The sequence below is a fragment of the Accipiter gentilis genome, chromosome 2 (assembly GCF_929443795.1).
Source record: "Accipiter gentilis chromosome 2, bAccGen1.1, whole genome shotgun sequence".
Lineage (NCBI taxonomy): Eukaryota > Metazoa > Chordata > Aves > Accipitriformes > Accipitridae > Astur > Astur gentilis.
The window spans coordinates 47,093,830-47,238,008 of NC_064881.1; the positions used below are offsets into that span (position 1 = coordinate 47,093,830).

The 144,179-nt window shown below is 38.9% G+C and overlaps 1 protein-coding gene across 3 annotated transcripts; it reads right to left on the minus strand.

The window, feature by feature from the left end:
* Nucleotides 1–16,595: 16,595 nt before the first annotated feature.
* Nucleotides 16,596–116,858, minus strand: ZFAT (zinc finger and AT-hook domain containing). Of its 3 annotated transcripts, XM_049821702.1 has the most exons (16): nucleotides 116,758–116,858; nucleotides 103,245–103,415; nucleotides 98,713–98,973; nucleotides 81,281–81,454; nucleotides 71,018–71,168; nucleotides 69,274–70,742; nucleotides 67,856–68,088; nucleotides 59,222–59,309; nucleotides 55,185–55,334; nucleotides 51,941–52,114; nucleotides 46,883–46,971; nucleotides 44,185–44,323; nucleotides 36,021–36,139; nucleotides 34,221–34,347; nucleotides 32,007–32,137; nucleotides 16,596–18,913 (listed from the first exon to the last, which is right to left on the minus strand). In XM_049821702.1, the coding sequence occupies exons 1-16, from the start codon at nucleotides 116,774–116,776 to the stop codon at nucleotides 18,674–18,676; spliced, it is 3,735 nt and encodes a 1,244-aa protein (XP_049677659.1). In that variant the 5' UTR covers nucleotides 116,777–116,858; the 3' UTR covers nucleotides 16,596–18,673. The 3 variants fall into 3 exon arrangements, with proteins under 3 accessions (XP_049677659.1, XP_049677670.1, XP_049677678.1); XM_049821713.1 differs by lacking the exons at nucleotides 98,713–98,973; nucleotides 103,245–103,415; nucleotides 116,758–116,858 and adding an exon at nucleotides 87,736–87,796; XM_049821721.1 differs by lacking the exons at nucleotides 16,596–18,913; nucleotides 32,007–32,137; nucleotides 34,221–34,347; nucleotides 36,021–36,139; nucleotides 44,185–44,323 and adding an exon at nucleotides 44,566–44,666.
* Nucleotides 116,859–144,179: the final 27,321 nt, after the last annotated feature.

Sequence of the window (144,179 nt, forward strand, 5' to 3'; positions counted from 1 at the left end):
TGCGGATGGGCTCAGCTGCCTTTCTGCAGCTGTACAGTGGAGTAGTTAGGAGAAGATGGAATATGCAAGTTATTTTGCAAGCTAAGGATTAGAGAGGGCCAGGAACAAACAAATGTTTGACAAAAAAACCAGCATGAACTGGAAGACAGACACACAGAGCATTTCCCTTGAGCCAGTAGAGCACGAAACCATTCACACCCCAGAAGGTTCCCCACCGTGTCCTACAAGTCCTTCTGGTGACTCAGAACTTCCATTTCCCCCATGCTTTGCCGGCAGCACGGTTACAAATCATCTCCAGCATTACAAGTGCACCTCAGACACAAAGGAGGTGAAAAAAGCAGCTAATTTTAACCCATCAAGAATGTTTTCAAGCTGTCAGACCCACGTTGTGTGTCTTTGTGAGGGTGAAATAGAGGGAAGGGACTTAAGAGCACTTGAGAAAAAATTAAAGGCTAGCACAAGCACATCACTAATTCAAAGAAATCCTGCAGCCGGGATTTAGAAGAGCACCAGTACAAAGTAATAGGTTATAAATCCTTGATTCCCTTAAAAACACCAACGCCAATCATCTCAAGTTTGTTATTTGCTGCCTGCCTACATAGCTGCCTTTCAGTTTGAGCACTCAAGAAGAAATTTCTCTGGACAGCAGACCAGCAGCGATTAAACTTTAAAATCAAATTCATGACTTTAACCACATAATCTCCTGTACTTTGTGAAGAGGAAAATTGGTATTCCACTTAAAATTTAACAACAGAGAAGACCTGATCTTGCCAGTTTGCACAAGCTGACAAATTTTTCAGAAAAAAAACCCAAAACCCCCTTACATTATTGGAAAGGGCTGGCAGGGAAAGAAACTTTACCATTTGCATTCAGGGTTTTATTTAGAGGGTTTTGTAAAGGGAGAAAGAGATCCAAAATATTTACTGGGGAAAAACTGTGCAGAATCTGTTCAGAACCCAGGCTGTGTCACTCCAACGCCGCTCGCTTATTAAATGGAAATAAAAGCAACCAACCCAGAATGCTCCATCTTCTGATTAAAAAGAGAAAAGGAGAGGGGAGGGAATTGTTATCACTGTATTTGCAGCATAGCATGGTGACTTTTCTCCTTTTCTTTTTTTTTTTTTTTTTTTTTTGGTAACTTACTTTTACAAGTGCTCCATTAATAATTCATGCCGCTTCTAAACGGCAGGGCAGCCGCTGTTTCTTTGTCGCATTTCACAATGGCTGAGTGACAACGGTGGCTCTGACTCCAGGCTACTATCTTTGACTATCTGCCGGGAGAGACACATTGCTGTCCTTCGTCATTCAATCCCTGACACAGTTGTGACAAATGCTGGCATGCCCTGTCATTCCCTTCACCCTCCGATAACAGAAATCTGCCACTTTTCAATGTGCAGTCTGCACTCTTCTCCCCCGGAGAAGAAGCTGTATGTTAATGATGCCTGGTGATGTGCAGGTCTGCTTCTGCTCATTGCTTTTCCTCCAGTTACATATTTGGATTGACCGCATTTCAAAAAGCACAGACTTTAAATGCTGCTTTGGGACCAGCACCCAGCTAAAGCCTGTATGATAATGGTGTCTCCAGGGGGCTGGGGGCAGGGGGGGGGAAGCTCTCTTTTTTAGCAAAAGTGATAGGAGACAATGCCAGATTTTAGGACAGAGAATAAAAGACCGCACACAGATGGAAAGAACTGTATGTTTCCCATAGGTGCTAGGGAGCTTTTGGTCCTGAGGTGGGAGAGTGTGGTGTAATCCCCAGCACTGCTGGAGGCTTCCCAAAACCTGGGCAGGGGCAGCGCATGCAGGACATGCCATGTACCTTCCTTATGGGCTGAAACATCACAAACTGCTTTGCAGAGGTTCGTTACGACAACGATCCTGCTTCTTCTCTCAGATGCTTGGGAGCGGTGGGTTCGTTTTCAACAGGCAGCGCAGTGTTCTGGGGCTCCCTCTGACTCTGATAGCAACTTGCAGCCCCCTTCCTCCCTCCCTGCAACATTGGGGCACATGCTTGATGTATTCAGACAAAATTGCTCTATTCACTTAATGTGCAATATCCATTACAGAGTATCTAAGCACCTGTTCGGGTGGCTGATTCCAGGAAGGGGCTGGGAGCCTTAATGAGTTTCCTGATTTCTAGCACTTTGATCTTCCCAGATAAATGGAAGCAGGCAAGTGCAAAACAAGGATTAAGTCATCATAGCTAGAGATGCCAATACCAGTCTATTGAATCCACCATGTCCTCGGAGCAGGCTGCAGTGCCTTAATGGGGCATATCCAGCATTCAACCATCATACCCTCGGCAAACGTTCACTACATGCTGCTATTATAAACACAGGGGACAAGATGTTACAAGGGCATTCTTTTTCCCATGGAGACATTGAATACTGCTTCCTTTATCCCTAGCTACAGCAGCACTGTTACCAATTACAATCACTAAAGGAGAACAGCTGGCACTTGTTCTAACAGTGTGCTCTTTCCAAAGCCCACTGAAGCCGATGGAAAAAGGATCTCCTTTCTTTCATTGGATTTTAGATCAGACTCAGTGAGACCTGATAGTTTAGAAAGCAGTTGTGGGGGTTTTTTTTCCCCATTCCTTTGTTACTTCTCCATCTCATGTTTATGACTAGAAACCATTTTTCCAATCTATGCAGCCAGTGACAGGAGGTGGGGCCAGCATTAACCCCACCATTTTTCTAAAATAAGAGATGTTAATTAAAAAGCTGCACAGCAGGGCTGCAACTGTTAGAAACTAGAAAGGGAGAAAGAATGAAGCAGAACAGCAAACAGGGGAAGACTTTTGATGTCCTTTGCACATGATGTTTTTCCCCATTAGACTACTTTCATGGCTGTTCCATGCGCTTCTCAAAGCTCAATTCATCTTGCACACAGATCTTACTGAAAGGTAATAAGCAACTCCTAGCTAGAGAGTCAATTAACATGTAATCTTTGACATTTTGAATCATCCGTGGCTGCCAGATGGGTTTCTCCTTTATACAGAATGAAATCCATTGCTAGAGTGTTTGAAAATTTGATTTTATGTTACATGTTTCCATATTCTTCTAGACTGCTCTGTCTTCCAGTTCCATAGTGGGAAAGAGCAGAGTTTTGCCTCTGAAATAATCAACAAAACTCGTCTTGAGCTCAGAGAGTTAACAAACTGATCCAATACTAACTGTGTTATGAGATCAAAATTTCCTTTCCTCTCCTTTCATCTTGTCCATTTGGGGCCAAATTTTCATTTTCCTACCTGTAAAGCTCTGACCAGTGAAGAGGGGGCATGCCTAGTTGACAGCAGCAGCTGCTGACATTACCCTCCATTAAGGGTTCCCTCTGTTGTTGTACAAACAGCTCAGCTGCCCCTGAAGCAAGTACTGAACCCCATGCACAACAGTAACGTGATCTGCGACTACCTTGTATTATCAGAATGCAAATCAGGAGAAGTTCAGCAGCTGCTTCACAAGGCAAAAACCATGGGAAGAGTGTGAAAGGGTGGGCACCTGAGGATTATCATCTCTACATCCTTCCCAAGTTGCCAAGACACTAGGTCCTTTATTTGCAATGCAATAACAGTTTGGGCAGTTTTGGCAGAATACATTACAGGTAAAGTACTCTACTGGACAATGCAAGTACTTCAGAATTCAATTTGCAGACTGGTTGGGCAGGGACTGTAATTTCCCAGGTAACTGTGAAGGACCCCAGCTGAGGTTTCAATTGCTACAGCTACAGAAATATTTAATAATGGTAAGTAAATGATTATAATTGCTCAGTAATTTCATTATGTGTAATAAAATGGTGTCTGTTACTTAATAATATGCACATATCTAAATACAGCAGTTGCAATAAGCTCCATCTTGCTCACCTTTCTGCATTACTGTTGGATCCCCACTGGTCTCAACATGGCTGAGGTTCCATGTCAGTTCAAACAGTTGTAATTGTCTCTCCTTGAAAGACTAACAAAGCAGCAGGATTATGTAAAAGCATTAAGCATACACATAAAAATAACATACTAAGTAATGTAAGAAAAATTGTAGGTGAACTAACCTCTGAATCACCTGTGAAGGCTGAAAAATTGTGAAATTGCCCTGTCTTATAGAGCTGTGTATTTTCTACATCTTGTTTAGCTATCTAGAATGACTGCAAAAAACTGTCACCTGTACCCAGAAGAAAGGCTACAAGAATGTTGTAATAACTTCAATTATTCTGGGACACTTGCTAGAAACAGTCCCAGCTCTGCAAGTCCTTCAGTTCATCTGAATGTCATGCAAATATATATATACATTTGATATCAAGTGATGTCTTTGCTGTTTTCTCTTAACACTTCTGATAACCAAGCAAGATAATAGCAACACTCATGAAAGAGTGATTACCATCATTGTGTTAATGATGGTCACAGAAGAAAGGCTCAGGCTCAATGAGCTCTGCATTGGAAATGAATTTTGCAAAAGGGGTAAGTAATAAATGGGAGAATCTGAAACCCAAATCCATGAGGAAGTGATTTACTGCAATTTTCTCTGGACTATATAATCCTAAAGTAGAACGGAATTCAAGCCTTTTAAGAGAGATCTCTGCCATATTAATATGTTTGCTACATTACCACCACAAAGTGGCTATACCCACTGTAATATGTTGCCCCCCAGTCAGATGAAATGGCTCGCACCTCAGGTTCACTAGATGGTCAATTAAATCAAGCTGATAAAGCAGACGAATTCAGCCAAAGGACAAATTAAGCAGCACAGAATGTATCGTTGCCAAGGCAGAAATGTAACACACGGAGCAGATGCAGAGAAGCTGCTGTACTCCCAGAGAGTGCCGTGCCGGCCAAAGCAAGGAAACACTACCAGAAATTAATGGCAATATGGTCTACATGCTGAACAAGAAAACCATGCCATGAAATGCACGACCCAAATGTTATGGTTGATAAAAGTAAAAATGAGAGAGAGAGACATTATTCAAACGGTAATCCAGCAGGTAAGAGTTTACGATCTTTTATGAAGAGTAGACCAAAGTAAGAAGGGTCCCAATGAGAGAAGAAATTAATTGCTGTCAGTATTGCTGGTGTATGAGCAGAAAGGTTACCAAGGATCTGGAGCAGGAGCTGAACAGATTGAAGTTTCTATTACACAGTGTTAGATGGAAATGCAGAATAATTACTTTTGCAAGCTTGCAAAGGATTAAACTGATTTAAATGGGATGAATCTAGCTGCAGCCCACTGCATCAGCTGTGTGACAATAATTAATATGCAGATTAGAAAAAAATTAAATAGTTTGCTTTGCATTAAGGCAACATTTTACTTTCAGAATTTCAGCATCATCTCAGGCCTTAGCGTAAAGAGATAGTGTGGAAGATGGCTTCCAATGCTCAAAGTTCTTAATGTACAGATGAATTAATTTTCCAGGCTTCTTTTTAATGCTGAACAACTTAATTTGGGATTTAGAATTGAAGTTCTAGTTTTACACTACAGATTTAAAAAGTGTTTAGGAAAACAAATGTTCAAATTACTTGCAAATATACATAATGAAGTTGGGATAGATGGATTTGCTTTGGCTTGCATTTGTGCTTTCCAGCTACGTAAAGGCCACAGAGAACATTAGGCATGCTTATAAATGGTCAAGCTAATTATTCCCAAATATTCATACTGCAGTAGCACTCACAAGCCTGTCATGCACTAGGGTCCAACTGCTTTATTCGGTGTGTCAGTCAGACCTCAAGTGGCATAGGCAGAGCCGAGTGGTTGTAAGAGGGTCCATCAGCAGTCACAGACAAGGCAAGGTGATGAATCAGGTCCAGGGTTCACCTTGGGAGCGCAGTGAGGAACAGCAGGAGACTGGGCAGGAGGCACAGCTGCAGAAAAAGCTACAGCGTAGGTCTGAGGTCCATCCAGGAGACTGGGGCGGAGGGAGGACTGGAGGCAAGCTACCTACAACCAAGGTCCAAGGTCCTTTTAGGAAACAAGGCCAGACATGTCACCAAAATATCCACGACATTTTCAATGTTAATCCCAGCTTCCAAAATACTTCTGTTGTCTGTTGGTTTTCTGTTACGCAAACTTAATAAGCATACTGTTATACCAGTCATGATGTAGGCAAGTACTCTTGATACTCATGTTAAGAAAGAAGAAACTAAGACTGGAAGCCCAGGCTGTGTTACATACTGCTTGATTTTCAAAAACTTCATGACATTCAAAAACTTCAGAGGGCATGCAAAGTACTCCTCACCTCTGATGACCAGACCTGGATATCTAGCTTCGCGCAATCTTCAAGATCATCATCCTATGAATTTCTTTTTTAGGATTACTAAAAATTCATTTTCAATCAAAAAAAGGAATTGCATCCTTATTTAAGTTGTAGCTACCTGTCATTAACTAAAGAATGACACTCCTTTAACCTCTACTATTTTTATCTTACAAATGACAAAGAAGGATGGCAAGAATAACTCAGAAGAATTGTGACACTATTTGCAGTCAGCAGACAACCTTACTATAGACAGCTTCACACGTTTTGGGTAACTGAATGTAAGAAGGAGTTAATATAGTGAGAAATGCTTTCTTACTAGTTGTGCATTTGTGCTAGGATAATGTACATGTTACTGGTGGAAGGTTTGAACTACCTCTTTCACTGGATTGACTCCTTAGAAGCTCACCTGCCTACAGGTGAGCCTACCACACTAAGAAAACACAAACCATCACAGGGGCACTTGGCTCAAAACACACCGCAGCATGCCGAGATCTTTGCGGGCTGTTAACCTGCGTGGTAAACTGTTGCAATGCTGTGTTACGCAGGGAAGATTTGACCTTTGGATACTGAGAAACTGGTGGTGCAGCTTTTCAGCAAGACCTGAGCAACTCTTCTGCATCTATATTTACAGCATCTTCATCTTGTATTCCAGATATTGCAAGAGTCCCCCAGCCACCTGTGTGTCAGGAGCGCAGCAATTACTACCCAGCTCCCACCTCAACCCACTGTGCAGTTGGATGCTTAGTGGCAATGAGCTCCCAAGCTCATCGAATTAGTTATGTTATTTGTGCGCTGACGCTTTATAATCTCTACATATGCATAGCTAATTTTGTTTTTAACCACACTAGCTGTTCCTCTCAATCTCTAAAACCTCCAGAGAAGTGATATAATCCCATTGGTTCCCATTTTCATGATACATGCTCCTAACACACGCAATTACTGCATGCATAATTGCTGCCTCACATAGGCTCAATTATTAGTTTCTTAATCAGGTATTTAACTAGTCCTTCTAAATCACTGGAAGGGTGATTTAAACACAAATTCATATACCCTTGTGGTGTCAGCCTCACTGAAATGGTTTGTGTTCGCAGTATATCACACAGTATCCAAGTCTTAGTGCCTTCTGTTTTATAAGCAGGATCTATCGCCTCAGAACGAGTAAAATTCTTTAATCCACAGAATCCTTTTACATTTCTGAGCAGTGGATAAAGCAAACTGCCTTGAACAAAGGTTGAAAAATGGACCAACCTAAGCATTCAGCATAACAAAGGAGCATCAGGAGATCTGAAAGCAAAGCAAAAGTGGCAAGGCATATACTTCTGAATATATAGCACAAGGGAATGTCCAATTCAGATGGATCTTGGCTCAGCTGGGAAATATGCAATTAAATAACAATCTGGCTTTATGCTGAGCTGTGATGTAGGACATTCTGACATCTAGTGTAGAAACCTTATTGATCCCTCACTGCACTCAGTGCCCTGAAATCTTTGTGAACCAACTTAAGCATAAAGTACAGATGCTAACAGCTAGTGAACAAGGCTGTGAAAAGAGAGAAGAAAGTAAAAAACAAAGTTTGTAGCTTAAGACAAAACACTTCCATTGCTTTGAGGGGTGGCAGAGTTTTGCTGCTAAACACGTTGAAATTGTTAAATCAAGACAGACATACTTCTCTCCTGCAACACTACAAAACTGGGCTTTTCAAGAATATCCCTTACACATGGTTTTGCAAGCTGTGTTTACACTTGCCTTGGTGTTACACTCCTACTTTGGCATCTACTAATGTCTACCACTAGAGGTTAGACAGTACCTATATGACAAAATACACTGATTTTATATACCTACAGACGTTCAAAGCTAGTCCCACATAGATTCCCACGCTGAGAATACTAACCAAAAGTGTACCTGTTTGAAAAACAGCATAACAACTGAAATCACGCTGCCATCATTCAGCCAGTATCTGTCCTTTTGTGCTTCCACTTCCCCTGCCATGGAAATACCAGTTACCAGAATTCAAGAAGCTCCAGGCTCTCACTTGTTCACAGAGCTACAGATCCATACAACCATGTATGGTACTGTCTCACGCTGCATTGCATGAAGACACTGCACTGTACAAAGACATAGCAGAGAGGAATGTCAGTTAAGACGCCTTTTGGCTGTGAGAAAAGCTTTCTTCCAGGAGAGAGGTTCCACGTATGTTTTCCTCCACCTGCCTGCAGGCTTTTCTGCAACTTCCTTATGTTTTGTATATCAAGAGGAAAGACAACACAGGGATACCTGGCTTCTCTTGGCTCTGCCACAGATTTACAGCTACCCCCTACTCTAATTCTCCATTCATAGACATGGAAAAACTGTATTTTAAGAACTCATATCAATCCTACCTACTTAGAGAGCAAGATCTTTGGGGCAAGGATTTTTGGTGTGATTTTACAGCACCTACCACAAGATCAACCAGTGACTAAATTCTGCTCTGGTACAAAATAATAGTAAAATAAATAGGCCTATATTAACTCCAGAGTATGACATAGCAATATATTTCCTTTCTATCAATTCTTTTCAGATCTTGTGCTGCACTTTGCTTCCTGCTGTAAGTTTTAAAGTGATGGTTAAAAAAAGACCAAACAAACAAACAAAACATCCCCAAACCTAGTAAACTTTGCACATAGTACATCTTGCTTCGTACAGAATACCAGGAATAGATTTCATGACGACTCCCTGTTTTAAGTATGACTAAATAAATGTTAGGTTTACTCAAAAGTAACATCTTGCATCTTTACACAAAAGTCTAATCATTTTACCTGCTTCTCTTGTTTTCCTCATTTCACACAAGGCTCTGGAGAGACTTTGTAAAAAAATCCATTGCATGGAAAACTGGAAGCTCTGGTGCAGCTTCAGGTAAAGTAAAATAAAAGTAGTATTAGACTAATCACTAAAAAGCATAACACAATCACTGTGGCAGTCTCTCTGTTATTTATTTTCTGCTAAAGTACATACAAATTCAAATTTTCTTTCAGCTAGTTGGTTTTGGTTTGCTTTTTTCCATTCTGACCCAGGAGAATTAAAGCACTGAGACTGGCTAAAGTACACCATCTACAGCTTTGTCCATGTTTTTGGTGTTGTGTTGTTTTTTTAAAAAAATCACACCTTAAGAGAGAGAAAACTGTAGCAGATCACATTTCTAATGCAGATGCCATTACATTGGCAAAGACCTTTTGCCAAGAAAAAAATATTCTAATTCAGGCAAATGGGAAAAGAATTTATTCTAAATAAGAAACACATTCAAATAATACAAAACTAAAACATCTTATCATGATATTCCTAGTGTTAGCTATACCAGTGTAAGGAGTTTTATCCTGTCATCATTGCACCCTTTTCCATGGCCATATTGGTTGATATCAGTGAAGTTCCCAAAACGCTCATGATCAGTCACCTCCTTGAGGCTGCCCAATAGCTCTGTGAGCAGAGGGCTCAGGTGAAACTCTCTAATACGTTTCAAGGAAAGTGTATGGGATTAAGTTAATGATCCACTTTCCTTGGAGTAGCTTAGAGAGCTCCTACATGACCTTTTCGGCTGGCAAAGCTATTGAGTAAGTGCTAGCAAATGGAAGAGAGCAGCACCTGAGGACCACGCCGTCTTTGGTGAACACCTCTAGGTTCAAAAGCGGACAGCTGTCTAGCACTTCAGTCAATAATTTCGGTAGTTTCAAGTGTTGCTGTCCCCCAGTTATTTTCTGACCTCACAAAACAGCACAGTTATCCCATAAGAACTTGCAAGTACTATGATTTATAGTGAAAAGTTCTTGTGGTGTGGCAGCACCCAGGAGTTCAAGTCAATATCCAAGGTACCAGAATCACCCAAACAGAAATAAAAAGCATCTCCACACTAGTGGGACTGCACTCTAAATAGACAACGCTTCACATACAATTCATTATTTAAAGATTTAAAATGCCATCTGAATAGCTAAAACCAAACTTTAAATAGAATGTCACTGTCTAGGCTAACTTTGTGGAAGTGAAGGATAGCTGTTTCTTCTGGATAAACTAATTGACCTTTGATCAAGGGATAAGAGGTAAGCACAAAACAACTCCAGAGTTAAAGATAGGGGATAAATAATCTAGACTTTCTTTACATCAGTTAGAGAATTATAATTTACTGGTATTCCTGAGCATCACTCATGTACCCTATTTCTGTTGAGCCATGAACAGGCACCTGCTGTAATAAGACAACACAACCCACAAGGTGAAATCAGCAACAATTTATTGTCTTGAAATTCAGGTGTGTATTACAAGTCCTGAACTTGTTACATGATGGAAACTGATAAAATGATCATTAAAAAAAAAAGTTTCTTAATTTGTCTTCCATTCTTTTTCTAGTTTGAAGTTCTTACAGTTGCCCTAGGATTATTTACTTCCCACTCTGACTCTAGTCCCACTGGTGAAGAGTGCCCTCATCAGCAACACATTCTCTTTAAATTTTCTTTTTTTTTTTTTTTCTTTTTTTTTTTTTTTTTTTTTAATTCCAACGCTGGCAGCTTGTACTGGTTGGTTCCAACACAAAATATCTCTGTACTGGATGTTAGCTTTCAGACAGTATAATCTAAAAGGCCAACTACCCGATAGTTCTGTCACCACCAAAACTGTAAATTTTATTTTCAGAGAAGAAAAGGTGTGTCACAGAACTTGCATCACAACAGCCACAGAAACTTTCCCACTGATCTACTAATGTGTTTTTCAGCTACTCTGAGGATGACCTATATTCACGCTCCACGTGGCTGCTTGAAGTTTTGTAAGAACTGACAGGCTACTTCATTCCCAACTACGTGGAGATTTTTTGACTTGGACCTTTTCTATCATATCTTGGATTTGAAGTCTTTAACTCATTCAATTACCACTAGATGAAAGAAATACTTGATTACTACCATTTGAATATGGATTTGAACAAGCTACCTAGCACTAAAAAAGTCTGCACTCTATTTTTAATACCCCAAGCCCATTTAGCTATCAGCTCCCAGAAAGTATTTTCACTCCTAATGGAGTAGCAAAACAAATGCTATCAAGGCTAATCAAAAACAGGAACCATTTCCAAAACAAATTGTAAAAACATTGACTAGCTCTGTAATCAACTGTGATTGTCCTTTATTTCATTGCTAGCCCATAAAGAATATTGCCGGTGAGGTAGCTCCCATGGTCTCATTCTCATAAATCTTATGTGTTCCTGTAAAATACACTTACGCTGTGTTTCATTTGGGTGCACGACACAAAATGATCCCTCATTTTCCAGAAGATAACACTCCTTGAACTGAAGAAAAACACATAACAAAGCTTGTTCTATAAATTCCCATTAATTGTTTGATTTCATTCCAGGACACTGAAGACCTTTTGATCCCTTTTAATTTACCTAGGCTGATAAAGTTATTTCCAGCTTTTCAGAAAAACTTACAGCATTTAAAAAATCAGGCAGAGCTCTGTGCAATGCATTGACTGTAATTTCCCTCTTCATCCACTTTTAGCAAACACTGTAAAAAATATTTTTATAGAGAATAAAAAGGTCATTTATAGCACTGTCAGGGACATTTATTTTGTGTTTTTGTATTTTACTGGCAACCATTACTCACTTCAAGTCTTGCACTGGACTTTTCATGAAGAATAACTGACATAAGAAAATATGTGACAATTTTCCTCTTATTTAACATCCCATCAATGCCCATCCCTTCAATTCCTTCAGAGTAAGCTCTGACAAGCATCCTTGTCAGGTGTGGCTCTGAATATGAAAAAGGTCTTATGTCATTTTGTTCCCCTCTGCTGTTATTAAATGCCCAGAAATCTGAGGTGTAGGAGAAACCTTTGAGGTCAGCTGCCCTGTTCTTCCCACCAGGCTCATTCCCAATGTCTGGCTGCATTTTACTCAGTGCAATAATAGATCAACTCAAGAAGAGCTTCTACCATTTCAGGTACTACCTTTCAGGCTAATAGTTCTCCCCAACAGGACATTAATCCTATTTGGTCTAATATTTCTTTTCCTTGATAACAATCTCATCATTCCATGTTTTGGTATCACACTAAGCCCTGCTGTTCTCCTCTGGCAAAATCCTTAAATATTGTTGATCGGAGTACACATGGGCACTTGGTATCAATCACCTGGTCAACTGATGTAAACCTAAGTCAAGAGAGAGGGGGTAGAGGACAAAGAGTATTTTGAGTAATCCTTAGATCCAACTTCTTCCTCTCTTGGTTTCTGAGGAGTTGTAGACAGATATGGAGTCAGTTAACTCAGAAGAAAAACTCTATTGAGTTAAAGAAAAGAAAAAGGCCAATCCAGTTTCACCAGGCTTTACTAAATATAGCCTTCCCCAATGAAACTGTGGTCCATGGAGAGCCCGGGCGGGAGCAGGTTGTCCCCGAAGGACTGCAGCCCGGGGAAGGGCCCGCGCTGGAGCAGGGAGACGTGTGAGGAGGGAGGAGCGGCCGAGAGGGGCTGGGGGGGACCCACCGCAACCCCCGGCCCCAGCCCCGGTGCCACCCCTCAGGGGAGAGGACTCGGGGGTGTGGGAGCAATGCGTGCACGTAGGAGAAAGTTTTTTCTTTTAAACTATGATAACTATTGATATCCCTTTCCTTCATCCAAAGGGTTTACAAATTAATTTAAGATTTATTAGGCACTTTAAGCTTCATTTAGAGAGCAAAGAGAGGAAAATAGGTAGCTGCACTAAAACAAGCAAGCAACTCTTGAACTCTTCAGTTGAAGTCCCCTCCTGCACCTAGTGCTATCAGAGCAGGAATACACTGACTAGCTGGAGTCACTTGCCAATCTATACTACTACTGCAGCTGCAGTAGTCTCTTTCTAGCATTCTCATGTTGAACTTTAGCTCCACTGTAACTGAGGGCTGAGTCATATGCTTGACAAATGTCTATTGTAGTTGATGGCTTTTTGTCAATGTGGCAAGTCATTCCCTCAAGCATCAACATGTTCTGTACTCTAAAACATATTGCTGGTTAATCTGAGAAAAGGTGATCAGGTTGGTTGCTGCCAACATTTTCTGAGAGAGAAAAAGTCATTCTAGGATGGTGAATTTGCACTTTTGACTGAAAGGTCCTGTACAAAGCAGAATTCAAATCCAAGGGTTCATATCCAAGGAATTACGTTTAGATACAAGCAGAGCATTTTTATCCATTAGTATTTAGCAAGAGAGAAAACACGGGATGGTTCCCTTTCTCTGCCTCAACCCTCTTGAAGATTGACAGAGGGAACACGACAGACTCTAACAGAATTTTTTGTTAGGAACATACAGCAAGGGCTCTGTAATTTGCACTGTCCTTTGAAATGTGTAGCACTGCTTTTAATCACTTAAAGCCCAATACAGACAAGTTGAGAACAGGAACACATGAAAGATCACCTAGCCAATTACCTGTACCTTGTGGAATTATAGCAGAGATGAATATAATACTGCATATTTATGTCATAATACCAAGCTTGATACTCTCAGGATGTGCCAAAATACATCTCTGTGGCTGAGTGAACATGAAAGTCTTCCACGATGAAAAGTTGTCCTCATTTCAAGGAATAAAAAAGTACATATGGAGTAGTGCTGCTATTGATGGAAATGATGTCCGCTAATGATGGAAAAGCTGGAAATGCAAATTGAGAAGCTGTCAAGCCATGTGCAGTACAACTCAGTAACGTCTCTGTCATCATATTACAAAAGGGAAAAGAACATCTGCAGTTTATCATGTTATCAGCAAAGACTATTATTAGCATTACCTAAAGAAACCACATTTTTGCTAATGATGCAGTCTGCAAATCAGCTCATGTCTTTCCCTGTTTAAACTTTCAGATACAGCTCAAACACACCTACAAAAAGCAGAAATTGTAATCTGGTGTAAAAAACCCCAACAAAAACTACAAAACAAACTATGACAATCCATGTACTATGATTTTGTGTACACCACCTGTTTCACTCAGCTCTGCTATGTACACTCTGGTAACAGTCGTCATTATTTTCAGATCAAAAGAATTAAAAAATAAAAATCAATATTCTTCTCAATTTAATACTAGTTGTACAGTCCTCAGTTGAACCCTTCTGTTCTTAAGAAACACAACTTCACTTTTAAGCAGGCCAAGAAAAGACAGGCTTGCAGTTTTTTAAGGCATAAGACTGGTTGATAATTCTCACACTTCCATAAAAGATTAGGTGTGACTTTGGAAAAAAGGTCTCCTGAAGTGGTCAGTCTTGGTTATTCAGTACTCTTTTACCCCAAGAGTTTGATTTTCAGAAGGGCCCAGTACTTAAAACTGCCTCACTGGGTGAATTTTCACATCTCCATTGACTACTGAAGCTTCAACAATCTGGAGCAGATAATGATAAGACTCTTCCATAGGCAGGCATGAAGAGTTCAAGCCAAAAAACCAAGTCCCAGTCCTGCAGTTGAACACAGCTCTAAAAGGTTCCCTCACGTGCCAAACTCTCTGCCCACTTGGAGCTTAAAACATTTATTTGAATATTTGAATACCTTGCAGTATTATGCCTGCTACTTTCTTCCTTTCTCTGCTGTGCTAACAGGACTTGCTTATTCTTGAGATGCGGGGGGTGTTTTGGTTTGTTTTTTTAAAGTTTGTAATGCGCATGTCCATGTTGTGAGCAAATTTATTGGAACGTGAAAGCATTTTTCTTTTCCTTTATTAAGACCAAAGGGATTAAGTGCCATAATCTGTATGGCGGTTCTAGGATGCTGCATAGACTCAGAACTTTATAACTTCAGAAGAAACTTATTATAAAATTTTGAAAATCTTAGACTTGCAGCAATGTCACTTCTGTAACCTTTTTTGAAAACATGCCATTAAAAGCATTCATATCAAGTATATACACTCAAGGAGTGCAATTCCTTATTATAGCAGGAACATTTGGTCTAACATTGTCATCTTTGTAGTACTCTTGTCTTTAGCTGTGATTTCATACAACCCAAAATATGACATAAAACAGCAAAGTAGAACTATGTAGTTCCTTTCTCTTTTCATCCCACGGATTTTGCAGGTAAGGGATAAAGATCCAGTACAAGGCCTCCATCAGTGCAGCTTCATGTAAGTTAGGACGCTACAACAGCTGGTTAAAATCACTAGTATCAAGAAACTGTGCTGGCATCAAGAGGAACCACAAACAGCCACAGAAACCAAACTACATCAAAAAGAAAGGCAGATCTCATCATCTTCTCTACTCAGCAAAGATAAATTACCCTGTGTGGATTTAATAAATTGGGGATGTAAAATTTGTGGAACCTCCATTTCCCATACCCTCTCCTGTGCCTTTTGCCCTGCGAAGTCCAAATTTTCTCCTTTGTGTACAGATGCTTATACCATTCTGTAACATGATGTCCTTCCAGAACTCGTGTTCCTAGTTAATGTCTGTAAGACCTTTTGAAGAAGTCAGCTTCAAGCATCATAATCTTACCTTCCATTAAATAAGATTCTGCTGCCACTAAGTTTATTTGCAGCTCCCTTTTTCCATTTTTAAAAATCTTTGCACGATTCCAAGCCCTATCTCCCCTCTGTGCTGAACACATTCCCAGAAACATTTGATGTGTTCTTAGCTGTGCAGATCAGTTAGCCCATCAGTTACTCCACTTATGCATGCATAAGCTTTTAAAGAGTAATATTTGCCAAGTGTTAGCCTAAAGCCAGGACACTCCTCAGGTGACAAAGAAAGAGTCAAAAACAGAGTATCAGATAGTGTAGTAAATGCTAATGAAAATTACTAGTGTGTGGGAAGAATGTATAATCTTCAGAAACAGGAGCTACTTGACTAACTTAAAACTGCTTGTCTCCCCTGAACTGAAAAGGTCATTTAACCCTCTGAAAAGATTAATTGGATAAAAAGAGTTGAATCTACACTAAAAACAATCTGTGCTGTTTGGGTGATAACAGAAGCAGAGCTTGCCAAGCAAAAGATTTAATTCTTACCTTTTGGTCGTTCCAAGTCCAGACAAAAGACAACTGGAACAGCCATGGCCTCTCAACACAAATGCCTGGTATAAACAAAGCTGTCTTTTCTTTATGCTTCTGAAAAAATATAAAAAAAATACTTTGGACATTCACTTTGTAAAGTACAATGGCTTACATTAAAGAGAAAGTACTTATCTCCTCATAGCATTACAGACACTGCATATTCTAGAAAGAAGAAAATGTATTAATTATGGAGGCATGAAATCAATGTGCAGTACTCAACACAGCTGTAAGTCCTTCCTGACTTACACCTCATACGTTTCCAACCATTGCATTTCCAAGCAGAGTTGGGAAAAAACCTGGAACTTAAGAAAAGACCTGAAATGAAAATTATTTCTAAAATAAATAAAAAAAGGATACAGAAAATTCAGAAAAATATTTATGCTTTAGTGTAGGAAAATGTGATATAACTCATCAATTATAAATCAAGCCTTAAATTACAGTACATATGCACGGCCATGATATACTGGAATTAAAATACACCAAAACCAAAACCCTCCCCCCAAATACAGACATACCTCTCATAAACATAAGTACTGAGTCTATCTGGAAATAATTTACTTAATAATTCTTGAGTGAATTTACTTAGTCATTCTTGAGTGATGCATAGCAAAATAGTTTTCTGTGGCCCTCCCTCCATCAGATAATAATACAATACATTGTTGAAGTGATTCAGAACAGTTTTACATTAAGAACATAGTTGTTGCCAGATATGATCATGATGTTCTTCCAAATGTGGTTTTAACAGCAAGTGGGCCTTGAATATTTCAATAAATTCTGAGAAAACTTTTTGAGACCACTTTCTTCTCTTTCAGATAATACAAAGCATTATTCTTGCAAATCAACACTGAATTTTAACCAGTAATTACAAAAACCAAAGTCTGTTATACAGATTAATCAAGTTGATGCATTTGGTGCACCAGTTACTATCACACTGCAAATGTTATTAAACACTTCATGGCTTATTCTAGTCAAGTTTAATGAACATATGAGAAATCAACACTGACATTTGTGACCAGCTCCAGCCAGTTACACCAAATGGCAAAAAGGTCTCCATCCTACAATGTAACACGCCGGGGGCTTCTTGTGCACTTTCAAGATTAAACCAGAGGAAACATAGCTACCACCAAAGTTGAACGATTTTCAGTTCTTTTTCATTAACAAATTTAAATTCCCTATCACCACAGTTACAGGAGAAGCTACCACTAAATTTTTGCAGTCTGATCTTGTATAGCATTAATAGAACCCAGCAGATATAGAAGAGGCAGACAATCAACTCACTACACTTAGTCAAAAGCTTTTTTTCACTTTTCTACCCAGAATGCCCATAAATAAGTTCAATCGCATAAAAAGGTCCGCCTAGACTTCATTATGCTACTTTCTTGATTAGACACTACTAACTGGAGGAATAATTTATCAGAGTCAATGCAAACCAGCATTTTTTACTTAGTTGTAAAAGGAAGCCAACACTTAAATCAGAGCATTAGAAGAAAACATGACAATTTTGTTATTAATAACTTTTATAGCTCAAATTTAAAAATAGTAAATCAGAAACAATTCAAGATTCATGAACAAAAGTCTGGAACTATATACATGCATAATTAAGAATATCTAGATTCTTGTCAATATTTACTTAAGTTTTTTGTACACGTTCTTTCACACAATCATATTTACAAGTATGTCTGTTTAAAACATATGAACATACATCTTTTATAGCATTTACAAATCATTTGAATATATTTTTTTCCTTAAAAACAAAAGAATATTTCATTGATTTGACAGATTTGGTTTCATCACATGGTACTGGACATGTATTTATCCAGTGGGATTCTGGTACCCAGAATTATCATATATGGCTTTAAATACCTTCCAAACTCAAAGGATCACCTCACAAGTACAAACTACAGTCCATCTGCGGTATGTTTCTAATTAAAGTCTTGAGCCTTTGTTTGGGTTAGATCCACAACTTGGCAAACACATTCTAAGCATGTACTCAGAAATAAGAAGCCCTTCTAATTTAAAGAAAAAACAATCTGCTTCCAGTCAATTCCAAGTGCATATTAAGTATGTATGAAATGGGATTTATGGACTTTTCTAGACATTCTTGCTACCTTTATAGGTGTTTTATTATTGTGGGAGAACACAGTTTTGAACAGACAATATTTGTGGGGATTTACAGGAATCAAGTGAGAGATCTTTTAAGAAGGGAAGAATATTTTTTCCTCAAAGTATGAACATTTTTTAGAAAAAAGTTTGAGAAGATTTTGTACATAGTATGTCTAAGTTACTGATACAATCCAACCAGTCAGATCACTATCTAGTAACAAGGTTTCGCTTCACAAATTAACTGAAAATGTGTCAGCTTGCTTGCTTTTGGTTAGGAAAACCCCCCGAAACTTTTGGCTTTGGCAAAGAAAGTAGCCATCTCCTTTGAACACTGTTCTCTAGAGCTCCTGCACGGATTGTTCCATAGTTTGTTCTTCTACAGGCTGCATAGCTTCCTGAACATAAACTATGAATTCTGAAGCCTCACCACCCTGCGTATAGACAGTCACCGTCTCAATTCCCTCCACTTCATCCGATGAGACTACCAGGTGATGCTGTTCAGACAGCTCCACTGAAGCCTGCTGCAGTGTCTCTTGAATCATCAAAGTGTGATTGGCTGATTGCTCCTCTTCTTTTACCTAAGGAGAAATTGAAGAGGTTACAGAAATTTCACCTTTCCAGTAAGTATCCGGTAGTGTGATGATTAATGGAAATACAGCACAGAAATTAGAAATCAGATAGTTTTGAAAGAAAATGTCAGTTTTACAGAAAACTTGTTGTGAGCACTTTTGATTAATAAGTGTATAGCTAGACAGAATACTGAAAGCAGTAACACAGCATCTCGGTTACATGTACAGAGACCTGTAAAGTACCAGGAACGTAGGTCTTTGGAGACAGCTTTAATCTCTCAGCAGTCATTCATTCAAAACCGCTCTTATTTACATAAATCTGAAGCCAAACAATTCCTCTAGCAGCACTGAGATGAGAATCCATCAAAAACCACAGAAAAAACATCTACTGTACGCATTGCTTTCTTTTTCTTCTTTTTTTTCCCCTAGCCAACCTATTGCTCATGGAAGAAAAATTTAATTGTAAACCTTAATGACTTTTATTAGAAAACTGTGAAATGTAAATATTACTGTAATAGATTCCTAAGACCTACTGTTTGTGAGGCAGCAATTTTTACATTATTGAAAGGACAGTGACAGAAACAATTGAAAATAAAAGATTTTTTACTGAACATTTTGCTTCTTGTCAAAAAGAAAATAAACCAACACAATTTGGTATTGAATTTCAAAGAATTCAAACAGCTGTCTATCAGTTATTAAAATACAATACTTACCAGAATTCAAGAACAAATCTTAATTCTTTACCAGATCCATACAAAATTCCTATGCAAAGTACTCCAGGCCAGTAAAAACACACCAGAAAACTGTAAGTCATGTGGAGGAAATGCATTCTTCTCAAGTGTTAGTGATAAAATAATGTACTTTTGAGGAAAGAATGAAATAGCAATTTTTTGGTATGCAAGATATATGCATAGGCACTTGATAGCTATTTTCAGTACAATACCACTCCCTGTGTTCATTGAAGAGAGCTGTTTTATTTGCTGGATCATAAATGCCAACCCACCTGCAAATGCAACATGCAGTTAATCAAATCCTCGCTTCCTTTTTTCAGAAAACGGGTTGTTTTTGTTAAGGCCTATTTCTCCTTCATTTAGGCTTAGCAAATGTTTTATGAAGCAAGCTTCCAGAGATAAATCATGTTTATTTCTCACTGTAAGAAAGTAGCCAATTGAATTTGTAGGAGGTCACATTCTCTACAACAAATACTTTTTTCATATCATCAAGTCCATCTATAAATTGTCCACTTACACAAACAACAGGAAACGAAGACAGAATTGCTGGCTCACCTACATTTTATGATGGAAAGCAAAACTCAATGTTACTTCCAATAACCATACAAAGTGTAATAAGAAGAGAACAAAGGATTGATAGACATCAGTTTACTGGATCTCAGTGTACCCTTGTATCTCACAGGTGGTGTGCTCTTCACAGCACTGAACTCATAAGCACTCTTAAAAAGAATAGGTCAAACATGGTAGATACCACAAAGCGTGGAATCTAAATTATGAAAATTAGAAAGGGGCTATTTTTTAATTAGAAGCTGATTCAAAAGTTCCTTTCCAATTCTCATTTATATGTGTCCAGGTTCAGCTGGGATAGAGTTAATTGTCTTCCTAGTAGCTGGTACAGTGCTCTGTTTCTGAGCTAGGTATGAGAAGAACGTTGATAACACACTGAGGTTTTCAGTTGTTGCTAAGTAGTGTTTAGACTAAGTGAAGGATTTTTCAGCTTCTGATGCCCAGCCAGCAAGAAGGCTGGAGGGGCACAAGAAGTTGGGAGGGGACACAGCTGACACAAACTGGCCAACAGTGTATTCCATACCATGGGACGTCACATCTAGTATAGCAACTGAAGGGAGCGGGGGTGAGGGGATCGCTGCTCGGGGACTAACTGGGCGTCGATTGGCAGGTGGTGAGCAATCACACTGTGCATCATTTGTATTATTCTAATCCTTTTATTATTACTACTGCCATTTTATTAGTGTTATCATTATTAGTTTCTTCCCTTCTTTCTATTAAGCTGTTCTTATCTCAACCCATGACTTTTACTTCTTTTCCCGATTTTCTCCCCCATCCCACCAGGTGGGGAGGGAAGTGAGTGAGCGGCTGCGTGGTGCTTAGCTGCTGACTGGGCTTAAACCATGACAATATAACGTTGTTTTGCAAACAGCAGTATTGGAACAATCAACTTCAAGAAAATATGATTAAGATCAGTATTGTTGCTTAAGAGGGGAGCAGGAACAGAAGGGAAGAACTACAGCAAAGATTCCAAGCGTGTGTTCGACTCCTTAGAGACCAGCAAGGAGAAAAAGAATTCCTCTATTTGTTTTCCTGATGCTCTTTTCTAATTTCTTTTTTTTTTTCCCCTAAGTAACCATTCTCATTGTTGTACACTGACGTTTCTTTTAACTTTTTCATTCTGTGTTTAAAATATCTGTCAGATGAAGGTTTCAGAGACACACAAACCCCTTAGGACTTCATATCACTTTGACCTTCCACTCAATTCATCAGGCTATACAAAGCTTTTTCTTGAACAATAACAAGTATGTTCAGGTGTTAAATTATTCAGAGGTCCCAGAGTCAGTATGCCTGTAATATATTGATGAAATATATGTGGGTTTTATCTGATGAAAGATTTAACATCTAAAGAGAATCTTGCCATTGTCACTGACCTTAATGCAACAGCACAATTGTACCTACTGATGATGACTCTGGCTTTGTTGCACAGGATTCAGATTATAGGGATAAAACTACAGGAATGGGCTGAAGTCCTTTCCACATTCCGTTTCTTTTACTAAGCATATCTGAACATTTTACTTGAATGTTACGTTAAACAGCTCCTGCTGAAGCTCAAGTTCAACATCCTACAAAAGTGAATGATGCTGGATGCTTGTCTTGACACAGTAAAATTTGCAACCACCCTCAGAAAAACTAATTTATGTTGTCATAAAATATGGGTATCACCGAAGTACCCTTTACTAATGGAAGCTTGAGTCTCTCTTCAAAAAGCAAGGAGCTAATCATGAAAAGAAACAGCACTGTTAACTTCCTTCTCTTATTCTTCTCCATGCACCGCCCCCCCCCCCCTTTTTTTTTTTTTTTTTTTATTATTAAAGAAAACCCTAAGTCCTACTGAAAGCAATAGGAATTTGGTGAATTCATACACAGGACTCCCTTTTCGTAACTGTCCTCTCCACTCTCCTGAGGCTACCTGCTCCATTGTCAGCTACTGTGTGAAAGGAAAGGACATACACAGGATCTACTAACGAATATCATAATAGGCAGACAGAAGTCTAATCACTAGCAAATTCAGATAGGAAGCTGCGGTTAAAAATGTTAGATAATTAAAATCTCCCAGCTTGTTATGAATCAGCGCATAATTACAGTCCTTGGTGCTAGACATCCTCAAACAAATACACAAATAGTGGTGCTTAAAATTTGCCCCTCTAACTATGTAATATACACTAACTTCTCCTGTGGTAGTCCGCTATACACAATCCTCTGACAACATGCCTCAGGCCAGAAAAATTACTCTACATTTGCTAAGAGCTGCAAGAATGCACAACACAGTCTGAGAAGGATCTCATGTAGTCTCACTTTAGTCACTCTAAACCAAAACTCATAAATAATTTTAAATACAGTTTTGTGAGTGTACATAAATAACGAAGAAAGGAAAATAAATAAAGCACAGTTGACACAAAAATGAAATGAAACCAGAATCTCATTCAATTCAATAGCAGCAATCTAATACTTATTCAGTTTTATATGCTTTTGAAATGAAAATGGCCAATAAAGAAAGTTAATTTAACCTCCCTACCTGACTTTATCGATGTGGTTTTATTACCCTTGTCATGCAGGGTAAAGAAGACTAATGCCCTTATTTCTGGTGTTTCTAGCTTCCAGTATCTTTTTTGGACAGCTATCTGTAATCCTTTTAGTTTGACAAATCACCACATTATTTTGGATATTTACATTTCAAATCAGTTCAATGTTTACATGCTTCTGCTTGGTTCCTATTAGATTGTTCCACAGGGAATAATCTCAAAACGTTAATTTACATCCCTCAAATTGATGAAACAGTGGGACAGCTGCCATCAGAATGAATGAAGTCACTACACTCAATTCTTTTTATTGGCGTCTGAAATCTTTTGAAGAGTAGCATCCAAGACCTCTTTTCTGTTTGAGAGCCAGCTGAAAAGCATCTGGCTGCTTATCCTTTGCTAAAGAATGACAGCAAGAAGCTGAAGCCACACACAGCTGGCATGTTAAATCAATTCAGTACCTGCATAAATATTCTTCACTAGCTACATGTGTCTCTCACAAAGGCCAATGGGACTATCACCCCCATGTCTTCATAAGAAGCTCAACATTTCTAAATTATAAATGTTCTTAATTTAAATATCCAAGGACCATCCAAATACATGTAAGTGACATTAAAAATGGGTATCTCTTAGAGGAATCTTTCTCTCAAAACAAGGAAGTCTTTTTTAATTTGAGAGAAATTAATTCAAGCCATTAAGGAAAATATACTTCTTCCCTTCCCTGAAAAGGAGTAAAAAAAATTTGCAGTAAGATGCTTAAGGTGCTTTCTTATTATAGATCTCACCCTGAGAAATAATGAATATCTTCAATTTTCTTTGAAGTCAGCAGGAGTTGCAGGTCCATAGTGTTTAAAACAGTCTTGCTGGGCTTGAACCAAAATCCTCTACAGAAACTCTCCCTTGATTTCAGATTGAATGCTGCCTTTCAGTTTACCATGAAGAACAAAAGTTAATCACAGAGATCCTGCAGGATTTCAGAATGTTTTACTGGGTTACAGATGCTCCTATTTATATCATAAGGCACCACAGTAAGAAAATATACACAATACTACAGAAAGGATTAAAAGGAAAAGTAAATATAAGCATTCTAGATCACAGAGAGCACCTGAATATGCGATGTGCCAGCTTACGTTGGTGCCTATGGGACTGTCTCTACCATTTTGTTCAGTGCCATTTGAATAATTTGAACTCTCTCTCTCTCTCAGTTCTAGTTTGCCTATAGATATACTGCGTGAAAAACACACGCTGATGCTCACAAAAAACACTATAATTTGATCATATGAACCTCTATAATGAGCTACAAAACAATCTGGTGCACAGTAGCTTCAGAATAATACGAGACTTGAATATGAAACACTTGCTTTGCATAAAATAAAAAATGCAAGGTGGCAAACAAATCTTCATACTGGTGATGTAGATTTTTAAAAAGTTTTAGCAGTTGGCTGGTTGAATATATCCTGACAGGGAGACTGTGACTGGCAACTTCACTCAGCTGGCAAAAGTTGTAGCACCGGATTTCCTTTTGAGGAAGTATGACAACACTGTCACCATTTCAAGAGCTCTAACAGGATAGTAATCTTGATGTGAGACTTTTTCTGTATGTTACACAGATGACAAGATCTCCACAAAGGCTGAGAAAACAGGGCCATCTGCCCCAGTTATAACTTTCCTTTGCTGGTACCATCATGTTAAGCATCAGATTGTTCCATGTCCTAAAGCAACCACAAACTTGACAATCAACCTATATATAACGCCATATATTGGCAAATTTTCTAGATGAACACCAGCACACAGCATTATGTAGATACAAATCAGAGCCAGATTGAAATATAAGGTGTGTTCCTGAAGTACAACATTGTTTTGGGTTTGTATGGCACGGTTTTGGTAGCGGGGGAGAGGGCCGCAGGGCCGGCTCCTGTGAGAAGCTGCTAGAAGCTTCCCCAGCTCCAAGTTGGACCCACATCTGGTCAAGGCCAAGCCCATCAGTGGAGGTGGTAGTGCCTCTGGGAGAACAGATTTAAGAAGGTGAACCTGCAGTGGTGGGGGGGAGATTGCAATGTGAGAAGAACCCCTCTGCAGATACCAAGGTCAGTGAGGAAGGCAGGGAGGAGGGGATGCCCCCGCAGCCCATGGGGAGACCAGACAGCAGGCTGTCCCCCCCCAGCCCACGGAGGGGAGCGGGGGAGCAGACGCCCACCTGCAGCCCAGGGAGAGAGGAGCCCACGCCGGAGCAGGGGGATGGATGCCCCACAAGATGGCCGCCACTCCATGGGGAAGCCCACGCTGGAGCAGTCTGTGCCTGAAGGACTGCAGCCTGTGGAAAGGACCCACGCTGGAGCAGTTCGTGAAGAACTGCAGCCCGTGGGAAGGGCTCATGCTGGACAAGTTCATGAAGGACTGTCTCTTGTGGGAGGGACCCCATGCTGGAGCAGGGGAAGAGTGAGGAGTCCTCCCCCTGAGGAGGAAGGAGCAGCAGAGGCAAGGTATGACGGGCTGACCCCAACCCCCATTCCCCGTAAATCAGGAGTGGAGTTGAGCCAGGAACGACGGAGGGGTGGGGGGAAGGTGTTCTAAGGTTTGGTTTTACTTCTCATTATCCTTGGTTTTTATTTGGTTGGTAGTAAATTAAATTGATTTTGTTTCTTCCCCAAGTTGAACCTGTCTTTTGCCCGTGACCATAAATGGTGAGTGATCCCTCCCTGACCTCGTCTCAACCCATGAGCTTTTCTTTTTATTTTCTGCTCATCATCCCACCAGGGGGGAGGAGTGAGCGAACAGCTTTGTGGTGCTTTGTTGCTGGCTGGGTTTAAACTACAAAAAACGTGCAGTAGCCTTTGACAGGACAGCCATGCTAATATAATTAGATATTTAGTTTTTGAAGATGTGTTACACTATAAAATTCTGTTCTCTGATCAGCTTCAAGCTGATGTGTAATCTTTGCTGTGCATTGCTACCGCTGTCACTTTGAAGAAAGTGACCGTTACCATGGCAGGATTTTACTGGAGCCTGAAGAGATCACAGAGTGAAAGGATGAAAGGAACTAAAATAAAGGGTGAAATGCATGGAAAGCCAGTGTTTTCTTAAGTTTGATAAAGATCTCCTTAGTTAGTGAAACAGTTGATATACCTACTCTTCAGAGCAAATTATATAGAAGTCTGGGTTGAAAATAGGTTACTATGCTTTTCAGGAATAGAGTTAACCCTACACTCCAAGCTACAGAGGTAGTAAGAACATCAGTCCTGTCTCGTAGTTCTGAATGGGGGAAAAAGAGAAAGAATTCAACAGCCAGTTACTGCTGTTTATTATTAATATTAGTGTAGTGCTTTGGAACAGGACCTGGATTGTATGAGGTATGCTACATGCAAAAAGTACTTCATGCCCTAAAGGCCTTAAAATTTCAATATAAACCAAGAGACAGTAAGCAGACACAGACAAAGGGAGGTGGGGGAGTACAACATGAATGAGACAGTGTTAGTTTTGTGCGACAGACTTTAGTATCAATATACCAATAGCCTAACCACAGATAATTACTGTCATCATATTTTTGAAGAGTAATTGAGAGAAGACAATGAGGTACAAATTGTTCTTCATTAAAAATCCACTTAACTAAGCACAATATGGAAGAAGGCATTAAGAAACTTGTTTTAAAAAAGTATTGAGCAATGAAATCTTTATGGACTGAGCAAAGGCAGAAGTCAAAATCTTTGCAGCTAATGAGAAATGGGACACTAAGTCAGAAAGGAGTAAAGAGCCTTGGAAATGAAAACAAGCTTTTGTTTGATATGGCAAAAAAGGAACATCAAGTGAACAGAATAAGAGAGAATGATGCAAGAGGGGCAGAGAAAAATAATCTTTGAATTTTTCTGCAAGAATACAAAAGGGGCAAAATGTAATCAGTGAATGTCAGAAAAAAGTCTATCAGAGTTAACTAGCATAAAATAATGATGGCTTGGACAACCATTTTAGCTAAGTGGTTGAAAGTGGGGAAATGTTTCTACACAAGAAACTCAGTATTTAAATCAAGCAAATGTTTAACTTGGAACAGACTTCTTCAGGATCAATTAATAACCTTATTTGATATATATGCTAACTGAAAGAAATAACTATACATCAAGGTAGTTTGTAGTTAAACACTCTCTCTCTCTCTCTCTCTGTTCAAGTCTACATACAGGTATATTGCGTGAAAAACAAGTGTTTGAACATAGACCTGCAGGCACTGTAAATCAAGGGTGGCTGTGATACTGGCATGACTGCTCATCCTCCAATCCTGCCTTTATACTCAGCATGTGAGCTAGGAAAATAGTACACCTGTATAAATACTGGCCTGAACAGCCTCTGCTAGCAAAATAAACAAAACCTCAAATTAATTAATCTCCACCCTAAGGCATAAGGGCAAAAGTATATCTGTAATAGGACACAGAGAATCAAATACGCAGAAAGTAAAGTGACTTGTTTTACATTTTCAGTCCCTCCACCTTGCTGTATGCTGTTCCCACAAAACTGCTTTCTCCCCAGGTTCTTGTCTGTGTTTACCATCCACTATGAATAATATTTCCTGCCTTTTATAAGAATTTATTAGCCTCTTTCCCAGATATTCTTCAAAGTTAGCACTCTGCTCTCACCTTTTCCCTACTTCGTTACTTTTTTTGGTCTTTAAGCAGTGCAGAACAACTCAAATACCGTGCCATAAAGAAATACCTTCATTACCTCTGTCAGAAAGAGATCCAGACTGATCACTAGTAACTGAAAAGGACTCAGACTGACAAGGATACATTTCTCCTGCCATGCTGTGATCAAAGCTTCAGTGTGTATTTTTGCCAGTCTCAGATCATACTGGTAAAACTTCATATTATTAACTCTTTTTCTTGGGCATTTTGGTGTGTACTACGTTCCTTAGAAGTTGTATGTTTTCATCTGTCTTCAACAAGATTTCTCCCAAATTAGACACCAGAAATGTTTAACTTTGATAACAGGTTACTATGCTGACTCTCAGGCAAGACTGAGACACAAAGCTCCAGACACAAACTTTGAAAGGCCTCACACACATGACACTATCAGAGCCAACAACGATTCCTATTTCCCAATCATAATCTAAGCTAAATAGGGCTACCTTTGCATTTTGGGCATTTAAAATTGTAAGCTGAATCCTGATTTAGGCTAGGATCGGTTATTGCTATGTTGTCAAAGTGTCTTCTGTTATAAAATGATTCCTATGAACAAAAAATATGAAGTTTCCTAAGTCAGAACTGAAGTTTTTTTCTTCTCAACACCCAATTCAGGAGCTGGGGGCTTTGAATAGACAATCTGATCTTGATTTCACCTCCATTATAAGGCGTACTCATGATTTAAGATACTTGCAAGAAGACTACATGCAACCCAGAAGAGTAATTTAATAGAAGAACACCTCGAACATGGTATCCTTTCTGTCTTGTTACTTAGTAGAAAACAATTTGACTAATACACTGGTCATCTTGCAATATGCTGAGAAGGACTTATGGTTAAAGACAGAGTTTGTTTCTGCAGGCAAAAGTCTTGCATTATCCTGAAACACTACAAGTACTGCACGCTGAAGGTATCTGAGGACACAGGTTAGGGGAAATGCTGAAGCATGAAGATGGCAGCATTACTGATAGATACATCTGGATTCACACCTAATTTTAATGATCAAGTGTGAATGACACTTTTATGGGTGAAAAGTAAGGAAGACAACAGCTGTGGGAGAAAGTTCCAGGGAGGAAATGGGAGACAAAGATAGGAACAATATAGTGTAACATTTCAGCAAAAAATACTTTTAAAACGTTCTAATAATTTAGGATTTCGAAGAAATTTCTTGGTGCAAATTTAGAAATATGAAGGCAACTTGCAAGGGCTAGGTAAAAATGAGATATGAAGCTAAGAACTGATGAAAAAACTGGATAATGTATGTCCTTAGAGAAGAAGAAAAAAACCAACATAACAGCATAAATATCAGAACAACTACAATAAATGTTGTTAAGGGAAAAAAATGGAACCAAGCTGCTAAGCAAGGACTCAGTGAGGCCATTAAAGAACAAGAGTGGAAATTCAGTGACAGATGATGCTGATATATTGCTGACATCCTGAATGAATTTTTTGTCTCACAATCCACAAGAGAAGCTGAAGGTCACAGAACAAAGTGTGGAATAAATTTTCCAATAGGAAAGTGAAATATGAATATGTTTTAAGATCACTTCAAGGTTAACAATTAGGAACTTGGCATAATTAAAACCTGACAGTCGTAGGTACAAATGAGTGATATCCCACAGAAAGCAACTCAGTAGTGAAAAAAGAAGAAAAGCTTGCAATTCTGAATAGTAGTGGATTACAGTGATGTTAATAACATTTAAAGACTTCTTTGCCTCAAATGAAAAATGGGTGTGGCTGTAATTCTGAAGCAATCTTCTGGTGGGAAGAAAAGAACTGGAAAATAACTAAAGCTATATAACAGATCCAACAGACTCTGATAAAACACTGATTTATATAGAAAATTAAAAGAGAAAAAATTAAAAAAGAAAAATGAAAGGAGAAAAAATTTAAAAAAGAAATAAGCGTCATCATCTACAGACCTCCTTTGGTCCTTGCTCTGCTTCCATAAAGCCCACTAAAGGTAACTATGCAGTCAGTCAGCTGTCAGTAGGCGTACTGCCTTCTGATTCTCCCCTGGGAAATCACAGATCTGCACACTTCTGCACATACAAAGTGAAAAGTCACTGAGGCTACTAGAGAAAGAAATGAGTAGGCATTCCAGGACACTCAAGAGACGTGTTAATAGAGGAATGGTGCATCGAGCATCAAAGCAAGGCATTAGTAAAATCCAGCGTAAACAGAGGTAGCACAAGATCACTCAGCTTGAGATGTACTTAAATTCTTCACTGATTTTGCTTCTGTGCAACTTCAAGTTAGGGGAAAGAAGGCATTTTATATTAACAAGACTCTAAAGCGGAGGGGACGAAAACAAAAAAGAAAAGCAGCAAGAGATTCTGTGCTCTGAGAATCCAATATTTGATTTGATATAAGAGTGGAGCTTGTAACAGTTTGACATCAGACCACTGAGAGTCATTGATGTATACAAGGCAAGGGAAAAAGAAGTGATCAATGCTTAGCAGCTTGTAAACTCAAGAGGCTAGAAATATGGATTAAAAAGTGAGGAAGAAAATTAATTTGGAATACAAACATTTACTTACAAAAAGGTATCAGCAAATTCAGATGGCCTAACAAGGAAGACAATAGATTTTAAGATGAATCAGACACTGATCAGATTTAATACTTGGAGGAGGAGGACTCACTGAATTTTTTTAATTATGTATTTTTAAAGTTTAACATTCAAATATCAAAACGCAGTTTCACCTTGGCAGCTGCTAGTACAACAGTCACTTTCTCCTACTCTTTTAGTAGAAGGGCCTCAAAAGATGCATTTTTAAAGGAAGAACAGGGTTCAGTAATATTGACAGACAGCATAGACAAACACCAATGGCTAATACTGCATTCAACCATTGAATAGGTCATACATATAGCACAGCATGCATGTTGACAGTGACTCTACTGTTAAGTTGTTTTGAAACTTGCACATAACAGGACTAAAATGTCTCTTCTCTTTAATGACTGAATTTAGTTTCCAAATTTGGATCTGTTATTCTTCAAAAAAAAACCCAAACTCTCATGTGGTTTCTAATCAAAATACCTGTTAAGTATTGCCAAAGAACATCTCAGAATGCTTTGTCTTGAAATTCTGCCTTGTCTCCCTGACACTTGGGCAGCAAGTTTAGGAATTATTCAAATACTGCCTTCACAGACTATAGAATTCACATTTCTATGGCGCACTCATGAATTCAATGTTCAGTACAAAACAGTACAAAAAACCACTGAACTCAAAAGTTAGTTCTAGCACTCAGAGTAATCAGAGTTTTGGTTCATTTAAATAAAAGGAGTTACTGAAACACTTCAGGAATTTAAGACTTCTCAGGTACTTTCCTTCCCTCACCTATCAACCACATTGAGCGCAGAGACCCCAATGAATCAATGAACAGAATGGGAAAAGGGATAGGCAGAGAGCTATCATGAAACAGAAGGAACAAGTAGAGCTTGGAGACCACTGTGAGAAGAAATGTAAAATGTCAGCAACAAAGTTAGCAGACACGTGTGAGGAAGAAATACTGAGCCAAAGTCTTGATATTTGCATTCAGTAGCCACCTCAGATTGAAAATTATTTCCTTTTACTTGCTGATTTTGTATATCTTATCATTCTTAATTTCTGAAGTGCTTTAGTAATGCTGTACATTGCAAATATTTTTAGCAAAAAATGTGCAGTACCAAACTTCAAGAAAAATATACATACATTCCTACCATTTTTCTGGAAAGAGAATTTGTGCAAAAGCCTGAAATTAACAATCAATCTTATACCTGTTTGTTTGTTGGGTTTCTTTATTGATCTACATCTTCTGGTCTTGCACAATTTCCCTGGTAACAACAAAATTAACTACAGATCTTTTCAACCAACTACAACTCAATTGAATTTTTCTTTATTTATCTCAAATGTGGGTGGCCATGCTGACTTTTGTCTCACATAAACAGCTGTTGTAAGGAGCACCTGCAATATTCTTCTCAGAGCTGTTACATGCCTGCAGATCACCTGTGTTGCAACCCTCATTAAAAAGCCAGTGTGAACTCAGACTGAGGAGGTCTCATTTGTCCCCAGGGTACATGACATTAGGACCCCACAAGTCTGTCAAACTTCAGCCACAGGACAGCCTTGCAAAGACTAACGACAATGGGTATGGTCCTACAGCACTAAGGTTGCAGAGCACGCACAGTTCTGCACAAGCAACACGCTTTCATGCTCTTCTGTATCTGGATGAATGCTGTGCCAAGGACCTCCTGAATCTTTTAGACAACAATTGAAGTAAGTGCCCACACACAATGTAGGTACGTTATTTTTAAAAGCCTGGAAATACCTGCTAGAAAAAAAGCCGTATTTCTCCCCCCGCCCCCCCATATATTTGTGTATTTGTTCACTCATATTTTACACACCGCAAAGATGTATGCATTTTGTATATATAAACATATATGTGTAAATATGTATAAACATGTATGTGTGTGGGCATATAAACACACATACACACAACATAGTAAAAAATCTGTTTAGGAAAAATTCTATATGTGTCTTGCATGGTCATTCAAAATTTATCCCTTGCAAAATAATACTCATTTCACAATAAATGTATGATAATTAAATATAGCTGTTTTAGAGAAGAAAAGAGCTCTTACCTGCTTTACCACTGTCACAGTGCCAGGTGCCATGGTAACTACAGAAGCAACTGCAGTGGCGTCATGGCTTTCTGAACCCAACTCAATGATTTGCTGCAGGATGTTTACAGCTGTTGGATCAAGTCTTTCACCTTATCAGAAAGACAGTAACCATAAGATCATTACAGTAAAACAGCTCTAAGGGTATGCGAATCTAAGTGCTACAGGCACTCCTTCCCCTCCTGCCTTAACCCTGACTCACAGCGCTGTTTATAAATTTCAAATAGCTCAATAACATGACACCTTAATAATAGATCTATGTCAGGAAAGTATTCACAAAACAAATTTGCCTGAGGAATGCGTGAATCCGCAAGTGAAGTCACACTGATCATTTTTATGCCTATTTGAAAGAGATCTAAAAAAATACATTGAATAAACAAGCAATAAGTACAACTCATAGCAGTAACTGTAAATTAGGAAGCTGCAAGACTTGACAAATCCAAATGTGTATTTGCCAGACATTCAGCTTAAACAGAACCTGAACTCTATACCTATAACCACAACAGCTATTTGGTATATTACAAACCTGTGTTTACCATCTGTCCAGCCATCTTCAATACCCCTCAACCTAAAAGAAGTACTCTTATCACTAATGTGCTGAAGGGAAAAGTTAATTCCTTGAGAGAGCCCATGCTTACCATTTTATAAGCATGGGATCAATACATGTTTGCCCTTTTTTTTAAAATTCTCTTGATGTGTGTAGCCCTGCCAAAGGAAAGGCAAGTTTACAAAAAAAAAAAAAAAAAAAAAGAAAAATCCTGAAGTGTAAAAAGGAATGATTTGGATGCTGGAAAAAGTTTTTTGTTATGCAGGAATACAAATTCCCCTCCTGTGGCCCACCATTCCCACATGCCTAGTGTAAGCATGAGATATGTCAGAAAGGGAAAGAAACTGTCAGTCTCATGTTAAAGCTGCCATATATTTGCTGTAATCACTGTTCGAACTAGGAAAAAGACAGTAAATAGAATAAAGCTCATCTCTTAACCCCAAACCCTTTCAATCTGAAGTTGATACTGTGATAAGGATCTAGGTCAGATAATATCATTTCAACCAGAAAGTAGTTATATTTTGTTATCTATGTGAGAAACAAGTTTATCCGAGTACTGAAAAATGTTTGCTTGTTTTAGGTTTTTTTTCTATATAACTGCCTTTAGACAAGATACTACTGTTTTTCATAACTAGATGGAATATGCTGGAAGAGTATCTGAAGTTGAATGCACTAAAAAGCAAATCAAACTACAGTCTCATGCTTAAAATCAAAACTGTTAGTACAGCATATTCCATGATCATGTTTATTCTAATTTCAATATATAAAAGCTTAAGAAAAGTTCTCAAAAGGTTTTTACTCATTCAGAATTCCCAGTCATTAAAATAAAATAATATATAGAAATTGTCAGTAACATAATTTAGTTGCAACATGCCTGGAAATTCCATTAAAAGTGGGAGGTTTTGGAATGTATCTGTATTATAAACTATAAAGACCACAATAGTAAACAATTGTAAAATGCTATATTCTGATAACCAACACATTTATATATTTACATATATAAAACCAAAACATATGAACACCTACTCTAGTCTCTGATGTTTTAACACTCTCAAAAACCTGGACATTTTTTCTTTTTGTCCAGTTTTTGTTATTTCCCATTTAGCAATCATTATCTAATCCCACTCTTGTTCTTCCTCAATCTGATACAGAATAGCCTACTTAGTTTTGTGTACCATCAGAATTAAGTTTGTTAGTACTGTCTTGGGAACATGCTAAATGAGCTATTCCACTGTGTCCCTTCTGCAGTCTGGCTGACTTAAGCAGAGGGAAAAATAATAGCTAGAGAATTGCCATTAGATACACACCATCTACTCTGCCAAGATAGCTGATTCGACAATATATTTAATAATACAGACAGGAAATTCCACACACCTAATAATAAAGTGCAAAACAGAGTGTGATAAGTATTAATGACTTAAGGATATAGAAATTTATGAAGAATGGTCATTTCTCATTATTTATCCTCAAAGAAAAATATAACCACCCAGAAGTAAGTTCTGGATGACAAATTTCATCATTTTTAATAGTTTTACAGGAGATCTTATATTGCCCAGTATACTCAAAAGAATTAGATATTTATGGAAAAAAGATATATTTTGTGTTCCAACCTAAAAAAGGTAACTTACCATTCTCAGAAGTATATCTAAGGTTCTGTAATGCAGCTACGGCAGCTTGAGTGCCTTGAACATCTTCTCCAGCCTCTGTGATATGGAGATACTGAGTGGATCCTTCTTCAGAAACTTCAGCAGTTAACTTGAAAACAAAATCCAGGCAAGGCATGAATAATCTCATTCTCACTTTAGCAATTTAGAAAACAATGAAAGTTCTGAGTTTAAAATAATGTGTTTTGGACAACAAATATTGTAATAATAGTTACAGAAATACTAGGTGAAACAGAATTCAAGAAGAATATTACACGGGAGTCGGGGTATCATCCCATAGTTTTCTTCTAGATTCTACTTCAAAAGGTGTTTTAAGCATGCTAAATTACCTTGACTTCCTTTTTGTTTCACAGTTATTTTAGAACTAACAGATTTCTATTATATCAGGGTCTAGTATAGACCTTTGGGGAAAAATTAGCTTATAATGCATATCTTTGCAGATCTGGTAAAATGCCTCTGAAGTTAGAAAATGGCATTTTGTTTCAGAAAAATTATCCTTTCAGTAACTATGTTTTCTGAAGACAAGTTGTCAATATGTACTCCTGCTCTTTATTTATAGCCGTTTCAGCAGTAGAGACATGCTTGCATCCTGGATGTCCTCTTATTTTTTCAGGTTTGGGCATTTATTGGGAGAGTGTACAGAGAATCGTTTCTGAAACGCTTGTGGATACAAAACATTGAAGGACTACATTTTAAAATGCTTGCCCTGCCTTTGAATAACTGTCCATATAGAACCTACTCAGATATTTTTCAAGAACTTAACATTCTACCTGTGGATACTCAAAAACTTAAACAAGAACTGCAGGACAGTTCTTCCAAATCAGGCATTAGATTTATAACAGGGGCTAGACTGCCTGATATTTAGCAGAACAGGTCTTAAACTGTGGAGGTCAGCCAGCTGCAGTTGACTTCTGGCTTCTTCCTCTCATTGGACACCAACAATAGCCTACTCAGGCAGTGGAAAAGACTCAGCTTGCCAACTGTGATTTTTTAAATAGAAGTGTCTAGATAGTTCTGTGGTTTTCCCGTAGCTTCTGCATCTACAGTCAGCTCTGCTCTATAAGAGTAACAATTTCCATTTTAGAACAAATTGCTATGCATACGACAGCAGAGGAAAGCTTGAAAGGGTAGCTGCCCGACCCCACCCCAAACTGAGAAAATTCAGGTTGTTGGTTTGGTTTTTTCTAACCCAGCCTCTTAGGTCTAACTTAAGTTTTTTAAGGTCTGATCTTAGTGGTACTGTGATTTCCTATATACTTTGGACTGAAGCTGAAAAAAACGAACAAATGATAGACGACTTACTCTGTATAACAGCACCATTCTTTTAGCTGATCAACTTACAAATTCAGTTTTCTAGATTGTAACCTTTTCTGGTCCGACACATAAGTTTCTCTCATTAATTCAATATAAGTTTGCAGCTTTACACATCTTGCAGTTAACACCAGCAAATATTTGGCATATAACAAATTGCAGTAAGTGTTTCCATTTCACATTTTTTTGCTAAAACTTTCACCTTTCTGCTGCAAATAGAGGACTAGAGCACTAAAATGCAGAAATAAGCACTTACAAGGTTGTTAATCCTGCCAGATATTAAAGCAGTCAAGCTTAACAGTCATAGTAATGTATGCATTCAAGATGAGATCACATGACCTCCCGATCTTCTATAGAGTCAAGAACACATTTCTGAATACTTCTTATCCTTACTTTTCTCCTTAGAATTTTTTTTTACATCTTACGGCCAAAGCTATGGCAACTTTGCTTTACCTCCCACTTGGTCTCCCCATCATGTTCCACTAGCTTCATTCCATGCTTGTTTTTAAGATGTCTGTTGAATTCCCATTTTGTACCATACACAAAGCTGCAAACAGGACACTTAATGCCACCTACAAGGAAACACAAATAAATGCCTTGAGTTATTTTCATATAAATACTTTTTCAAGGCAGTAAGGACCCATCTAATTTGACCCCATCTCAACCAAGCCACATAACTGTAATTTAAAAGGGTTTCCTTTAGCCATGTGTCCAACATGGAAAAAGGGGGAAAAAAATAAAGTAGTTGAACTCTCACAATGCTTAAAGGGCAATTTTGGATAATGGTAACAGAAAGAGTCTGTAACAACCCATATATCTGGGGAGCTACAGCAATCCTGCTTCCCTGCCTGCCTGCCTCCTTTCAGTGGATGTGAAGTTGTAGGAATGCTGTTCCCATCTTTCCCCTCCTCTACACCTCTCTCCCTGGAAAACCCCTACCACAGACCAATTAGAAAGAAAGTGCAGGAACAGACAATTATTAGCATTAGTCTTGATATAGCATCATTTCCGCAATCAGGCTGACATAAGAAGTATTAGTTTCATCTCTCAGGAGCTAGATGTTAAGGGAAATAGTCAAACTATAACAGAGAACATAAATTGCAAAGTAAATAATAACTCATCTACTAGGTGAGAACATGTGCTTTCTTTGCTAACAAAAGCCATTCTAGAAGTGACATGTACATTAGAAAGTGAGAAGGTTTTTCAAGGAATGACAGAATACTAAGTTTGACCAACCCCACCCCATTCTTTTGCTTGGACACAGCAAAACACTGCAAACCCAGGGGATGCTTCAGTCTGTGCAGAATTATTCCCACAGTCATGATTCTGGCTGAAATTCAAGTTTTGCACACCAGTGGAGACTAGTCCTAATTTCCATGGAAATTTCTTTCAAGTTTGAGGGTGTCTATGACTTACGTTCTGCTTTAGGCCCACCAAAACCATAGCCTAGCACATGTTTTAAATCATTCTGAACTAACACTTTTGCCCTGTAAATACTTTTTTATTCCAAAACACTGAGTTCCTTAGAGACTACTGTTGATGCCTACTCCATTACATATCATTGCAGCTTCAAATGTGAATTGTATGCATAGTCCAAAAATCTACAAGACTGGCATCGCTGACAAGCTTCAGCTTTAAATATCAGTTCCCTGTTGTCTTGCAAAGCTCTGGTGTGCCAGCCTTCACCATAGTGCAAACCATATGCACAATGCAAAACCATAGTGCACTGTACTCTTTCAGCAAGTGCTGGCATCTTTTTTAAGTGCTTATAAAAAACACTGAGACCTTAATATTTAACATACAGAGTAGCGGCATACTTTAATAATTTTTTAAAAATGTATCTTCTCTAAGACAGCTGTTCTAGTTTTCTGAATTTTCAAACAAACATTAAGTTTTCTGGCACATTATCAAAGCAAACTAGAAGCAGTTAAAAAGGTAATGTCATCTTCACCCAATTATCTTTGCTGTTGAATTTCTACTGTTTATATTAACATACAAAACTGTAAACCTAAGTTTTCGGTCTATCTACAAAATGGTGCATAGCATGAATTTAGCACAATGTTTTCTGTCTGAGTATGCAGCATTACAGGTAAAAAACTGAGCATGACGAAATCATAAGCATCCAATTTTCTACACTAGATTAAACAGCTTTTACTTCTTTTTCTTATGAAAGTAATTTGGTCAAATGTCAGATCTCAGCTGCTTGTAATTATGCAAATAAGTATTTCTCTTTTTTCCCCATATTGACTAAAGCAGAGCAAAAATAATCTGCATGTGATAAATTGTTGCATTAGGTGACCAGAACTCAGTCTGAAAAATTTAATGGCTAGGGAAGTGCGTTATGCCACTTTAGGAACTATGCCACCAGATGGCTGACTCCACATTATTGTGGCAAATGATGACTCTTACCCATCATGTTCAAATGCTTCAAATACACTCTCATAAGCTGGTTATAAGCCAAGTCCTCGTTGCACATAGTCTTTTATGAATAAGGTGATTAGAAAAAGCATTCCGTTTTACAGTAATGGAAACCTACCATATGGTATTCTACCAGGTGAAAAGAAATAAAATTTTTATTTTGATAAAACAGAATAGAAGTACACCCAGTCACTAGGGTCTTTCAGTGACACTTATTACTCCTATGCAATTTCCCCTCTTTGCTCTCAATCTATTATAAGTCTTCACCAAACTTCACTATTATAGCAGATGCTCAATACTCCATCTCTAGATAAAACTGAAATAGTTTCCTTACTAAGGGAAACTCAAAAGTCCACAAAAGCAAAATACTTTTGTTCAGATTAGGACAAAGATATTACCAGTCACAGAAAATGAAATTAAATATTCATTTCACACCGATCTGTAGTATTAGGAAAAACCTGCTGTTGTGAAAGAGAGGGAACTTTTCCGCATTACTTTGCTATTGAAACTATTATAACAATACACTAGATAAATTAAAGCTGTAACTTTTGTCATTATGACTTTAATTAAAGAAAAAAAAATGGAAGCATTGAATTAAACTGGTAATATATAATTCCCTGTCAGTGACTTGATATGAAAGCTCAGGAACATTAATTTCTAGATGATTCTTTAAAGTAATGGCTAACATACAGAGAAAGTCAATGAATTACACACCTTATCTACTTTCAATACCACATACCAAAACTGATGTTTGCAGCAAAATAATGCACACAAATATTATACAGCTCCACAACTTTTTTCCATCATAGCATTGACACATGCTCTCCAATTTATTTATTGGCCTAAAATCTCCAGAAGACAACTATTATTTTCTATTAAAAGAAAGCATGTGATGATAGTGGTGTAAGACAACACAGAGGCAACAACTGGATCATCATGTATGTCCTACACAAGTTGCTGCACAAACATAAATGGAAAATCTGTCTCCCAGAGAGTGCAGAAATATGTAAACAAAACAATGAATGGTAGGGAGTATCAGTGAAGAGAGAAGAAACAATTTCAGGAAAAATTTTATGTGACTTGCCCAGCACAAAGCAAATGAAACTAAAGAAAACTATCAAATGAGCAAGTAGGCAGGGTCTTGCAAAAAACCTAGTGGGTAATGCATATATAATACTCCTGTCCCCTATGCAGAGTACATCAAATTCTTACAGTATTTATTTTCCTTTATTACTTTAAAACACTAAAATAAATGTCAGATCATAGACTTCTATTTAAACAAACAACAAACAAACAAACCCAAATCCCCAGGCTTTTCTCTGATCTTGACTGATCCTAATTTCTAATACAAGCCAAGAAATGAAATACTGCTGCCTATCCCTGGCAATGCAGTTGCTCAAATGAACGTGTTCCCTCTTCTATTCTATGAATTATTCATTTATTATAAACTCAATCTAGGAATCTTGAGTAGATTACAGTAGTCTACATTCATATAAATATTTCCAATTAAGATTATTTGCAATGTCTGCAATGCAGTCAAAAACCAGTTGACAGTAGAGAAGAAAAGATGAGCAAGTATGAGGCAATTCACTCTGGGCTTAGTGGGTAACTTAGAACAAGCAGAATACAATACGAATAGATATAGACAGCTTTTATTAATCTTTGTTAGTTTCTCTTTTCACTTTTTTCCAAACCCTTTTGCTTGTTGGTTCTCCTACCTTTTCCTTTTTGTCTATAGTCCTTTAATTTCAAAGAACTTGTTTATTTCCAGGTCTGAAGGGTCTTCTTCCCTTATATGAATACATGAATAATTTTCCAAAATTGCTTTTCACATCTATGAATATGGTAATTCAAAACTTGATAGAGGCTAGTCAGACAGCAAGTTGAAACTGCTGGCCCAAGCAGCTCAGAAACACATACCTTGTCATACTGTGCAATATGTCCACAATGATCTGTTTCTGCTGTGTGACCCAGATACGGAAGATCTTCTGACTCCAAAATCAGGAAAATTTTTATTGACTTCAATAGGACTCATGTTTATCAACTCCAAATGCAAATCCCAATTAACTAACATCTCCCACAAAGAACATTTTTTTTTCCCCCCAGTGAGATACCAAAACACTGAGAAAAACTGACGCTTCTACAGTATGGTAAGAAATCTGCAGGTCTCCTGTTTTATTTTGAGCCCACGTGTAAGACCCATGTGATGCGTCATGGAGAGGAAATGGAGCTGGCAAAGGAGGTTGCATGTGGGAAAAGTGCACCTATTAACGCAGCTTTCTTCATGGCAGAGTCCTGATAAGAGGCACTGACTCCACAGCTACTGCATGGATTTGAAGCCCATTTACTGCTCTAAAACTCCACAGAGCAGGTGAACACGTGGAAAGCAGGCACAGTACTAGTGGTAGCACCAGAAATATAAATGCTGTGTAAGGAAGGGAAGAGAAAGAAGGATGCAAAGTCAGAGATGGAAAGAACAGAATAGAATATTTCAGTTGGAAGGGACCTACAAATGTCATCTAGTCCAACTGCCTGAACAATTTGGTGTTGACCAAAAGCTAAAGCATGTTATTAAGGGCATTGTCCAAATGCCTCTTAAATGCTGACAGGCTTGGGGCATCGACCACCTCTCTAGGAAGCTTGTTCCAATGTTTGACCACCCTCTTGGTAAAGAAATGTTTCCTAACGTCAAGTCTAAACCTCCCCTGGCGCAGCTTTGAACCATTCCCACGCGTCCTATCACTGGAAACCAAGGAAAAGAGGTCGCCACCTCCCGCTCCCCTTCCCCTCCTCAGGAAGCTGTAGAGAGCAATGAGGTCGCCCCTCAGCCGCCTTTTCTCCAAACTAGACAAAACCAGAGTCCTTAGCTGCTCCTCACAGGACTTGCCTTCCAGCTCTTTCACCAGCTTTGTTGCCCTCCTCTGGATGCATTCAAGGACCTTCGCATCCTTCTTGAACTGTGGGGCCCAGAACTGCACACAGTGCTCCAGGTGAGGCCACACCAATGCTGAATACAGCGGGATAATCACCTCCTTTCACCGGCTGGTTACGCTGTGTTTGATGCCCCCCAGGATGCGGTTTGCCCTCTTGGCTGCCAGGACACACTGCTGACTCCTGTCGAGTCTGCTGTCAGCCAGCACCCCCAGATCCCCTTCTGCAGAGCTGCTCTCCAGCCATTCCTCTCTCAATTTAGACTTGTGCCTAAAGCTACTCTGTCCTAGGTGCAGAATCTGGCATTTGGACTTGTTAAATTTCATCCCATTAATCATTAATCAAGTATGTCCACTACAGAAAAAAATCAAAGGCTGTTCTCTCTCATCTCACTCTAATGTCTTCATTACAAGACTACTCCTGCATTCTCAACAACTTTACAGGTTTTTTGTTTCAGTGGAAAGGAGTTATTTTCAGAAGTGCATTATCTGGCTCCCAGAGGGGAAGGAAAACCTAACTAGCACATGATTCATTTTATTTGTTCAAAACATTATAAATATGATCCTTAATTTCATATTAACAAGAATTCAGTCTCAGGTACCTATTCTTAAGCATGGCTGTGGACAAATAATTTCTGGCAGTGCTCAGGTAATTGGAAAGTTAAACAAAGCTCCCCATAGTGCACAGTTCATCCTTCACCAGCATGACTACAGAACAGAGGCTTTGAGTACTGACCAAGTAAATAGTACATCTTTAAAACAACTGCAGGTTCCCTGACAACTTTTACTGTCTGTGAAAATAATCGTAAAATGCTACTATATATTCCTGCCCTGAAATTTATAGACAAAGACCTACTTTTAAAATTATTTCTGTTTTTTTGACAAAAAGGAAACAAAGAAATGTCATATAACACAGGCTCAAACTCCTTAATGTAGTTACACATTTCCCCATTATAGTGAAAGTTTAAAGGGAGAGTCTCAGACTTTAATTTGAGTGCCTTTCTCTGTGTCATGATTTCAGTATCATTTTAACATGGATTAATGCCTTCAATAGATAAATGTCCTGCGTAAAATGAATAATTTGGAGATACTATTTAGAAATAATGTAATCTTAGAAGAATTATATTTAATTCATTATGTAATACAACAGCATTATTTTGGTCTCTATTGTTCTTCAACAAAACCAGAAATTTTGAAGATCCCAAAAGATTATTATAAAAAGGCTGGTAGTTTCTATTAAACAAACAGGGAAAACACTTTCTAAAATTATCATAAACAAAGTAAGAAACTCAACTCTACCAAGCATTAAAATATTTTCAGCACAATTTAATATTTAATTTGGCTTTCTCTTCTTCTTTCCCACTTCCCCCCACACCAGGCACTAGAACTCAAGGAGCTTTACATCCAAAAAGGTGTCTGACTGCATAGTCAATTATTTGCTTTTGTTCACCTGCCCAGTGTACAATAGCAAAACTACTTATGGGAGTCAGACAACTTGTACACATCTCCTTCGCTAGCACCCAGACACTGCAAGGAATGAGTTACAATTTGTGATATCTGTATCAAGCAGAAATAAAGCAGCTAGTGGCATTGACTATCTTTTCAGAAGGTTCTAGGATTTCAGCTGGGATGAAATTTATAAACAAAACCAACAACAGCCAGGAATTTAATTTTTTATGCTACTATAAAAATGTGGTAAAACCTACTACAATCTGATTTTCTCTTCCCCCTGGCATTGGGGGACTCGGCAGTGTTAGGTTTACGGTGGGACCAGTTGGTCCTAAGGGTCTTTGCCAACCTAAATGGTTCTATGATTCTATTCCATAAGCTCTTATACTTAATCTTGAATTTTTGACCCTCCCTCAAATACTTGTTGCCTTTACTTAGTTTATCTGTGACAGCAATTTCTCTAATTGACCAGGTGTCTATATCTAATTAGTTTTATTTCTCTTTGTGTGGTACAACTATAGTTTTACACAAACAGCAGTAACAAGCAGTTCTAGGCACAATGAGGTATTTAGGACTGTTAATATAAAGATGCAATAGATAGAAAAGCAGGCCTGGTATGACAGCCTTGACAAGTAGAGACACAGGATGCAGCACAGAGGAGGGCGGGCATGGAGTAATAAGAAGTGGGGCACAAGCTTGGCACTGAAGGACCCACAGCTATAGACAACTCAGAAATGATCAGTTAAAAATATGCAAATCTGTAGCTGGATAAAAACGTTTTTTAGGGACAACAAAAACCAGTATTTAAAGTACAGGAAGGGCAGCATATACAGTAAATTTGGATTTAATCTGCAGTTACAGACCAATGAAAAAGAAAAGCATAAATGTGTGTAAGCAAACATGTAACAATGGCCTCAAGTGGAAGGGGAGAGGAAGATGAAACCATCAAGATGAACATCATACTACTCCCAGTGAAGACCTCCAGATGCTGACAACTTACTGAAACCCCGATCCCAACACCAACACCAGAGGGAAACCACCCATCTTAGAACTCAGAAAAACAGTGGAAGGGTGACCACAGCACCAGGCAAAGGAGTAAAAACTAAGAAGTGTGTGTGTGTGTTACCATTTTAATTCTATTAATAATACTATTGAGAGTTCTCCTGTATATAAGTACTCTAACGATATTTTATTGTTTATTTAAAATAGTAATTAGGTCTAGATTAATAGTGATTCTTGAATTAGACTGCTAAGATTTCCATTATACTAATAATAAATTCTTGACTTTACTTATATAGGTAAGGTGTTCTTCCTTTGCCATAAACAAGATTCTGAGCATAACAATTTGTAACCTGTTTTAACTGTGCTCTCTTCCCTTCCCCCCCCCCCCCCCCCCCGCATTTTTCTAGTGGGGGAATAATTTGCTGCCATATACTCTTCAGTCTCTTTCCTTACATTTGCTCAACCTTACCTTGTGTTCAACCTTGCAAAAATGCCATAGAAATTTATCAGTAGAATGATAGAAATTTATCATTCATTTCAACAGATAGTGATACTTGCCTTACAAAAAGAGACAAAACAAGTGAAAATGATAAATGTATGCAACAATGAATAGTACAGGCAAGGTCAATCAAAACTTGGGTTCATCTACCCAATGAAGGGTAAAAGGTGGTGATTTCAGAATTACTAGAAAGTAGTAATGATTTATCACATAACACCCAATAAACTGAGGAATGCATATCGCATAAAAGTTTACCTTTACACCAAGTCTGCTTCAGAAAAAAAACCACCTAAACAAGTCTTATATGGTGGTGATGTACCTTGTTGGATAAGGGCTTCTGCTGCGGGCTCCCCAGAACCTACATTTACATACTCCTCATTAGGATGCTTTCTGTTGTAATGCCTCTTCAGGGAACCAGATATGTTGCAGGAATAGTGGCAATGTGCACAACGGAAAGGCTAGGAGCAAAAAGGAAAATGTTAGACCATGTTACCTGACCTTTTCAGGATACAGGTCTAAGCTGCAATGTTTTGATCCCAAGAAACCATGTTCATTTCTGGTTTAGGCATCTTCCAAGGAGACCTTCCAAAATTCAATATAAATGGAAGTTGTAACTAAACTTCGCCTAAAATTTGGTACTTTTTATTATGTGCATGACACCAAGTATTCTCAACATTATAAGATTATTACCTACTTTTCGTAATTCAGTAAACTGTGTGTTTTCATAATTGATGATCACAGGTCTGACCACGTGGAGACTTTCTACTACAAGGAAATGACTCAGCTGCCGTGACCTTTGGTCTGAAAACGGGGAGTAAGAGAGCTAAAATAACTGAAGATACAATATGATTGTACAGCCAACCTAATTTAACAGATAACCGTACCTGACAGGGTTGGTTGATCTCTTCCCTTTCCTTTCCTTCTCTCTCCAACACGCTCCCAACTGCTTCCCTTTCACTTGCACTTGCATTCATCTGACCATTTGGTGAGCTAAGTTTTGGGAACTAAATTAATTAATTTTTAAGAACATACATCTCCCTTCAACTGATAGGGAGAGACATTTCAAAGGAAAAAGTTTAGGAAAACAAGCGTTTGTGCCTAAGGTTAGCCTTTGAGAATAACCTTCTGACTGAGATATGTCACAGTTATAGGAAGCTTGACACAACCATTAGGGTCCTGGAAAAGAATGCAGACATTGACCAAAGTCCCTGAGGAAAAGTCCAATACCTCAGAATGGGATGCAAAATGTTTCATGCACAGCAACCAGGCCCACCAGCAGAAAATGGTTGGTCCAGAAATGTTTATGAAGAAGCTGAATTTAAAGCAGGGAAATGTCTGCAGTCAGGGTCCACTGACCAGAACATTCCCCTAAGCTTGTTGCTCATGACCTTCCTTCAGGCTCCAAACAGCAAAAATAAGGAAGAAAAGTGGTGTTCAGATTCCCTTAACGTTACAATTCAGAGAGTACTGTAACATTCAGCTATTCAACTTTTCAGAGAGGAGTACTCTTCTATTGCTGAAACTGTCTTTTTTTCAAGAAAATAATCCAGACAGATTGCTGTGTTCTTGTAAGGCTCTCTACATACTTGCATGTCCTGTATGTTATCTGCTATTGGATAGCAGGATTGCAAATTCATGGAGCTTGGAAATATGATGGATTGAATTATCATTAGGCTATATAACTATTGACATTCCTCTGAGTTTGATACACATACAAACAACTATCCCAGAAGGAAGCAACACACTACTAACAGACAGTTTTTGAACTCCTTTTGACAAGTACCCTGACTGACCTACCTCAGTGTTTTCCAGTTCTCTTGATGATGCATTGAATAGCCGCAGTTACATGCAGGCTTACAGAAGACTGAAAAGAGGTGCTGAGTCAACAGTTCTAAAGCTGATCCTGAGGTCAGAACCAGCTATATTTCAAGAATTGCATTATAAGTACATTCATCCCGTTAGCCATTAAAAAAGGAAAATGATGTATTTTCATTTACAAAAAATTCTTTTAAAAAGATAAGTCCACAGCAAAACTACATATTTAAGAAATAAAAATTATGCGTTCAAAATGTATCATCTCTTTAGATGACTTGCTTCATTTTTTTGTTTGTCTTGTCTTCCAAAATTGAAAACATAAATCAAAAGACTGTCTTCCTTTCTGCTTTATGGAGGTACGTAGCATTGGTACTTATTAAGACTGGCTGAAGCGTACTCTTTATAGAACCAAAATGATTTGTTAGGTAATGAAAGATGTTGCATATGAAAATAGTATAATGTTTTCAATAAGAAATATGCTCATTGCCAAGATGAAGTGTTACATTAAAATGAACATTTTCATACATACATAATACTGGATTTTTCTGGAAAAGAAACTAGTATCATTTCTATTTCCTGAATATAACATTTCACAATTCATTACATCAAGACCCATCATGCTGAGAACCAATGTGAAATTTAGGAATAAAACCATACTATAGTTTATTAAAATAAAACTTATCTCTAATCTAAACACTTCATAGAAACATTAACAATCTTCAAAACTCTTTCCAAGACACGTTTCAGATAAATGGGGTGTTTTAAAATTAATTCTCTTCAATTTTCTTCAAGTATATGAACTCATCTATAGTACATTAGACTGGCAAACTTTCAGAGAAAATTAAGGTGGGCAATGAACAGTGATGTATGGGATTTGCTTCCTACTTCCCTAGGACATTTTAAGGTACATATTAGATTAGTTCTCTCAAGGACTGACAGTCAAAAAACCCAATAATGTTTGTTTTATATTGCAACGTACGTATATTTTTGGCAAGTAAAGATACTACTTACAAATTGTCCATGAACAAAACAATTCTATCTCAAAAGTCTTTATATAAAGTAAAAATTCACAAAATATTAAAATATTAAAGATGCCATAATTGTCACCAAAGAGGAAAATGTGCCAGTTTTAAAACTGTTGTCTGAAGTTCCATGTATTTCTAAATGACTTATCAATAAGCATGATTTATATGTTTTCTTACCTTGAAAGAGACGTGTTGTTCCATATGACGTAGGAGCTGTGGTTTTTGTGCAGCTGTATAGTCGCACACTGTACATTTAAACTGCTTTCCTGAAATGGGAATAGAAAATGGAATAACTTTTTTCTATTTAAGTTCAGAAAACTACTGACTATATTTCCCCATAAAGATGATTTCCAAAATGCTAAGAATGAACAATGAAGAGTCTGGCACTTACTCTCCAAAATTTTGCTTAAACAGAGCTAGGGGGAGAGTAAAGAAGAAAAAAGGCTCAAGTGTCCTCTTTAAATTATAAGCATTAAATAGTCTAGATGCACCTGGGATAGTCACTTGGGAAAGAAGAAAAAGAATCGTTATTTTGCAGCCTAAATGGAAGAAGGAAATCAATTATTTACAACTGCGGGTACAGTTATTTCACTATTTGTAATGCAGACTTGGAAATCCTTAGAACAGAGATGTTTGGTCATGTTCACATGTTTTTACCTACTTCTGTCCCAAGCAATGAATTGTTAGTATTCAAATACATTTAAATTTTCTTGGTTTTCCACTGTAAGTTTTCGTGATGTATTTCTGGTAGGCTATGACATGACCTGTTATTTTTACCACAAGATTTGGTTATGTGTTTAGCACTACTCTTCCAATAATGACTCAAACTATCATAAAAGGGTTTTCTACACTGGCTTATCCCCGGATACAGGGAGAAATAAAACATGCTATAAAGAAAAATAAGTTTAGAATGGCAAATAACACAGAGGTTTTGTGTTTCCACCTTTCACTTCTGCTTACACAGTTTAGAACAATGGGCACAAGTTCCTCCATCCAACATCAGATGCAACGATGCCTGCTTGCCTTGCTCATAGTGACATTTTGTCCTTCCTCATCTAAACCTCTGCCAAAACCCCAGGTCTCACATACTGTGACACAAGGCAAGAGAAAGCACGTACTGGGACTAGTTCACACTTTGTACCTGGTGATGTACACGCTGGTGGCTACCAGCCCCTGGGGATAATGGATAGGTTCTGTGACCTGTTCTTGGAGAGTGCTAATTCATATTTCTTTATTTTAATTGGGCACAAATTTTCTCAAGATATATGGAGCTGAAGTAACTGTTGGACTTCTACTCTTCTGCATCAATTGCTTCAAAAATCATAGAGTGGACTGGAAGAGGGTTAAAAACAATGGGTGCATATTTGCATCAACATTGTTCCTTCAGATACCAACCTAAAAAATCACTGGAAGATTTGAGACAGTCTCTGTCTCTTGAGTACTTGGCAGACTGAAAGTCTGTGTTATAAGCAGGTCTTCTACAAACGTAATGTGATTAAATAGAGTCAATGCAATTTATATAAATTGCTTTCTGAAAAAAAATTTACTTCAGTTCCAAAGTATCATCCAAAGAAAGGTGTTACTTTAAGTTCCACAGACAAGAAATTATACTTGAAATGTCTTTACATGCCTGTGAGCTTTCTAGTCAGGCATCAATACTGAAGGTACTAACAACCCTCCAACATGAAATAGTAACAATAAAATTGAAGAACAAGAACTGGAATTTTAACTAATGAAAGCTGAAGCTCAGAACATTCAGACTAAAACAAAGTCAGTATTTTTAACAGAGGGCATGATTAATGACTATGACAATTTACTTAGAAATCAGATGGATGCCCTGTAATATGAAGTAAGTCTTTAAATCAAGACTGCTTAGCCCTTCCTAAAAAAGATATACTACAATCCAGAGGAAATGTGATTCAAAATTACTAGATTAAGTTATGGCCTGTACTCTGCAAGAGATCAGACTTGTGACCATAAGAGTCTGCTTTTGGCCCTAAAATCATTAGTCTGAGTCCTTAAGGCAAGATGGTCAGATTTTGTCATGATACATGTTTAGGATTCTCTAACAGGAATGAATTCTCTCTGACATTTTCAAGAAACAACTGTTGCTGTTTGTGGTTTTGCAAAGAGTGAAACTCCCAAACATATTACCATTCTGTAGGTTTCTCTTACTTTCCCTTCAAAGCATTCTCTCTCCCAAATATTTTTTTTCCCTTATGATTTAAAATAACACCATTTCCTTCCTTTCATTCTCTTGGTTTAATAGTCCTTTTCTCCATATTTCGTCTTTATGATTCCGTCAGTCCTGCTACCTCCAGCAATGTTTTATACTGAGTGTGCAAGTTTCCATAAAACACAGCTAAGAAAAACCTTAAGACAATTACTGATATCTAATTAAAATAATGAAAAACAGATTTTCCGGTTTATTTCTAATCACAAACAGTAATAAGCCTGGATGTCCTGGTTTCAGCTGGGACAGAGCTAGTTGTCTTCCTAGTAGCTGGTATGGTGCTATGTTTCTGAGCTAGGTGCGAGAAGAATGTTGATAACACACTGATGTTTTCAGTTGTTGCTAAGTAGTGTTCAGCCTGAAGTCAAGGATTTTTCAGCTTCTCATGCCCAGCCAGCAAGAAAGCTGGGGGGCACAAGAAGTTGGGAGGGGACACAGTCAGGACAGCTGACCCAAACTGGCCAAAAAGGTATTCCATACCATGGGATGTCATGCCCAGTATATAAACTGGGGGGAGTGGGGGGGTAGAGGGATCGCCACTTGGGGACTACCTGGGTGTCGATCAGCGGGTGGTGAGCAATTGCACTGCACATCATTTGTACATTCCAATCCTTTTATTATTACTGTTGCCATTTTATTAGTGTTATCATTACCATTATTAGTTTCTTCCCTTCTTTCTATTAAGCTGTTCTTATCTCAACCCATGAGTTTTACTTCTTTTTCCGATTTTCTCCCCCATCCCACTGGGGGGGCGGGGAAGTGAGGGAGCGGCTGCGTGGGGCTTAGTTGCTGGCTGGGGTTAAACCATGACAGCCTGGACTACGGAATTGTTTCCTATCATGCCACTCTTAAGAAGTCTGTCTTCTGGAGAAGAATAAAACAGACAGAAAACTACTTTATATTCCACTGGTTAAATTGACCTTGCAGGGCTGAAAATTGCCTGGATTCTTAAATCAGGAAGACAAGACTCATAAACAGCAAAACATCTTTCAAATTCATTTATTTGTGAAATAACTGAAGAACACTAGATGTGTGCTAGTAAGAACTTTTGAAGTGCTGTCACTATAGAAAGGGACATTGGCTAAAGAGAAACTGTCAGCATTCAAGAAGCTGAAAGTCCCTTGACAAATCATACACTACATTCCTGGTGACAAATGTTATCTTATTTTTCACAAGTGTTTGAAATGCATGGAGGGTTTACTGGGGTGGACCTAATGAGGTAAATTACTTAGGATTCCACAGACAGTGAGATTCTGTTTCCAATGGAACCAATGGCAAAACGCATTTTCCAAAGATATGGGGAATTTCCCGGAACACTTTTGGAAGTGTAAAAAGCAAGGCAAAAGAGCGTAAGCCTTGGATTTATTTGTATCAGTCAGAAAGGGAGGTGCATCAAAAAGGAACACGCAGTCACCTCAGTTATTGCAGAAAAGGATGACAGTCTGAAGCCAGAAAAAAAGGCTCCTGCTAACAACATTGCCTCTGGAGTCAAGGTTTCAGCCTGACCTAGCAATAAATGATAAGAGAATATAGTTCCTTGCATGTAATTAAAAGTTTAAAACTAACTTCCCACCTTTAAACCAAATCCAGACAAGGCTAGCTCCTGCACAACTATAGTGCTGTTCTTGACAGTGCCAAATTTCAAAGCAGCCTCAGCTGAATTGCAATAATTACTTACACACATATATAATTTGTTCAAGCAATAGAACTAATTCACAGGTAAAAACAAATTCAACTTTCATTGCTGAATTTCGCTATTTGGTCATGTCAGATGGTGAAAACAAAACAGAAAGGTTTTGAAATGAAAACCCATGAAGGATTTTTTTACAGCACCATAGAAAGAAACCTTTTTTTTCTTTACAGTCTGGTCGTGCTCCAAATTTCCTTTTAATTCAAATACTACCTGCCTCCTTCTCCCTCCCAGGAATCAGCTGAGGATTGCATTTGATAAGTAAAATCCTGATTCTTGCATATGAAGTTTAGATATATGTGCAACATCTGCTTGTTATTGACCAAATTATTTAAAAATATTGGAAAGTACTTTTTGAATAACAAGTGATTTACTAACCCATGGTAATACTACAGTAACTTTGGTAATACTGCAGTAACTATATGCTTCCTACAGTAAGTATCATATCAATGTAAATGGGATCATCTCTTTCACTTACACATACAGATGTAAGCATACATAAAAATAACTCTCACACAAAACTTTCATATATATTCTAAACATGTAACAAAGCATTGTGCAGTTTCTGTGAAAGGACAATGCTAATGAATATGCAATTTTTTTAAAAAAATAATTTCAATGAAATGGTCAATAAAGAGTGGAATGAGGTTTCACAAGGTTGCAAGAGTAACAAAGATCAAGCTACCAAGTCATAATGAAGGTCTATATAACTTATCCTGCTAAATCATGTATTTCAATTTGATAATCACAGAGGAATGAAGTATTGTTGTGTCCCAAATTTGGATATGAAAGATGATATTTTTCTGGATTTGAACTTCACTTTTTTCTGTTATCATCGCAGAAATATTAATATTACAGAGCAAATGCATGTGCTGCATGTGCGCCTATAAAGAATAACATGCTTAGGCTTGTCACTGGCTGACTAGACCTGGGGACAGAGAGCTGCAGCAGCCTTCCCTCTATTGGCCTACTGGATTTGGCAACTCCTACCAATATTCTCACAGAAGAAAGTAGTAGGAAACTTAACCATGGAACTATTTCTGTTTTCAAATTTCTATTGAGATCAACAATTCTCTGTAAGAAAATAAAGGAATAAAAAGCCAACACAAAATTTCAGAAAAATCAAGAGACAGCTGTCTGTCTTTCACAGAAATTAACACTGCAAAGTTTTGAATTATTTCACAAACAGCGTCTCCTGGGAATAACCAAAATTGTAAGAAGCACTTAGTATTGAACTGAAAAATGATTGCAAATAGTATAGCCAGTATTTATTGCTGTAAAATAAACTTGGATTTAATAAACATGCACTTACCATCAGCAGTATGAAGGAGTTTATGGCTCTTCAAAGTGCCTTTTGATTTGAATTTTTTCCCACACATATCACAAAGGTGCGTTTTCTCAGTGCTGTGACGATTCATATGAGCTTTCAAGTTACTCTTGCTGCGAGTGGCATACTCACAGAGAGAACATTTGAAGGGTTTGACACCTAAAAATAAAAAAAATACACTTTGAAACAAACAAACCATACCTTTTGATGACAGGGTGGACATTTGCTTTAAAGAAATTTCATATCATGTGAGCAACATGGAAAACAAGGTCAACATTTTAAAATTTGGATATATACATTTAAGAAATTTCATCTATAGCTTCTCTGTAAATGATACCAAGCTCTTGACAGCATCATTTAACTTACTAAAAGAAAGGAGGGCCTCTTCTAGAATTAATGTATTGGGTTTGTGCGGTAAGGTTTTGGTAGCAGGGGGGTACAGGGATGGCTTCTGTGAAAGGCTGCTGGAAGCTTCCCCTATGTCCGATGGAGCCAATGCCAGCCGGCTCCAAGACAGACCCACCACTGGCCAAGGCCGAGCCCATCAGCGATGGTGGTAGCGCCTCTGGGAGAACAGATTTAAGAAGGGGAGAAAAACCTGCTCAAATGCAGCTGAAGAGAGGAGGGAGAACATGTAAGAGAAACAGCCCTGCAGACCCCCAGGTCAGTGCAGAAGGAGGGGAAGAGATGCTCCAGGTGCTGGATTCCCCTGCAGCCCGTGGGGAAGCCCCTGGTGAGGCAGGCTGTCCCCCTGCAGCCCAGGGAGGTCCACGGAGGAGGAGATCTCCACCTGCAGCCCGGGGAGGACCCCACGCCGGAGCAGGTGGGTGACCGAAGGAAGTTGTGACCCCGTGGGAAGCCTGCGCTGGAGCAGGGTCCTGGCAGGACCTGTGGCCCCGTGGAGAGAGGAGCCCACGCTGGAGCAGGTTTTCTGGCAGGACTTGTGAGCCCACGGGGGACCCACACTGGAGCAGTCTGTGCCTGAAGGACTGCAGCCCGTGGGAAGGACCCACGCTGGAGCAGTTCGTGAAGAACTGCAGCCCGTGGAAAGGCCTCACATTGGAGAAGTTCGTGGAGGACTGTCTCCCATGGGAGGGACCCCATGCTGGAGCAGGGGAAGAGTGAGGAGTCCTGCCCCTGAGGAGGAAGGAGCGGCAGAGACAACGTGTGATGAACTGACCCCAACCCCCATTCCCTGTCCCCCTGCGCCGCTGAGGGGAGGAGGTGGAGAGAACCGGGAGTGAAGTTAAGCCCAGGAAGAAGGGAGGGATGGGTGAATGTGTTTTTAAGATTTGTTTACATTTCTCATTATCCTACTCTGATTTGACTGGTAACAAATTAAATTAATACTTTTCCCCAAGTCAAGTCTGTTTTGCCCATGACGGTAATCAGTGAGTGATCTCTCCTTGCCCTTATCTCAACCCACAAGCCTTTCATTATATTTTGTCTTCCCTGTCCAGCTGAGCAGGGGGAGCGATAGAGCAGCTTTGGTGGGCACCTGGCATCCAGCCAGCATCAACCCATCACAATTAAATGCCCCCCTATTGAAGCCAGGTACTGAGTTTAACCAAGCAAATACTATTATTTTGGTCTTTGTGTGTCCATCTTTCATTTAAAAGCAGAATCCAGACTGCCTAAGTTGATGCCTAGCTGATGTACATACCAAGTCTCCCTCTCAATGTCTTCAGATAACTATCTCTATTTACTGCAATAAAGAATGAAGAAACCTGTTTTAAGGAGGACTGGTTCATTAGGTACTTAATATGTAAGCAGAAGTTAAATGTGCAAAGCTGTGTTTTGTTGTTAATTAGTATCAGATTTGCTAATGGCTCACGCAGTAGTACTTTTTTTATTCCCCCCTGCCTCAGTAAGATGCAAGCACTTACAATTTCACTTCTCTCAAACAGTCCAAAGCATGTAATAGAGAGATGCACAGTATGTCATCTAGCAGAAGGTCTACAAGAACAAAGTAAATCCTTCAAAGAAAAGTTGAATAAATCTGAACTGGCAGAGTAGTTCAACAGTTTCATGAGGCTCTGGCAGTTTTAGATTGATATTCATGACCTTAAAACTAGATTTACAAGCATGAGGAATTATAGCCTACTTTAAGCAGACTTGATTGCACACGTTGAATTGGGAATAAATTTCTATTCACCTCTTTCTCCTGCTAGTTAGATGAGATGGGTTCCAAGCTTTCTTGGCAGAATAAACAAACTGTATCTATGGAATACATAAGTAATTGCTCTAAGCCTACAATTTTGCATTACCTAAACTCCTCAATGGAGTAAAGACTACTGGAGAGGACCACTACTATAGTATACAGGCAGGTAAGCTTGTAGTTAAAGCATTCAAACAAATATGCAGTACTAGTATAAATGTCTGAACTATCTGCATGGGAACAAACACTTTGGAATCAAAATATCAGTTTGAGAGTACCAAATCCCATTATTTCCTTTATGCAGATGGATGGCTATCGAATCCAAAATAATGCTCAAACACCATAGGCAATCCGTTCCATAGATTATTAACTCACTAAAGAGCACACCAGTGGTCTTCCACCTGTTATAAAAATAGACAGACTGGGTAGACACAAGATGTTACTGGGTAAAGATTTTAAGTTCAAGGGATTTTTAACCTATGTGTTGCCATATTACTAGAATTTCACCCTAAAAAATCATAGATATGATCAGCATTATCCTATGGGTTTTTCATCACTGTTTATGTCCATGTCAGCTAACTGCCACGCTCAGCATGATTTAATTAAAATATACACAGAATTTATATGTATACAACAAAGCAACTGGACTTCAACTGTTTTACTAATAGATTTCCAGACCAAGTATTTTTGGACAAATGTGAATGGAGCAGCAATTATGCATGAGAAGATACAGAAAAGTACTTGTTTTAAGAGACTGAGCATAGAGTTAATTCACTCTTCCTTACTCACATTTATTATAGAATACTTTATAGGTGTTTATAAATGAGTTTTGGAAAAAAAATAATCAGAAATTTTTTAATTTAATAAAACGTTTAAGCTGTCTATTCATGTTATGAGCATGCAGTTCCATATGTGATCCAGAACCTATTAAACTAATTATTTTACCTGTACTGTAGCTTAAAGTTTTTGATTCAGGTATAGCAATAATCTTGAATTCCTTTTTATGTCAGCAAAGTTTGTGTGGAATATGAGACTGACTATATGCCCAAAAGCTTAAAACCAGAGTTTTACCTTCATGAGCCCAAATATGACGTTGAAGGTCTGATCCATTCTTCATAAAATAAAAATCGCAGTAGGGACATTTCACAGCTCGTTTTCCAATAAGTCCTTTCAGCTGAACTCTTCTGCCAAGAATCTCAGAAATAGTAGTCATTGAAACCTCTGAGAGAAATGTAAAAGGTAATAAAAACCAGAAGGACATGAGGAAATTTGTTCCATAAGTGATATTGAAGAGCTAGGTCCTGATGCACCTCAACTTTTTAAAAGCTCCACTTCCCCTACTGCCACTCAGGTAAGACCTGAGCAATTAACATAAGGACCTTTTTTCCTTTAGGGCTTCTAGGATGTTCTGTCCTTTCTCTTCTGATCTGTGTACTCAGTGTCCCCACTGCCTGGTTAAACAAAAAATATTTTAAATGTAAAAAAAATCTTGGGTGTGCCACTGGCTTGGAAATAATTTTCCAACTATCAACTTATCTCAATAAGCTAATTTGGCAGTTTTTTCTTCAAGATTTTCAAAAGACTTTATTCAAGATTTCACTCCAGATTTCCAGATGTCAAGGGTCTGAATTCAATTCACTTCAGCCACAGCTGTAATGATCAGAATGCCTGATAATCAGAAACTTTAAAAGAAAAAACAAACTCATGGAATAAATGCGATTGGAAGGGACTTCTAAGGCCACCTGCTCCAATCAGGGCCAACTTTGGAGTTCCAACTCCCAAGTTACATCAAGTTGCTTGGGGTCATATCCAGTCCTGTTCTGAACATACCGAAGGATAAAAATTCTACAGCCTCTCTTGGCCCAGTGTTTGACCATCTTTACAGTTAAAATTATCTTCCTAATTTCTAATCAGAATCTCCTTGCTTCAACTTATTTCCTTTCACTGTACAATTCCAAGAAGATACTGTCTCTGTCTTCTTTTTAATTTCCTATTAGATAGCTGAAGACAGCAACTAAGTTTCCTCTCCCAGCCTTTGCTTATTTAGGCTAAACACACTCAACTCTCTTAAGTTTTTCCTTCATACGATCTAATGTTTTGGTTGTCACAGTGAAAAAGCTCAAAATAATGAAATTTAAATTAAAATGTCCCAAACACACATAATGAAAACAGTGCCAAATGCTTTTAAAAAGTAAATCAAATTATTCAATGCATTTCACATGAATAAAATGCTAAATACCACGACTCAATGCAAGTACACTACTCATGCAATCTTAACACATAGACATGAAAGCTGATTAATTATTATGCCCAAAACCTTACAGTCTAAACTTTGATTTTTACCAAATATGAACTGTCATACCTGGTCTCCTGATGATTGGTCCCAGAGTGGAATCAAAAATCCTGCCTGAACTCATATGCACAAGGAAAACAACCTCACAAGGGCAATATAAAAGCCCATGAACTGAGCAGAAATATGTTCTAAAGTACCCAAAAATGAAAAATACAGACACAAGTCTGAACCCTCATCTGCCTTCTATGGCTTAGATCCTTCATTGATGATTGCAGGCTAGTATGTCTGCTCAGAAGGTATCTATGAAAGCTGATGCCTCTCATGTCTCAGGACTATTAACAAAAATCATATTAAATGAGACAGTGGATGAAAAGGTAAATAATTCTGAGAGTTGGGACCAGAATGCAAGATTCCTCCTTCACTGCTGAGTACCCAAATCATCTGGGAATAAAGCCAAACTCTGTTATCTCTTTGGTATGAAATACTGCTCTATCCAAGCCTAGAGAGATTTTTGCCCCATTGCCTTCATAGGACCAGAAGTCAACTCCTATTCTCTGTGAACCTAGAAGAGGAGGGAGTACTGTTTTATTTCATACTTTCTACTTTATGAAATAGAAGAGACGAGAGACAGGTCATGCTGAATGATATTAAGAAAGGAAGGAGAGGGGAGCTCCAGAAATAGCATTTTAATGATAAATATGAAAGGGTTTCAGTTTAAATTAATTTTTGATATGTCGTTTTAAAATCCAATTCCTGTTAACAGTATCCATTTTTACTTTCACCTTTATTCTTTTCCATTTACATTTTTAAAAATAATTGCACTCATTCCACTACAGTACTTGATAGTTTATACCATCACACCCCTCACCATTACTTGGCTTGTAATTAAGTGTGTTGTACAAATAAAGGATTTCCTCCTGATTACAAGGACAGCATGCACAGGAAAAAGATTTGTGCAGTAATTCTCCTCCATATATTAAAAGTGTTGTTGCATAACTACTGCATAGGCATATCTTAGATGTAGTATTTCTTTACTACCATGGAGATATATCTAATAAATCTGGTATTTTCCTTCTAAGTTCTATTCGCCTGCAACATATGAATTAAAAATGAGGACACAAAACAATAGGCTGTGCAGATTTTCTTTTTTAACCTTACCTTTACTATAACCCAGAGTTTAAAAGAACCCACTTCCTTGGATGAAAAAATTTATGCTATACTTTTAGAGGGATTCAGATACCAAATGAATTGTTCAAGAGTATTTAAATGCATTAGTTTAGCATGTAAGGGCTTCAGAGTTAACTGGTATTTCTGGACCACAGACACAGCATACACTAATAATTCAGCAGTCAATGGACCACTGCAGACCAATGGCAACCTGTAAGGGCACAGTACGTAATGTACTGCTAGTTCACAGATCATGTTATTTAGGGAGGTCTCCTATATTCCCTGGCTGAGACAGCACAAAGGCTTTATAGGCACAGCTCTTGAGATTCAATTTCTATGCTTACTGGCTGACATACCTCCTGACTACAGTATAGTACAGAAGCCTTTCCTCATCTCATTTTGCTGCATCAGACACGTCCCCTGATGTATGACAAGCCCTCCAACCACACTGTTGTAGAGTGGTCTGCAAATAAAGAGGTTTGGTAACTAAAGAGCTAAAGTGGGAGTTAGTCTGAAATTAAAGTGAAGGAAATTGTTTAAAACACGGGTCTAGCACTATCTAGTGGCAGTAGGAAGATAAGAAACCACTGCTTTACCTATTATGTTGTATTTCTGACAAAGGCAAGAAAAGTTACATCATTTTAATTGGATTTTTTTCCTCCCCAAACTCAGTTCGAGCATGGACTGTATTTTCTTTCTTAGTATCAAATTATGTCAGGTGATAACACTGTAGGTGAGTTAATTAAAGTTATGTTGGCCAACACAGTCAACCCTCCTTCATCCACAGTAGCAGTGGGCCTTTCTATCTAACATAACACAGATACTGAGGAGAAAAGTACGGACGCACCAACACGGCTCTGCCAAGTTCACATCAGTGAGATTTAAATCAGTCTCTGCACCAGTCACTTCAGCACTTTGGCAGTGAATTCCCAAGATGTGAGAAAGGAGTGTTTACTCAGGCACAGCACGCTGACTTACTGCATTCATTTTATGTTGTGCTTGCACTGATAAATCAGGGCACTAGAATGCAAGGTATAAACAGAGTTTGAATGGACTGCAGTGGTTAGCTTGGATCCAGCCAGGCTTGTCAGCTCCAGCTTAATACTGGCCATACTACATCACAGCTGGTTCTAGTAAGAGCCCTGGTACAGACTTCAGCCGGCCCTGGACGTAAAGCCCAGCCACACACCAACTGAGCACAGGTAGAGTCAGCTCAGGGACCTCTGCATTCACATCAATTACTTACAGACAAAATAATGTGCAAGAAACGCACTTCTGTCAGTTTACTTATGGCTGGGAATTTTACATCTCATGGGTTGTTATGGGATGTCTATATGCCTAATTCCAAACTTCCCAATGCTTAATTTGAATTCAGCTAAGTCCTCTTTTGGAAATGAATTCTTTGCCAGATGAAGACAGATTTCTTAGCACAATTACCTGATATACTCCACAACACACAAGCTGGAACAATAACTTTTTTCACTCTAGATTCTAAATTCTAACATCTGCAACATCTTACATCTTACTCTAAACAAGTTAAATTAGACATAGACTCTTTCTTTGGAATGTAATCACATTACACTGCTCACTCTAAACCTTTATCCAGTTATTGCAATAGATTGAGAAATTTTCCTTGATTTTTTCTTACCAGGGTGATTTGTCTTGATGTGAGATTTTATAAGTCGATCTTCAGAAAATGACTTCTCACACACAGGACAGGAATAACTCTTTTTATCCTTAAGAAAGAAAGAAAGAAAGAAAGAGATTGCATTATCAGTCCACTGGTGTAATCACTATAGTCATTATTCAGTAATACATGGTGCTCAACAAAGTTATAATTGAACATTCAGTTTGTAAGGAAAAAATGAAGATATTTATAGTGAAATAAGTAAAGGAGAAATATTAAAGTATTCTAAGCACATCAGCAATCCTCATGAATGAAGGGCTTCAAGTTACAGCACATGAGAATATGCACAATAAATGTAAGCATTATCTTCTGACTGACTCTTTTAGAGAATCAAGAGTTGAAAGATCAAGTCACATAACAGAAGAAAACATATTTGATATAGCAGTAATATTCAGGGTTTTTTCATTTTTTTCACAAGTCCACCCTTCCGAAACCTAAGGATCAGATCTCATTATTCTGAAGACATCCGCCAGTATGCTTATTTATAATACTACTTAATGGCCTGAAATTGAGCAGAAGAGTTAACAATGACAGATGCCATTACTTATTCAGTGTCTACATTTCTAAGTACTTTATAAATATTCAGCACTTTATATATTACCAATAAAGTATTATTCTACTTTTTTGATTTAAAAACTTACAGACTACTCTGGCTTTTATCAGTGTCACTGATGTTATAAAAGATTTAACACCATGAAACAAGTTGAACTGGAGAGTTTTGATGCAATTTCTTCCTGTATGCAATTTTAGCGTAATTGTAATTTCAATGTTTTTCAAATGCATCTAACTTCACATAAAAATGTAGGACTTTTCTCCATTAATTAGCAAATTACCCAGTTTAAAATAATCTTTGCCACTTACTATATAAATTGAAGAGGTTGTTCTTTCCAGAAGCACCTGCTGACACAACAGACTGGATGCTCAATCACATGAGTGGATCATCTAGTCACCTCTGCACTGACCAGATTAACATATGAATGGATTATCAAAACAACAGATGGAGTGAAGTCCAGTTAGTCCTGACAACTACGCAGATACCCAGATAACATATTAGCTGGTGGGAGATGTGTACATACCAAACTACCAAGAAATCACTGTAAAAGGCGAGCTGAAGCTACAGAACAGATATTTCACAGGGACAGAAAACTTCTTGAAAACTGTGGAAGGAAGGTGACTGTATCAAAATGAGACAGACCCCTTGGTTATGAAACAGAAATTTGGAGGTAACAGGAGAATAAGGGTCCTGGACTCTACCAGTTCATTTGCTCCTGTGAGAAAACCTATGCCAGGGACTGGGGATGGCAGCTTCTAAATGATTACCACCCTGACTAAAGCAAGGACAGTATCTTGCTATTATGGAGTTGAGGCAGTCACCATCTTGAGCCCTGAGATCCTCAAGTGAAGAAGGATCAGCAGAGAATACTAGCTAGTTTTTGGAAGAAGAGATTCAAGGAGCCTACAATGCTGACAAAATCTGCTTGAGAAAGAACTGTTACTTTGCACAATTAGGGTCTCTGAAATGATATAACCTATTATCCCTAAACCTGCTACTTATGATTTTGGACTTCTATCTGAACATGTTATTCAAATGAAAATTGGTAGAATAATTCTAATAAAACTCTATATCAATGTTTGCACCTTTTCAAAGACTGGGTTGCATGATCACATTCATAATTTGGCACATACAAGAAAAACATAAGCAGAGTATCATTTAGGGGCTGTTGAGGGACCAGCTAAAATTTGTTGACAGATCTCAGTCTGTTCCTCAAACTTGCTATATAAATGTTTTCAAAATATACAATAAATGAAGAAAAAAAAATAAGTATACTTTTAATGTACAGTTGGGTGTTGCTGATCTTTAATACTCATTCTATGAAGTATTTCTCAGTGTGCCCAGAACACTAAGACAAATACACCTTGCTGTTTCATAAAGTTAAATAAGAAAAAAAAAAAAACAACACTCCACTACACACACACATTACTTCATGTAAAATGCTATAATTGTGACAACTTTACATTCTTGCTAATACTCTCCAGGAAGGCAACGCTGTAAGCCTATGCCTGAGAGAAAAAATCAACATCATCAAAAATGCATCAAGAGCTATAAAGCAACATTAAAGTATGGGCACCAAGAACACATCTTTCCACACGATGATGCTAACAACATTTTTCAATAAAAAAAAGAATCCAAACAGCTTTCTTCAAGCAGTTAGAAAGTTAATGTCCTGGTTTCAGCTGGGATAGAGTTAATTTTCTTTCTCGTCGTTGGTATAGTGTTATGTCTTGGATTCAGTGTGAGAAGACTGTTGATAACACACTGATGTTTTCAGTTGTTCCTAAGTAGTGTTTAGACTAGGTCAAGGATTTTTTCAGCTTCTGATGCCCAGCCAGCAAGAAGGCTGGAGGGGCACAAGAAGTTGGGAGGGGACACAGACAGGGCAGCTGACCCAAACTGGCCAAAAGGGTATTCCATACCCTGTGATGTCCTGCCCAGTATATAAACTGGGGGGAGCTGGCCTGGGAGGGATGGCTGCTCGGGAGCTAACTGGGCACCGGTCAGCAAGTAGTGAGCAATGGCACTGTGCATCACTTGTTTTGTATATTCCAATCCTTTTATTATTATTCTTATAATTTTATTATTGTTATTATTATCATTATTTTTTCTTCCTTTCTGTTCTATTAAACTGTTTTTATCTCAACCCATCAGTTTTACCATTTTTTTCCTGATTTTCTCCCCCATCCCACTGGGCGGGGGGGGTAGTGAGTGAGCAGCTGCGTGGTGCTTAATTGCTGGCTGGGGTTAAACCACGACAGTTATCTATACCAAGTTCTGCAGTAAATGACCTTCAAAAGGTCTATCTTTTGCAGTGTAACAAACAGATTGTGCTTACGAGCACCGAGTCCCTTCAAAGTGTATCTGTCAAGCTGCAGTCTCTCACAGAAAGCACCCAGCTGAAGCCAAACCTTTCACTGTTGTTTGTCCTGGTCTGTGCTATAGACTTTTGGAGCTTATGTTCTTAGTTTTAAATGTTTAAGTGTACTTCTGTTGCTGCCCTCAGAGCCTGTGACAGTGCTAGTCCTTCAGTGTAATCCCATCACTCTCAAAACCAGCCTTTAAGAAATCCTCTGTTGCAAATGAAGTATTTCAGAGCACCTAGGTCACAACGCAGAGCCCCAAAGAAGGTCTCCCCCATCACAGCTGTAGCTCTTCTGAGTGCCCTTGTCATAGGTGATGACAGAGGCACTTTGAAGAACTTAAGCTGAAGTTGTAGTAATACCTTCATCACATTCGCAGCATGCAAGTTTTCCACTGTTACAAATAAAAGTTATTTATTCTATGCCTTACCAGAGTGCCTGCCTTTTAAACGGCCTTTGAGGTTTTTTTTGAAGGACACAAACAGAAGCAAAGTATCAAGAGAGCTGGATCTACCTTTGTTAGAGACCAGCTGCATAGTCCAACCAGCTACTTAAATTTGAAATTCACTTCCACACTTCCTGAGATTTGCTTAATCCCCCTATTAGCCAATTTGAGAAAACATAAGAAACTTAAAGTAATTCCAAAATAAAGTTAGCTTTCTAACAGAAAGTACTGTTCACAGTCCACAAATAAGGAATGGATTAGGTCCATAAATATTCTTAAACCTAGTGAAAAAAATTAGTCTAATACTATCATAGAATTTTCTTGTTTATGCTATGCTGCATTGTAAAAGAAGGCCACTTACGTCGGAATCACAATGCCTTTCTCTTTATATAAATGAATTAAAATTGTGCTAAGAAAGCATCAGCTATATTGCATTACCAATTTATAGCTCTCTGAAGAGAATTTTGTTTCTCTAAGGCATGTGTTTCAAGATGATTCAAGGGGTAGGTGTACTAGTACGCAGTCATGAGAAGAAAAATGAAATGCCTCTGTATGTGTAGCAGTTAAACCAACAGACCACTATGAAGTTTATTTGACTAAATATGACCTACACTGCAAAACATCAGAAACATTAGCAGCTATTCTGTTGCACTCATCAGTAGAGACATTCTGATGACACAAATATCTTCTCTTATGAACACAGAATACACATGATCATATATTAATATAACTATATGGCAACTCTGCCACCAATTTCAAGAGACTGTGTGAACTCCTGACTGCCTTGCCATCAATTCATTAATAGTGTAAAGTTAAGACCACAGCCATAATAAAAAGCACTTAGGCTCAAATTAGAGAAATATGTTATAGAAATCAACAATCCATTCCCCTCCTTTTAGTAGTATTGACATGATTTTATGAGCAGGAAATAAAATAAAGCTCTGCTAAATATTGGTAGTCTGAGAGCATTTCCAGCAAAAGTTCCCACAACTCAATTAACACAACATTTGATTGTATAATTTCATAGAGGAATAGAAAGCCAAAGTCCGCTCTTGCATCTACTCATATCAACAGAAATTTAATTTCTAACACCTATGGGAACAGAATTAGGCCCCTGAGTTACACTTTCAAGGAGTGAAGACATCCAGAAATCTTCACCACAGTTTTCATGATATTCAAATCAAAATTTTCACGAAAAGACTCCCAAATTAAGCTGATGTCCTATTAAAATGCAAATTAGCTAAAAGGAACTGATGTACCCGGGAGGTGGCTATGCACACGTGTGAAGGAGGCTACAGAAAAATTTGCAAACGGTTAGACAGACTTTTATGAAGTCTGGCAACCACTAGAAATCACAGCTCACAAAATGACAAGCACCTGCACACAGTACTGCTTAAGCATTTTTTTGTGAAATAATCACTAGTAAAAATGAATGGCTAGCTGACATTCATTATGGAAGCAAGGACCAAGAACAAAAGCCATTTTCCAACTGAGTGCCCAATCATTAGATGATAGATTTTTTTTGTTAATTCTGTCCGTTTCCAGCACCTTGCATTTTTGACTACATAGTGGCACTGCTCCAGAGGCAAAGGTATCACAGCCAGACCAGTGATGGTCTGAAAATGAACACTCCTCAGGAAGGGGAAATAAGCAATCGGAGCTCAAGTATCTCACTTCCTACCGACAGCTCTAACTACACTATTACATGAAAGGTCAGCAGCATAATGAAATTTCTAAGCATCCTTCCAAAGACAAGAATAATATACATCCCAAAATGTACGTGAAAGCAGATGTAGGTCCATAAGAGCAACTGGTGGTTCTGGGTCTGAACTCCAGTTTTATAAAGGTGCTTATCTTGCAGTATGAGTTACATAGGTAGATTGAAAACAATTTCAGAGACAAACCTCTCCATGATGTTCATCTGCTCAGCATACTGAGTATTGTAAAACCCACTGGACGTTGTAAATGAACTTCAGTACCTACATGAGCACTGTTTAGTTCCACAGCCGGTCCCTAATGCTACCACTAGCTCATTAATAACTGTAAATTATTTTAAAATCATTATAAACTGCCCATCCCTTTCTTAGGTACTGACATTGAAGTGATTCACGTGTCATGGTTTGAACTACTGAAGAGCTCCATAAAAGCCAATAATTGTCAAAACCTACTACACAAGCCTTAGAGGTAAAAGATGGGTACTGAAAATCAAAAAATATATGCAAAATTTTTCATTTGAATCAAGCTGAGCCTCAATTCCCAGACTACAAAAGTAAAAATCTTCCCTGTAACAACAATTTGGAGCAAATACAGAGGCAAGAGGCAATACATACACATTCTCCATCATCATCCTCCAGGGAATAAACAATCCCAAATTCAGTGCAAGAATGCACTTGGACGGTGCATAGAGAATAAGATGGGTGGCTATACACTGAGTGACAAGGATGAACAGTAAGCTGCTTTTTAATACACCATCATTTATCCTGTTCACCAAATACGGGGATCCAGTTGAAAAGCAGCCAAGGTAACATAAGATATGCATTCATACAAGGAACCAAACTGAGATTTTGGTATCTTCTATCTCCAGGGAAGCTTTAATTTTAATATTTATTATGAATTGATTTTGCAAACTAAAATTAAAATTAAAGTAGCTTTCCACATTTAACAGCACATAGTTTGTTAAAGTACTATATTTTGGAATGCGTGGTCCTGTTCAGTGAGGTATGCATTAAGTAACTATACCAAGCAGTGGGCACAAAGGCCAATATGAGAGATGCCAAGTTTAGTTACTGAGTAAATTCTAATACATGAATTTTTCAACCCATTTAAATACTCAAATATATTTGACAGTAAGCATCAGTAAGCATACTCCTGAAAGATCTCGCTGTCACACTGTTTTTAATTATGAAATGCATTTTCTCGGTTCTATTTAGTATCATGAAAATGATCCTCCTGGTGGGAGCTGTTGGACACTCATCACACTTGAAAAACAGGTACTTACGTAAGGATATAGGATATCTAATTTTAGGCTCTTTTTTCTTAAGTAGTCTCAGACATCATATACACAGATTTTTGCCATCAGATGGACATCATAATTCAAAAGCAGCCTAAAAGAATGTCTATTATGTGAGCTTTCTGCACATTTCATAACAAGTTCAGATTCTGTTTAAAGTATCTACAGAACTGGAGGACAAAAGGGGGAAAAAATGTTCCCTTTTGTGTCACCTGCTTTTTTTTTGTTCTTTAAAGCTGTCCTGCAGCTTTAACAAGAATAGGAGGTGAAGTGTTCTGTTCTGTTACAAACACCTTTAAAGTAACTTCAGCTGTTGGAAATATTGACCACGAGCCTACCTGCTGACTGCAGAAGACAACCTGAAACTACTAGGTGCTGTGTGTTAACAGCTTTTTTAAGTAGCTACACAGAAATTGTCCACATCTGGGGAAAAAGTAACATGAATCCTTAATTCAACCATCACATTTCACTAGTAAAAGGAAGTGTAACAATATTTATCACAGTACTTTAAGTGAGTTGTGATGTTGCTTTCTCATGTGATTAGGAGGAATTTGTCACGTCATGCATTCTGTCAAGGGTGCATAATATTTATTTACATGACAATGCCAGCCAAAACCATAATGTTATGTAAAGAATGAAGAAAGGCCCATCTGTGTGAATATTTCCTCCTTCTTAAAAGACAAAAAAGTCAGTGTTGCCATTAAGCAACTGGTATTTTCTCCTCTGCTGGAATAAGAATAAAAATAAATTCAGGAGAAGGGTAACTCGCCTTTTGGAAGTATTTTACTGCATAAATTATTAAAAACCCAAATTGCAAGGATGTAGATCATGCCAATTTTCTGGCATTATCAGTCAAAAAAGTTTAATTACAAATAACATGCTTGTCAAACATTTTATGAAATCCTAAACTGTACTTTATTCAATACCAGTACCTTCACATAAAATCGTATGAGGTATTATCTTCCAGCTAAGCACTCCAGGTGGCCTTCAAGAAAGACTCTAGTCAAAGTGGACTAAATTCATTATGCTGGGAAAACAGGTACTTGCCAAACACCCTTTTCTAGAGATCAATTTGGAATGGGAAGGAACTTACCTGTGTTCATACACTGTGTGAGTATTTGCACGTTATAACCTCTCTGGGTATATACAAGTCTAGAATGTCCCAGATCAATTATACCTTGCAGGCAGAAAGGATCCTGCCATGTGGTAGGAAAAGAAATCCATGGTACACAGACCTTTCCTGACAACAGCTTCACCTATTTGGGCCATTCATGCAAAACAATAACACAAAACCAAGAAAAAGCTAGGCAACACTGATGTAAAGAAAATAAATGGCTTTTTCTTAATCTTCCAAGAAAAACATGTAAATAATTTCACTTTTAAAAAAGCATCTTAATCAACAATGAAGAATAAAAATCTCATTCCTTAGTTTTAAAATATTTGTTATTCTGAATACCATATTTTTAAAAACAGACTTTTGAAACAAATATAAGCAGGGTTGATGTAGAAAGCATTTTTCCTCAAAAGATTATTCACGTCATAATGTTGGATCAGAGCAAGATCACAAAGCAGTGTCTTGCACAAAGAGGGCTTCCAGTCAGGCACGCAGCGCCTTGCGTAGTCTCATAGAAAACATGTAACAGGGCACGTTGAAGAAGTAGACCAGACCTGTTCTTATCACAATGGGATTCAGAGCTGGAAGGCTTACTAAGATAGGAGCTTTTAAAACGTGACCTCTTCATTTTTGTAACCACAACAGAAAATGATAGATGTTCAAAGAGATTGGTTGCAACTAGTTGGATCTATTGGGAAAAAACCCAGTTATTACCAACAACTTAAACTTCTTCTGTCTACAGTAATTAAGAGAGGAACATATTTTCATTTTACCATACTCATCTATTTATGAAGGAAGGGAATTAAGGTCCGTGGAATGAAGTAAAGTAACAATAGTACCAGACCTCATTTTACTCTCTCAAAACCCAAAGAATCTGAGAATACTGGGAAAATCAAAGGGAAAAAATGGATACAGACATACTCTATTGGAAACTACTACAGGAGGGACCAAATATCTAGTTGCTGTAACTCATGTATTCCCTGCACCGAAGCATGCAGACAGCGCTCAGGTAAGAACTCCTATCTATGTCTTCAAATATTGCCACATGATTCCAAATGCTATGATGATGACGACACTGAATTTAGACAAACATACCATTTTGTTACTTACCAGTTCTGTGTGAACCTTAAGATGTGCCTGGAGCTTGTATTTATCTGGAGTAGAGTAGTCGCAATGTTCTGTGGGACATTTCAGCAAAATATTACTGTGTTTCTGAATGACGTGACGCTTAAGGCAGTTTTTGGTGATGGAAGAATAATTGCACTGGGAGCAGTAATATAAATGTTCTCGAGTATGTGTACGCACATGCATGTCATAATGCACTTGGTACCAAAACAACTTGCCTGAAAATAAAGTTAGACATGAAGAAAGTAATTTCTAAACAATTGTTAGTGAAAATTCCAATACATACCCAATTTTCTTTCAGGGCAAAACACACTGTTTGAATCCCATCCCTTTTGTCTTTAATGAAAACTTGTCCTAAAGACCCTTCACTTCTGAAAGTATGTTTATAAAAACCACTTTTGTCTAAAAAGATTGTCATATGTCCTGAAACAGCCTAACAAGGGCAACCTTAATACATATCAGTGACTTTTTTCCTAATGAGAAAGTCCTTTAAATCTGTTCTCCTATACAAAGAACCTGAATACAACTGTATAGTAAAAGAGATTGTAAAAATCTTTTTTGTTATTTCTTGTTGTGGTACTCCTTCCTAAAAGCCTTTCTGACATAATGGCACCAAAGAGTGCATAGCAATTCACCTAAAGTACAATGTTACAGTATTTCAATTTTTTTTTTTCCAAACTTTGATTCCTTTCCCTTCTCAAGAATGAAGACTACAAGATAAATCCCAAATTGTTTCCTTTCCAGTTACGTAAACCAAAATTTTTTTCAGTTAGAATTAATGGGAATGGTGTATTATTCCCACTTTCATAAATTCAAAAAAACAATTACAATCAGAATAGCCTTGATCCGATACCATGCCATGAAAATTTTCATCTCAAAAAAACTTGTTCAAAACAAGTCACAAAAATATGCCAGTATATATATATCTATTGTACAGAATGTATATTATCATACATCCTCGCATACTATATGAAAAAGATTCTGAATTTTATACTAAGCTGATAATGAAGCTTAAGCATTAAAGCATGGACTGATCAATGCTGATCACATGCCTAAATCTGCTGTGCTTGGCCCCAATGAAAGTTATGAGGTGGGGAGAGGCATGTGGACAGAAATAATCTAATTCTATCCAATTTCACATCAACAGAAAATTGAGCCTAGAAAAGCATTGCTTTGCTATATTCCACTGGGGTTTTTTTGAGGAGCTTTGAGTCATTTCGCACTACTTATACAGCAAAAAGTAAATCTTGCTGGACCCCAGAATCCATACTGAACGACAAAATTAATACTGCTACAAAGACACACAAATATATCAAACACTATAAACCAGAGGAGCAGGAAAAAGATGGCCCAGTGCATAACATTTTAAAAAAACAACCAAACATAATTCTACTGCTCCTTACCACAATATTCACATTCTAAATCTCCATAAACCTTCCTTATCCTCTCACACAACTCTGTGTTCATTTGTCTCTTCTGCAAGCTATCCAAGATCTGCATAAAGGCAACAGCTCCACTCCCACTGTCTGATATAACTGCATTAGAAGAGGCTGCCTGCGGACTGATGGCTGCTGTAGCTTCTGGTGCTGGCAAAGGGTTTGTGGTTTCTGCTGAATTTTGAATTGGGGGATTGCTTGTTTCTGATTCACTAGAAGGAACAGCTTGATTTCTCTCTTCAGAGACTGAAAGGTTCTCAGTCATTGCATTGTTCTGACTCGGATTTAAACTTTTGTCTTCAGACAGCAAAAGCTGAATTTCTTCACCCTGCTCATTTACAGAACTGCAGTGATTAACTTCCTCTTCATTTGCAGAAGAAACTTTTAGTTCATCAGGACCAGAAGTACCATTTTTCAGCAGAAAGCAATCTGAAGCTACACAGGATTGAATATTTGGGACTGCCATGTCTGTTGCCTGACACAGCGTCTCTGCTACATTCTCCACCAGAGGATTTTCAAATTCTAAGGAAGGGACTGTATCAATTTTTAAGTCACCATTATGTTGACCATTATGGTTTACGTTTGCAGCTGTCGATTCATCTTTACAAGCAGATGGTTGTGGTGTGTTAGTATCATCAGTACTCATCATAGTCAATTCATCTGCACTTTGTGCTAGCTGTTCACCAAGGGCTTCTGGCTGGATATCACCTCCTGGTTCCAGCAGGCAGAAACTTTGATTGATAGAACTGTTAAAAACAGAAGACTCCTGCAAATCTGCGTGCGCATCTTTGATGTGAGAACGGAGTCTTACAGAACTGACAAACTTCTTCAGGCAAACAGAACACACATATACAAATGGGTGTTTTCGAACGTGAAGCTCAAGGGCCTGGTATTTAGTGGCTCCATGACCACAGAGCTCACAAGCAAAGGGTCTTTCATCACCATGAACAAGCATGTGACGGTCTCGATCAAGTTCATTTTTGAATTTCCGTTCACAAATATGGCAGTCATAAAGAAGTTGTCTTTTGCCCTCTCGTGTCATCAAGCGAAGCTCATCAAAAACATCCTTCACCTTTTTATCTTGAAGGTCATGTGTTTCCTTGATATGCTTGATCAAATTTTTAACATCTGAGTATTTCTTTTTGCAGAAGCGACAATGCTGCTTAATTTTCTTATGAACTCTTTCAATATGGACTTTGAGATGGCCTTTGCTGAGACAAGTGAACGTACAATAATCACAACTAAACTTCTCCCCTGTATGTTTCCGCATGTGAACATTAAGGTTGGCTTTGATTGCACTGGCATAACTGCAGTATGAACACTTGTAAGGTTTTTCATTTGTATGAATCCTCAAATGTGCTTGGAGGGAGTGTTTAAATTTGAACACCTTGTTACAGTATTCACATGTAAAAATCTTCAGTTGAGTTGGACCCAACCTAGAAAAAAAGACCCAAACCCGTTATATTTACAATATTGAAACTTGGTGACATAATATGTCAAAATTTCCCTAGATATTCATAATGGACAGAAGCGTTTAATTTATTTTAAAAAGGTATTCTCCACAAGCTTTTTAAATTCTTCAACTTCTGCACAGATTATTTTCAGCTGTTCCTTTACTTAAAATGTTCAGAAAGTACTTCAGTTCCATGAAAATGGAGAGGGAAGCGTTTCATATTTTGCATGAACACTAATATAAGAACTTCAAAATTACCTGCTAGATTTCATTGCCTGTTCGTATGGGGTTTGCTGAATGGCATATTCTTGATATCCTCTTCGTTGTGACAGGTCTTGAACTGTTGCCTCTGGAGTTGTTGGTTCACTTTCTTGGGGAGCAGCCTCAACGGGAACAATTTTTGTGGCTCCTAAAAGCAAGAAAAAAAATGCTCATTAAAAATGTCATATTAAAATGTGTGTTGTCTATAATATACAAGTGTAAACGAAACATTAAAATCTGTAATCATTAGTTCAAATATTTTAGTTTCTGTTGTTAAATTCATGCACATAAAATGATGGATACACTTCTAGAAGACATCAGTATTTACACCACAGATCTGCTTAAATAACATGCCAGGACTGCTGGTTCTGAGGGTTATTCATGGTGCTTGATGCCTGCTATTATGACATCCTACATCCAAATACTTCCACCTTTAAAAAACTAACTTTTCAAAATCAAATTTTTATTTTTCTGCCTCATATTACATCCTTTGAAAACTTCAGCCAAGCTGTTTAATTAGTTCCACAAATAAGGCTGGAAAAAAGACACTGTTTAGTCTACAGTTAAAAGTCTGCACATCTTTCCTTAAACAGATCTTTTATTGCTTATATTTTGGGCCATACTGCCCTCCCCTCAGAATAAAAGAATATGTTCTATGTGCACTTCTCAGTCTCCATTATAAGTAGGAGTAAAGGGGCTCTACCGAACACAGTCAGATCAGATTCTGTCCCTCAGTAAGTTGAAGCAAAAATAAGCATATTTTGAGAAGTGATTGAGTTGAGATTCTTTAGCTGGGTGTTCTTTATTTTCTGAACAGTGGCAGAAAAATATGTCAGGCATCCACAGTTAGCATTGAAAGTAATGAAAATCCATATAAATATTAACTTACACTGAAAAAAAAATCCCAAAACCCAAAACCTGAAGTATATCAAACCAAGCACCCATTATTGATTGATCCCCTTCTTTTTAACTTCTTTGTTTGTCTGTAACTCTTCTACCCACGTGTTCAATGGGAATGCTATTATCTCCAAAAGTTGAAACCATATATATTTGTATATTTATGTATTTATTCACATATTACAATCATATATATATTTGTGAATTCTTCATATGCTACTAACAAGTACTATTGAAAAATCTTTGAAAAAAATAGATTTTGCTTTCAGTCTGATAATGAAAAATTAATAGTAAATGAAGGACCACATACTAAATAACAAAAAGAAAACAAGACATTGAAGAAGTAGTAATAGATGGACACCCATCCATCCTAGGAAAAAAAATATTATAGGACCTGTAATTAAAGATTTTTCTATCATTTACTGGGGACAAGGAAGCAAGAGAGGTTGCACACGAAAAGATCTTTGAATTAAATAGTGAAGTTAACAACTTCAGGTAAAACTGAAATTTTTTAAGTTTCCCTTTATTTTGTTTTTTCTTGGATATTACATTATTATCTGATCTGATTTCAATTCACCTTATTAGAAGCTGAGGGGAAAAAGAAGTACAATACACCTTTGTGACAGATAAAAGAATTTACAACAAGAATTCATGAAATTTGAGACACAAAAGCCTAGAAAGCAAACGACAGAGTCAACAAACTCAACCTATTTTTAACAGATTCTCAGTGTTATTCACATATGTCTATATAAAATGAAACACCTGAACAGAAAGAAGAAAGTTCAAAGAGTGATGCATGAGCTGGTCCTTTCAGTATGTTGAAATTAATTCTTGTTCCAAAAGCATGTTCAAAAAGTATGTTCCTGAAGATATTATTTACAAAATATATGCAGTATTAACATGAAGTCTCTGAAGCAACAATTATAAGAACAACAAAACTAAAACACAAGGAGTACACAGTCCAAAGAGAACTAGCTGGTTAGCAAATTATTAAATTTAGTTTCCCTAAAAAAATTTTCAGTCTGCAGACTAGCAAAAGCATCAGGAAAAAAGAGGTAGAGTATATGGGGAAAAATCAATAATAACTGGGGGTTACCCAACAACATGTGTGAAAGACTTAGGAACATTAAGTGGAGGAAAGCAGTGCTGTAGGCAAGACAAGGGAGAAAGATGGAGATCCTGTGGGTCCTTCAGAGTGATTTAAAGTGGGAAATGGAGATATTTTGAGAAGAGGCCATTTGGGAGTGTGTAAGGCTATTGAAGTTTTTTTTGTATCAAATGGGACATCAGCCAGCTCTAACTAAACAGACTGTAATAGCTCTGTCGCTTACTGAACTGGCTGGATCTCAAAATGGTTTTTTTTTGACTACTGTTTTTTAATAATGCTTTCAGTTCTAAAAATTCTGCCAGCTGAACAGAACTCATCTTCCAAGTTTGCAACCTAAATGTTACCAGACCATTATAACTTCAATTCTTCCTGTCACTCTCTCTCCCACAAATGCCAGGTTGTCCAGCAGGACTGCATCTCCCAAATTGCACTGTAGTAGCCCTGTGAGACGGGAGCTTGTCATTACAGTACAGGAGACAGGGTTCAATCAGTGGGTTCAATATAAAGATGATAAAACAGACATTAGACACCAGACCAGTGTTCCCATAGTTCGGTATGTTAAAAATAGAAGCAAGTTCCCCTTTATTGAGAATGACCCAGTTAAAATAGATCTTGAACTGCTTTCCATGCATGGCTCCCTCTTTCAGGCCTCCCATTTCCTGAGACAAAGATCCTCATTAACTGCTCTGCACTGAACTTCCTCTGTGCCCTTCTGCCTTCCTGGATGTTTAAGCATTTCCTGAAAAGACTGTTGAACTGTTTAATAGACTTTTGTGTTATCAGTATAAAATTTTAATCACCTAAATTAGGTGGACTAGATAAATACTAACTCACCAGTATTTTCCATACTTGGGAGTGGACAGAATTCCATACTTGGAATGGACAGATTATCCTAGCAGTACAGCCTGCATTCCTCATGCAGTTAACAGAGAAGCAAATGCCTCTAAAAACCTAAAGAGGGAGATCCAATTCTTTGAACATACTGATAGAGTACTTGCTCACAGGAGGCAATCACATCCCCTCATGTTAGATAGTTATTTCCTACTCTTAGAAGATACAGAAGCATCAAGAAACATTAGATGCCTCCATCCACTTGGGATGCTGCCTAAGTATGGGCTACTAATGGACCAGTAGCCACAGCAATCACTGCTATGTTGTATACTAATGACTAAAGCATAGGCCCAGAAAGTGAGAAACTTGGTTTCTAGGCTCTACCCAGCGTAGTAGGTAGTGAACCCACATGTCCCACAACCCAAGAGAATGTCCTCAATATTCGTCTGTAAAAGCAGCCACAGGCTAGAGAAAAGTGTAAGAACAAGGCAAACAGATACAAGGTCAGGTTTTCCATTAAAAATATCATATGCCAATAAGGAAGATAAAAGTTTTCCTAACCGTTTCCCTGGACAATCATTTCAAGAAGTCAGAGTATACAAATACCAGGGGAAAAAAAAAGAGGTTAACTGTACTGAAAATTTCTTTCAAAATAACCCTTCCTCCAGCACTATTATATCTCTATTTTAAACACAGAATTGACTTTAGTTTACTAGACTTTACTTATGCCTTTTACTTTCCTCTTTTCAGTCAATATCATCTGTTCTAAGTAAATCTCCTTTAAGACTACGAAGATTTGAGTTCCTCATGACATTCTGACAGCAACTTCTACAGATAAGCATTACCCAGTGTGCCTTATCTCTGGCTCAAACTCAGTGATGGCTTCTAATCTCTTACAGTCTGCCCCTTAGAAAAGTATCTTGCCCTTCACTATAGAACTCTCCATTACTTATCAACAGTCTAAAAGGTAATCACAATGGAAGGAATTACTAGGAATGGATCAGAAATAAAACAGGAGACATCATCAACCGAATTCCTACTAAAATCCAACTGAATTCTGTGAACCTCCTACAACTTCAGGTATGGACAACAAAAAGGATATAGAAGAACTAGAGAACAGTAACAAAGACAAAACAAGAAGTATTTTGTTTGGAAAAGGATACATATCTCAGAGACCTTCAGCTTGACAGAGAGATAAATGAAAAAGGAATATCAGAAAGACCTCTAAAATTAGCAATACTGTGAAAAAAGTGTGAATAATTATTTTCTTTCTCATAAACCATGAACAAAGAGCAGTTCAAAGAAATAAGCAGTCAGCAGGCTTGAAACAAAACAAAAGAATGCACACTTTCACCCTGTAATTAAATTATGGAATAATTACTGCACAATGTTAAAGACTGAAAATATAAATGTATTCCAGATGGGATTTAGACAAATTAACATATAGGTATTAAATATGATGATCCATGTGCAACCACCACTCAATGGCTGTCAAAATCTGGGAGGCTTTACATAATAAGTTTCTTATTGCCTTCCTATAGAGATGCTGCAAGCTGCCTTTAAAGACAACTGATCCAACTAGATGAATCTTTAAGCTATGGATTACTTTTTTCATTTTAAGTTTAAAAAAGCCTTCATAATGGAGGTACCTTGGTCTGTACAGGTAAAATAATTTGCTAAGGGTATGAAGTAAATATTTGTTTCTTACAATCTCTTTTTAAAGTAATGCATTTTTTCACCTTCTACAACATCCTATAGAACAGGCTACAAATGTGTATGACCCCTGGTAAGACAGTTCTGAAAATGAAGCCAACAGAAACTAACCCTACCCAAAACTCCGAACGCTCCCCATGCAAACCTACCCTTCACTCCTGAAATAAAGCTTAAAAAAAGCAAAAGAACCTTTTAATAATTTTACAGGTTAGCTCACCATGAGGTTAAACACATTTTAACTCAGACAAAGAAGTAGAAACACAGACCTGTGTATAGTAGGATAAAGGTTACTATCCCTTTCAGTAGAGCTGGACATTAGAATGGCTGAGCTAAATCAGTCTGTAACCCCATGGTAATATAGATGCCTGCTCACATTCAGAGGGGAAAGCTTTAATTTTCCTAACCTTGCTTAATTTCACATTTGTATTAAATCAACATTAGGTTAGCTTCTTTTGTCTTGCCCTCCACTCAACTACATGTTTGTGACACCTTACAGTGTCAGCACAGGAATTTATACAAAGATGAAGAGGCTCAGAGAAGGGATCTGGCTAAAATTTACACCATGTCTCTCCTTCTGCAAATGCACAATTAGTTTTCTGGTGTGTTTTACTACACAACTGCAGAAACAGGCACAATGATCCAAAGAACAGGAATGTGTGGCCAGGGCTGGGGCAGGAGGAGAGCACTGCCCCTGTGACAGCAGTCTATACTTACTAACCCAGCTCCTTTAAAAAGGGGTAGTCTCAATCCTCCTCCCTTCCTCTGAGAGACTCATTTTGTCACCACTTTCCCTCTTCCCACCTTTGAAACTTGTGTGGCCCCAATGTGAGACACCTCAGTAAGCAAAACTGGTAGAAAAAAAATTCTCTGACAGAGAAAATATGTATGTATGTGTGCATGTGTATGTGCATGTGCACATGTATGTGTATTTATTTTACCAGTTTTTCGAATCAGTTTACCACAGGCTGACACAAGCACTAGTGGTGGTGCAAGAAAGGGGAAGTGATCTGGGAAATAAGAGACAAGCAGGAAAGCTCCCTTGGCAACAGTCTGATATTAAGTCCATTCAGATGTGTCATAAACCCACAACCATCGTTCCATGACCTACAAAAACAGAAGTCATCTTAAACAGGAAAGACTTTTATCAGTTTAACAGAAAAGACTGTCATCAGTTAAACTAAGTCAGTTGCAAAATAGTAAGCAAAATTACATTATTCCTCTTCTTTCCCCCTTCCCAAAAACCTCCATGGGGGAAGAAACCAAGTGTTCATAAATTACAGCACAGGGAATAGTAGCAGGAGAACACAGCTGGCCTTTTATGGATAGTGGTTCTTCAGTGGAAATCAGGGAGAAAAAAGCCTGCACAGTGTTATATTAAGAATTTGTAGGAGAAAAAAGTCCAACCCCTTTAGAAATAAAAAAAAAAATAGCATAAACAATTTAAATACTTTATGCGATTTTTGTATATTTTGAGCTCTAGCAAAAAAATGAAGAATTCTAACACTGACCATCTTCACAGGAACATAAAACCACTCTCCTGGTAGAAAGCTGAGTCTTTAAAATATTACAGGACTCACATAAACCAACAATTTAAATGTTCAAAGTATAATCTCTCTTGAATCAAACTAATTGAGCATGAATAATAAATTGGTTTTAGAAGCCTCAATAATATTACAGAGTTTAAACACAGGAAATAAAATAGCTTTAAAAAACAGAAGATTGAATATTTGGCAGAGTTTACTCACCGGTTTGTAAAAATAGACTATGAACAAAAGTATCTGCTGTTCAAAACAAAGTATTTTTAGATGTGCATGTAACTGTAATTATTCACTCTCATTCCTAATTGCAATGCTTATGAAAAACTGTATGTTTAATCTGATACCAGGTGCGCATGTTCATGAACACAGCACTCTCTCTCTTCACGGTCCCTCCAGTTACAGAATCATAGAAAGTTTTGGGTTGGAAGGGACCTTAAAGATCCATCTAGTTCCACCCCCCCTGCCATGGGCAGGGACACTTTCCACTAGACCAGGTTGCTCAAAGCCCCATCCAACCTGGCCTTGAACGCTTCCAGGGATGGGGCATCCACAACTTCTCTGGGAGACCTGTTCCAGTGCCTCACCACCCTCACAGTAAGAAACTTCTTCCTTACATCTAGTCTAAAACTACCCTCTTTCAGTTTAAAGCCATTACCCCTTGCCCTATCACTACATGCCCTTGTAAAAAGTCCCTCCCCAGCTTTCTTGTAGGTCCCCTTTAGGTACTGGAAGGCTGCTAGAAGCTCCCCCTGGAGCCTTCTCTTCTCCAGGGTGAACAACCTCAACTCTCTCAGCCGGTGTTCATAGGAGAGGTGCTCCAGCCCTCTGACCATCTTTGTGGCCCTCCTCTGGACTCACTCCAACAGGTCCCTGTCCTTCTTATGCTGGGAGCCCCAGAGCTGAATGCAGTCCTCCAGGTGGGGTCTCACGAGAGCAGAGTAGAGGGGGAGAATCACCTCCCTCAACCTGTTGGCCACACTGCTTTTGATGCAGCCCAGAACGCAATCAGCTTTCTGGACTGTGAGCACATATTGCCAGCTCATATTCAGTTTTTCATCCACCGGTACCCCCAAGTCCTTCTCCTCAGGGCTGCTCTCAATCCACTCCTGGCCCAGTCTGTGTCTGTGTTTGGGATTGCCCTGACCCACGTGCAGGACCTTGCACTTGGCCTTGCTGAACTGCACGAGGTTTGCATGGGCCCACCTCTCAAACCTGTCAAGGTACTTCAACACCCAAACAGAAGAAAATCTACCACTTTCATTCAAACTGTATTTACTCTATGGGTTAACACAAGCTTTCAAATTTCTAAAGCTGTAATTCTATTATCTTTCATATGCCTCCCAAGTAAACATTACAGAAAAGGAACATGGAGAAAAATCAATGTCGTCCAACTGTCATTTCTGCAGTTAAGAACTAACTGATCTGTTTGTTTGAAGGGATTTTGAAGAGATCAATTTAGTCATAATCTACTGAACACATGATGTAAAAGCAGTGTCCCAAACCTAAATAGTGTATAGCAAAATTACAGCAAACTGTTAATGTAATACTCCTAAAAGCATCTTTCATTTAAGAAGGGAGACACAGTCTGAATATTTTCTCTATACTGTGGATAAAATACAACTAATTCTTAAAGCCTTCTCTATTTTTCTAATTGACGGAATGCCTACCTGACGTCTTCAACAGGATTTGACTGCACTGGACACAAAAAGGGATATTTGCACGCATCTTTAAAGCTAGATAACACGTGGCTACAGAGACTAAGTTTTGATAGCACTTTTAAACTTTATTTTCAACTTAACTTTACAGATGATCTAGCACACAGAAAGCAGGGGAGAAGGAAGAACTGTTTTATCTATTTATATTCTTCAACAGCAGTCTACAGCAATAACTCACCTCTTCAGCACATGATAAATCTCCAGGAAAATGGAATAAAAGAGTATGAAAGATGTTTATAAAAACTCCAGACATTAAAGTAATACTGACAAAGGGAAACAGCCTAAGAATTGCTAGTGACATTAAAATGTAGTTATATCATGGAAATTAATGAAAAAAATGGAAGGAAAAGCAGTGAAAAATAAATTAAAACATGATTGTATTAAATGAAATACTTTCTTTTGAATCTTCAAAGAGTTAACCACCTATATAGTACTTCCCAGAATTTCCAAATTCTGAAAAGTAGGATGATAATTCATAACTGTCTTAACAGCAATGACTTTTTTATGACACATATACTACCTGGGAACTTGAACATAGTAAGGTTACTAATTGCCAACCAAATAAATGAGAGGACCTTCAAAAATAGCTGCAGGTTCACATTTGACTGTAAATCCCTTCGGTTTATTAAAGCCTTTTGAATGTAACATGTACTATGCACAAATAGCTCCAAAGTTTAAGTTGTTTTAATATTTTGAGTCACTCAAAAAACACAGTGTAAAGAAAATCCAAACTTTTTGTTGTCTGACGAAAAATTTTACTAGGTAGTAATTAAGGCACCAACCTCCTCTAGATTTTCCTGCCTCACATGCTTACTACATTTTCTTCACTATCTGTATTTACTATTATTTCATTCACCTCTTCAGGCTAGTTTCCTAAGAAAATGGGTCTTTGATTGCACTGTCTACCAAGTCTTTCCTTCCCCTCTTGAAAATTCTTCTAGTCCTTGCTGGAAATGTAAAGATCTCAAAGAAAAATTCTTACAAGGTTCATAAAATTTAGCACCTGGAGAGAGGAGACCCCAGTTGCAGCTCTTCCCAAAACCCTGAGGAAGGGAGGATGTGTGTATAAATCCATAAACTAATACCTATATGAACCCATTTAACTAACATCTCCATGAGCCCCTTATCCAGCCATCGTATGTTCCCCTTTGCCCAGACGAAGGAGGAGAGGACATGAGGGAAGCCTCACGGGCAGCAGTGAAGGCAATGGGCACCAGCATGGGGGAAAAGCTACATGCAGTGGAAAGAGGCAAAAGAGGTGGGAGACACAGTGAGAAAATGAGTGTTTAGCAACAGGTAGGAAAGTGCCCAGGGTTACATCACACAAGAGAAAGGGGCCTGCGGTTAGTGAAATGAAGCAGCGTGGACTTCAAACCACCCTGAAGCCAGGTTTCCATACTTCCAGTGCTCACCAGTCCTCTTCCACCTTCCTCTGTATTTACAATATCGCAAGACCAAATTTTTAACAGCTCAGTGTACGTCCAAAACCCTGTGTGATGCTTCTCAAACAATGAATGTGAAGGTGTTTTTTACTTCCCTTCTAAGCACACAGGATATTCGTAGGTGAGTTCATCCAGCTTCCTCTACCATTGCAATTAGAAATGCATTTTAGCAAACAAAAGTCCAAGCATATTACAGATCTTAATATCAAAAGATATTAAAGAACACCACAGAAAAACCAGCTAGCTTCCAACCCACAACAATAAATAAATACATTCTAGTTGTTCTGAGAGCTATAAGCAAAACAAATATTCAGAAATGTTAGCAATAATGAAAAGGAGAACAATAAAGCTACAAAGCTGAAAATAATGAACAAAACTATTAAAAAGGGATTCTGTCAATCAGGTGAGTGAATGGTTTATATAAACAGGCAAATACAAGTCTAGTTTTAAAATAAATAGTTTGAAATTATTCCAAAATGCTTTGATGAAAAGGCACCATAGCAATTTATGTATGAAGAAACCTTTAATCATTATATAGGAACTTGATTTTCAAGTATATATACATATCTTTTGTCAAACTATTTGCATCCAGAAATATTAAGTTATATATATATTAAGCTGTTTGTGTTTTCATATACAAATTTACATTTATCATAAGTATACACACAAATCAAGAGCTGAAGATATTACAGGGGAAAAATACTTTCCTGTTCCTTGGTCACTCTTTTTTTTCACTTTCTTCTTTAAAACTATTCACAGACTAAACATAACTGATGTTAATGCAGATAACTACACCCAGGTCCAGCATTTGTCATACCTATGAAGAAATGGGATGGTAGTTCTAAAATCATGTAGCTGCCAGATACAGAGATTCTATATCAAGATAACCAAATAGTATTAAATATTTTTCAGATAATAAATATCCTAAGCAGTTCAGACTTACACCAATAACTATTTTATACAGTGTTAGCATGGACAAAAATTAATTTGATTGCATAATCGGTGATCCTGATTACCTGGAATAGCTTCATGGGCTGTCAAAACCACACTTATAATAGGATTTTTAGCTCCTGAAACCTGTTCAGCCTCCTTAGTTGATGGAGTTTTCTCTGTTTTCTGAACTCTGGGCCTCTTTGGAGTTTTTTCTCGCTCATCTTCCTTCCTGTCAAGGTCAACGTCAGAATCATTACCTAAAGAGCAAACATCAAAAAGAATGTAACTATGTACAAAATAAACGCAGGTAACACAGTCACTAACACTACAACAAAGAATTAGGAGAAAATTAATGCTACTGTAGAAAGAAATACATGTTATCAAAACAAGATGTGCTGGATGAGTCCCTAAAGGGGAACTGTTTTCTTCTCTATTTAATAAAACTAGTGTGATACTTACACAAATAGAGAAAACAGATGTCCTGGTTTCGGCTAGGATAGAGTTAATTGTCTTCCTAGTAGCTGATAGAGTGTTATGTCTTGGATTCACTATGAGAAGAATGTTGGTAACACACTGATGTTTTCAGTTGTTGCTAAGTAGTGTTTAGACTAAAAGTCCAGGGTTTTTCAGCTTCTCATGCCCAGCCAGCAAGAAGGCTAGAAGGGCACAAAAAGTTGGGAGGGGACACAGCCAGGGCAGCTGACCCAAACTGGCCAAAGGGGTATTCCATACCATGTGATGTCATGCCCAGTATATAAACTGGGGGGACTTGGCCCGGGGGGGGCAGATCGCTGCTCAGGAACTAACTGGGCATTGGTCAGTGAGTGGTGAGCAATTGCATTGTGCATCACTTGTTTTGTATATTCCAATTCTTTTATTATTATTCTTGTCATTTTATTATTGTTATTATTATCATTATTATTTTCTTCCTTTCTGTTCTATTAAATTGTTCTTATCTTAACCCACAAGTTTTACCTTTTTCCTTTCAATTTTCTCCCACTGGGTGGGTAGGAAGTGAGTGAGCGGCTGCGTGGTGCTTAGTCACTGGCTGGGGTTAAACCACAACAGTCCATTTTGGCACCCACCATGGGGCATGAAGGTTGAGATAACAACAGATCTGACCAGAGTGTGCTAAAATGAATTTGTTACAAGCATTTATTATATTAGTTTAATAGCCACTGGTCACGATGTCGATTTATGAGCTCTTAAGTGTTGTAGCACTCATTTTTAGAGTTCTGTTATGTATCACCTCATTCGCTGTATATAGTGCCTGTGCTGCTGCTTATCATCGTGCAAGGTAGAGTAAGGATTTCGCTTTGATGTATTGCATAATTCTGGCTTATGGTATGATAAAATTATCAGTTGTGGCACTAATCCGGTATTTGCACTCAGCATTGTTGTCACCTCTACACTTTGGGAGCCATCTGGGGGAAACTACTAATAATTACACCCTTTATCTTTCCTCCTCAGAGAGCCAATCTATGGGCGAGACACCTTTCTTCCCCTTTCCCTTCTCCTCTAGTCTAATTACAATAGCGTCTGAGAATTTTGAAAAATCTGAATACCCTGGGGATGTTGAAACCAGTATGGTCCTATTGCTAGGAACTAGCATGTTGCTGAATATGGTTCAGGTCTTGTTTAGGGTTAAACAACTATTTAAGAAAATCACGCAGAGATCTGGCCCGAGGTTGGATAATTATGAGTAGCAGGGTGTGTGGGGGAGTATGGGCAAATGCCTAGGGTGGTGGGCACCTCCAGTGTTTTGGAACTTCACCGTTGAACATGTGCAGAATCCTGAAAATTAGAACATTTGGAAAAAGTATGCTGTGACCCCAACAATTCCAGGGAGACACAAATTACTGCAATGTGCTGGGGCCTGGCCCATGCCTATGCAGCCCTGTTCAGCACTGTCCAGTATCCTCAAGGAGAAGGGGAGGCCTCTGGATCTAACAACAAGGCAATAGGCACTGCGGTTACTCCAGCCCACGTGACAGGCACTGCAGCTGAACCAGAGAACCAACCCGTACCAGTATCAGTTGCCCCCATACAGAAGAAGAAATATACAAAAAAATCAGTTCTCTTAGCGAAGGATGAAGATGAACCAGGGCCATCACAAGAACAGAAGGAAGAGGCAGAACCAGAGGTAATTACATGATCCCTATCCTTGAGTGAGCCTTGGGATATGCAAAAAGATTCCAGCCGTTGTCCAGGTGAGCACATTATCACCTGGCTGCTCCAATCCTGGGACAATGGGGCTAGTAGCCTGGAATTAGAAGGTAGGGAAGCCAAGCAGCTGGGATCACTTTACGGGAAGGTGGCATTGACAAGGCAATTGGAAAAGCATCACAAGCCCTCAGAATGTGGAGGTGACTCCTGTCAAGCGTGAAGGAAAGGTCCTCCTTCAAGGAAGATGCTATATGTCACCCAGGCAAGTGGACCACCATGGAGAGGTATCCAATATCTGAAGCAATTAACCATGCTAGAGATGATTTATTATGAGCCAGACAATGCACAATTACCCAAAGATCCAGATGAAGTCCAATGCACACGACCCATGTGGCAGAAGTTTGTACAGAACACACCATTGCCATATGCCAACCCACTGGCAACACTGACCTGAAAAGACAAAGAGGCACCTACGGTGGATGAAGTGCCTGGCCAACTCTGGCAATACGAAGAAAATCTCTCTTCCTCCCTACAAGCCTGCATTTCAGCTGTGAAGAAGCTGTCCCAGGATGTTCAGCAAGTCAAAGAGGATATGTCCTACTCCTCACCTGTACAGACCAATGTCTCAGCTATTAGGAGTGAGCATTCCTCTGCCCAAAAGAGAGAATATAAAAGGTACACACCACGAGGTGCCCTGTGATTTTACCTATGTGACCACAGAGAGCACGAGGAAATGGGATGGAAAACCTACCTTGGTCCTAGATGCACAGGTACATCAGTTGCCAGGAAAAAAAAACACAAAAAAGGATTCTTCCAGGAAAAATGCCAGTCCAGTTAACAAACAAAGTGGAACAGCTGATCTTGCTTCTGATTCTCTTAAACGGACTTCTAAGGCAGTTTTACTAGAAGTGCGTAATGGACACTCTGACCAGAATTAGAAGGGCCCCGCCTCCAGCCAGGTGAAGGAAAGGGATAACCAGGTCTATTGGACTGTGTTGATTCAATGTCCTGGCACATCACACCCACAGGAATATAAGGCTCTAGTGGACACCAGTGCACAGTGTACCCTAACGCCATCAAAACATAAAGGGCCAGAACCCACCTGTATCTGTAATACATTGATGACATCATCGTATGGGGCAACACAGCAGAAAAAGTTTTTAAGAAAGGGCAGAAAATAATCCAAATCCTTCTGAAAGCTGGGTTTGCCATAAAAGAAAGTCAAGGTCAAGGGACCTGCACAGGAGATCCATTTTTTTGGAATAAAATAGCAAGATGGACGTTGTCAGATCTCAATGGATGTGATCAACAAAATAGCAGCTATGTCTCCACCAACTAGCAAAAAAGAAATACTAGCTTTCTTGGCCGATGTGGGTTTTTGGAGAATGCATATTCCAAATTACAATCTGATTGTGAGCCCTCTCTGTCAAGTGCCCCAGAAGAAGAATGATTTCTAATGGGGCCCTGAGCAGCAACGCACATTTGAACAAACGAAACGGGAAATTGTTCATGCAGTAGCCCTTGAGCCAGTCCGGGCAGGACAAGATGTAAAAAATGCGCAGCTGGGGAGAACGGCCCTACCTGGAGTCTCTGGCAGAAAGCACTGGGGGAGACCCGAGGTTGACCCCTGGGGTTTTGGAGTCAAGAATACAGAGGATCTGAGGCCCACTATACTCCAACAGAAAAAGCATACGGCAGCATATGAAGGGCTTTGAGCTGCTTCGGAAGTGGCTGGTACTGAAACACAGCTCCTCTTAGCACCCCGACTGCCGGTGCTGGGATGGATGTACAAAGGGAGGGCCTCCGCTACACATCATGTAGCTGATGCCGTGTGGAGTAAGTAGGTCACACTGATCACACAACGAGCTCGTATAGGAAATCCCAGTCACCCAGGAATCTTGGAAGTGATCATGGACTGGCCAGAAGGCAACAATTTCAGAATATTGCCAGAAGAGGAGGTGACGTGTGCTGAAGAGGCCCCACTGTAGAATAAACTGTTAAAAAATGAGAAGCAAGATGCCCTGTTCGCTGATGGGTCCTGTCGTATTGTAGGAAAGCATCAGAGGTGGAAGGCTGCTGGATGGTGTCCTATAGAACAAGTCACAGAAACTGCTGAAGAAGGTGAATCAAATGAGTTTCCAGAAGTGAAGGCCATCCATCTAGCTTTAGACACTGCTGATCGAGAAAAGCGACCAGTGCTCTATCTCTATACTGACTCACGGATGGTGGCAAATGCCCTGTGGGGGTGCTCACAGCAATGGAAGCAGAGCAACTGGCAACGCAGATGTAAACCCATCTGGGCTGCCACACTGTGGCTAGATATTGCTGTCGCTGGTAGACAACCTGGTTGTAAAAGTACGTCATGTAGATGCTTACATACCCAAGAATCGGGCCACTGGAGAACATTCAAACAACCAGCAGGTGGATCAGGCCGCCAAGATTGACGTGGGTCAGGTGGATCTGGACTGGCAATATAAGGGTGAGTTATTTACAGCTCGGTGGGCCCAAGACAGACACCTCAGGCCATCAGGGAAGAGATGCAACATATAGATGGGCTCGTGGTCGAGGGGTGGACTTGACCATGGATACTATGACACAGGCTATCCATGAATGTGAAACGTGCTGCAATCGAGCAAGCCAAGTGGTTAAAGCCCCTGTGGTATGGAGAGTGATGGCTGCAATATAAATATGGGGAGGCCTGGCAGATTGACCGTATCTCACTCCCACAAACCTGCCAAGACAAGCACCATGTGCTTACAATGGTGGAAGCAACCACCGGATGGCTGGAAACATATCCCATGCCCCATGCCACCACAACACTCTCCTGGGCCTTGAAAAGCAAGGTTTATGGCAACAGAGCACCCCAGAAAGAATTCAGTCGGACAACGGGACTCATTTCCAAAACAACCTCACAGACACCTGGGCCAAAGAGCATGGCATTGAGCGGGTATATCGCATCCCCTATCATGCACCAGCCCCTGGGAAAATTGAACGACACAGTGGACTGTTAAAGACTCCATTGAGAGCAATGGGAGGTGGAACCTTCAAACATTGGGACACACATTTAGCAAAAGCCACCTGGTTAGTCAACACCAGAGGATCTGCCAATCAAGCTGGCCCTGCCCAATTAGAACTTTTATGTACTGTAGAAGAAGATAAAGTCCCCGTAGTGCACATGAAAAATATATTGGGGAAAACAGTCTGGGTTACTCCTGCCTCAGGCAAAGGCAAACCCATTCATGGGATTGTTTTTGCTCAAGGACCTGGGTGCATTTAGTGGGTGATGCGAAAGGATGGGGAAGTCGGATGTGTGCCTCAAGGGGGTTTGGTTTTACGTGAGAATAGCCAATGAATTAAATTGTATAATGTCAGTTGCTATATAACCCTGCAACTGTATGTTATCATCACTATAGTTGTTATAGGCTATATGAATGGTATTACAGTAAGAATCACTTGGATCAAGCAAGAATGAACTTTGATAAAACTGAGCAAAGTGCAGTAGTGATGGAACCAGAATTGACTTCAGCATGCAACAATCCAACACTACACACCTTCCTCCTGCTGTGCCCAATGTCACCTTCCCACCGCACTGCACTGAAGCCCAATCCTGCTCTGCCAACTCAGAAGACTTCACACCATTCCTCCTGCCCAGAAAGATTGGTATGACAGATAGAGCCCAAAGTCAGGAACCAAATTAACTCAATGACCATTTTATAGAGATGGCCCATAGACTAAGGGAATGATATCTATGTGTATACATATATCTATCTATCTATATCTATCTCAAAGGACGGAAAAGGTGATGGTGATTGATTAGGATGTACTGGAAAATATGGGACCTGAGCATGACATAAATGGTACAGAATAAGGAGTGGACTTCTGTCCTGATTTTGGCTGGGATAGAGTTAATTTTCTTTTAGTAGTTGGTATAGTGTTATGGTTTGGGTTCATTATGAGAAGAATGTTGATAACACACTGATGTTTTCAGTTGTTGCTAAGTAGTGTTTAGACTAAAAGTCCAGGGTTTTTCAGCTTCTCATGCCCAGCCAGCAAGAAGGCTGGAGGGGCACAAGAAGCTGGGAGGGGACACAGCCAGGACAGCTGACCCAAACTGGCCAAAGGGGTATTCCATACCATGTGATGTCATGCCCAGTATATAAACTGGGGGCAGTTTGCCTGGGGGGATGGCTTCTCAGGAACTAACTGGGCATTGGTCAGTGAGTGGTGAGCAATTGCATTGTGCATCACTTGTTTTGTATATTCCAATTCTTTTATTATTATTCTTGTCATTTTATTATTGTTATTATTATCATTATTATTTTCTTCCTTTCTGTTCTATTAAACTGTTCTTATCTTAACCCACAAATTTTACCTTTTCCTTTCAATTTTCTCCTCCATCCCATTGGCTGGGTGGGAAGTGAGTGAGCGGTTGCATGGTGCTTAGTTGCTGGCTGGGGTTAAACCACAACATAAAGAAAAAATAAACATTTTAAAAATGTACTCTCAGAAACATATGTGTCTCTAAATTCTCTTGATGTTATTGTGGATTTTTGTGAAAATACTACAAACTTTGTAGAATTTGATTCCATCATTAATGAATAAATTATTTTTCTCCTTTCCATATGTAATTGTTCAGATGATTTTAGGATTATTTCTCCTAGTACTGGATTCATTATCAGTCTTCTTTAATGGAAAGTCTTCCAACAGTCTCTCTGGATTAGGCTTTTTTTCCCTACTGTTATTGCGAATCAACTGCCAGAAGCATACTTCTCTTTTTCATTGTTGATTCAAAAAGAATTCAGGTTCAAAACAGATCTTTGGTTCAACCTATCTCCTGACATTTTGAAGGCCTGCACTTCTTCACTTTGAAGGCATGCACTTCTAAATCATTCCCTGTTGCTGTTCAGAATGTCTTCAGCCTCTTAAGTTGGATAACCTTCAGACCCGTTAACTAGAAAGCAATTCAATAGTTGTATTCAAAACACTCATCTGAAATAAGAATGAATAATCAGTAATCAGCTAAGTTGTTCCTTGAAGCTATTTATTCCTTAAAGCAAATGAGGAATTCCTTACTAAAATTCTAAAACCAAATAATAAAAATGCTTATATATGAGGAATTAGCAGCATACAAAATAAAAACAGAGGGCTGCAAGTTTATACCAACAAAATTTCTTTATATTAGATGAAGTGGTAGAACACGCCGGGCAGAGAAAACAAACTTGGCAAATTAAGACATTATGCAAACATTCCAGAGGTAATGAGTAACGAAAGCAAAAACCGATGGAAGAAAATTATAAATGAAGCTAGTGAATTTCTTTTTTCTCCTTTTTTCCCCTGAATCTAAAGCAGCTGACTCAATCTCCAGAATAAGTCATTCAATGTATATTCATAACGTGCTGTAACTGCTCTATTGAGATAGGGAAACAATCTATAAATAAAAACTAGTAACAGCAAAGCTGTAGTGTGTCTACAGTTGTTTATGACATACAAATAGCAAAAGCAGTGGAAAGATATGCTACATGGAAATGGCTCTGTTTTAATTTCAGTAACATTTTGTTAATATTCAGCTGAGATTCAAATAAGTCTGTCTCCCGTGATCTTACCTTAATGGAACAAAGGGTTAAAGAGTGCTGACTGTTCCTTGCAAAAATGAAGGACACAAGCACAAACTGAAGTAGCATAGTTAGGACTGAGCATGTAACTACCACCTGGATAAACTGCAAGCTCTTTACTACATACACCACCAGAAGGAAACAAGGTATATAGGAGTTAGTTTAGATTTCTCAGACATACTGAGGCAGAAATGTGCATACTGACAACTGTTAATGACTTGATGCTAATCTGTAAATCTGAAATTCATTTTTACAATACCTAGAATGAGCAACAACTACATAGCAAACTGAATTTAAACACAGTCAAGCAAGTCATCTTTCTGTGGAGTCATGTTAGCAATGTTTTTGCCCCAGCTTCCAGTTTCTAGAGTATAGAAAATTATGCTCTGTCTTGAGAGCCCCCTGCTTTTCAGAGCCTGCTAATGACTTCTCCAATTTCATCAGATAAATTCCTTGACATATGCCTCTTCTCAACTACCTTTTTCTCTGTAGATTTCTATGATTTTGCAAAATATTGCTGCTTTATAGGTATAAAGGGCCTCATGATGTCCCGATTTAACTCCTTAGTATAGTTGTGAATTAGTGATATTGAAATCACGTAATTCTAATGCCATTTCTCTGCAATACTTCAAAGGGATATTTGAATATAAAGAAATATCCCCTTCAACCAGAAACTGTTTGTGCAGTGTTTTCTTTTGGTGTGATAAACAGGGGTGGGAGGAAACAAACACATTTTTCCACATGTCCTTCATGAAACAGCCTCTGTTAGTTTATTATCAACAATAAAATGAGTAGTCACAAATTTTACAGCAGGACCAGGCCACCAACAGAAGAAAGTCTTCTCAAAAAGAATCAGAATACATAAAAAATGTAAGCTGCTTATTAAATTGTGTTCCCCTGAGGCACTTCACATACTGTTAAACAACAAATACAAAAATTAATTGGGTTAATTACTCTGCTTTTGTTCAGTGGACACTAAGAGTTAGTGATTGGAGGGGGAGGGAGGGGGGGAGATTTGATATACCTGTAGACAAAACTCTCATTTTTTGCATGTTTTAGCTAAATGAAATCCAGAACCATAGATTGAAAGGAAAGCTGTGAGGAGGACAACAGCATTTTCTCCATTTTGCTTGGGATCACATAATTAATTCCTAGGAGGCATATGAATAGAATCCAAGAACCCTATTCCTAAGTCCTCCTTTCTAACCATTACAAAGTAAGAGTTAGTAAGTTTAATGAGGACATAAAGTGGTTGAAACTAAACCACAAAAACATTTTACTGCCTTTTCATGTTAACCTGTAACTCTATTAACTTTTGAATATTGGAATTCTACTAAAAAAGAGAAAAGGAAAAAAAGGATGAACCACAGACTGGAGTTTGTTAGTGACCCACACTAATGAATAACTATTACCACAGTAACAAGCTAACATATGTTTCATGCTGTTTTTCTTTCCTAATGTGCCTCTATCAGGCAGATCAGTTTGCTAGTTCCTTCAGTTTGACTAAGGGTAAACGCTGTGAAAAAGAACAGACGTGTTACAATAAATATAGCTGACTGTGACTCCCTGCTTTCAAAACAGAACTCCAAAAATGCTATTAAAAAAGATTTAAAAAAAACATACAGAATTGCAACATAAAAATATTTCATTAGAATGTTGCTATTTCATATTCATAGAAACCTTGTACACAGATGTCAAGCACTAAATATGAAGATTATGACCATGTGAAAATATTTTCTTAAGAAACCCAAAGCTAGTAAGTCCTTCAAACAAAGGATTGAATCTCAACTTCCATCTTCCCAATATGAGCTGAGAACATCCAGCAGCTAACAGGAGGACTACATACGCTACCTGCAAAGATATGAGGAAGGTACTGAATGTCATGCAAATTCCGTTAACACACAAAAAGCCCACACTTATATTGGCCAAAAACAGGCAAGCAAGAAAATTCAACTGATATGCTGATCATGTATCTTCAACTGGTGCTGAATATTTGTACAAACATTCTGAAAACTCACATAATACACAGGAGAAAAAAAAAGTCTCCTCTCTACAGAGTGGTCAAGTCAAGTTCTGATATTTAAACATTGGAATTTATTCACTAATCTGATGCAAGTTGATGGCAGTAACCCCATTCTTCCCCTTTCTCAGAGGAACAAGCATCTTCCAGAAACCATCTGTTGATAAGGAGCTGGGGCTTCACACACAGCCAATACTTTTTGCTACAAACATAACTATATCATAGTCTCTGTGTAACCTGAAAAAGACTTTACAAAAAAAACCAAACCAACGCTCCCCATCAAATCACCAAACCAAAAAAAATTTAACTCTCGATGACAGCTGCTTTCTTCCTGAACTCTCTCTACACAAAAAAAACCCTGAACTAGAAGGTGTGCTTTAGGAAAGGATTAAGAGGGAGACAAAATCATGTTTTAATGAAAAAGAAGAGCTTCAACTTTGACCACAGGGCTCAAACAGCCTTTCCATAATATGGGAACATCTCATCAGTAATTTAGTTGTCTTACTTAAGTGTTAGCATTGTGAGTATCAAAATAAGTGTTTTGTCTCTCACAACTAGGACAATTCCCCTGTATACTACAATTCTTGTATTATAAAGGAACACTCATAAGTGATTTTAAGATGATTTATGAGAAAATGGAGTATATGCAACTTAGAATACCTATACAAAGCTTCTCCAAGCAGTAAGGGTCTTTGCTTGCTCCTAAGCAGATTTATTTAGACAAACTGCCTCACTTTGCATCCCCCTTGCTAAGCAGTCAGCTTAGCACTTTGTCAGCTGGCACTTCAACTCACCACACAAATAAACTGACCTCTCCTATCTAGCAACAGGCATTTTAAATGCCTGCCTCTGTTTGTGCAAGAAATACAACGCTGTGCCTGTGCCTTCTAAAACGTTTAAGAAATGGTGGTGTCTGTGTTGACAAGTAAAGCTATTGTCCACTCTGAATGAATCACTGCTTTCACAGTCCCGTCGAACTAGATTGTTCATCTGTCCCATGATCCTATTTGAGTCATTAATTGAAGGTACTGCTCTCTGCATTCGTAATTGGACGTACAACATTTTGCAGATTCAGCCACACATTCCTAATTGGCATGGTTTTAAACTACTCTTCATTCAAATTACTATTTTTTATCCCCTAAAAGATGCTGGTATTTCATAGTGGCAAGAGAACAGCTTGGAAAAAAAGAAGTAAACTGGCCATGCGCTTCTCCTGCAGAGACTGACATAGTACTCATAGAAAGAATTCATTTAAATTAGAATCCAGCTGATGGCAAAAACATTTTAAACTAAGGCCAAAAGTGCCATCTTTGAGAATTATGCAGGCTCCTAATTCAGTAGAAATGAACAGTTCACTCCAGGGAAGAGAATCTGTTCACCGCTGTAATCTGTCTTCCACCAAAATCCCATTCCCCGGTCATCCAATGTCCTCTCTTATTATCTGCCAGAGATTCAGGTATGCTGCAGTATGGGAGAGGGATGGTGGTTAAGATAATTATCTGTTGTCTATCTCTCAAAACAAGCGTGTTTAGAGGCGGGTGCTGGGGAACTGATCCAATCCAGCAACAGCCCAAATCCCCAAACTCATCCCATCCCAATGGCGGAGGCTAAAGCAGCTCCATTTTCTGGCTGGGAGCAGACACAGTGAAAACACATGGCAGTTCAGGAAGAATCTCAACTCTTCTAGTTTTGTCTTTAGAGAAACAGAATAGATGGCAGTACCATCAGCCAGCCAGATCCAAATCATTAGCTGAAACTGTCAATTTGGTTTAAGAAATAAAAACAGAAATAGGTGTATTCACAGCTCTGCTTAAATCACAGCAACTTTCTTAGGCAAGTAAGCTCTCTATTAAAACAAAAAAGCATGTACATGGGGGATTTCTAAGCACAATGGACATTTTTTTAATTCTGTGCAAAAAATTAACACTTTTTTCTTGCTGTTTTAGTGAATGGACGCACAAGGTGAAGGCAATCATTACCCATCAAAGGATTAAATTAAGATGCACAGAAGATGTCAGTGACCAGAAAGGCTTGGTGACTCCTGAAAAAGTGGGAGAACTATCAGTGAGACACTGATCTCTGAGAGGTCAATGTGGATCACTAACCACAGAAGCAAAGAACAGCAGAGGCCCATTACATCCACCAGTTATTCCTCTGACCAATACATACTGCAGTTTCATAGAGATTTATTCATTGTAATTTCAAATGTCATGTAATTTCAAACACTTCCCTTGTGGATCTATAAAAGACAACAAAACATTTTATTACTTTGAAACCTTTCCTAATATTTCAACTTCAGCTCAAAACACATATTGTGTTTCTCTCAATAAAGAATATCACACAGAATATCAGTATGCATATTCTTAACATTTATATATTTAGCATATTTTAGCAATAGCTAAAACATTAGTGTGTTATCAATATTATTTTGGTCACATATCTAAAACACCACATCATATGAGCTGCTACAAAGAAAATCAACGCCATCCCAGCCAGACCCTGCACAAAGTGAAAATATACTTGATTATTAATCAGATGTCCATACAGTGCCAAACTTTGCAAGAAAAGAAAAACATGAGAAAGTAGTAAAAAAACACTACAGAAAAATCCCAGAAGCATTAGAAAAACAGATTAAAGTAATTTCAAGTTGGAAAGACATGGATAAAAAGGGGGAAAAAATAACCCATATGTATTAGGTACGAGGTCAAAGACTAAGGGAGAAGAACTTGCAGTCCAAGCTCCTTATGATTTTTAGCCATCTACTCTGATCTAGTGTGTCTGAAGTGCTAGAGAAGATATTGTAACTCTGGAAGGTTCAAAGACCCTCAATAAAATTCTCCATCTAGCTCTAAGAACTTCAGCAACAGAGAAACCTCATCAAATTAGAAGTTTAAGTACGCCTTTTCTCGTATACACCAAAATAAGTGTGATTTCAAGAAGTTTTTGTCTCAGGGATAATTTACACTAGAAAATGTTGGTATCAGCCATATTCTGCTCAAGTAACTGAACTATTTGTTGGACATTATATACACACAGAAACACACACATGAAATAAATACCTGGTGTAATACTTGCAGTATTATCTGCTGAGACAGCTACACCACTATCTGTGTATGTGTCATGGTTTAACCCCAGCCAGCAACTAAGCACCACGCAGCTGCTCTATTGCACCCTGCCTCAGCTAGACATGGGAGACAAAATATAACAAAAGGCTCACGGGTCGAGATAAGCACAGGGAGAGATCGCTCACCAATTACTGTCATGGGCAAAATAGACTTGACTTGGGAAAAATTAATTTATTGCCAATCAAACCACAGTAGGGTAATGAGAAATAAACCCAAATCTTAAACCATCTTCCTACCACCCCTCCCCCCTTCCTGGGTTTAACTCCACTCCTGATTTTCTCTACCTCCTCCCCCCGGCGGTGCAGGGGGACAGGGAATGGGTTTGGGGTCAGTTCATCACACGTTGTCTCTGCCGCGCCTTCCTCCTCAGGGGGAGTACTCCTCACTCTTCCCCTGCTCCACCGTGGGGTCCCTCCCATGGGAGACAGTCGTCCATGAAATTCTCCAACGTGAGTCCTTTCCACGGGCTGCAGTTCTTCACGAACTGCTCCAGCATGGGTCCCTTCCACGGGCTGCAGTCCTTCAGGCACAGACTGCTCCAGTGTGGGTCCACCAATGGGTCACAAGTCCTGCCAGAAAACCTGCTCCAGGGTGGGCTCCTCTCTCCACAGGGCCACAGGTCCTGCCAGGACCCTGCTCCAGCGCAGGCTTCCCACGGGGTCACAGCCTCCTTCGGGCACCCACCTGCTCCGGCGTGGGGTCCTCCCTGGGCTGCAGGTGGAGATCTGCTCCCCCGTGGACCTCCCTGGGCTGCAGGGGGACAGCCTGCCTCACCAGGGGCTTCCCCACGGGCTGCAGGGGAATCTCTGCTCCGGCGCCTGTGGCATCTCCTCCCCCTCCTTCTGCACTGACCTGGTGAAGGGTTGTTTCTCTCACATATTCTCACTCCTCTCTCCAGCTGCAATTGCTGTTGCACAGTAACTTTTTCCCTTCTTATATATATTATCCCAGAGGCACTACCACTGTCACTGATGGGCTTGGCCTTGGCCAGCAGCAGGTCCATCCTGTAACCGGCTGGCATTGGCTCTGTTGGACATGGGGGAAGCTTCCAGCAGCTTCTCAGAGAAGCCACCTCTGTATCCCCCCACCACCAAAACCTTGCCACGCAGACCCAATACAAACAGGGGGGAAAAAAATCATGGTATAAACCAGGGATGCTCCTGTGTTTTGAACACCACTTGTAGTTCTGGTCCTCCATCTCAAAACAGTTACAGCAGAGTTGCTGAGAAGAATAAGACTGACCAGATGCATAAGCAATTTCCATATAGTCTAGTTAGTCTGTTACTTAAGACTCAGGATAAGAATAATCTAAATGCAAATACATAGATTTCTAAATTATGAACCTTATGCAAGAGCTTATACAGAATCATTGTTGCCCACTTCCCAGAGTTATACAGTAAGATGGCACCCAGTGAAATGAGCAGCATCAAGTTTAAGAAACAAGCAGAAGTACCACTATTTCACAGACTATGTAGTCACACTCTTAAAATCATTAACACAGAACATACTAAAAACTAGAAAAGCAGACAGCTTTGTAACCCACTTAGATAAATTAATGAATTTAACAGCTTTCAGTTGCCAATGATATGGGTGAAACCTCTAGTTCAGGGACTCTGTCAACAACTTTGACAACTAAGAATCTTGGTGCATTTTGATAAGTAATTTTTTTAATTTTTAAACTATGAAAAGGTCCTCATTAAATTACATGAACAGATAAAAAAATATTTATAATTTCCTTCTTTGCTTGCCTTTTCAATGTTAGTCTGTCTTCGTTCACATTTAGAAGGTTCACCCATCATCCTCAAAACTTTCTTCATAATGAAAATTGAGTGCGAAAACAATTCAACTCCAAGAGCTCAAATTTTAAAGACCGTGTTTTCCGAGCTGGTAAAGCAATGCAAGTATGACAAACAATCCTAGGCATGGACCATGTTGTTCTTGTCCACTCCTCAGAAAGTTTTGAGCGACTCAATGTAATCACATTTTCTGAAAGGATAATAATAATACACATGCTACTTTCATCTACGTATTGAAAAATTGAAAAGTTGTCACAAAGCAGTTCATGTGGTAAAGCCAGAAGTGAAAAGTATTCCTGGGATGGGACAGTAGTCAGTAGATGGCTGAAGACTGAATTTCCCAGATGTATTCCAAGGAAGAATTACCCCTTCAGAATAAAAACAGCCCCCAAATACCTTCACAGTTGGCAGTCAAGGTAGGAATTTCTGGGCTTGAGATGTTCTAGCTGCACTAGTCACCAACAACTGGAAGCCCTTGTTATTTGCTGCTCAAGAATGACTTACTCTGCTTGATTGGTTATCTCTTGCCAGAGAATAAATAAATAAATAGTTTCATCTGCCCAAAACTCACATAAAATTAGATAATTTGGACAAATGGATTACTTTGTATGCACATGACATTCACCTTTGAGCAAAGTTAAATAGGCAGTAGGACTAGATGATCGTCTTCGGTCCCTTCCACCATTCCATTCCACTCCACTCCACTCCACAATGAATATTCACTGTTGTCTTTTTAAACAGGCTTCCTAGAGGGGTGGTCAATGCCCCAAGCCTGTCAGTGTTTAAGAGGCATTTGGACAATGCCCTTAACAACAGGCTTTAACTTTTGTTCGGCCCTGAAGTGGTCAGGCAGTTGGACTAGATGATCATTGTAGGTCCCTTCCAACTGAAAATACTCTATTCTGTTCAGTTCTATTCCAAAACTTTGAGAGGCTGGATATATTCAAATCAGTCTTAAAGCTAAATTTAAACAACTTTCATACTCCAAAGACAGTCATTCACATAAAGTTTTGTAAAATAGAAGAGGTGAGTTTGGCATTATTTTTTAAAGAGTAGAACAAGCCATCCTGTGTGATAGCGGTGCATTTCTTTCCCCCTCTCCAGGCTGATTTACGAACTCAGTAAGGCTCACTAGGCCTTAGCATAAGTGTAATGAGTCAGGCAGTTAAGCGATCCTTGACTATGCCAGAAACTCTTACACAGCTAAGACAGGGAGATACGCTGTGCGTCTCAAGGACTCCTGCTGCCCGGCGAAGGCGGGGGATGGGAATAGAGATAGCCTGTTCTCATAACAACCTGCAGCCAGTTCTTTCTCATAACAACCTTGAGACATTACAATCCTCCCCTGACAGCCTTGGAGCATCCCGTATCTATGTTTTGAGTTATTCTCCAACAGTCTCGGAATTTTCCAGTGCAGCTGGGATTCTAGCAATTTGTTAGTGACAAAAGTCAATCATCGCCCAAACCTATAAACAGTGCTACTGAGTGAGGCCCTTTGAGCTCTCCTGGACTGCAGCAGGCTGTGACCAGCATCTCCCTCTGAGCAGGACGCCTCTCAGAGCTCACAAACTTCCCGGTTTGCAAAAATCGGAGGTCTGTCGCCGAAAGCCGACACGACCTGGGCTGATTCTCTTCACTCCTTGAGGCTCGACCCTTCGCCCGTTGAGACAAGTGCCGAAGCATTCGATGTGAATATTTTCACTGACCTCGAGGGGAATTTTTGGCAGGTAAACCTCTTTTTCTCTCTCTTTTACTCTCTTTTGTTCTCTTATATGTATTTCTCTTAGTGTCTTTATGCATGTGTGTGTGTACTAACCTGAATAGTCTATAGTAAGTTACAGCAAATATAAGCTATTAAGTATGTTATAGCAAGTATAAGATATAAGATAATGCTTTCAAATTTATACTTAAATTACTGTCATTATTTTTATGCAACTGTGAATGAATTTTAGGCTTCTATTATAATCCCTTTAGGTATAAACCGTTGTCCAAGTCTGGCACTAGGAGTCGATCCAGCCGCATCTAGACTCCAACAGGAGTTTAGAAAGCAAGGGGGTCTTCTCTGAACCTCGTGACTGAACAGGAGGGTCTCCATTACCCTTTCCCACATTTCCTTTTACCCTATTATGTTTTCAGTTCCTATATACATAAGTTTACTTTGATTCTGATTTAATTTTCCTGTGTGCATTTCATCCATATACTAAGTAATAGAGTGAACCTTGTCAACGAATTCTGTGAAATCACACTTTCATATGAATTTCTATTAAATCTTTTTTCTATTGCTAATACAATTGGAGGTGATTCTTCAAGTGATCTGAACCTCGCTTTCTCATTTTTAAAATCCCCCCCGTGATATCCTGAAAAGCAGTCGTTAAATCTATCAAAAGAACAGGACAGAATCCATGTTTCCCAAGTAACAGGACAGAAACACCTATATAGGATCATCTGTCCTACCCTATGTGTGATACTTACCTATGTGGCTCATACCACTTTTCACTGGAAAACTGTAATCCTCTTTGTGAAAAACAAAACAGTTACTTATGCAAAAGAAGCATTTCAGGGAGTTTAAGATGATTATTAGTGCAATAAACATTTTGACCTTTTTGAAAAAAATTAAAATACCTTGTCTTTGTTCTCAGTTTTGCTTCAACATGCTTTTTGTGTTAAAAGAAACAGATAATTCCATTCCACTTAAAATTAACACTGGGGATTACAAGTTGTTACTAATCAGGTCACAGGATGGAAACATACTGTTTCACAACATGCTTCAGATATTTTTGTTGGATGTTTTCTTACCTCCATCTCCTTCTTCCTCTCCTTCATTTAAAACAATAATGCAGATATGTTTCCTCAGCTGACGTGTGTTGGAGAACTTCCGATTGCATTTCCTACATTCCAAGCTGCCTGGTGAGACTTCAGACAGTTCTAGTCCTTCTTCTGTCCCAGGCAGAGTTTCTTCACTTTGAACAGGGTTATTTTCTGCCACATCTTCATCCACACAAAACTTCTTAGTAGACCCTTTTGGTCTGCCCCTTTTCCTCTTCACTACAAGAAGCTCTAGAAAAGAGAGTTAAAGTTAAAAGAAGTTATAATTAAATTGCACAGCTAATCAGCTAATATCCATCTAATCTTTGAAAAATAGTAATATTAAATGAAGTTTGAAAGCCTCTATCCCTAAAGCTTAAAAAAAGGTTAGCTTCACACAAACTTATTTTTAAGCAGTGGTATTTGTTGGCATTTCTGCTAGCTGCAAAGTAATAACATTTGTGTTACTGAGATCGGCAGATGTCAAGGTGCCACAGTTTTACAGAAATTAGACTGGAAGCACTCCTTTAGATTGTTCTATAACTGTATCAGCATGCATATTCTACAAAGTTGCTCTGCTGTGTTCTGACACTCTACAAAAAACCTTTTTAATTTAAATCACTCTCGAAGAAATTGCTTAAGTATTGAGATGGATTCAGAGAAAAACATTTCTCTTTTAAATCCAAAAACTCATTGTCCTTTTACTAAATTGAACAATTACTCTGTATTATTTCCTCTGGTTCTTCATTGTTAGCACTTTCTAGCCAAAAGTTGGTATAAAAAAACGTTGGCAACAAATAAATTCCAAAAGTCATGCAAAAAATGTTTCCTTAATAAGTATTTCAAATAATTAAAATCAGAATTCATCCACAATTCTTAATAAATACATAACTTTACATTTCCATATTTCTATAGAGGAAACATTAATAAAATCAATGAGATGTAGTGAACATAGAAATGCATGACAACATAAAAAACTTCACACTCGTATTTCCTGCTTAAGATTTCTCTCATCACTGCTGTAGTTAATTCAAAAGCCAACTTGCTATCACCCACTCACAGATGTAACTGATGACTTCATTGACCAAACCAATTAGATCCCAAGGAAACTTTAAGTCAACAAAAGCAGATACTCAGAGGGAAGGGTGGAAACTTCTGGATAGTAATTAAGTTATTTTAGATTTCATCCTAGCTATAACTTACTTCTATATAATAGTTTAATACAATGAAAAGAATCGCTCTCTATCAGTCTCTATTTTTCTTGTCAATCTCAGGGGTTGCTTGCTTGGTTTTTTACTTCTTTATACTGTGTGCTTGAGAACTATCCAATTGTTATTGTACAGATTTTAGTTAGTTACTTTGAACTTGCTCTGCTGCAAGAAACTGTCAGTACACAAGCAGCAAACCACGGTAGCACTGAAATGATTTTTTTGAGTCTGAGCAGACATCTGGTGAAGTATCATATCTACTCTGCATAGAAGGAAAAACTAGCAAGCATTGAAAAGAGCTTGTCTGATGGTGCATGGAGAAACAGGACAGAGTTAGGCTTCTTCCAGGCTTTTAGGATTCATTTTATCTAACGTTAGACACTTGAGCTCTCAAATTAGTTAATATTTGTCTTCTGTCTTGAAGAAACAGAGAAACTGCTCTTCAGAGTGCAGTTCAGATCACACAAGGCCTGAATCATCTCTGTATTCCAGGGTAAGATCCCAGTTTAAGAACCTTCAGTTACATGCAGTGAAATCCAGCTTAGAGAATTAAAAGGTAGAAGAGCTTGACATGGTCATCGTAATTGCAAAAAAACCCTGGAGTTTAATGTGCATTAAAATGTGGCAAGTGAAACAGAGCAGGTATGAAGCACCTGTCAGCCATCATCTTTGTAATATCAGAGACAGACAAACAACTAGCACATACAAAAATTTTGCCAAGTGCTCTGTTTTTAATGCTTAGAAAAAAGCAAGCAAACTTAAATCTTGTGCATATTTCAGCTTATGGCAGCAATGGCAAAGGAGCCCCTTGAAGTTTTTTTTACACCAAAATATTTCCCAATCTTGAGAATTGTGAAAAAATGAAAAATAAAATATTCTCCTCAAAATTTCATACTTTTAGTGTGGGTTTGGGGGGAGAGGGAGAGGCAGAGGGAGAGGGGGGTATGTTTGTTTGGTTTTGCACAGCACAGATGGGGGAAGTATGAAATATGTCTTCTGGGTTATAAGAGAGAACAAAATGTGATCTATGCATAATTTGTATAACAGCAACATCTGCCTGGTACCCTTGGTTCCACTTAATAAAAAAATTCTAACAACATCCTACCAAAATGGTTAGGACAAATCAACTCTAAACAGATCACGACCTAACTATGGGAAAGTGGCGTGACTAAATAAAATTCAGCAGAAAGCACTGCCAATAAAGTTAACATTAGAATAATAAACATATACTACTTGCCTAGCATTTTACTTGTTCACAGTACTTACAAAATCATTAATTTATTACTCAGGCAGAACAAAGAGCTCCATTAACAACTCAGCGTTCACTCGTCTATACCAATTCTGGAGCAGCTACAGCGTTTACCAATACTTGGAAGAGAAACTATGCTTTCAAAAGAACAAAAAGAGGTTCGTCTCTCACTTAATGAGTACTAAAAGGAAGTTGTAATTTCTAAGACTGTCATTCATCAGTGACTTCTCCTTTTAGTGAATTACTACAAAGAAGGGTCCACTGATAAAAGAATTGTATATTATAAACTTTTTAAAGTTTAGTCTGCTGCAAATTCCGTAACAGAAGGGAAAAAAATGATGCCTTGAAAGAAAACTCTCCAAATTCCTCTATTCAACTGTGAACACAGTTTAAACAGAACACAGAAAATAACTGAATAGGACTTCAGAACAGACTTTCCGATCAATCTGTGTGATGGGAAAGAAGAAATACTAAAGTATGTCTAGAATATAAGTTGAAATCTAGGTGAAAGTAATTTACCTTGACATTCTTACTGACAGCAGATGGCAAAGAGTTGGGCTACATAATCTGAAAAAGGTGGCACCATATGATCATATCAGATGATGAAAAGTACTCACCAAGAATAATGAAAAAGGTAACTTATGAATATGTAACTTAACATATGAATGTTGTATTTTACATAATTAGATTTGCAAAGTTGTTTTCTTAAAAGCTGCGTATGTCTAATTTCTGTTGCTTCACATCATAACAGTAATTACATACTATCCTCATAAAGGTACAATGCATGCTTAACAACATACAATACAGAAAGTGCAGACAATCCCTGACACAAATGCAAAAAGAAGTTTACAGAAAAGCCTTTTTACTAAAAGGAATACAAATATGTTACAAAGTACTAGTCTCACTGTGCTCAGAAATACAATTTAGTGAAGGTCTGATAGGAAACAAAGATTTAAGAAAGGCAGATGCATGCTGCATGCCTGAGAAATTCATTCTGTACAATGCAAATAAAATTAGAATGGCATTTTGAAACTTGATGTAGATCTGATATTTATTCATCTTCTTTTGATGCACTGTTAATTTTAGGCATTGTGTGAAATAATAATCTGGTGCAATTTTTCCTCACCAACTATCTGAGGAGATAGCAGTTACACTTGAATACTATATGACCATTATTAGAAATATCTTCTTATGGTGATGAAGTTAACATAGCTACTGAATTACTGCTGGTAAATAAATGAAGAAATATCACATTCATATGTTAATGATAAAAAAAAATCCTGTAAGTATGATATTAGAGTGTTTTTTATTCATAAGCACATAGTTTTTAAATTCCAGAAATCATAACGATTGGAAAATCCTAGTAGTTGTCTTACTTAAGAGGTCTGCCAACCATATAAATCCGTTGCTCAGTAAGGGTCTAAAAGAAGATATAATTATGAAGTCTGAATTACTTTCAACCCATTGCTAATACTACCAGGGATTCCAATTATAATAATTTAAAAATGGAATGAACGTAACTTCTTCCACTGCAGAGTAAAATTTTTCTGTATAACTAATTCAACCTTTGACTACCAGACTGTTTTATTTAACAGTGCCAATATCAAAGCACAGTTACAAATTATTTCCTTTTTGGAATAGAACTATTAGTATTATCTGAATCATAACAAAGAAGTTAGACAACTCAAAAAGCACACCACCATTCCTAAGCCTCAAGACACACCCCCATCCATGGTATCCTGGTTGCTTTCCACTGCTATTACACAATCTTCCCACTGCTATTACATAGCTCAAATTAAAGCTATTAGGAAGCAGACCTTTCTACACTTGACCTTTAAAATTAATGGACCAATGTCATCATCCTCTATCACATGCTGAGTTTATCCACATATGACTTCTGGTCTATTCTGCACTGAATAAAATTCAGGGTGGCAGTTGTACAGTGACCATTATGAAAACAAGCTATGTAAATCATTCTATACACAATGCAGAATCATCACACTACAGGTTTTATTAAAAAACTAAATTACTTTGAAAATTACATTCCTCTCAATTTATGAATGTACCTTCTCCATCTTTGTTTATGTTTGTGGGTACTGTTAGAGGTTGGAGCGGAATAATGATGTCATCCACGTTGGTCCCTTCTCCTGTATGCTTCTCAGAGACATGAGACAATAGTTCAGATTGATTTGGTGAAAACAAGTTACAAAGCTTACACATGAAGATGGAATTGATCCCTGAAAAATAAGTTTAAAAACAAGGAGTCAGTATTTCCAAAATTGTTTATTTTTATTACCACTAATTATTGAGATTTTGGTTCAGCTAACACAGTAACTATCAGTTAACTTAAGACACTTAATAGACAGTAATGAGTTGAAAAAAAGAATGTTACTCTGTTAAATTAAGGCATTCATAATAAATCCCAAAATGAATTAATTTAAGAAATGGTTAAACTCCTACCCAGATCCTCACAGGGCAAAAAATTTCTTCTGGCTCAAATCTTAGAAATTTTCTAACAAGACCCAAAAGGAAGCATGATAAAGACTTTTTTTTTCCTTTCCAGCCTCAGACAACATTACAATTTCATATTTTTTCAAACATACAATAGAATTATATAAGACATTAAGTCATTGTCCAGGTTTGTTGTGTATCACATTGGTATAAATGCAAAACATTTTATCCTTTAGAAAGCAGCTCTGAAATACAGCTGGGCTCCAAATCCTAATTTATGTTCAGAGACCTCACTGTTCTTTCCTACATGTGCTTAACCTTTCTACTTACCTCACCTAAACAAGCCTAATTCTCTAATTACCTGTGTAAGTGCTGGAAACAAAAGGAAGGAAGGAAGAATTAAATACCATAAAAGATAAAAGGAAACTTTTCCTTCACCACAGTAACATTTGTTAGAAAAGAAATATATTTTATAAAATTGTATGCTTTGATGTGTCGCTTTTGCCTTAGCATGTTACCATGAGCATACACTGTGAGTTAAAAATGTTAAGAGCATCATTTCCGGGGTCATTATCCTTAGATATGGCTCTGCCACTAACGAAAGATTGGGGAGGAAGGTCAAAACATCTGCAGCACAGTAGACCGCAAAATGTTGCATCATATGACAGTCACAGCTATGCAATCACATCATCTTCCTTTCTCCTTCTGGCCATTCACTTCAGAGCTGTACAAACACACAGTTTTTTCTTCTTTTATCCCAATACATGAAAAAAATATCAGACCTCATCTTGACCCATCTACATAGAGAAAAATGGGCAGGAATAGGAGGAAAATTTAAGCAGGGGAAAAAAAGTTTTTCTCTCAAAACAAAACACATCATGTCAGCCTCAGAGGCAACATTCAACATTAATGAAAACATTTAGTATCTCATATGCTTTGACATATAAGTGGTATGAAAAATTCCTGTTGATTCAAAAAAAACCCCAACAAACTAAAAACCTTCAAAGCAGCAGCAAATGAAGAATTTAATTAAAAACTTTCCTTGGTCAATGCTTTAAACAGAAATTTTACAGAACCTTTTAGACAAAACTTTGTGGTTTGTTTTTTTTAATTCACAGACACTAGAGGTGTGATGTGAAAGCAAAGCCACAAGAGAGTAAATAAAAATAAAGAAGGGTTAATACAAAGTTAACAACACAGAAAAGCCCAGCTAAAAACACAAACTTTTGGCATAGAGTTAATTCAGAGGACTTTGTTTGCTTTCTAAAATTGCTGTCACTTTTTTTAATGGTTTGATTTTTCAACAGACCCTGCTCCCTTCAGTGTCCAATGAAAACCAACAACAACCAGGAACCAATTTTAACAGCACACTTGTTCTTCACCTACATATATAAACTCCTGGCCCAGAGATTGGTTTCAACTGCTCCTCTCCCTCCACCTCCCTAAGGAAAATTAGGGACATACGCTCCCTTAAATCAAACTGGAACAACCAATGTTATTTGAGGTACAAACCAAACCACAGATTAGCCGGATAAGCACAGAAATAAAGTGGTACTTTGTGAACTTTGGGATGAATCTGGGGGGAAGCGAACAAGGAAACTGTATTTTGGGACCCGTTTTCAAAACAATCCCAAGCAAAGATCACTAACCCTGTTCAACATTATTCACCTCCTTTCACGACACACTAATTATACGGTTCTCCCCACCCAAGAAAAATCCATCTTTAAGGTGTTCTGAATGTTAAGAACAGCAGAGCTGGCTCTCTTTTACAGTTATTTGCACCTGAAACTGTAACAAAAGCCTCCTCATCTTCAGAAATAACTATCTCAAAACCAAAAGGCAGAGTACGCCTTCACCTCTTTTAAAACACCTCTGAAAAAAAATTCAAATACTGTTCCTGTTTTGAAATATGCTCTATATTACACAAGCAACTATGTAAAATGTATAGTACACTCAATGTGTTCTTAGGAGCTTGGTATGGTTCCTTCTCAGACATTTTGCAGTCTTGAGCACAAACACATTTCTATTTTGACTGCACTATGTTTATAATGGAAATGTTCCTTTGAACCAGTTCCTTTGAACTATTTCTACTCTAGTTAGCATTATTCTTTTTTTAAAAAAAAGTGAATGAAGCCTGTTATTGACCCAGTGGATGACAACTGTTCTCTCTAAATGTAAATGCACATTTAAGATTCACACTACAAAACCTATGAGCATTTCCCTAAAGGTTTAACTAACACTGAAGATTGAAATTCCATGATTTAGCTGACACTTCTATTTTGAGGTTTTATTTGCAACTGTTTCTACTTCCTAATCTGCTAGTCATTTTCCCTAAAAGTTCAGGTTTACTGCTTTGTGTCTCCTGTCTTCTCCTTCAACGGCTGTAACCAGTACTCACACACCACTTTATCTCTTGCTCCTCCCAGTGAGGACTTGGAAATGGGCAGAAGAGCAAGAAGAATCCCCAAAAGTTTCTGTGGTTGTTTAAAGTGCCTGACTACACAAACCGTCACACAGGAGTAAAGCTGGAACAGAACCAGAAGTGAACAGACCAGGTGGCAGGGAACAGTGTATTAGTGAAGGTTCAGAAAGCATCAGGAGAATATGCAGAAGATACATGTGCTTTGCTCAGAGGTGAGATGGAAACAAAACTAAAGAAATTATTTCAGGAAGCATGACTGGAAAAGGAGGTCAGATAGCAGAGGATAAACCGTGCAGATCAGGGGCCTAAACAACTAGATTAGGAGTAAGCAAACAATAATTGATTAACCAGTTGCTAATTAGGTGGTGTAGCAACAGAGGAATGAATTATAGTCAATGAAGTGTAAAAATCAAATAAGCAATGAGTTAATTAACTATGCAGGGAATCAATGATTAATTAGTGAATAATTAATTATGTAGGAAATCAACAGAGCAATTAATTAGATAGCAATTAAATATGCAGAGAAAGAAAGGAACAGTAATCAAGTATGCAGGTAAACAAACAACAGGAATTTCAGCCAAAACCAATTTGGAACATTTCGTTGACTAAACATTCTTTGTGTTAATTAATTATCTTCAGTTCACTCATATAAACTGTGCAAAGTGTACACTGAAATAAATAATACCAGTTATTTTCTTCTTAAATGGAAAAGTAAGCTGTAATGTAAGTGAAGCCATTTATTTTTTTTTAATTCTTCTAAAGACCTCAGCATATTTCTTAATTTGTCAATTTTTTTCTGTATATTAAGCATGTATACAGCAAAGGGAGATTAACAAATAGATTACTAAAAACAAATAGCAAGTTGCAAACTTGGAAGCAGGTTCCCTTATTCCCAATCCCCTTCACAAAGCATAAAACAGTACCTGTGCTTTTTTGCTTTGAAGTTGGAGCGGGGAGGAGAGAAGGGGGGCAAAGAAGCAGGTACCTTAGAAAAATCACTGAAATTAACAATATTTAAGGGAATCAGGTAATATATTATTGTTATATATACTTTTGATCATTGTATGACAAAACCTAGTCCAGAGTTAATTTTAACTAATCAAAAACTTTCATTTTGCATAAAAAGTAGGCTAGGGGTTGGGTACTGTTTTGCTTTATTTTTAAATAACTATTTTCACAAGAAACACAGAGAAAGGAAACAAATCTGTATTTATATGCCATAAATCATTCTAATGTATCCAAAACTTTTCACCGCTCTTTTCAATGCAGGCAACAGTTAAAAAGTTCTGTAATAGCCTTTGAAGTTCTGCAACTGTTAAAAGGAACTAGAACTGTGTAGTTAAATACAAAAATAAAAATTCACCAGATATCTATTGGCCTGTGGAATAACAAAGTTGATAGTGCGCATACTTCTGCACCTGGTCTACCTTCCTAAAATACACAGCAATAAAGTTCAGAATATGAATAACTACTTATTTCCTTCTAAACTTACAAGAGAGCTGAAAGAAACCTTGCTGCCTCATCACCATCAAATTCTTAACAACAAGAACTTTGTGCAATTTAAAATCTTATATGTCATTCTTAGACTAGGACTTTGTCTTACTGGTGGTTGTTTTTTTTCTTTGTTTTGTTTTTTTTTTAAATGACAATTAGGCATTTGTGATTGTATTACAGACAATTAGTAATGCTAATGGTGAAAGTGAAAAAAAAGTATAAAGTATATTAAATCTAAAACATTTCCTCCCATCTTCAGCATATGTAATATAATCTTTATTCTCAGTTTAGTAACTCCTTTATCTCTCAAGTTATCGTAGTGTTTGTTTCCAATTCTTTTTTTTTCCCTCTTCCTATCACACATTTTTAAGCTTTCCCTTTGTCTCCTGCATGTCTTACACCATGCTCTCTACCAGACTCTCTCATCTCTCTCCCCCTGTTCCTTACTATGCACTTCCAAGCTTTCAACATAACTACTCATGTTGACTTTTACTCCTGTTTCCAACCTCCCTTTTTCTCCTAGGTACAAGAACTTTGCCCCTCTCTGTTCAGGCCTGGCTGGAATCCAACAGTACTCATTCTTAGCTTAAAATCTTAAAGGTAACATAGCTTCCAGGTTTCACAAAATTTAGACAGGCCTGATCTAAAGCTACCACAGTCTTCATTGGGCATATTATACCATACAGCTACCAGACACTGCCTCACTGAATCCTGCTAGAAAATTCAGGTATTCTTAACTCAGATTAAATAAGTAGCAATATCTTTATTTCCAGGGTTAATACCCAGTTACTGTACAGAGAAAACCACTATGTCTCTTCTCCAGCAGTACTTCCTCCTGTACAGACACAATTTAAGCCATTGCTTTGCCATTTTCTACTCCAGCAAAACAGCTAGAGGATCTGCATGTACTTAGCCACGGACGTGGTTCCTCACATGCTTGATCCTAAACTCCCTTTCCTTTTATTTTCCCATCTACAAGCACATCAAGGTTTGCAAAGAAAAGCCTTGTGGTGGTGTTGGTTCCTTTAGGGAACCTGACAGAATTATTAGAAGTACAAACACATGCCTTCAGCTCAGAATCATGTCCTTGGGTCTACTCTCCTCCTTCTAGTTCCACAACACCGGTTCCTTCTCCAGTGCCTGGCTGCACTTCCAACTTGTTGCGGGTCACTTAACTCCCTGCTCCAGTTCACCAGCAGCTCAGCAAAAGCTAACAGGGAGCAGTGCAGTGGGAACACAAACCAGCCCTGACGCTCCATCGCTTCACTTGATGTTTAGGTCCACAGGACGGCCCACTCTTCACCACTCAGGTCTTCCAACTCTGCAGTAAGTCATGTCATAGCATGCAGCACTTGTTACAAATTCAATTATTAGGTGAGGAGTTTGAGCATTTAACATCCTCTGTATGAAAGCTCTTAAAAACAACTATATGAAAGTTCTACTTTTGTGCATCCAAGGGTACAGCCATGAAAAAGAACGTAGTGAGCCAAGAATGAGATGAGAAATAGCAACTTCTTAAATAAGATTTTAATCTTTTTATCATTTACAAGGGTAAGTGGAAGGTGAGAGTCTGCTTCATTAAGGCTATCTGATCAAGAATATTTTCAATGCAAAGGAGGTCAGTAAGTTAATAGGATACATGATGAACAAGAATTCAGAGACACAAACCTGGCAGACAAGAGATAACAGTGACAATGCCAACGACCAAAAGTCTCCAGTTACTAATTGATGGGACACTGAGAAACTGCATGCAGAGCTTTGGAGAAGTCCACCTCGACTTTCTAACTGGCAAGAAAAGGGAAAAGCAGAGGAACAGGAAGATTTGGAATACTTGGGGAGCCATCTGTGGGACTATGTATATTTGGGTTATATGGCAAGGTTTTGGTAGCAGAGGGGAGGCTGCAGGGGTGGCTTCTATGAGAAGACACCAGAAGCTGCCCCCACGTCAGACAGAGCCAGTTCCAGCTTGCTCCAAGACAGACCCAATACTGCCCAGAGCCGAGTCCATCAGTAACGTTGGTAGTGTCTTTGTGGTAACATATTTAAGAAAGGATAAAAAACGTTACACAGCAGATGGGAGAGAGGAGTGAGAACATGCAAGAGAAACAGCCCTGCAGACCCCCAGGTCAGTGAATAAGGAGGGGGAGGAGATGCTCCAGGTGCCAAAGCAGAGATTCCCCTGCAGCCCCTGGGGAAGACCAAAGTGAGGCAGGCTGTCCCCATGCAGCCCAGGGAGGTCCACGGTGGAGCAGATCTCCACCTGCAGCCCAGGGAGGACCCCACACTGGAGCAAGCGGATGTGCCCTGAAGGAAGCCACAACACATGGAAAGGAGCCCACACAGGAGCAGGCTCCTGGCAGGAGCCACGGCCCATGGGAGGGGAGCCCAGACAAGAGCAGGTTTTCTGGCAGGACTTGGTGGGGACCCACACTGGAGCAGTCCATTCCTGAAAGACTGTACCCTGTGGAAAGGACCCACACTGGAGCAATTCATGAAGAACTGCAGCCCATGGGAAGGGCCTATGCTGGAGCAGTTCATGGAGGACTGTCTCCTGTGGGAGGGACACCACGCTGGAGCAGGGGAAGAGTGTGTGGAGGAAGGAGCAGCAGAGATGAAGTGTTACAAGCTGACCACAACCCCCATTCACCGTCCCCACCTCCAGCCACTGAGATAGGACCACTGTATGTCCCAGGTGTAGCTACTGGGGGGACTGGGCTGAGTGAAGTAAGGGGCTCAGCACCAGCAGCTGGAGTGGGATCATGGGTCATAGACTGTGTGCCTGGTGCCAGCTGCTGGGCAGGGGTGGGATAAGCATCTGCATCTTCCCCAAACCTGCTGCATGGCTGTGGGTGCCATATCGGATGGGCAGAGGGGTCCTGCTGGTACCTGGGAGATCTGTGAATATGCACGTGCTTTGTGCACCTAGAGAGCGCCGTGTGTGTGCTTTCACTAGTGAACTTCAATCTCTACCAGCCAAAGAGGAGGACTTGGCTGTCTCTACTTACATGTTACATAAATCCTATACATAGGTGCTGTTGAAGGCAGTGCCTCCCATGTTGGTGTCTCGTGTGTGGTGTGTGCAGAGCGTGTCTCTGGGATACATACTCGGCTTGCAGCTGGTTGAATCTGCAAGTGGGAAAGCAGCAGCCATGTCCATCAGCCTGTGACAGGGACTCCCTCAGGATATCCCCCACAATGTTGTTTCTGATCTTTCTCCATCAAATTTTAATTCCTTAAGGTGTGCTACTCTCAAATCTCCAAGCCCATACCTATAAAAACAGCTCTGCTCATGGACCAAGTAAAAGCAAATCCTACAGTCCCACCTAAATCTCTCCTACAACTCAGCACTGGGCTATATTCAGAGATAACTGCCTAAAATCCAGCAATAATTTTAAAATATTCCTAAAACAATTACTTATTCTTATAGAAACTACCAATATCTAACATCTTAACAATGTCTACAAATAGCTAACACAAATGTTATAATGCAATTAGAAACAGACTGTATTTTCATCTACCAGCAAAGCACAGCACTGCATTGCTGTCCAACAAGCTTATAAAAAAAGAGGTATTTGTTACTTCAGTACCTGACTTCCTCTCTTTCCATTGCTCTCCTCCTGCACTGTTACCTTGAAATCTGCAATTATTAGATCACAATTCTATTAACTACAAGTCATCTTTATTCAATGGAGTTAAATTTTGCATTACAATACCAAACATGATAATAATATGCTAACGTGATAATTACTGAGAAAATACAAGGGTTTCTGTTCAAATCTCAAGTGCAATGAAAAGCGGGCACAATTCTTCCAATAAAACTAATGTTTTTATTAAAGAACTCTTCATAGACAAATGCTAAGCACGTAAAATATGGAAGTGTCTAAGAACAATAAACAAGACTTTTCCTTGATAGCTTCTTTAGGTAAAAGTATTAAGATTGTGAGATAACGGTTAGTATGAAAGCAATAAGTAAAAAAGCCAACGATTTGTGTTTAATACAAGCAACATTATCTCAGTAAAAAAATGGTTTGAACTGAACATAAAAGAATTGGCACATATGGTACAATGAACTATGATATCCTATACTAGTGTCAAATGCATTAAAAAATTTTCTTAGACATCAGATCGTATTCCTCTGTGCATGTTAGAAATATTTTTCGTTTTCAATGCTATTTCAAATATATGAAATTTTCAAAAACACATTATAATGTAGCTCTGATTTTTATTGCTTCAACTGGAGGGACTTTTTTTTTGCTGTTGGGTTTTTTACTTAAAAACTACTTTCATATTTTTAAAAAAAGAAATCCAAATATTTTTTTAAAAACACTGAAGTTTATGATTATTTGTTTTTCATACCTTCGAGTAATGAGTACCATTCCATAATTTCACTAAAATGTAAGTAACTGTCAGATGCATTTTTCTATCTTACAAAAAAGGATCTTTAAATGAATGTAAGTTTTGATTACGTGCACTTTAACCTCAGAAGGCTATATTTAGCCACAGATTTATTCCTTAAACCTCCCCCTTGACCATATAATGTTTTAGTTATCATTTTAATAAAGATGGTGGTATAAACTAATTTTATTTCTCTTCATCTGATAGAGTAAAAAAATTAAATAAATCAATACTTGTTTCCTGCTATTTTCTCTATTTTGATTCATCAAAATTAGTATGCAGGATTATGGCATATCTCCAAATCACAAGCATTACCCTCAGTAAGCATTAAGGAAAAAAGTACATAAAACCTGCTACTATTTGCTACCATTAGAACAGCAGCATCACAAGAATCCCATGTTCAAAACTAACAGATTAACTGTACTAAAAGCAGCAGGCAAGACAGAATAGAAAGCTGTTCCTTCATCTGAAGTTGAACTATTCTGAACAGTAAGCAACTATTTTTTAATTCACCACTATAGAATGACTACTGAGACAAAACCCACAATACAGAATAAATTCAGTCAAAGAAAAGGAGCACCTGACCAAGACTGTTCTCACTTTATAGTTGTAGGTAAACTACAACTATAGAGGCTCTCAGACATTACAGAGAGGTATACAGTATGTAAGACTAAATTATACTTAAGTTTGTAAATGTTTCTGATTAAGAAACTGCATTTAAAAATCTATGCAATACAAATATACTAGGACAGACAAAACAAAAGCAGAAAAAAAAAAAGCTCTAGTTAAGGTGGGACATGAATGCATGACAGTGCTGTTGTGAGCAGAGCTAAGCTGATAGTTTTGCATATACCTAAGGGAACATTACAAGTTGAGAAAAAATAAATAGAAGCATCGGGCTTCATCCAACCCCAAATTTAAGATATTATGAAAATGTTTTTAAATTCAAGACTGAAGGGTAGGTCACAAGTGCAAAAGACCACAGAGATCAAGGTGATTCACCTTGCAGTGGTAAATGAAGGATGACACAGAGGTTAGCAAAATTTTAACTGGAAACAAAGAACAGTTGAAACAAATTGTTGGCTTTGTTTTCCATTTCTTTATAGTTGCTTTTAAAAAGATAAATCTACATACTACTACAATAATGCAAGAAGCCTACTAAGGTGTCAAAATCAAAATGCCTAACTGTAGACACGGATTATTGGCAGACATGCATTCAAACAGGTTCCTGAAAAATATTTTTGTAATGCCAGTGGCACACTACCACATCAAAATTTTGAGGACAGAAAGTAGGATGGATTGTTTGTGAAGCAATGCCATCTGTTAGAAGCAGCTTAGGTTCAAATCTGATTAACAGGCTATTTTAACGAGTAACAGTATCCCTGAGGAATGAAACATTCGCATTATACAGAAAAGCACAGTGTTAGGACTACATGAGCAACAGTCTGACCACAATGGTAAGAGTGACTGTTACACACTGAAGGGGATGAACAGGTTACAAAGACACAAACAACAATATATTGTAGGCTTCAATTATCCTTATGCAGATCGGTTAAATGTCAGGTCAGGACAGGATGCCAAGATTAAATGTTTAGACACCATTAATGACTGCTTCACCCAGAAAGCAGTCAGGGAAACCAGATGAGGAGAACCAGTTCTTGACTTTATCAGAAACAAAACACAGAGCCCTATTTAAAGTGACACTACTTGAGAGTTACTCTGTAATGGTGATGAAAGAAGTACTCAAAAATTCTTTAAAAGAGTGATAAAGACTGAAATGTTTGTGTTTAGCTTCAACAATGTGAACTATATAAAGATAAAAAGCATCTTTAAGAAAACAAAAACAAACCACAAGAAGGACTAAAAAGGTTCCAATTACAGTTAAATCCTTGAAAGCAGCATGAAAGCTATTTAAAAGCACCATATTTGATGTTAATCATCAAAGAATATTTTAGAAAAAAAAAATCTAGCACAGCTCAACAGCAGTGAAAGGAAGCTTTAGTAGAAGAAAACACCATTATAAAAGTTAAAGTTTTGTCAGACAATGAAAACAAAAAAAAGATTTCTGAGGAGTGGAGAAAAGGCAAAGTGTAAAATGAAGAACTATGAAATCACGTGTGTCATGGAGGAGATGACCAGCAAATGATCCCTCTGAAACTACTGTCTGCTCTTTTAGCTGATCTCTCCCTGCTGCTGCACTGGGAGAAGCAGAGAAAATGAAAGCAAGCACGGTTCCTCATATAACTCTAAGGTGGGTACACATCTGCTTGGTGTTAAAAATTCTTGGAAGGAAAGTTCATCAAGAACTAGGTAAGTGGAAAGACACTAGTCAGGGCTCAGCAAGCCCATAAGAAGGCCTAAGAGAATATTTTTGACAAATATCACTGTGTGCTTGCCCTGTTCTTACACTTCTCTATTTAGACATCCATCATGAGTCACTGTTAGAGACATGATATGTCAGGCATGCCACAAAATTAAAATCCAGATCATTGATACTTTCTTGGCTTTTTTTAAATCACAGTAAGAGCACTACACAATGTGGACTTTAATGCAGCTCAGTTACTCTAACATTCAAATACTATAATATTTCACCAACACAACACAGTACCTCTGAAAATCTCCTAATACATGACATAAAGACATCATTATCTCCACTACAAAGGCAGAGAAACAGACTAATAACAGGCTACAGTTCTGCCTTTTGCTAAATCAATTTTAGATGGTTAACTTGAGTTACTGGAAGACTAAGTATCCAGGTTACACTGACTGGCTTCAGACTTGTCTCGGATATTGCCAGAAACCAGAACCTGCTTCATGCCACATGATGAAACAGCCACCCCAACAGGAAAAGGGCATAAGGCTCTTATCTCTCCTCTTTGAAGTGTGTTCTCACACTGTCACCATAACCGTACATATTGTATTTATCTAGTCTGTTACTAGATTTGTTAAAAGAAACTTGTGTTTAGAACTACTGAAGTTTAACTAATGAAGGCAAATGAAAGCATATGTTTGTTTGGGGGGAGTTGGGGGTTTTTGGTTTGTTTTTTGTTTGTTTGTTTGTTTTTTTACACACACCAGCTTTACAAATGCTCCTGGAAAAAGTTACATAAAGTTCTTCAAAAGAAGACAACTGCCTACACACATTTATGTTGGCTAAAATACACAAAATTCAGAACTGGATTAAAAAGGATGTTCTAGTAACTAGGAAATGAAATTATTTGCAGCAGTTTAGAATGTTTGCTTTATCGAACACATAAACAAGGTAGCTTTTTCATCATTAAATAAAAAGCCGTAACAGATGTGCTTAAAGTAAGACACTTTTTTAATGTTTTAAGATCGCCCTCATGTGGCTAAATGCAACACTGCTGAAGTTACCACTATAACGCACTCTCGTACAATAAATATCGTACCGTAAGTCACACTACCAGAGATACCGAAAACACTTGGAACCTCTTAAAGAATAAGCACGAACTACATGATCAGCCACCGACTTCAGGATGCCCTGGTTGAAATGCTCCAAACCTGATTTTTGGAAGCACGTGTAACAGGAATGCATGGGAAGCCAGTTCAGCAGTTGCAGTATCAAATATACCACACACTTGCTACAGTTCTGGGTTCAACTACCCTCAGAACATTTTTTTATTAAAAGAAGAGTCCTTGAATAAATACTAATTTATTAGTAGCTATAGTAGTACTACTAGTAGTAAGAGAATTAACTTCTCATCTAAAATTGGATCAGACAATATAAAGCAGTCTTGGAATGCTTTTACAATAGTACTCATTTAACACAACACCTGTTAATTATTTTGCTATTTAGATACAAGTTATTCTCCTGATAGTGCTACTCTCTTTGGCATAAAATCCTGTTTGAGTTGTAAACTAATTGTCTGTAAATACTTCATAGGACAGTTAGAAATAACTTAGGATTCTAACAAATAAAACGTCATCTCAGGGAACGACAACCAAAAGCCGAATTTGAGTATACGGGGTAATTAACCAGCGTTAAATTACTGCAACATCTCTTCACAAAATTGTACTGCAACAAACTTGTACTGCAACAAACACATAGGGATTGTGAAATGCAGCAAGCGTGTGCACCATATTACTACAGCTATCACGCCTGCATAATCTTACTTACACGTGTCATGAAAGTCAGGCCAATATAAGGCACATAAAGGACTGAGATGACAATGCACTGGAAGCATCTAACTTTAGCTTGTTACGTCCCTTCTGCAGCTGAACTCTTAGGCTCGAGCTAAAGCTATTTACAGAAGCTGTCAAAGGAAAGCACGAGCGTTTTAAATCCAGACGTGCACTAGTTCAATACAAATGGTAGGCAGCCCGGCAGCTGCTCTTTTCCGGGCCTTCCCCGCCAGGCTCCCGAACAGGAGCGGCGGGAGAGGCAGCAGGCCACCGCCTCCTCCCCTACAGGGAGACCGCGCTGAGGCAGCCCCGCCGCCTCCCCACACGCAGACGGCGGCCCGCGGCCCTCCCTCACCCCGCCACCAGCCACCCCCCCGGCCTAGGCCCCGGCCCCCCGGGTGAAGCAGCTCCACAGCCCCCGAGGGCGCCCGGCAGCCGCTGTGTGTCCCCCGGCTCCCCCTCTACCGCCAGCGGAGGGGCGATGGCGGTTGGGGTGAGGGGACTACTTCTCGTGCGGATGGAGCGCGACGACAGATCTGCCGCCGGAACTACTTTCTGTCCCTGTTCTCCCCCCCCCCCCCGTCAGAGCCGGCCCTGCTCTAAGCGAATCCGTGCGCGCTCCGCCGCCCTCCCCGGCCCGCCGCTTGCGGCCGGCCCCGCGCCGCCCCGCTCACCTGCAGCCGCAGCCTCCATAACCGCGGCGGGGAAGGGGCGGGAGGGCAGCGGGGGAGCTGACCGAGAGCCAAGCGGCGCGGCCTGGTTTAAAAAGAAAAACGGGGAGGGGAGCGGAGGGGGGGGGGGGGGAGAGAGGAGGAAGGGAAAACCAAAAAATCACTCCCGCGCCAGAGGGCCGGGCTCCCGCGGGCCGCGCCAAGGCCCCGCGGGCCTCCCCCTTTAGGTAAAGAAAATATTATTTTAATCGGTGGGGGCGGTGGGGGCGAGACTAGCCGGGCGGCGGGTTATGGCGAATCTGCCGCGTCCGACACGGCGGCTTCTTCCTCAGCGACGTCGCGCAGGAGAGCGCGAGGGCAGGGAGAGGGCGGGGCGCGAGGGCAGGGAAGGGAGCGCACGCGCCGCCCAACGGCTGCCGCCGCCGGCGCCTGCGCAGTTGGGGTGTCGCCCGCCGCCGCGGGGGCAGGCTGAGGCTGCCGGGTCTCCTCAGGCGCTGCCGGCGGGTTCCCGCCGCCCGCTGAGGGCTGGGGTCCCGGCGGAGAAAAGTGTGTGTGTGTGGGGGGATGATCCTCCGGCCACCGCCCGAGCCGCGGCTCTGTCTGCTGGGGTGAATTGTCCGTGCCCCTCTCCACCGCGGGAGCCCGGAGCAGCCTTCTCCCTGCCCCGGGACCCTGAGGAGGATGGGCCTTGCACAGTCGATACTGACACAGCTCTTCGATCTCGAAGCCCCTTTTAATTTATTACCACCCGTGGTTACGAAGCTGTGTCGTAATGACCCTGGTCCAAGCTTGGCGGAAAATACGGTTTCCACCGTATTAATAAGTCCATAAACAAACATTGATGCATTGCTGTGCAGATGAATATTTAGCCTCATGGCTAAGACCCTGACTGCTCCATAAGTTATTTTCCAGAGGTTTCACGTTTGCCATGGAGACCAGTGTATCAACGTGTATCAATAGTCTGGTGAACCACATCATTTTTTGATCCAGCTCCGACATCATGAATTTGGGTATTAAATTATTTATTAAGTTATTGGTTTGGTTTTTTTTCTTAATAGGAGCTTGAAGACAGGTAATTTCCATGACACAGCACAACTAGTGCTGCTGGAATACTCATAAACACCCACTTCTGCCTCATTTTCTGTTTTGTTTTCTGTTTTGTTTCCACCCAAACAACCACTGAAAATCAGTTTTATCACCGTCACTTTTAAATCATGACAAGTGTTGTATGTATTCAATATTAATGAATTTAGTGTCAAATTCCGTAATGTCTGTTACTGTAGTTAATTTCAGTACAAATGACTGGGTAGGAATCTCATTATCCTTCCTAAATGTTAACAGTATGATATTATTTTTTTGTCATACTGCAGATGTACTCAATTAAGTGTAAAGAGTAAAAATCGTGAAAACAATAATTCATTTCAGCATTAATTACAGTAATAAACCTAAATAATTTCCTGTTGTAAGAGAAATAATGCATATGTATTAACAGAGAAACAGCTTATATAAAATATTTTTTAAACCACTCCATATATCTCATCGTGACAAGTAAAATTCAGCCACAGGCAGAAGGCCACAAAACCTATGTATTTCCTAGTCCAACAAAACGTTTTTTAATATAGAAAATATCTATATGATGATTCACATCATAAATATTGATTCCAGAGCCCCAAACCCAATTCACCACAGCTCTGGGACTGGGCCACCTCTGCCATCACTTGGGCATTTTTTGAGCATTTCTGCTGTATTCCACTGTAATGCTACCAGTGCAATCTTGCTCATCTTCCTTCCATGGTAGAAGCAGCCTCTCTACCACCATCCCATCTCAAAAAACAGGGGGAGTGAACATCGGCAATTATTTTCCTCTTTCTCTCACGCCTTCTCTGCCGGATGCTGAAATAATTAGGATCTTTATCCTAACAGTCAGCCTCACAGTTTTACCCCATACGTTATTCTTGTAAGAGTCTTTTGGCCTATATACAGAAAAGTCCATCACGTTTAAGGCCTCATTGAAGCAAATGCCTTTAGATCAGGTACAAGAGAAGACGGAGAAGAAACTCCAGCCCTGTAGCCAAAAGGAAGGCAGGTCTCTCTTACTTAACTCACCAGGACACATGGAAAGCAGCAGTCAAGGCTCTAGCAGGGGTGGGAGCGCAGAGATTTCAAACAGAAACGTTGAGTACAAATGGAAGCAGAAGAAGCTGAAGAAGAGCGTACGCTCAGCAGGTCATTGATACCGTGGCACATCTATGCACAGCTCCCCAAGACGCCCAGATCAGGAAAGCAGAGGGCAGACAGCACCCAAAGGGGACCGGAGACAGTAAATCAGCTGTGTTGCCTAATGACTCATGGGGTGGGGCAAGATGAATGCGCAAAGATGAAAATTACCGTCAGCTCCTAAATAGCACAAAAGACACATCCAAACACCAAGCTTGCCAATCAAGGAACAACCAGGAGATACGATGATAGGGACTCAGCAGCCTGTGTCCCTTGTTCTCCACGTTACCACAAGTAATTCTGGTCGATTACCTGAACAAACATCCGTGGTGCTTATGCACGTGACAGGGCGAGTGTGAGGAAGTAAAATTATTTGCATGTAAAAGACAGTCACCTTTCCTAGCTGGTGCCATGTTCTGTTCTGTCACACTACTTGCAGCATTAACCAGTCCTATGTTGACTTTTGCTACGTTAGCTGCTACAGGTGCAGGAGGAGGGCTTGGCCAGAGCCACACTGAGCCTTGGGCCCCAGCAAGGAAGACTTTGACTAAGCAGCTGTACTCCGCCAGCATTCGCCCCATCAATACTTACGTTAGGTCGTACAGAAACGTGTTCTTTAGAATGTATGTCAGGGACCCAAATACAAGTAGTTTGGGTTTGTGTGGCGGGGTCTTTGGTAGTGGGGAGGGGCTGCAGGGGTGGCTCCTGTGAGAAGCTGCTAGAAGCTTCCCTGGCTCCAAGTTGGGCCCGACTCTGGCCAAGGCTGAGCCCATCGGTGACGATGGTAGCACCTCTGGGAGAACAGATTTCAGAAGGGGAACCTGCAGTGAGTGAGGGGATTGGGATGTGAGAGGAACCCCTCTGCAGATACCGAGGTTAGCGAGGAAGGCGGGGAGGAGGGGATACCCCCACAGCCCATGGTGAGACCAGGCGGCAGGCTATTCCCCCCCAGTCCATGGAGGGGAGCGGGGGAGCAGATGCCCACCTGCAGCCCGGGGAGAGAGGAGCCCACGCCGGAGCAGGGGGATGGATGCCCCACAAGATGGCTGCCACTCCGTGGGGAAGCCCATGCTGGAGCAGTCTCTGACTGAAGATCAACCCGCGGAAAGGACCCATGGTGGAGAAGTTCACAGAGGACTGTCTCCTGTGGGAGGGACCCCACAGTGGAGCAGGGGAAATGCGAGGAGTCCTGCCCTTGAGGAGGAAGGAGCAGCAGAGACAAGATGTGATGAGCTGACACCATTCCCCATTCCCTGTCCTTCTGCGCCACTGAGGGGAGGAGGTAGAGAGAACCAGGAGTGGAGTTAAGCTGGGAAGGAGGGAGGGGTGGGGCGAAGGTGTTCTAAGGTTTGGTTTTACTTCCCATTATCCTTGTTTTGATTTGATTGGTAGTAAATTAAATTGATTTTGGTTTTTTCCCCAAGTGGAGCCTGTCTTTTGTCCATGACCATAAGTGGTGAGTGATCCCTCCCTGTCCTTGTGTCGACCCACGAGCTTTTCTTTATATTTTCTCCTCATCCCACCATGGCCGGCGGGGGGAGGAGTGAGCGAGCAGCTTCATGGTGCTTTGTTACTGGCTGGGCTTAAACCACGACAACAAGGCAGAAGGGAAGAAAAACTAGACCTTTCCAGAGGCTATGGTCACACTTCTCTGCTAATTTATTTAATTTGTTTCATTTGATGTGAATGACAGAGCAACATTATAGCAGAATCACACACAGATATTCTGACCTGATGAGAAGCAACAGTTAGCAGTCCGCTTTTGTCTTCAGCTTGCTGCTTTGACTCACCCTCTTCACCTTGTGGACTCCTAGTGCTCCTTTTTCCCCCCTTCCTATCCCTGCTCACTACTGCACCTACCATCTTCTGGAGAATTTTTTCTACTAGGAGCAATAAAGATGAAAGCATATTCATGCTCAGGCACTTACCACCGTTGAAAGGAAGGGACTGTGCTCTTTTTAGGACATGAGTAATATTCATCCTTACCTTGGCATTGAAAGAACATTCTCCGGTCCTTGAGTCACCGAGCCTCACTACAGCAAGTAGGGTGGACTCTCCTGCCAAGAAAAGTGCTTGTCTCAAATCTTTCACATAGTTGGAACCACTGGCTGAGCATCAATATGACACGACTTGTTACTTTTTACATACAGTTATTGCATACAGTTCTTCTTTGCACAATCGCAAGCCTGTGTAAACAGCCACATTAATAAAGTCTTGTTCTTTACCAAAGACAAAAAATCAGAGCTTGACTCTGAGCTTTGGTGTCTGGCGCAGTCAAAATGTTCTGGGAGCTCTGTCTGTTGGAGATCAGAAGAGAGGGGGAAAAGTGATCACTGCTGGGGTGCCTGGCCAGGTCAGAGAGCCACATTAAAGCAGTATTTGCAACTCTGAATCACAATTTCCACAGCTTAAACAAAAATACCTTCAAGTTCTTCCAGAAATTACACCGCTTGCCATCATATTGAAACCTACATAACTCATCACCAGCATGAGTTGAGATGCATCTCACACAACAGCTGATCCAGCTAACAGGATAACTAGCATCAATTGTAAGTGCCCTCTCAAAGTAGACAACAGCCCTCACCTCAAGAGGGAACCTGATCCTGGTCTGCTTATTCATCTTTTTGTCCTAGTTTCCTTATTGACTAAATTCAAGGTCCACTCTACCCATGCATTCCCTGTCTCTCCTGCGTATCTCCTTGTCTGACCTCTTTTGCTACGTTTCAGCTCCCACTCCCAGTTTTCATCTGCAAGAATATATTTCCTATTTTCCTCAAAGGCTCTTTCCAGGTACTTTCTGCACTTACTCTCCAACCCCAGCTTTGGTCTAGCCACTCGCAGATAAGCTTCTGCACGCACAAGTGTTCATTAAATACAGCTACCTGCTCCCGCTCTTCAGTCCACTGAGCAGTTCCTTCTTCTAGCTTCCACATCTAGCCAGTATCGGTTGACTTCTTAACCAACTCTTGCATAATAATAATGGAAAACCCTAGAGAGTGCTAGAGAATGCAAAGTTCACATACAGAGTGAGTTAAGTATTGCATAGGGCTTCAGCAATGGAAAACCCTAGAGAGTGCTAGAGAATGCAAAGTTCACATACAGAGTGAGTTAAGTATTGCATAGGGCTTCAGCCTGCTTCTGGAGCTGGAATTCATGATGAGAGTGCAGATGCCCTTATTGAGGGCACAGCAGATACAGACTCCTCCTTTTCCCGGTTACATGGTTTTGCTTTATTCACAAGCAATGGGAAAAGCATTTTACTTAAAATGTGTATTCACAACTGTGAAACCAGAGTGCACCTTGCTTAGCTCTTCAATAAGAGTGGTCCCACAGAATTAAAGTAGTAAAATCAATAAAAAGAATTAGTACTGCCTTGTACAGCTTTCATTTCCATTTGGTTTTGCATAAGCCATTTCTGAGAATCTTAACATCACAGTCATATACTGCATTTGTGCAGGATCTCTGACTCATTTAACATTGTTGATGGACCTGACCTAGATATGAATTATGGCTACACAGCAGAGGGGGTTGTCTGTAAAACAAGACTCTGCCTCATTTGTTACAGAAGCTGGAAAATACTGAGAAGTAAACATGAGGTTTTACGAAGGGAAATTAGTAATAGATTTTTCAGGAGGATAATACTTTTGTCAAAGAGTTCTTTTATGATATAGAAACAATGCTCATTAATCATGTCTACCTCCTGTTCTGGTTGCTCACCATGGCATCTTGCAATATGCTTTGAAAAGTATCATGTATTTCTATAGCTGAAAATTTTAGCATCTGTGCTTAAATGTGATAATTGCTTTTAAAACCCCTCATCCTAAATGTCTTAAATTGAACATATAAAGTTAGCGAAACTTTCCTCCCTAAACTTCAGTGCTTCGACTTACCCCTTTTTCCCCACAAGCATTTTGTGAAAATAGAGCCATTCCTGTTGAAGCAGCAAATCAATATAAATACCCCATAAGCATCCACAAGAAAAATTAATATAAGCCACAGGGAGGATGCAAAGCTCTATATAGGACACAGACCAAGTGCTATTTAATTGCCTAAATGAAGCAGTCATCCTGTGAGAGAAAACAGTAAATTATGTGATCACAGACCTAAGGATCTGCAACAAAAAAATATCAGCAAGAGGATAAAAACAGAAGTATGCTGACAGTCTTAACTTCAATACTTAATGAGCTTCCAGTGCTTGACTTTCCAACCTTACTGATTTTTAATTATGTTAGTATTTTTTAATTAAAAAAACCTTTTAGCATCTTATGAAGTAGAATGCATAAAGCATTCTAACAGAAGTACAGAACTCAGAGATATGACAAACTAAATATCATAAGAAATCTTCAAATCAACTTTGTGCACACTTGCTGTAGAATTGAAGAAACTAACCCAAAATGTCTGTTGGGGTTCATTACTAATATAAGGAATGCTATAGAACATATGCACTTTACTGCATGTGAGTTTACTGTACTTGCTTGCAAACCATTTTTTGGGAAGTACACAATTCTCACTGGAATCATAGTGTTGTTCTCTGATTTCATATTTTTTTTAGAAGAGCAGTTTGACCAAAACCAGTTTTAGATAAACATGGTAGGTATATTCTTAATACAGTGAGATCACTTCACAAACTCATGTGAAGATTTTTCCCACTTTTTTCATGAGAAAGGGCATTGCAGCGTGGGACAGTTGTGGTCTAAATCAGATAATTCAGAAAGTCTTATGAACAGCACTACTTTTATATGATTCTTGTCCTTTTGATTAGCACATCAGAAACTATGATTCTTTTCTCTAGGTATAAGAAGTATTTTATTGGATGTTATTTAAAGTATAAAACATTGATATACTAAGTTGTTATCCTTTTATGTAGTTAAAATATTTTAATTGAACATAACTGATCTTTGATAGAATTAGTCTTTCAAGCTGATGTGTTAACACTAATTAAAGTATTTACTGCTTGAAGCCCCCTTTGCATGTTCCCACTTTGAGATGCATCTTTATTACTGTTGAACTTTAAAAAAAAAACTTCCAGAATTTTGTTGTTGTTGCTGTTGTGGTTTTTTGTGTTTGTTTTTTTTTAAATTGCTAGAGCAAAAGTTTCCTCCTCCCCAATACTGAATGCTTGGAACAAAAAATACAAATATTTACAAAGATATTTCTCAGTTTGCCAGTAGTACCATACCATAAATTTTAATATTTTGCATTTGTCACATGTCCCAGCAATTCATATTTCTAGACTGCCCTTGGGGTCGTTTTGAGGACATAACACTCATTACAGACATTGCAGAAATTTAGCCAGAGCTTGGCCCATGTGGTTACACCATGACACCCGTTTCAGTAGCTACACAGTGAAAGTGGGCTGGGAATCTCATTAGCCTGCAAATAGCCTAACAACCAGTGGCACTGCCATTAAAACAAGTTTTCAAACTACACTCTCAAAACATACTCTAACGCCCGCTTTACAATCCTGAAACTGGACAACCCGTTCCTCAGTCACAAGTCTAGCCGTGCAAGATATGGACACTTAATTCCAGGCTTAACTTCTTCCATGCAGGTTGTTGTAGTTTCCTGGTGACAAAATAGCCCGATGCTCTTCCCATTCTTCCCCGCCCCCTCCCGAGCTGTTCAGTCCTCCTTGCCAGTAAGTTTATTGCTATCTAACTATACCTGTTAAACTCTTTCTATATAAACAAGTGCTCTATTTCAATTTGCACAACAATCTAGATACAAAACTTGTTTAAAAAGTTATTTGTAACTGTGATGGGTTGACCCTGGCTGGATGCCAGGTGCCCACCAAAGCTGTTCTATCACTCCCCCATCCTCAGCTAGACAGGGGAGAGAAAAATATAACAAAAAGCTTGCGGGTTGAGATAAGGACAGGAGAGATCATTCACTAATTACCATCATGGGCAAAACAAACTCAGCTTGGGAAAAATTAGCTCAATTTATTACAAATCAGCCAGAGTAAGGTAATGAGAAATAAAACCAAATCTCAGAACACCTTCACTCCACCCCTCCCTTCTTCCTAGCCACAACTTCACTCCCGGATTCTCTACCTACCCCCGCCAGAGGCACAGGGGGACGGGAAATGGGGTTTACGGTCAGTTCATCACACATTATTTTCTTCCGCTTCATCCTCCTCAGGGGGAGGGCTCATCACACTCTTCCCCTGCTCCAGCGTGGGGTCCCACCCACGGGACACAGTCCTCCACGAACTCCTCCAACGTGGGCCATTCCCATGGGCTGCAGTTCTTCACAAGCTGCTCCAGTGTGGGTCCCTTCCACGGGCTGCAGTTCTTCAGGCACAGACTGCTCCAGGGCGGGTCCCCCACGGGGTCACAAGTCCTGCCAGAAAACCTGCTCTGTGGGCTCCTCTCTCCACAGATCCGCAGGTTCTGCCAGGAGCCTGCTCCAGCGCGGGGTTCCCACAGGGTAACAGCCTCCTTCGGGAACCCACCTGCTCTGGCGTGGGGTCCTCCCCGGGCTGCAGGTGGAGATCTGCTCCCCCGTGGCCCTCCCTGGGCTGCAGGGGGACAGCCTGCCTCACCAGGGTCTTCACCACGGGCTGCAGGGGAATCTTCGCTCCGGCGCCTGGACCATCTCCTCCCCTCCTTCTGCACTGACCTGGGGGTCTGTAGGGTTGTTTCTCTTACATGTTCTCACTCCTCTCTCCAGCAGCTGTTTCTCTCCGCATCCCAACTTTTTTCCTTCTTAAAAATGTTATCACAGAGGCGTTACCACTATCACTGATTGGCTCGGCCTTGGCCGGCGGCGGGTCCATCTTAGAGCCGGCTGGTATGGGCTCGCTCTCGAACACAGGGGAAGCTTCCAGCAGCTTCTTACAGAAGCCACCCCTGTAACCCCCCCCCCCCCCCCCCAAAACCTTGCCACACAAAACCAATACAGTAACCTCAATTATTTCTCTCAACCAGCCCAGAGGCAACTGCACTGAAACAACTGAGCAGACAGGGGAGAGTAGGAATGGGGATTGTATCACCATTCATTGATCCATTACATTTTGTCTTTAATTTTAGTCAATTAAACAGGTTTTAAACCAATCAGTACAACTATCACCTTTCATTTTACACTGTAGAGGCAGTCTTAATCCATCACTTTCATCTCCAACTCAGAGACCTGGGCCAACATGTATTACCACATAGGGAGCATTTCATTATTTTTAAAATGAAATCACCATTGTTTAATAAGAGCAAAGACTAAATTTTAAGTAATTAAGTAGTTCTTCCTGGGTTTTGTAAACCGTTTTTCCACTAAGAGAAAACTAGCCATATTTAGAACTATGGAAACTTTCAACAGTGTCCACTGTAAAGATAGATTCTGGGAAAGGACGTGAAGGAGAGCATTCTCAAAATATTTTAAATATATAATTTCAGGTATGTAAGTTATATAATTTGAGTTAAATAAAAACATGGGATTCTTCCAAAGAGAAGCTCAAAGCACTATAGTAATCAAAAATATTAAGTATTTAAAGTGAATTTACTTTCACCTTCTTGTGCATTACACTGACCTTTATCCCTATTCTATCAGTATGATCATCTGTGTGGCAAAAGTCAGTCCGCCACTACACAGGTTTAAGAGTAATTTTCAAAGCTATTCAGCACATATTTTTTACCACACTTCTATTTTACCATTGATTTCCAAGGGAAAAAAACTCTAGCTGATGCTGTGCATTTTTGGAAGTCCTACTTGAAAATGCAAAGAAAGTGAATGCCCAGAAATTATAGGAGGCTGTTTTGCAACTAGTTTTATGCTTAAGAAAGAAAAGTTGTTATTGCTTTACTGTAAATGCTTCATTTTTCCCCCCAGTATCTGTCTGAAGTAACTGTATATGCTTGTTATTTTTATCAGCTATGTTTAATGTGGAGTTCTGTGTTTAGGACTGCATAATTGCTGTTTTCTTGTTACAGAACATTAACTTTATGCTTCCAGTAACAACTTTATAATGAAAATGCTAATAAAAATGGGGCAATGCAAACTGCACATTTACAAATCTCTCCAGAGCTTAGTATGAGACTTATCATAATTCTTGCCATCTCAGGATTGTATAGTCTACTGATACTGATTACACTGCACAGTTAATTTAAAAACTATCTCCTGCAGGCCTGAAAGGCAACAATTATAAATAACTTCAGAAAAAAATATATACGTACTGAAAATGCTTCTAATAAACAGATTCTACTTTTCTCATTGTAGCAATATAATCACTGCAGGACTTAGAAATACCCCATATTAATCACATTTCTGCTTGCAGGTTTATACTGTTTAATCCTATTACAACTGTACAGCATGTTTTTCCTTTGCTAGGTGCTGTCAGACTATCTGGAGACAGCAGCACAGCTGGAGCACTGCAGATTTAAATGGTGTTTTTCTTTGTTCTTTTAAGGACTTTTTGATTGGGGGTTGCTTTCTTACATAGGCTCCTACGAGACAAGAAATTACACTAAAAAAATGAAAGTTAAGAAGAAACGTTATTATGTGCTGTTTCTTCAGACTAGTACAAAATGAACAGCACACAGCTGGACTGATATAGAAATGCATGTGAGAAAGCAAACTTTGCCAGAAGCTTTTCAAAATGTAGAACCATCAAAATAGGAGATTATTTGTATTTGTGATGATATATAAAAAATACAGTGCAACATCTAAACAGCTCCCTGATTTTGTTCTCTTCACCTTTACTGTAATCCAGGGAACGAGGAAATGTATATGTACCAAATAAAAAAAAAAAGTAATTCATAGTACAAATAGCATATTCTCAAAACCACTAAGAGACAGCGGTATTGAAAAACGCACAAAGACAGGTGTAGAAAACAGACATCTTTGTTATCATATTCCTACTGGGAAAGTTGCCACAGCTCTCGCTGAACATTGAGCTATTTATAGGATAGTAGAAGCAGAGAGGAAAAACAGCACCAATCACACTGGTTTTGATTTATTAACTCTACAGTAGGAATTTGACAACCATGATATACCCAAACTGCAAACTATACAAATCTGTCAGTTCCTACATGATTGGTATGATTTTGATTTGATTAGACATTGCATCATACGTTTGGCTTCAGCAGATGACTGTTCTGTTCTTAATCTTCATCAGTTTTCTGCAAGATTAGCATGTCATTAAATACTTCATACCTTAAGTTCCCTCCTAGGAAAGTGAGAGCCACCACCACTACCTACCTAAATAGTTTTATTTGCTCCAATTAAATACTACATATATATATATATTTTATATGCACACCCAATTTCCCACATTCTATATTCCATATACACTTTATTTGTGCTACTAAAATGCATGTCTCAGATTTTATTTATGGCTAGTGCTTTTTTTTTTTTTAATCCCAATAAGCTTAAATAGAATATGATATGCCTTCAACTGTCCATCAAGCTCAATGGGTAAGGCAACCACAAGTTTGTTCAGAACTCATTGCTTCATTACTAAAAATGTTTTAAAATTACAAGAAACAGTACAAATACATTACTGTATCCTGAGGACTTTCACCCAGAGAAGGAAAAAGGAGTAGTAATGGGAGTTTCCTTATAAGCAAATAAAAGGTAGTCTGTTTCTTCTGTTTGCTGAAATATCTCCTTGTCTGCTAAAATATACCACTGTTAGTTATGAAAATGTAATAAGAAATAGCATTGTTAGTTACAAACTCTGACATTTGTCTATTAAATGCATACAACTGAATGTCTTTAAAGTCAAAGACCACTGCTCCTTCTCGTACAGAATCACCGCAGAATTCAGGCAGTCTGAAAGCGTAACATTCACTATCCCTATTCTTTTAGCTATATTTTTTACAGGACACGGTAATTAAGTAAAGAATTTCCCATTCTTGGGGATTGGAGATGGCACCTTTCAGCATCCTCAGCTCACAGGCAACTCCAAACCCACTTTCACTAGCATTTGAAGACAAGATGCTGGGCTTCCTGCAGGAGTGACTGAGGCATGGGCGTACTTTCCTCTCCTGGCTCTGTATGCATAAGCATGCTGATACATGGAAAAAAATCTGCAGCTAAATTCTTCAGAGCCTGTCTGCCTACAGCTTCTAGAGGTCTTCAGAAGCATCCAGACTTTCCCACTGACTGCAGGAGACGACTGATGGGACTACTGTGACCATCTAAACAACACTTTAAAGGAGCACATGCCTACTTATGAAACAAGGTAAAAAGGTATCTAACTTGTGCAGTGTTGATATCATTGATTTGCTTATTAGTTGTTGCATATTAACATTGCAACTTCCACAATTATCACAGCCCAATAATTCACTCTTCAACGCAATAAATATTGATGACAGAAAAAAAAAATCCTTGAAAAGTGAAGAGCTGTAAATAAGTCCTTTTTCAGAGTAATATTGCTTGACTGGCAAAAAGTCATATCACCACCTATCTGTTCTTTGCTCCTTACAAGAAGGAAAACACATGCACTGCACAGTGTGGGTATTTTAACCAAAACCCCTCCATCTCTCTTACAGGTGAATTTTGAAGGGAGTATAGAGATTGGACCACAAAATATTTTAAGGAAAATTTGTGATTTTACAATTTTCCCAAAATCACAAATATTGCTCATTTTTTGATTACCCCAGCTACTCAAATGTATTGTTAACAACACTGAATTGGAATGTCTACAGAAAATCCATGTATGAGACGATGACTTCATTTCTCTAAACTCCATCTAGAGGCTCCAGTTAAACTCCTTACTTGGTATAAGCTGCTTGAGTTTCCTTTTTTTTATTACTCCTTCAGTTTAAGCTATTATCTTTAGGTTTCATTCTGCAATATCTCAGAACCAAGCAACGGAATGTTCTATCTGGGACTGTTCTCTTGGCTGTGCTACCAGGGTGCTCCTGATCCAAGAATGATTTTTTTTGTCCCCCCTCTGCCCTGATACAAATTAAACACACTCGACAAGTTTTTAACTCCAGTGCTTTAATGAGAGAATAGCTCAAATTGGAAGCTAAAAGAAAATAAGTTTTGTAGCTTGCACACCTGAATATCTCCCCTATTTTTGGAGTGTTCTTCAGGTCATTTTCTGTGTTATTTTAACAATGAGTGAAAAACTAAGCTTTAAAGGTTTAGCTGTATTTCTTTATGCCTCACTTCTCTTTCTCTGAAATAACAGCACAGTTGCATAATATGTGAAGTGCAGTCCCTAAAAACCATCTGCTCAGTCTACTTTCATTAGTACATCACATCAAGGGTTTGGGGTTTTTTTGGAGTTTATTTTTGTAACACAGACACCATTACTTAAACATCTAATAAAAACACAGAAGTTCAGTTTTCATGTTCGTGCAGGGAAGCTATGCTAATAAATTAGCCATCCCTGTCATATCTCAGCTGTCAATTTGAAAAACTTGTTTATGATTAAACGCACTTATGTATCGTGTACACTTCACATGCTTTACCTGACTGTTTACTTTTGCTCATATTTAGTATCTCCTGATATATTTTGAACCATAACTGAAGCCTGATTATACTCTCATTCATATTAATGAAAGCCAGAAGAAAATACCTTAGAAATCAGTGAAGTCACCCAGATGTAATGGAATTTAATGGAGTCAGAATCTGGCTTTCAGTCACAACAACTACAGGTTGATTAAATGCTCTCAAGTCAGCACTACTATTCTGCTATACAAACAACCATCACATCTAATTAGTAGATGTGAGCTATCACTGAGATCAAGGCATTGGGAGCCATTAGTTTAGTGTGACTTCACTTACCTATTTTTCTGGCAGAAATGCTGCAGCTCAAACAAAACTTCAGGGAAGTTTGGTACTCTAGGATTTTCCAGTATCCCATCTGGATGTACTGGAGGAATCTGTCGGAGGACCAGCAGAAGCTTCGCGTACCTTGCGCTTCCCATGTATGCAGGCCATGTCCGCGAGAGCTTTGGTACCGAAGCTGTCAGTGAAAGGTCAGAGTGGCAGAGTGCAAACCTCCATGTGCCCACGGTCACACAGAAATACGCATTTCAGTCCTCTCTCTGACTCCTGAGAGGCAAAGCAAGCTTCTCATCCCTATCAGTGGGGAAGCCCAGGTATTGATCTTTTGTCCAAAAGGAAAAATTGAAGCTTGCCATCTATGGCTTTGGGGAAGGCTTGAAATGTCACTGTATCTCCCTTCCCCCCCCAAAAATTGCTGATGACTACCTAAAAGCTACCAGCCTGACAACGAAGGTCTGTAGCCCTTCCTGCCCTATCTTGTCTGCCTCTCCCACCAACTTCTTAGCCTCTCTGACGCACACTTCCTTCCTTCCCCCAACAACCAGTTTGGAACTGTGGAAACTCAACTTTTCTTTCCACCATCTACAAGCCCATACAGATCCCCAGACAGCCTTTCTCAGTCACCTCTCTCAAAGTACATGTGATGCCCTAGAGATTCTCCTGTTCTTCTACTCCTAGAGGGAAGCAGGAGTCCAGGAGAGAGCCGTAACATGGCCGTGGAGTCTGCAGAAGGTATTGTCCTATTGATACACCGAGGTGTATCAGAGAGCAACAGCAAGCGGCTGAGTGTCTTCCCTAATCCCTCCACACTGAGGTATGATGATGATTACAACCATGGACATACCTAACTAGGATACACTGGTGGCAAAACAGGGCAGCTGAATGGCACTGTTAGTGGAAGGAGGGCAAGACTCAGACTAGAGCAAAGTAGGAATTGAAGGAGTAAATCCATGCCATTAAATAGCTTCTTAAGATTGATTATATGCATCCCTGAGCTTTCTTTGGGAGTGTGCAGAACTGGTTCCTTCCAAAACAGTCATCCCTGAGTTTTGAGACTATTTTGCTTCAGGAACACCTTCTACTAGCCCACCAAGTGGACTCCTCCTGCCTCAGAGTCCTCTACCACCACCCAAGCAATGCTACCATTGCACCCTCGGTCACCAGAACACACCCCCACCATCAGCCCCAGGCACGCAACACGTACCTCAGTTTCCCACCCTGAGAACACTACTCCAGTGAGCTACAGCACAGCCCCCTGGTGTCAGACACTTCCAGAAAGGAAAGGGGAGAACACAAACCCCACGTGTTTGTCTTATGGCAGGGGCACTACGCAGGTGATGGAGGAGATCCAAAGTCAAATGCTAGGTAGTGCAGGTCCAGCCAGTCTAGAGGGGACAGCTCTGAGCACTGCGGGAGCAATCTTCGGGGGGGTGGTGGGAAAAGAGCCAGGGGGGAGGAATCACTCCCTGGAGCAAGTGTATTTATCAGTATATATGTAACCTGTATGTTGGACAGATTTGAGTCTTAGCCTACATCTTATTTATGGGAGGAAACTTTTTTATCCCTAAACCAAAAAGCATAAACTCCTCCTAACTTTATACAACAGTTCACAGCCACACAGAATCTACTTGCCTGCTTGTAAAATAAAAAAAGGTCTTTATCAAAAAAGAGAGATATGCTGTTTAATTTAAATGCTTCTACATCAAAAGGGGCTGTTTTAATTAGGTATTGCAGACTTGGTTCTGCATCCCGCAATACTAACTACTGCTTCATCAGCTGAAGTAGTAATAAGCTAACATTCTTACCAGCATAGCCCTAGAAAAAAACTTCACTAGATCTTGATTTTTCTTACCACTACTATATATACAGTCTTTATGGTACAATACCTTAAATTTGCAGTTTAAGCAGTCAAATAAAAGTTGTAAGATGAAGATCTGTATGAAAATTATTTCTGATTGTTCAACATGTAATAGATTTTTCTAGTCTTAAAAAATTAAGATGAAAAACTATATCCAAAACTTTGCTCTTACCGTGAAACACCATCCATAAATTATTTGACTATATATTGTCTGCTACTAAACATGTGAAATGGCCAAAGTTTCCATTTCCTGAATTCACTGAGTAAAAAGAGGAGCTTTTAAGTGCACTAGCAAAAACTCAAAGAGTTTCAGAAAGGGGCAAAAAATTTAGAAAGCTGGGAGATCTGTAGGCTTTCAGTGAAGCACAGAAGACCAATCAATTTAGTTGATCAAGCAGCATATAATCATAAGGTAGAGAACATACATGGAAAAAGATTCCTCACAACTTCTTAACTTAGTTTTCCAAGGAGAGGAAGCCAAAGCTAAACATAGATGTAAATATATTTACTAGTGGGAGATGTAACATCACTGTTAGAATTCCTGCAGAACAGAAATATAAATAAAGTGAAAAGGTCCCTAGCCCACCGTGTTTACAATAAGCCATTAAAGAAACAACATCCATAAAAATACTACAGTCAACCAGTATACTGCTCAGTATGGCAGGCAGCTGTCTCAGAAGAGCACCTAACCCCGATGAAAAATCCAACCTTATCAGATCTGACACAAAGAGAGAGTTTTAATGAAGGTTTCCAAGGGCAGTGAGTTCATTTTTAACAGATGTTCAGAAGGAGCGACTCCAAACAGCAGCTGTGCTCAGGACAGTGACAGTAAATAGATGACATTATACAGATGGGCTGCTTGTGTATGTTGTCACATCATGATTTACTAGAAAGTAAATATAGAGTTTCAGTTTGGGCATGAAGCTTTTTTTTTGGGGGGGGGGGTAGGTATTTTTGCCATTTTTTAGTATCTCAGTTTAAAAGAAATGGGCAAAGTCTACCACTCCAATACCTTTTATTTTTTTTAGTCTACTTATATTTAATATATTTCAGTAAAATTAGATCCCATTTTTGCTCAGAATAATCAGTTTATAGTATGGCTAAATATTGATTCTTAGATATCTTGAAGAAATGAAGTTTTATTCCATTTTACAGTAAAGAGACATATTACTTGTTCTGTCCCTACCAACTCTGTGTTTAAGTATTGCTAGCCAACAAAAATTCAACTAGCAAAAAAACCCTCTCGGGATTAAAGTTACCAATGGTGCAATTTAAACTATTCCTACAAAGCACTTAAAATCCTTATAAAATGTTAAAGTGCTCTTGTAACACTAAGAATAAATTAGGAACAAGCTTCCCTGCATTCTTGTATTCACCAGTTAAGTAGGTCTGTGTCATAGTGTGCGTCTAATGTACTTAAACCCAAGAGTGATAAAACAGTACTCAGAATACTTCCTCCTGCTTAATATATTTTGTATCTGTGATAGAAGTCATAAGAACACCACACATTGGCAAACATTCACATAGCAGAAGATAAAATTTTAACGTAGCATGCTGACTCTGGGAGATAATGTTTTCAGGGCTACTTAAGCACCTAATTACTTTATAATCCTTGAGAATTAGAAAATCATTTGTAAGTGGGATATTCTCACCCGAGTCACTTGCATATTTTTGATTTTTTTTTTTTTTAACTCAATGTCAAGAAGTTTGGATTCTTCTGCTCTGTGAAGCTTCCCTATTCTACATAGAATATGAAGACTGATGGCCACATGTCCAGAAACCTCTGAGATAGGGCTCTGTCCTATGTAAAGTTTGTTATAACAATGTAGTTATCAGAGATGGACAGTTTATCTTCATAATATCAATTAAGCTTTTGGGCCTTCACAGAAGCGTTCTCCAAATTAGAGGATTTGGTGAATCATTTTTCCCTGGACACTATCATCTGTAAGACTTGGGTGGTATGTTTCCACACCTAAGAAAACGCCACCTTGTGAATCCCCTAGATACCCTTGTGAAATATTCCTAGCTGCAACTAACCCTGGCGATGCAAATTCCTTAACACACAAACCAGCACGGTATTCCCTACTCCACACGTTTACAGCTCAGAGTGAAGAACAGGCTCTGTTCAAAGCAGTGAAAAATTATGTAGCTGTTCCTGATACTAGATCTACACAAAGGGAGCCTGAACTTATTCATCCCTTAGAGATCAAGGCAGTCTTACAATAACCCTTGTTAGGCCACAGCGACTCTTCAAAACTGCATTCAGGCAGGTGCATCTAACAAATTTAACTACCAAGCAAAAAGCCACCTCCTATAAAACAAACAAAAAAGCAGAGGGATCCTTGTGAACATTATCCAGTGAACCCTTCTTCTGTTTACTGTCTACAAATAAGGTTTGTATTCTGGGAACTCTGGCAAAAAAGTCCTTCATACCTCTTTGTTAAACTTGGAGGATTCACTCCTTCCTTTTTCTGTATTCTCAAACTAAGGCCACCAAAGGCACTGTCTCCGATTTTGCCTTACTGACACTTGCTTCCCTATTCTCTTTCCTTGGGAAGAAGAACTCTTCCTTTACTTCTGAGGAGACAAGTAGGAGTGAAAGACGAGGAATTCCTTTATTGAAATTAAAAGAACTCTGCATTTGTTTTTTGTCTGGAACACTCTACAATTTCTAAGTTTGGACAAAGCTCTGAACTTTAATATTGTGAGTGGATTAAAAAATAATCTCAAGGACCAATAGTACACCACACAAAGTAAATCTGTTACAAACACGTTCTTCTATTTGCTTTAAATGTCTATTTAAACATGGCAATCTAGAAAGTCCCCAAACATCTGTTCCTAAATATGTAAGTGCCAAAGTATTTTTATTCCTGGAAAAAAATTGACAGGGTCCAGTTAAAAAAACCTACATCACCAAAAAATTCATAAGCCTAGTAATTCTAATTTTCTGACACTCAGGTACACACAGTAGGGACCACAAGCTTCAGAAAAAGGGAAGGCACAGTGGAGATAGTAACATGCCAGTATTTGCTGTACAGATAGATGGAGAGATCTGTATGTGCGTGTGTGTCTGATAACGTGACTTACTACTGCAGGCTTTATTAATCAGTCTTTGTGGGAGTACGTAAGACTTTATTACAGAAATAGCAATACTAAATTCCTGCATGTGAATTCACTGCACAGTAATCTCAAACCGTGAGGAACACCATTTTGTGATTAGGACCACACTAAAATGTGTTCTGCTTACCCCGTTTTTGTTTTGTTTTGTTTATAATTATTCATTAGAAAATAACTAGCCCTTGTGGCTACAGGGGCAATCTTCAAGAAGGGAAATCAATGATGGTTGTGTCAAACCAGTTCTTTGTTCCAACCGTGCAGCCAGCTGGTATGTTCCTGAGCACCAGCAATGCTCTGGACAGCACATGAGAGCCAGAATAGCTATGGCTCAATGCAAGTGGGTGAAGCTTCAGACTTTTTTGTTCTGTATGAACCGAGACAAACACAACACCAGCCTGGTATGACCCTACAAAGCTGCGATAACATCCTACCACCAGAATGGAGGAAGGATGACGCCTTTCAATCATCAGTTCTTTCATTTAAGTAACCTTACTTTAAACAGCATTTATATTAATTGTATCAAAATAGTTTGGGGTAGGGAGACATATGCCTCATTGTTAGAATTTAAATTTTGGACCCCAAACTCTGTAGGAGGCTGGACTACTTGAGAGAAAAAAAGAAAGACTCCAACAGAGGAAAGCAGCACTTCACTGAAACGTGGAACTGTTCAGTAAGCAATGTTACTTTCTTAGGTAAATGCAAACAGGTTCTTGGAAGTTTCGCTTCAACATTGCAAACTGAATTAAAACATGTCTTTAAAATACAATCTGGAAAGAATCTCACAGGTATAGAGGCAAGCATTCTGCAGCTGAATGAAATGATTATCGCCCCTGCTGAAGGGGTAAGAGGCATTGATAGGCTTGGTTCTGCACAGAAGCTTCCCCCGAGGTACGATGGAAGTTATGAAGGCAAGAGCTAACAGTGCCCAGAACAGATCAAACAGATGCAATGGACTAGTGACACCATCACTCACCTGCAACGCCAAAACTAACCAGTCCACACTTCCAGAAATTCAATACCAAGCAGCAGAATATGAAGCAGAGTGTGAAAAATTCAGCTCTTTTCAAACAAGTAACACAAGAACATAAGTATCAGTAGTAGCATTTAAAAGCATATATTCTAGTAGTTGAAAAAACCCCTAGCTGTTCCTGATTAACTCCACATAAGAAAGCAAGTATCTTGTTTCCATTTAGCTTAAACCACTTCTACTTGTTCTGGCATAAATGCATATGAAATTAATCTGGAGCCATTTTTGGACCACAGTTCAATATAAAGCACGATGTACAAGTAAAATAATGGAAAGTGTTCTTATCATACTGCCACCCACTTATTCTCTAGCAGCACATATTGCACATACTGTGGTATTTAGGCATTAAGAATGGAAAAGAAAGTTCCTGTGGCAGAATTCAGCAAAATTAAAGATGCCTCTGCATTTTAATGTCATCCCAAGAAGTTAAGACAAACACAGAAGTCCAATCCTGCTCTCCCTGGAGCTTAAACTGGCTTCAGCAGCTTTGTTTACATGGATAATATACTAATATTCTAAGTATAAATCCCACTTATGCTTAACTCCACTGTAGAAAATAAGAATTTCTCACATTATTGAAAATACAGAGCAGGTATATTAACCAAAATTGAGCATCTTCTGAACACTCCTTGACTGGAATTATAAACAACCTATTTTATTATTAAAAAGTTGAAGTTCATTAACATGCATAAATGACCATAAAAATTTTGTCATCTCTAATGCAAATCTAGCATCTTAAGGATTAACCATTAGAACTTCTAAATGATAGAGTCTAACTACATAGGTGCAGCGGCAAACAGTCCTGTATGGAACTTTGTTATGCAAAGCGTGGCTTCTGTTATTAGCATATAGCTGTCATTTAAAAACTACTCAAAGAGTTAAACAGTTGACTGAAAAATCTCAAACTGTGCAAGTGTCCTCTGAATTGAAGCTGATATTGTATATACAATCTTCTAAAAAAAATTTAGTTCTGAATTTTAACATTTCTCCTCCCCTTCTCTAGGTTTCTTATTTGGAAGTAACTTTTCTAGAAAACAAATCTCTACATATTTAAAAATGACAGATTTTTTTGGTTTTTCTGTTTGGGTTTTTGTTGTGGTTTTTTTTTTTGGTGGTGTTCTTTTATTTTTTTAATCAGCTTTAGCAAATAAAAATGTGAAGCAGCAATAAATTTAAGATACAAAGGAGAATACCTTAGTTCTCTGAAAGAGAACAGGTTACTTCAGTTAATTTTTGGATGAGTTTTTTTCCCCTTTTTCGGCTTTTCAGAGAAAAATTATGAAGCGATTTTTCAGAGTTTGTATCTCAGCCATACATGCAGCTTTCACTTCACTTAATTCAGTGTCTTGAAGCAGAAGCCAACAGATGTTCTCTTGGCCTTGGCGTCTAGCACCAACACCACACATACACTAGTGCCTCTGACCTGAAAACTCTATTAAATTACCTTTTTTTCCCCCTCCTCCTCATGAAGATTCCTTCTTTTGATAACATGTAGTTTGCTTCTTGTTTTCCTGCCTCTATCCCACAACACCAGCTTTTCTAGAAGACTGTAATTCATGCAAGGAGGGGTAAGGGATGTTTCTTTGTTTAATCGCAAGCAGGATTTCATTAACACCTCTCTGAAGGTGACCGTATGAAGTTTGTGTCTCCTAGCTGACAGAGCTAGACCAGCAAAACCCTTGGCACGTGATGCAACCGAGAAGTGCCGATGCCTGGAGAAGCAGAGTAGCTGTGAAAAGTGGAAATACCAGATATATGTCATGTCTCCATTGCAGGTAGGAGAAAGGGAGCAACCTACAACAGCTACAGCAGACAGCTTGATAGGATGGACAAGACTTCACGTGTAGTGGGCACAAAATAGATAACATTTCCTGAAATCAGACTCAGCTATAACAGCTATATTGACTCTTAATACTAAATTGGAATTCAGGTTAAGGAGAGATTTGCTAGCTTACAAGCTCCTTAGATTTTAAGTGTAAAACATCTCCAAAAGAGATTACCAATATATCACATTTTCTACTAGTTAGTAGATAGTAGATTAGTTCAACTAATTTATTAATATTTGGGGAAGTGTGTTTATAAGAAAATGCATTAAGCTATGCACTTAATGTATGTTTTCAGCATGTTTTCAATAACCTTAAGTAAACAAAGTTTCGTTCACAAAGCATCTTTCACCCCTGCCACCTCCCTTTTTTCCTGTCAAAGATAAAGCCTGTGTAAAGTTTGGAAAAATAATTTTCCGCTTTATTAAAATGGCAGATTTTTAAGATAGATAAAGCCACATTGTTTACAGGAAATTATTTCTCTACTGAGAAAGTGATGTTATCAGGCAACAAATCATCCAGACTGACATAAACTACATTTCCTTCATTCTGCTTACAGGGCCCATACATTGTTTCATGGGTTAAGCCGTCCTCTCTTTCAAAGATGGACACGTTAGGGCTCTGCTGTTCCTGAACAGAGGGGGAAATAAAAAAGCCAAACAACTTAGAGCTTTCCTGAACTGTCTGTTCAGACTTCAGCATCAGACTTAAAGCTCTTACTACTCATACTCAACTACTACAGAATCATGGGGATTCAATACTGATTCAAGAGTATTATGTGGAAGTTTTCAGTAGTTTTAACTATGCCCTTGGTCACCACACACACAGAACCCCTATGAACTGCAAACTAAGCTGGTTAGAACTGGCATAGCTGGTTAAGAGGGAGTGCACTGAATTACGGGAAGAACAATCTTAGTGAACACCATAACAGACAAGAAATGTGGCTATCAATGTACTTTTATGTAAATAAGCATTTGGATTTTTAGCATAAGACAGAAACAAGAGGCACTAAACAGAACAGTAAATGCGTATTTTCAAAATTGCCATAAAAAAACCCAACATTAACTGTGCCTATGTGTTTTTCAAGAGAAATCCAAATTTTAACTAACGTTAAGTGACTTACTGTTGCCACAATATCTATGTAAAACTTCCAGAAAATCTTATAAATCATGCACACTGTATCCTTTTCCCAGCTATTTATCCAATTTTGTTTTATGCCATCACTGGCGCCATGGGATTATGACTTATTTGTTTAAAAAGCACCAACGCAATGGAAGAAAAAAGTGAACTGCATGATTTAACACAGAGCTTGAAATTCTGCAATGTTATTTTATGTTTGGCATTGAGGTTGGAAGTTTAACTTTTTGTTTTACTTTAGCACAAACCAGAATGACAAACATTACCCAATAAATACAGCTGAGGAGAAACAGTATGAGAATTAGTCTATTTAATTCTCAAATTAAGATTTTCACAGAACGTAAAACAAGTTAGCCGCTTACACTTTTACAACATCTGCACGTGCAGCCAAGCACATGGAAGGATGCACACAAGCACAACACTCAATCTCCTATCAAATCCTTACTAAAAGAAACAACAAAAAAACCCAATAGTTTGGCTTACCTTTAGAAATTTCACCTCATGATACCAGTCCTGACACTTTTCAGTGAGTGTGCTGTCTCCCTTAGGAGAAACCAAACTGCCTGAAATTGTTTGACAAGAATATCATTATAACCTACTCTACTGCCCATTTATCCAAGGAGTAGGTAAACAAAATGTAACACCACCCCCCCCCCCCCCCGACCTAAAGCCACTATAGAACTCAAACTACTGCAAACCCCAAATATTCAAAATATGTTAGATTAGCTTCAATACTCTCTTTGGTTTTACTTCTAACATTTTACTCCTACTTAATTTTTAAGTGTCCCATCAAAAGCAGTCACAACTGTTCTTTCTATAACAAAAAAACCTGTAAGACTCTTAAGTTTTGGTCATATTTATATTTCTGCAATATGAATTCTAGATCTCAAACGCATTTAAAACAAACCTGCTGAAAAGCAAATACACATCCACATCCGCTCAGATTGTTTACTCACCATCCACGCTACCAATTACTTCCAGACAGAGGCACTTACTGAAAAGATTAATCTTTACACCATTTGGTTGATGATAATGTTGATTTGAGGATTCTTCCTTGACATCAAACCCCTTTTTTTTTTTTTGTCACTGCGCTATCTCATGGCAGTGACATGTGGTGCCACAGAATACACCAAGCAAGGGAACTGATAGGGACTGAGAAAGAACAGCAACTACATTTCACTGCCCTCTCAGTGACGCAATACCAAGATGCATACACACTGCATGTTCCTTTATATGAGCAAGGGTAGAAATCATTACTGAAATAGGTCAAGAGCACGTCAACATTAATCACTCCATACTGCACAAGAGCAAAGCTGCAACATGTTACGGCTTCACAGGTATCTACTTCTCGCCTCTCACCACATTCTCCGTGCTTGTCCTGCTGTCAAAAAATTATCTTGATAATTTTGATAATGTATTTGCCATATAAGAAATACGTTGCATCTCAGTCTGAGCCTTTCAAATATTCATGGGGATACAAAATTGTAAAAAAGATCCTCAAGAAACCAAGTTATGCTTCACAATGATGACGAACCCCATGTCCTACGTTTTTCCATTTAAATAAAAATATTTGAGTTCTTTTTGAACAATTAAATTTGGTACTTAATATTCTCCAAATGCTGGAGCGATACTTCATTTAGCAACACATCTGCCACTACTAGATATGGGATTCCAGGAAATAAAACGGGATGCAAGAAGAGTTACATGGAAAGTAAAACATGCTCATCTCCTTCCTTGTTCTCCTATCCAGATTTTCCCTGTCAAAATCATCGAATCATAGAATAGAATGATAGAATCGTTCAGGTTGGAAAAGACCTTCAAGATCATCAAGTCCGACCGTAACAAACACCAACATGCCTACTAAACTGTGTCCTGAAGTGCCTCATCTACATGTTTTTTGAACGCCTCCAGGCATGGTGACTCCACCACTTCCCTGGGCAGCCTGTTCCAATGTCTGACAACCCTCTAAGTAAGGAAATTTTTCCTAATATCCAACCTAAACCTCCCTTGCCGCAATTTGAGGCAGTTTCCTCTCATCCCATCTCCAGCCACCTAGCAGAAGAGACCAGCACCCACCTCACTACACCCTCCTTTCAGGTAGTTGCAGAGAGCGATAAGGTCTCCCCTCAGCTTCCTTTTCTCCAGACTAAACAGCCCCAGCTCCCTCAGCCGCTCCTCATCAGACTTGTGCTCCAGGCCCCTCACCAGCTTGGTTGCCCTTCTCTGGACACGCTCCAGCACCTCCATGTCTTCCCTGTAGTGAGGGGCCCAAAACTGAACACAGGACTCAAGGTGCGGCCTCACCAGTGCTGAATATGAGGGAACAACCACCTCCCTGCTCCTGCTGGCCACACTATTTCTGATACTGGCCAGGATGCCGTTGGCCTTCTTGGCCACCTGGGCACACTGCTGGCTCATATTCAGCCGGTCGTCAACCAGCATCCCCAGGACTTTTTCTGCCGGGCAGCTTTCCAGCCACTCTTCCCCAAGCCTGTAACGCTGCATGGGGTTGTTGTGACCCAAGTGCAGGACCCAACACTTGGCCTTGTTGAACCTCATACAATTGGCCTCAGCCCATTGATCCAGCCTGTCCAGATCCCTCTGCAGAGCCTTCCGACCCTTCAGCAGATCAACACTCCCTCCCAGCTTGGTGTCATCCACAAACTTACTGACAGTGCGCTTGACCCCTTCATCCAGATCACTGATAAAGCTATTAAACACAACCGGCCCCAATACTGAGCCCTGGCAAACACCACTTGTGACCTGCTGCCAACTGGATTTCACCCCGTTCACCACAACCCTTTGGGCTCGGCCAGCCAGCCAGTTTTTTACCCAACGAAGAGTACGCCTGTCTAAGCCATGAGCCACCAGCTTCTCAAGCAGTATGCCATGAGAGACAGTGTCAAAGGCCTTACCGAAGTCCAGGTAGACAACATCCACAGCCTTCCCCTCATCCACTAAGCAGGTCACCTGGTCATAGAAGGAGATCAGGTTGGTCAGGCAGGACCTGCCTTTCATGAACCCATGCTGGCTGGGCCTGATCCCCTGGTTGTCCTGCACATGCCGTGTGAGCGCACTCAAGATGAACCGGTCCATAATGAGATGTTTCTCATTTTGTTAGATAAAAAGGGCAACAGCAGCAGTTAAATCTTAGTAGTTTTACTACTTTAATGATCTGGGTTTTTTTGGTGGTGGTGTTTTTTTTTTTTTTTTTTTTGTTTTGTTTTTTTTTTTGTTTGTTTTTGTTTTTTTTTTTTTTTTTTTTTTTTTTAGCATTACCCAATAGATCTATTCCTTCTGACAATAAGCAAGTAGATAAACAAGAAATCACTGCTGAAACTGAGAATTGGAACAATAAATCTCAGATTTTAGATTATTTCTCTATCATCAGGTTATCAGAAGCTACTTTTCAAGCAAAGATATATTATCACAGTTTATTTGCAATTAGAAAGATACAGATTTCATCAGACTGCTTCATAATAAACAGGTATGCCTTTACACAGCCAATATAAATCATAATTTGAGTATTAAGACTTTTAGAGAAATACATACTACTTCCACAGAAATTAAGAGTATTTACAACACAATAAGCTTATTTGAATACTACTGAAAAATAGTATTCCATTCTTGCCAATAAGTCACTTGATCATTGGGGAAAGCTGCCTTTCCAAGTCAGTTGAAGTAAACATCCACCCCCCAGCCCTACCACTTGTTATAGCTGAGTGTAGGATGTTTACAGGAACTAAAAATTAGCTTAACAATATAAATACAGCATTGGCTTTCAAGATATCCAAAACCGAACCGCACAGACATATTTCAATGTATTATGTGAGCTACAATTTGTGCAACTTGTAAGGCACATGCAACACTTATTAAGCCTTACTATCATTATGAAGGTGGAACACATTTTTAACATTTAATCTTCTAAACATCAGAACACAATAATACACATGTACAGTCCCTGATGCTGTAGAGGTACAAGAAGGAAAATAGGAGAAAAGTTTCTCACAGCCCATGGACATCAGCATTGTTGCACTTACCTGCCAAAACCCTTAATGCTTCAAGTAGGCACCTTCTAAAAACGTCAAAATAATTTTCAAATCTGAAACTTAACACCAAAATATATATGGAAGATTAATGGTGTGGTACAAACTGGGTAACTGTCCTCAAAGAAGTCTATCTCAAACTGTTTCTGCAAAAATAAATCTTTGTGGTGTTGAACATTTCAAGTTCTCTGTGTGCCAAGTTTTACAGCTTTTGTTAATACATTTTTATGTCTTCCTGTTTGTGTTGTATTTTCTTAAACTAATTCCCATTCCTCCTCCAGAACTTTTCAAGGTACTCCCATTATTTCAATCATCTTTTTCATTCTTATTTTCCTTCACATGGATTTAGCTACTCAGAAATACAATTCATTTTAACAGCAAGAGAGCAGAACACTATTACTTCAGCTTCAACATCTGAGATTTTTTACAGGTATGTTTAATTTAATATCTACAGTCTCAAACAAACA

Coding starts and splice junctions, on each gene's coding strand:
- ZFAT (XM_049821702.1), bottom strand. Junction 71,169..81,280: donor AGCCCATGAAGCTATTCCAG/GTAATCAGGATC, acceptor TCTTGCTTTTAG/GAGCCACAAAAATTGTTCCC. Junction 55,335..59,221: donor CATCAAGACAAATCACCCTG/GTAAGAAAAAAT, acceptor CATTTCTCTCAG/AGGTTTCAATGACTACTATT.